The 134,712-nt window shown below is 45.1% G+C and overlaps 1 long non-coding RNA gene across 4 annotated transcripts; it reads left to right on the plus strand.

Annotated features, from left to right (window-relative positions):
- Positions 1-26,607: 26,607 nt before the first annotated feature.
- LOC109576789 (uncharacterized) lies at positions 26,608-67,121 on the plus strand. Of its 4 annotated transcripts, none has more exons than XR_002183433.2 (5): positions 26,608-29,998; positions 30,838-31,043; positions 31,683-31,747; positions 32,478-32,587; positions 33,479-67,121. It is a non-coding gene; the product is annotated as an uncharacterized lncRNA (long non-coding RNA). The 4 variants fall into 4 exon arrangements; XR_011563484.1 differs by having other exon boundaries at positions 30,841-31,043; XR_011563483.1 differs by having other exon boundaries at positions 26,608-31,043; positions 32,478-32,595.
- The last annotated feature ends 67,591 nt before the right edge of the window (positions 67,122-134,712 follow it).

Raw genomic sequence — 134,712 nt, forward strand, 5'->3', positions numbered from 1 at the left:
GCTCCCGTCTAGAACATCTTCAGGCCATTGCATTGACACCTGCCCTCTACTGGACTCAGCTCTGAGAGCTCAGAGTGTCTGCTATTATTCCCAGGTGTACCCCTTGGACCTAGCTCAGTGCCCGGCACATAGTAGGAGCTCAATATGTTTTTTCAAATGAAAAACAAAACAAAACAGTAATTCACACAGAGTTAGGAAAGTGGTTGAAAATTCAGGGTGACCACGTACTAGGATTCAGTGGGTTTCTTCCTCAGACCTCTGGAGGAGTTGGCAAACCTTTTCTATAAGGCTGTGTGGCTTCTGACAAAGCTACTCAGCTTTGCTGTCGTATAGAAGTAGCCCTGGAGGTCCAGTGGCTAAGAATATGCTCCCAACGCAGGGGTTGATCTCAGCTTGTGGAACGAGATCTTACATGCTGCAACTAAGACCTGGCATAGCCAAATAGATAACTTATTTTTTTAAAAAACAGCCATAGTTAATAAGGAAGCAAAAGAGCATGACTGTGTTTCAGTAAAACTTTACCTATGGACTTTGAATTTCATAGAATGTTAATTTTCATATGACATGCAATGTGATTCATGTGTTACATTTGTCTTATGATTTTGGGCAACCATTAAAAATAGGAGAACCATTCTTAGCTCGGGCTGTACAGAAGCAGGCAGGGGCGGGAACTGCCCTGTAGGCCATGGTTGGCTGACCCCCCTTTAGAGTATTTCTGTCCCCTTGCCTGTCCAGTGACATTGAATCAAGGTTAGCCAGTTGATCACTCTTTGTAAATAGGCAGCCACTGGCAGTGGAGAGTGAGAAAAGGCCCAGAGTTAGTGCCTTAGTTACATAATTAAATGATATCTTATTTACTTTTAAACTTTTCATGAAAAGTTGCCAAATTGCTCTCCTAGCCCTCAGCCCTTCCATTGACACCTTCCTCCTTTGATACTGAAATTTAAATTCAGGGACTTAAAAGTAGATCTTGTGACAGGTTAGGTTGCCATCCTAAAACAGCTGTGTCATCACCCCAAAATGCATAATAAAGAAACTACACGCCCTCTCACCTGGCTGTGCTCTCCAGGCTGATCCTTTGGCCTGAGTGAGGCACTGATTGCTGACATTTGCTGACACTGTTACAATGATCCGTCCAAGTCATCATCTGGTCTCTGCACAGAGGCTGATGGTCCTTGGGTTCTGGGTGGACTTGTCCTCACTGAACAGAGGTTCTCCAGATGGTCAGGAGTCCATGCGCTGCTGCCATTCCCTCAGAAGCCACGCCTGGCTAAATGCTGGGATCAGGACCCCTCTCTCAAGCCCGCATCATCTCTGGCCTGGATTTCTGTGCTAACCAGTGTCCCTGCTTCTCCTCCTGTTCCACATAAATCCATGTATAAACTCAAGTGATCTTTTGAAAGCAGAAATCAGATCACATCACTCACTTGCTTAAAAATCCTCCAAGGGGTTACATTTAGAATAAAATCCAAATTCACTACCCTGTGTTGTGGGTTGAACCGTGTCCTTCCCCAAAGGTGCCCCAGCCAGGCTGAAGTACCATGGTTCATCTGCCTTTGTATGGATGCAGGGGTGGGTTCACCAATATTACTGTGAAACTATGAAAACAAAGCAAAGCGGAACAAAGGTTTCTGCCTTGCAGCATTTGTTAACATACAGCCATGTTGACACACTTTTTAATCTGTCAGCAGACAAACCTTGGAAGGTAGCCCACACTGTCCGTGAGTTAACTTGCTTTTGTTCACTGAAGTGGAACTATTAATTCATTGGAAGGGATGTGTATCAGCACAGCTTTGAAAAGACAGTGGCGGTGTGCGGCCTTGGCAAGTACCATCGTGGACCTGGGAGTGGAGTGGGGGGACGAGGAGACGGGGTGCCATTGCTTGCTCATGGCCTGATTGCTGAAGGTGGCAGATGTAGGTCCTTGGCTTGTAGAAGTTGCTAGTACTGTGTACAGTTGGAAGAATGCTCAAATTACCTTTAAATTTTGCCCTTTGCCCTCAGAAACCTGTCCAAGTCATTTTCTTGTCTCTACATGGGGGTTGATGGTCTTCAGACTCCAGTTGACCTCTTGGGGTGGACTGTTCCCAGAGAGCTTTCCCTCAGCAAGCAGAGGTTCTCCAGATAGAAGTGTCTATTGCCTGGTCAATTCATTGAGAGGCCACGCCTGGCTAAACACTGTAGAGGCCTGACCACCTGTAGGAATCGAGACACCTCTTCCGAGGTGTCCAGCATCAGCTCTGGCCAGGATTTCTGTGCTAACTTGTATCCCTCTTGCCCCGCTGCTGTCCAGGATAAGCCTCTTTCTGCTTATAAACCTATGTGATCTTTTGAAAGCAGAGCTCAGATCTCATCATTCACATGTTTAAAACCCTCCAAGGGGTTGCATTTAGAATAAAATCCAGAGTCTTCACCGTGTGTTATGTGTCAAACTATGCCCTCCGCAGAAGACACTGAAGTCCTGAGTTTTTGTGAATGTGAATTTATTGAAAATAGTCTTTGCAGATGATCAAGTTAAAATGGGATAACTAAAAGAGTCCTGATCCAATAAGACTGGTGTCCTTATAAAAGGGGTAATTCAGATACAGAAACGGACATACGTAGAGGGACGGTTGCATGAAGATGTAAGGCAAAACCAGCAGCAAGCTCAGGAATGCCTGCGGCCACAGAAGCAGGAGAGAGGCCTGGAAGAGATTCCCCGTCATGGTCTCAGGAGGAACCAACGATGAGCCCCTTGAGCTTGGATTTCCAGCCTCCAGAGCTGTGAGCCAGCGTGTGTCTCTTCTCTAAGCCACCTGGTTTGCAGCGTGTTACAGCAGTCTCCAGAAATGAACACGCCTGCTTACAAAGCCTGTGTGGTCTGCACTCCCCTTCCTGTAGGGCCCCCCTTTGAATTATGCTCATTGCTAAGTCACTGGACTTCTTGACTGGACAACATTGCAGCTGCCCAAATGGCAACGGGAAAAGTGGGTGGAGTGGTGGTGGTTAGAGTCAGGGGCTTTATTGACATTTAATGGGAGGGGAGGCCAGGGATATTAGAAATTTCCAAGTGCATGGAAAAGCCCCCCACAATATAGCCACTGATGGCCACATCACCGGAATTCCTGCACCACGCTGGCCTTGAGTCCATTCTGTGAAACTGCCCCCATTCCCCCTAGCTCGCCTGGGGCCTCTGCCTAGAATGTTCCCCACTGCTCTTTATGTGGGTTAAATCAGAACTCAAATGTGATCTTCTCAGAGAGGCGTTCTAGTAAAGAATCCACTTGTTCACTCACTGTCACATAAGTCTTTAAAAAATACCCCTGCACAAATAGCATTACTTCTATTTGATTTTTAAAAACCTGTTAGTTTATCTGTTTGTCTCTTCCCATTAGAACATGAGTTTGATGGGAGGAGGACTGTGTGGTAAGCCCGGGATCTACAGCAGAGCCTGTATCAGGGCTTCCCTGATAGCTCAGTTGGTAAAGAATCCACCTGCAATGCAGGAGACCCCAGTTTGATTCCTGGGTCGGGAAGATCCACTGAAGAAGGGATAGGCTACCCACTCCAGTATGGCTTCCCTGGTGGTTCAGCCGGTAAAGAATCCTCTGCAAGGAGGGAGACCTGGGTTCGATCCCTGGGTTAGGAAAATCCTCTGGAGAAGGGAAAGGCTACCCACTCCAGTATTCTGGCCTGGAGAATTCCACAGACTATATAGTCCATGGAGTTGCAAAGAGTCGGACGTGACTGAGCAACTTTCACTTTCACAGCAGAGCCTGGCACAGAATAGGTTGGGTAAATGAATCCTAACCCCAGAACTGAAAACCGTGAAATGCCTGGGGTCAGGGAGAGAAGAAAAGCAGGGAGACAGGGCAGGGAGAAGGCAGAGCCTATGATATGTGGTGGGAGAGGTGACAAGGCGCTTGTAGGGCCGTGACTTTTAACAGCGGCTGGACTTTCCTGACCGTTCTCAGCCCACAAAACAGGAGAGGACAGGATTCCTGAAGTGCTTTTGGGGGAGCCGCCTTTCTTCATAGGGGTAGGGTGTGGAATTCATTAAACCCATATCAGTAGAGACTCGAGAAGAGAACTAGCTTTCCCATGGTTTAAGGGGAGCTTGTGCTTGATGGATGACAGGTTGACTTATACTGAATTATTGGATAATGGGGAGCTGAGAAGGGAAAACGTAGCTGTAAAGTTGATATTAAGAAGGACAAGCCCATCTTCCACAAAATGCCCTTTGTGTCCCCATGAAAACCAGCCATTGGGCTGCATGGGACGTGGACTTGCCCTTTCCTTGCTTTTTAGGGGACTATCTTTTCCTTAAAAAGATACAGAACAAACATTATGCAAGCTTCTACGTGGACCCTGAAACGGAGTCATTTCAGAGGACACACAAGTACTAAAAACAGAATTTGTTGTTGTTCGGTCGCTCAGTCATGTCTGATTCTTTGCAACCCCATGGACTGCAGCCTGCCAGGCTTCCCTGTCCTTCACCATCTCCCAGAGCTTGCTCAAACTCATGTCTATTGAGTCGGTGATGCCATCCAACCATCCCGTCTTCTGTTGTCCCCTTCTTCTCCTGCCTTCAGTCTTTCCCAGCATCAGAGTCTTTTCTAATGAGTCAGCTCTTCGCACCAAAGAAGTGACCAAAGTATTGGAGCTTCAGCTTCAGTATCAATCCTTCCAATGAATATTCAAAAAAGCAGAGTTAGGTTTTTCAAAACAATTGCAGCCTTTATTTTCCCCTTAGACGCCCTCTGTTTTACTTAGCTTGCTTTATATGAAGTTTCATCTCCCATCTTGGTGCAAACTTGGAACTTTGGAGGCAAGAGGCACTGTTCTCCACCGGCTGAGAGAAGGCCTTCATTGTGATTCTACCTCCGCTGCTAATTTGCTGGATGACCTTTAATGTTTTACTTAACCTCGTAAGGGCTTCAATTATTCTACAGAAAATTCAACGGAATACATTACACCACAGGGGACTGACCGTAGTGAAAGAATGAAACAACATGTGGGAAAGCACATCGAGGAACTTTCTGTCTGCCTTTCTGTACCTTCCTTTCGTTATTTCAGCTCTTTGCCCGAGGCCCCTCCCTCCAGGCAGGCCCGCACCTTTCTTGTCATTTTCCCTCCTACAGGTTTCCCAAACTTTAGTCATTCACGTACCAAACTCGCAATTTGTATTGTATTTGAATACCAATCGCACTATTATTTGGTTAATATTTTCTTGATTGACTCACTTTTTAAATTTAAATTGGTTTACTTGAAAAAAATGTGCATTGCTATATATGACAATGAGGTCATAAGTCAGTCAAGCATATTTTCTCCAATATACATTTTATTACTACACGATCATTAAAATTAAAAAAATAAAAACATGGCGTCTGGACTTAAGCGCCATTCCTCCATGACACAGTCGCTAGCGCCCCAGACTAAGTCTGTCCCCCTGCCGAATTGCCTGGCTTCCTCTTTCGTAACACTCTCAATAATCATACCCCATTTGTCATTATCCCCTCATATCTACCTCTTCCACAAGATTAGAATCTCTATAAGGCCAGGAGCAGTGCTTATATATTCAGGGGATAGCTTTGTACTTAGAACATAAAAGGTATTCAAAAAATTTTTGTGGGATTAGATAAAAAATTCATCTGTGTACTGACCTCAGACTATCTCGAGACCACCAGTGGAAAATTTCAGTGTATGACACCCTCTCTTTCTTTTCCTTCCATCCCAGGGCTTTCCATTGTGGGGACATTTGGAGTCCTGTGAGCAGTCAGGTCACAATTGACTCGTAGGAAGCTGTGGGTTACATAGATAGGAGTCTAGGCACTTCGTTGTCTATTGATCCAAATTTTAAGAATTGATATGTACAGGGAGTAAAGAGCTGACAGCTATGGAGTTTTCAAAGCTGTGAATTCTTGGGATGTATAATTAATGGCAACTCATTCTTCTATCCCAGCAGACTTCTTCGCACATAAGATATATTGATTTATTCCCCCCGGGAGTGTTGTGTTGTTGAGGATGCCTGGGCAATACTTAAACCTCCGTGGAGTCCCCAGAGGAGGCCCTGAACCTTATCTGTACCTGTGTTTGTTTGACCTCTTACCTCTGCTTCTAAGTTTCCACAAGTTTCTGAGCATCTGAGAAAGCGACCGTGCAGACACGGTAGATGTCTTGGCAGGTGTCTGGTCCTGCCTGGGTGCTGAGTCCTTGACAGTGGTTTTCTAGAAAAATGATGTGCTCCTTATCTATTTGCTAATTCCTTCCACATATCACAAGACTTTTCTGTAAATTCCCATCAGTCTTGACAAAGTTATCTTGTAGACTTATGTAGTGATTTTGATGGCTGCACAGAGCTGTTTGTCTTGTTCAGAACTAAATTAATAACACCGTGATGGCACCTACTTTAGCACCAAACTTCTTAAACTATCCTAATATACTAATCAGCATGTCAGTGAATTTTTTTTTTTCTGGATAAAGACAAGCCTGGTGAAATGGATTAGACATTCACATGGCATTGCATAATTCAGCATGCCAGTACGGTGCATATGATTTGCATTAATCGCCTGCACTGGAAGCTGCTGCTCATAGGTTTCTCTCATTAGGTCAAATATGGAAGATTCCAGACTGTCAATCAATTACAGTTATTTCCTTTTCCATATTTATTCCATCACCATCATTGACAGCTACCATTAAGTGACATTAATACAATACAATATCATCTCGCATTTCTACTGAGCATCTCAGGGTGCCTAACACTTCCTCTCCAGCCAAGAAATCACATTACCAAAGAAAAAGTGTCCTCATCCTCTAGGTAGAAAATAGGCTGCCCACTCTCTGGGATGCTGTGGGAGTTGCCCAGAATCTCTGGAGATGCTCTTGACTTCTGGTCACAGGTGTTCACTTTTCTGTTGTCTAAAAATACCTGAGACTGTGACTCTAGGGAGTGGGGTGTGTTAGTGGATGGTGATGACTTTCCAGGGAGCCCGCTGGACCACACCGGTCACCTTGACTCCACATTGATTTAGGACATGTTTGCAAGGCAGAGACAGCAGGAAATCTTATGGAAGAAATCACTTACTTTGTGACCGTAGTGGTTCTACAGAACTGCCCTACTGTAGAAGGGCAGTGGCTGCTGAATGTCACTTTTCCACAGTCATCTTTGCCTCCACGCCTCCCTGCCCAACCCATCTTGCACCATCACGTAAAATACCATTGGTCACCTCAATTCACTAGAGCGAGACAAAGCGCCCCTTTCCAGACAGATTATTCCTATATGCCAAGTTACCAGACAACTCCGGTATATCCTCTCTTCTCCTGGAGTCAGGCATTACGAGTCTTGCTACACAAGTCATCCTGTTGTCCAGCTGTCACCGACTGTGTACAGACTGCTCCCTTGCTCAGTTTTGGGTGACACACCAGTAGGGTTTCTAGACCAAATATAGGATGCCCAGTTCAGTTTGAATTTCAGATGCACAGTGAACTGTTTGGTATAAATATGCTCCAAATATTGCATGGAACATATAAATATGTCTATTGTGTATCTGAAATCCAAATCAAGCTGGGCATTCTGTATTTTTATTTGCCAAGTCTGGCACCTGTACCCATCAAGTGAGTCAAAAGCCTAAGAACCAAGCCAGTCAAGTTGAGATCCTAGGAGAAATCAAATCAAGACATTGTGCCTACAAGTATTTGCAAGGCAACATGCTCACAGCTGTGGGGATGCAAAACAACATCAGGCCTGGTGAAAAAGTCAGGACAGGAAGGGAATGGCCACAAGCCAGTAAGAGACTCTGATGCTAGAGCGAAAAGCTTGGCTCCAGAACTGCAGAAAAGCAGAAGAGTATTAGAAAACTGCTTCTTGCGGTTTTCTTTATCGATAGCCTTTTATGATGGCTTCTTGCAGTCAGGACTCCTCCTGCACACTGGGAAGGAGTCTGGAGAGACGGGAAAAGGGAGCTTTCTGACAGGCATGGAGGCTTGTGGGCATAGCACTTGCCTTGATCTTTTATTGTTGGGGTAAAGCCAGAATCATCTTGACTGATGGTTGGGGGAGAGCCTGGGAGAATCAATAGGTATTTGTGGGGTTGGATGACTGACAAATTTTTGAGCAGAGACTGCGTGATGAAAGATACTTTACGAAGAGGATATTGGAGGTGTTGTGTGGGAGAACAAGGAGCATAAGCCACCTTCAATACCTGGGACATAACCAATTCTGTGCTCTGATGGGGTCGCCGCTGCCTCAGTATTCACACCGAGTAACTCCCGACCCTGCCATCCCTCCCACTTAGCAGCCAAGCATCCCCCAACTCAGGGCATCTCCAGCACTGGTGAGTGTATTAATATCAAGTGGTTGTAGCTCTGTTTCTTCTGAGAACGGGAAGAATAATTATATCCTGGAGGAGGGAAATACAGAGAAATCAAGATGCAGAATTGTGGCAGAGAGAAGACAACATTAAAAAAAAGAGTGACATAGAGAAATCATAGACGAGCTGGGAGAGCAGAGTGTCATAGACTGCTTTTCTTGTCAATTAATGTTTGTGTGGTTGCTGATAAGAGACTTCGTGCATTGCATTTCTGTTTCGGATTGTAATCAGATGATAACCCATAGGCAGAAGAAGCAACAGAACAACAGAAGTATGTGTAATCTCTTTAAAGACACCTAGATTTGTTTCTGAGGAGGCTGACAAGGCTTTTGAGATGCTGGTAAGGGGAAAGGATAATAGAGCCGACAAGGATCTTTGTCATACCTGAAGCCGCTTAAGGGTTTGGAGAGAATGAATGAGAACCTTGGGCGATCACACCTTTCCCATAGAGCCTGATTGGAAACCGAGTGTCTCAAGAATTAAAAAGTTGAGGAAAAGAAGAAAGTACTCAACAACAATCCCTTCTTTTCTTTCCCCCCGCTTTGTTTCCTCTGGCCCTTCATATCTTAAATAACGTGTGTGCTTAGTCACTCGGTCATGTCCGACTCTTTGCGACCCCATGTCCTGTAGCCCGCCAGGCTCCTCTGTCCATGGGGCTTCTCCAGGCAAGAATGCTGGAGTGGGTTGCCATTTCCTTCTCCAGGGAATCTTCCCAACCCAGGGATCGAACCCAGGTCTCCCTCATTGCAGGCAGATTCTTTACCATCTGAGCCACCAGGGAACCCCCATCTTAAATAATAGTTAATAAATAAGTAACGGCTACAGGCTATGTTTTTGCCCTTGTGCCAACCTTGAAGCAGACTTCTATTCTTCACATTCCCCTCAATGAAAATCTACTCCTCAAGGCTGAGAATATAGATTTTACTAAAGATTTTATAAGGAAGATGATGAGGGGGCTTTTCATCTCACAGTGCTCAGACTTCATGCCCCAAACTGCCGTTAGGTATCTCCCCCCAAGTCTATTCTCCGCTGTTGACCTTTGCATCTTTTAAACCTCCTACCAAACAGCTTCTCAAATTCACCAGTTGAGAGAATTCTTCCCCTCCATTCACCCTTGACTCTGCAGAAACATTTAGCCATTCCTCACTTCTCTGAGTCCTTGGCACCAGCCACCCACAGGCCCTGGGCACCTAGCCTTAGATCAGGTTTATCAAAGCATTCCTCCTAAAAATGCATGTCTCTGCTTCTTGCAAGGAATTGATATAAAACTGCCAAGAAGAATGGGATTTTCTTTGTATTGCCGCAGGAACATAATTTATTGGGGAATAATATCTGGCAACATTTACCATGTGCTTTAGGTTCTTAATTTTTATATTATTTGCTGACCTCTTATCTGGGGCCAGAGGTTGGGCTCGGAGGCAGTGGAGAGATATGGATTCCTGTCCAACCGCATTTTCAGGATGACATCAATTCTTTGCCCACTGTTGAGTGAGTGAGTCCAAAGAATTCTGAGTTGACATTTACCCAGAAGCTGGGAGAGAAACCAGTATTTTGCTTTTTAGCTTCTCCACCTATGGAGAGTGGCCAGCCATCTTTCTTCCTTTTCTCTCCTTAGGGGCTGGCCTCCTTGGAATTTCCCACCGTCTTTTGCAGCAGTGAGAAACTTCACTTTTCCCCATGTGCTACAAACTCCTTTATGACCATGGTAAATCTCAAAGATCTAAGAATTACTATATCAATTTCTTGATTTTAATGGTGTCTTGCTTATGCTCTTGAGGACACTGAAGTTTAGTAATGCTCATCCATAGCCCCGGGAGATTCCAAGATGTTTGCCCAAGAGATGGCTTGTAAACTCTTTCCTCCGGTACAGAATCCACCCTCCTGCAGTTTTGTGTTACTTTTACATGAACTGTACTCATTAAGGTCATGTTTTCTGAAATGAAAATCAGGCTTGATGTATACTTGATATGAACTAGGCTGCCTAAGAAAGAGATTTGTTAAGTAAATCTGGAAAAATCAAGGTGTGTTGTTGTTGGCTTTGAAACCCATGTAGGAAACACCTTTGTGGAGGTCATTGTATTTTGTTGTTCATCACTTGTCTTCCTGTTTTCTGTTATTTTCCCAGGACTGGGTGTGTGCTTTTCTCCTTCTGTTTCACCTACATGTTACCTCTTCATTATTTGATCAGTAATTCTGCTCGAGGCTCTTCTTTCTCAATTTACTGACTTCCATGGCACATTTTCCTTCCCAGTATTTCTTTCTAGATCAGACATCGTCCTCAGTCATCCTTTTTTCTCTCATTTGAGATATGTCATATTCTAAGGAATATCAGCCGCTACATCCCCACCCGCAACCCCCTCCTCCTTGCTCCCCACTGGACCCCCCTGTAGCTCCTGCTGCCACAGTTACCCCATGTCTTCCTGCTCACTGTGCTTCGTTTCTATCCTTGTCATTCAAGGGTAACAGTTCAACGATCTTTCCTTTCTCTGCCCACTGAGTTCATTTACAGTGTATGACCCTAACAGTTTCTGGTTGTCAGCTTGCCTGCCTGTAACTTCTAACGTTTACTCTTACTGTCTTCTCCTTCAAGTCTTCCCTGTCACCTTTCGTCTCTGAAGTTGGCAGTATTCACCCCAGTTGTTTCTTTTCCTTTTTCTCTCCTACTTCTTTCCTTGTTCCTTTTGACGCTCTCTTTACTTTTTTTATGCTGAATAATTATAGATTTGTAAAAAGCTGTGATGATAGCAAAGAAAGTACAGAGTGTTCCCGTATCCGTTTTACCCAGTGTCGCCTAAGGTGGCCTCTTAGGTAATTATATCAACACTGGGAAACTGACGTTGGGGCAGTGTGTGCAGAGTTCTGAGCCTTTCTGTCACTCCCGTGTAGATTCCTGTAATCATCAAGAAACAGAATGATTTCATCACCATGGAGCTCTCCCTCACACTACCTGTTATAACCATACTCACCATCTTTAATCTATGATAACCACTAAGATTTTTCCAATTCTGTAATTTTGAAAGTACTATACAAAGGGCATAATACAGTATGCAACCTATTGAGACTGGCTTTTTTTTTTTATTCACTCAGTATAATGCCCTTGAAGTCCATCCAAGTTGTGTGTATCGATAGTCAATTTCTATTTATTGCCAAGGCAATGGCACCCCACTCCAGTACTCTTGCCTGGAAAATCCCAGGGATGGGGGAGCCTGGTGGGCTGCCGTCTATGGGGTTGCGAAGAGTCGGACACGACTGAGCAACTTCCCTTTCACTTTTCACTTTCATGCATTGGAGAAGGAAATGGCAACCCACTCCAGTGTTCTTGCCTGGAGAATCCCAGGGATGGGGGACCCTGGTGGGCTGCCGTCTATGGGGTCGCACAGAGTCGGACACGACTGAAGTGACTTAGCAGCAGCAGTATTCCGAACATTTACGTATTGAAGGACATTTTGGTTGCTTACAGGTTTTTGGCATGCAAAGAATCTTCGCTCTCTTTTCCTTTTTTTACTTGACACTGCTACTTTCTAGCACATGTTTCCAGGTAAAGAAAATGTTTTGGAGAGGAATCGTGCATTGGTTCTTTTACCTAACCAAGGCTTAGGTTCATCCCAGAGGGACTGACAAGGTAGATAAGACTCTCTTTTCAGAAACAGTCTTGTTTTTTTTGGCATCTGAATTTAAACCTCTTCTTCCAATTCTTGTTTGTCAGTAAACGCCTGCCTGGGGTGAACGCACTAGATTTCACCTCCATGGAGATGTTCCAATATAAATTTTGGTCACACACAAAAATCAGGTTTAGTTATTTTAAGTGAAGCTGTTAATTTAAAATGACTACATCATTACAAGAGCTTTAGTGCCTGTTCAGAAGTGCCTTCAAGTTATTTCTGGCAAAATGAATTGAAACTAGTGGCCTTTACAACTCAGTACTCAAGGGAAACAAGACAAGCTGAGTTTCAGCTGTTTGACTTGAAGGCGGGGTCAGCCGGTGGCATTTGCTAAAGAAAAAAATTCACAAGCTCATTTTCCAAATGAGTTTAAGGTTCAGTATTTTGTTAGCAGTGCACGTGTTTGAGAGGGAACTCCTGAGTGCGGGTGGGCTAGTTTTGTCTTGGTTTAGTAAATTAGTGTGTTTGCCTAACATTTTTGGCATGTGGTAATGAAAGCTGACACAGGGTTTCCCTTCAGTGAGTAACCTGGCTTCTCTTTGTGTTTAAAACTTCACATATTTGCATTGAGTCCAAGTTGATATGATTATATGGCAAAGAAATAAACATGTAAATATTAAAATATTGCTGGATACTTGAGCCTTTCAGGAAGAAAGGAATTGAACATATATGACAGAGACATTTGGACTAGCTCATAAGATTTCTTAAAGTTTTCAGGAAATTTAGAAATTTGATACTTAAAGCAGTTATCAGAATCTTCTCCATTTTAGAAGTTTCTGGGTCTTGGCTTTGTCTGGGCCTTTGGCTTAGTTAGCACTTTTGTGAAAGAAAGATCCTACCTGCTATCCTCCCAACCCTCCTTCCTTAACACCTGGGAGATGACAAGGCCTTACGTTTACTTAACTTGGATCTGGAAAACTGAAAGCACTTTATATATGTGATCCAACGAATCCCTACTCTCCCTGCAGGGAGGCAGAAGAAGATGAGGTACAGTGGGTCTTGGTGTGACAAACACTGAGTCACCAGAGTGTCATTGGCAAGATGGGGAAGCACTTTCCACCCAGGCTGGTGTCCCCAGACCAGCGTTTTCAGCACTTGTTTCCACAGTACCCCAAGGACTCTTCAAGTGTTGTAAGAGAGTACTGTAAGGTTCCCATGTCAAATTCAAGTGAATTTTAACCAAAAAACCAAAAGGACAAAAACCTTCCCATTTTGTGAAGGTTTCTTAGGATGCATTACCATAGTATGGGCTATTCTCGAGCAGTGTAGCTCAGGGAAGTTTGAAACGTCCTTCTAAATGAGGATTTATTCAACTTCTGATGGGCCAAAATCCCAGAACTAAGACATTCAGGGTGATGGGAGGGGAAATTCAGAGGACTCTTTTTCAAAAGAGATTACTGGCTAGAGTCTCAACCTTCTCCTTTAGTGATACTGTGAACATTACAGTCATCAGAATTCTTTATTAATCAGTCTTTCTGCACATCTGCAATGCGAGGACTGATACTGGCAATGATGACTCAGGTGTGAACATCTTGAACTAGCTGTGAACGATCAGAAACCAAGTTTTCTGAGCTTCTAATGGTGGTGTTCATGCTACCCCACTGTATCTGAGTGCCTTAAAGAGCAAGAATCTCTGTGACTAGCTGTGCTGGCAGTTGAATAAGGAAGGTGGCTTGTTCGCTGCTGTTTCTGGGTCACAGAGTTCCATCCATGGTCACGGAGTTCCATCAAGGTGGTGAGGCTTGAGCACTCAACTATCAGGAGGCCTGCTGGGACCCGGCTCCTGGCACACAAAGCATATCAGAAATAGTGGTGGGGATCTGGGTGGGAGAGTGCTCAAGGCTGAGCAGAAGCCAACAGGACAGGAGCGGACACTTGCCCAGAGCCCCACGTGTGCTAAGTTCCGTGCTAGGGGCTTTAAGCCATGTTGTCTTGTTGTCACCGAGAAATGACAACTCCTGGGAGCCTCACCAGAAGGGTCTAGGTAGTCTGGATGGGTTAGGGTGCTTGCATTGGCGGTTAATAGAAAAAGTGAAAGTGGCTGAAGTGGTTAAGACATCTAGAAACTCCAGAAAGGCTGAGCCAGTGGTTCAGTGCTACGCGTAAGAACTCATGCTATGTCCATCTCTGTGTGTGCAGTGTTGACTTGATCCTCAGGTTGGCTCTCCTTACGTGCACAGAAGGATTGCCAATAGCAATAGTGGTAGTGCTCCCTTATGGTGACCAGAGAGTGTGAGTCAGAGGGGGCTAGTTGCTAGTACTTCCTGCAGAAAAGCAACGAACCTCCTTTCCCAGGAAGCTTTTAGCTCGCCCATCTTGTTAGCCAGAATTGAGTCACATGGCCAGTCTTCAGCTCTAACAAGAGGGATGGAAATATGCTTAGAGGTTTAGACTAACGAGGATGGGGACAAGTTGGATTCAAATGGAAAACTTGCTTTCAGTAAGAAGAAGCAAGTCTTGAGCTATATAGAAGGGAAGCTAGATTCTGTGTTTGATATATAAATAAATGGCATTTAGAGATAGGTACATGTGCATTCATAGTTGCTCAGTCTGACTTTTGCGACCCCCTGGACTGTTGTCTGCCAGGCTCCTCTGTCCATGTGATTCTCCAGGCAAGAATACTGGAGTGGATTGCCATTCCCTTCTCCAGGGGATCTTTCTAACCCAGGGTTCGAACCCTCATCTCCTAAGTCTCCTGCATTGCCAGGTGGATTCTTCACCATTGAGCCACTTTAGAAAGAGATACATCCAAAAAAAAAAAAAGACATTTTTTACCTTTATAGGGGAAAACAGTTATCTGAAATGTTCTCTTAAACTTCACTCTTAAGCTCAGACATATATGATAGCTTACATTGTTGTATTGTTGTGTTGATTTCTGCTTTATGATAAAGTGAATCAGCTCTACATATGTTTCCTTCTTGAACCTCCCTCCAACCCCTGCCCGCTTCCCTGGAGATCTCCAAACACTGGCTGCATCCCTCGACTGATACCCACAACTCCTATCAGATGGCCTTCTCCACATGATTCTCTCCTCCAAGTTTGTGTTTTTACCCTCACCCTTTAGGCCTAAGGATGGCAACAGGGCCCCACGTGGTTTCCCTACACCCCACCCACACCTTTGAACGTAATCCCTTTGTAAATAATTCTTAAATTACTGAATTCAGTGTGCCAGATGTTTCTTGCCTGGACCGTGACTAATATAACCATGCTCATCACTGGCTCTGTCCTGCCCAGAAAACAAGTCTTCAGCCTTGGCATTTCCCAACACACTCTCGCACTCTTACCCTGGCCGTGTTGCGTCCTTTTGCTTCTTGGGGGATTTGTGAGTAATGCTTCCTTTTCTGACTTATCTGCCTGGACCTTGTCTTTTACATCTTTCAAGACTTTGTTCAAACACCACCAGTTGACCTTTGCTGACTTTCCCCTGGCAGGTTCCTTGCCCGCTCCTCTGCACCCCCACATCCTGCTACACACAGAAAGTGCTTCTCATGGCCAGAGGTGCTGTTTTCCAACTCCTCTCTGAACCCCTTGACTGCCTGAACTGTATTCTGCTTTTCTTGGTTTGCCAAGTGTCTGCTCTTATCCCTGGTGGGCTTAATAAATTTTTTGAATGAATACATTTTCTTTATGGACTGTATTATTTCTTGCACTGTTCATATAAATGAGATTATTGCAATAAAATATAGTCAGCCCTCTGTATTTGCAAATGTGGAACCGTGGTTATGGAGAGCTGACTGGACACCCCATTTCATATAATGGACTTGAACATCCTCAGAGTTTGGTATCCTCAGGGAGTCCAGGAACCGACTGTACCAACTTCATCAAGGCAAGTGTGTGCATTGTTTTCTATTCTGATGAGTAGTATTTGGTTTTACACCTCATGACAATTCTGAGAGACGGGTGGATGGGAGGCAGATTCCTCAGTCACTTGGGTTGTCAGTGGCAGAACTTGGCCAAGACTCTAGACCTCTTGAGACAAGTTTGGTGCTTTTTCAGTTAGAGCAGTCTGCCTCCTGAGATGCCAGATTAAAAAACCACAAAGCCAGGGGCAGACTGGATGAGTGCGCGCTACCCTAAGGGCCACTTCAGATGGAAGGCAACTCAAGTGCCATAGAGATAACTCCAAGTGATTATAAACACATGTTAGAAAGGCTCTTTAGAGACAGCTTGTTGTCAGAAGGGTTCTAACGAACAGAACTGGTCACATTACCGGAACCCAGCCTCTGTTGCCCAAGAATTACGTCTGATGTAAGCTCCAGGGACCATCAGCAAAACATCACAGTGGGATTGCAGTTAGGATATGAACATCGCAAAGACATATTCTGTAGCCCTGGGGAAGGGGTGGATTGTTTCTGTAATTCAAACCATACCCCATAAGAAAGTAATTTATAGGCAGCAGCACACAAATAAAGACAAATTTGAGAGCATTTGAGAAATTTCTGTTATGTCAATAGAAGGCTTAAATGTTCTTCCTTCTGTCTGCCTTTGGAGAAGGAGCATCATGTTAAAAGCACTGCTAATAATGTAGCTCACTTGTAAGGAACATTCACAGAGATGCAGAGAATTTCAACAGGAAAAGGAACCTTAAAGGTCATCCAGTGGGGGGCTTTGGACCTTGAGATTTTTTTCCAACAGGAAGGAAAACATGAACTCTGAGTACTCCAATTGGTTGAGGGTCAGGACAGATTAAATTTTAGATCCCATGGGATCTCTGCAACCTCAAGAGTGTCAGAGCATGAATGTGATCCCTGTGGGTTCCTGTCATAACCTCATAATCATGATGAACCTTCCATTAACTGAAACACCCATAAGTGGCTTAGATCTTTCTCCTTATCTTTCACTGAAGACAAACAAGTGAGTTAACAGAACATAAAGGAAATAAACAATATAAATTTCTATGCGTCCATCTTTATCTTTTAAACCTGCTATATTGGTGCTCTTAATCTTAAAATGTTCATATCTTTTAACCCAATGATTTCCTTTTTGGGCAAAATTTATCTTAGGGATATAATAAGAGTTATAGATAAAGATCTGGAAAGAAACCAAACTAACGATAAGGAAAACATTAGTTAAATCCAATTAATAGAATTCTGTGTCATTATTTAGATCACACGTTTGGAAAAAACTTTAATGATGTGAAGGTGTTTATGGTATAAATCACAAGAGCAACATATAGAACTGTAGCTATGGTATAATTTGTCTGATGTTTTGAAAACCTTTTTCTCTTTGCCTAGATACATATAGCTATAAATAGTAAAAAAATACCAGAAGGAAAACCATCAAAATATTAATTATGGTTATTTCTGGGTGGTGGGATTGTGGGTGTATTTTATTTTATCCTTTGTAGTTAGCTCTTTTTCCAAACTTTGTGAGTATAAATCTGAAAACAACTTTGTAAGCCGTATTGAAAACCCTTTGCTGGCTTCTCCCTATTTTCAAGGCAAAATCCAGACTCTTCAGCATGGCCAGTGGGGCTCCTTATGACCTGGCTACCCACCCTCCTGGCTCACGTCTCCCCACTCCTCTCTGTGTCTGTGTCTTGGACAGCCTTGAGAAGGAGCCCTCCGGTGGTCCCTTCCCTTGCTCCGAAAGTTCAGGCCTCTCCTCTGGTCCCTGCTGCCTCTTGTTTGTGTCTCTCTGCACGCATCCCATCGCACTGTAACAGAACACGGCTCTCGTCCTCTCTACCTGACCTGAATCCCCCTGCAGGTAGCAGGGAGAGTCCTCTTCCTCTGCGTGCACAGCACCTGTCACAGCATCTGGTGCCTAGTTGTGCTGAATGAAAGCACATGAAAGGGAAACGGAGGGCAGAGAGAACAGGTGGAGAAACTGAACGAGTCCCTTATTGACAGAAGGAAACAGCACGGTCCTTCTATACCCTTCCAGCTGAAGCTGCATTTCCCGCTGAGCCTTCCTGTGCATCTACCAGTGAACGAAGTTCTGACTTCGAGGTCCCTGTAGCTCCTTCCAGGGGAACCTTGGCAAATGCCAGTTCTGCCCCCCTTTTTTTTCTTCCTGTCTTATATTTGCAAGACTAACCCTTTTTTCTTCCCTCCTTCCTCAGCCCTACTTCCTTCTTCATTTTTCCATTCATTTCTCTCCAGGCTATTCCACATTTATCCCATATTTCAGGAAAAAAAAATGACTATTTTCTCTTATTATGGGCCTATCTCGGTGCCTCTGGGAATTAAAACTGAGTTATGTGGGGACTCTCTCTCATTTTATCTCCCATCTTTCACAGGTAGCAAGGCAAGTGCCATGAGTCCCAGTGCATAATTAGGGACAGAGCCATTAATGCCAGGACTAGACGCCTGACTTCAGGGTCTGCACTTAACACCGGTCCATGCTGAGGGCATCCCTTACTTGGGAGATTTTCTCTATTAATACATTTGTTCCTCTTAGAGTTAAAAAAGTTAAAAAAGTAAAAAATATGACCACAGCATTGGTAGCCACGTGTGCACATGTGTGTGTGCATAGAAGTGCATGTGTGTATGTGTGAGAGAGAAAGACTTCAAACCTGCAGAGACCTAGTGCTGCTTGTTGTAGGTGTGACATAGGAATGTTTATTCTGCACTCCTCTTGTTTCCAGGGGAATGTGCTTCCAGTGAGTAAACCCTCGGGCCTCTCTCCATCCTCTCCTTCACCTCCTTGGAGGGAGAGGAAAATGATTAGTCTGGGAGAATCAATTGAAGATGTGTGTCTCACTGTCTCCTCCCTCTGTCTGGGAATTGACTGGAGAAAGTGAACATTTTCTGTTCCTTTAAGTCTCAAGTTTTAAGGGGCAGCTCCCCATGTGGCCAAGTTTCCTGTCTTCCAGCATTGCCTGATTCTGGCTAGGGGATTTCATTTCAGTGGTACAGTATTAACAAGTCCACAGACCTAAAGTCATGGTCTCTAATCAAGACTTTCTCAATTTGAAAAAAGAAAAAAAGATGCCATTTTTACCTCTGTCTTATACTTATGCCTCTTAACTGATCCACAACTTGGTCAGGAAAGAAGGGTCCTGTTTATACAATTCCCTAAAACCTCAGCATCAGAGAGAACTCCTCTGCTTGGCTTTCAACAACTTCTTGGTGGGGATATAGGTCTTCTCTTAATGGGCAGCCAGGAATTTGCGGCAGAGATTTGGAACAGAAACACAGAGGCCAGCTGGCTGAGTTCATCCCATCTGCAGTCTGAGTGACTCAGGGAAGGTCTAACTCATTTGGAGCTTATGAAGAGGAAGGAGGGGGCTTCCCAATAAGTCACCCTCCTCTAAGTGACAAAGTAGTCATAGAACAAACAGGTTTCCTGCTAGGGCTCCTTCCTGTTTCCCCAGACTTCCAAGATTAAGTAATTATGTGATCAAAGGGACTCACTTATTGTAATAATTCCTTTCTGAATACTGAGGTCCCGTTCATATCTGATCACCCCAGTCAAAAGTAATCTCTCTCCTCCAGACTTCTACACTCATTGCCTAGAACTTACACTCAGGGGACTCATTATTCCTGACTGTTTTTATTACTTGCTTAGTAATAAAGTAATCACTTGCTTGTCTGTTGTGGTAGATGTTCTCGTTCTCTGTGCATTTTATCTCAAATCCCAAGGTTTTAAAAGTTTGTTAAGTATAAAGACCACGTCTTATACCTCCTTGTATTTTTCCCTACCTGCCAAGAGTCTCCTTAGGATTTATTTGTATTTGTTAGTGTGGAAATAAATGAAGACCACCCAAATAAGAACGAGCAAAGGTGTTTATTTAGAACTTGATCTAGCAAGGGGATTAGCCACCATCACTTATGTTTTGGCAGAGACTCAAAGGCAAGTGAAAGAATGGGAAAGATTTATAGTGGAAAAAAGAAAAGGCTTCATGCGCGTCTTAATTGTAGACTGTTGGCTCAGGGAACCTGGAGGCAGGTACCTAGAAGCAAGGCGTCCTGTGAAATCAGTTAGGGGTATGTATTTGATTTTCTTAGGTCCTACGTTGGAAGGGTGTGGACAAAAATAAGAAAAGCTGCCAGTTATTAAGCTCTAGTCATTTTGGATTGTTACTGCTGATAGGAGTCTGACCTTCTATAAGCCTAACACAGGAGGCTGACTTCCTGGACTGGTTACTGTAGAAAATGGGTTGTTTCCTGGGCTGGTTACTGCAGCGTGTAGGTCAGAACTCTACTTTTTATGCATGATGTGGCCATTGTTCATCTGTATGTTCTGTCTCTCATTAGGCATCAATACATGTGGTTGATTAACTGATAGCTCTATGGTTTGAAACATCTCCTTTGATTTGATATCCTTTCTCTTTTCTCTTGCAGCTTGCTAAACAGTCTATTCAAGAAATATTTTTCATTTAATTTTTGTAACAAAACCTTAAAAATATCACAGGAGAGAAGGAAACATCACATTTTTGCTCCCTTTCTCATTTATCTTCTGGGAGTCTAAAACACTGAGGAAGAAAAATGGGGGTTATGGTCTTCAGTGGTTCAGACTAGAAATTCCTATAGTTCAAAGTCCTTCGTTTTCTAATGAAGAGATGAAGGCCTACAGACTTGCCCAAGGTCTTTACGATAAGTTAAGATTACAGAAGAAGTCACCACTGAAAACAAGGTAGACAGTCTATCTCCAGCTGTGATCTACTGAGGGTGCAACATGTTGGCATTAGAGGGTGGAAAAACAGTAAAGGTTTTTAAAAATTGGAAAAGAGCCAAGTTCCTGAAAGTGGAGGCCTTTGGAAGGATATTGTTTAGAAGCCATGGAGCAGAAGAACATGGGGAGTAAGTCTTATGGGTTTCACCACAGTGTGCAGTGTGCTGTTCTAGTTTTCTATGACTGCCATGAAAATTAGGAAGTCAAGAGATACCTGGAATAACAGGAAAGGTTGGCCTTGGAGTACAAAATGAAGCAGGGCAAAGGCTAACAGAGTTTTGCCAAGAGAATTCACTGGTCATAGCAAACACCCTCTTCCAACGCCACAAGAGACGACTCTACACATGGATATCACCAGATGTTCAACACCAAAATCATATTGTTGTATTCTTTGCAGATGGAGAAGCTCTATACAGTCAGTGAAAAGAAGACCAGCAGCTGACTGTGGATCAGATCATGAACAACTTATTGCAAATTCAGACTTAAATTGAAGAGAGTATGGAAAACCACTTGACCATTCAGGTATAACCTAAATCAAATCCCTTGTAATTATACAATGGAAGTGACAAATAGATTCAAGGGATTAGATCTGATAGAGTGCCTGCAGAACTATGGATGGAGGTTCATAACATTATACAGGAGGAGGTAATCAAAACTATCCCCAAAAAGAAGAAATGAAAAAAGGCAAATGGTTGTCTGAGGAGGCCTTACAAATAGCTGAGAAAAGAAGTGAAGTGAAAGGCAAAGGAGAAAAGGAAAGATAAATCCATCTGAATGCAGAGTTCCAAAGAATAGCAAGGCGAGATAAGAAAGCCTTCCTCAGTGATCAGTGCAAAGAAATAGAGGAAAGCAATAGAATGGGAAAGACTAGAGATCTCTTCAAGAAAATTAGAGATACCAAGGGAACATTTTATTCAAAGATGGGCACAATCAAGTACAGAAATGGTATGGACCTAACAGAAGCAGAAGATATTAAGAAGAGGTGACAAGAATACACAGAACTATACGAAAAAGATCTTAATGACCCAGATAACCACAATGGTGTGATCACTCACCTAGACCCAGACATCCTGGAGCGTGATGTCAAGTGGATTTTAGGAAGCATCACTATGAGCAAAGCTAGTGGAGGTGATGGAATTCCAGTTGAGCTATTTAAAATCCTAAAAAATGATGCTGTGAAAGTGCTGCACTCAGTATGCCAGCAGATTTGGAAAACTCAGAAGTGGCCACAGAACTGGAAAAGGTCAGTTTTCATTCCAATCCCATTGCCTTCCTTTGGAAGTCAATGCCAAAGAATGTTCAAACTACAGGACAATTGCACTCATCTCACACACTAGCAAAGTAATGCTCAAAATTCTCCAAGGTAGGCTTCAACAGTATGTGAACTGAGAACTTTCAGATGTTCAAGCTGAATTTAGAAAAGGCAGAGGAACCGGAGATCAAATTGCCAATATCTACTGGATCATAGAAAAATCAAGAGAATTCCAGAAAAACATCTACTTCTGCTTTATTGACTATGCTAAAGCCTTTGACTGTGTGGATCACAACAAACTGTGGGAAATTCTTAAAGAGATTGGAATACCAGACCACCTGACCGGCCTCCTGAGAAATCTGTACGCAGGTCACGAAGCAACAGTTAGAACTGGATGTGGGAAAATAGACTGGTTCCAAATTGGGAAAGGAGTACATCAAGGCTGTATATTGCTTGTTTAACTTATATGCAGAGTACATCATGAGAAATGCTGGGCTGGATGAAGCACAAGCTGGAATCAAGATTGCTGCGAGAAATATCAATAACCTTAGATAGGCAGATGAGACCACCCTTATGGCAGAAAGCAAAGAGGAACTAACGAGCCTCTTGATGAAAGTGAAAGAGGAGAGTGAAAAAACTGGCTTCAACATTCAGAAAACTCAACATTCAGAAAAAACTCAACATTCAGAAAACTAAGATCATGGCATCCGGTCCCATCACTTCATGGCAAATAGATGGGGAAACAATGAAAACAGTGACAGACATTATTTTCATCGGCTCCAAAATCACTGTAGATGGTGACTGCAGTCATGAAATTAAAAGATGCTTGTTCCTTGAAAGAAAAGCTATGATCAACCTAGACAGCACGTTAAAAGGTAGAGACGTTACTTTACCGACAAAGGTCTGTATAGTCAAAGCTAATGCCATGTTTTTTCTAGTGGTCATGTATGGATGTGAGAGTTGGACTGTAAAGAAAGCTGAGGGCCGAAGAATTGATGCTTTTGAACTGTGGTGTTGGAGAAGACTCTTGAGAGTCCCTTGGACTGCAAGGAGATCTAACCAGTCCATCCTAAAGGAAATCAGTCCTGAATATTCATTGGAAGGACTGATGTTGAAGCTGAAGCTCTAATACTTTGGTCACTTGAGGCAAAAAGCCCACTCGTTGGAAAAGACCCTGATGCTGGGAAATATTGAAGGCAAGAGGAGAAGGGGACAACAGAGGATGAGACGGTTGAATGGCATCACCGACTCGATGGATACAAGTTTGAGCTCCTGGAGTTGGTGATGGACAGGGAGGCCTGGCATGCTGCAGCCCATGGGGTCCCAAAGAGTTGGACATGACTGAACGACTGAACTGAACTCATTGCTGCCATGTAACAGAGCACAACCAAACATATGCCTTAAATAACTGAAAGTGATTTCCTCACAGTTCTGGGGGGTGGAGGTCTGAAATCAAGGTGTTGGCAGACACCTGAGCCCAGTAGGAGAGAATCCTTCCTTGCCTCCCCTAGCTTTTGGTATCTGCTGGCAATTCTTGGAATTCCTTGGCTCTGCTTCTATCATCTCATGACATTCTCCATGTATATCTCTACTTCTGTGGTCAGATTTATCCTTTTAAGGACCCCAGCCATATTGGATTAAGGACCCACCCTACTGAAATGTGACCTCATGTTAACTAATTAAATCTGCAATGATCTTTTTGCCAAATAAGGTCCCATTCAGAGATATTGAGGGCTAGGACTTCAACACTTCTTTTTGGGAGACACAAATCAACTCACAACTCACGCCATCACAAGAGCTACATCTTTCCTGTGGAACTCCATAGTCATGAGCTGGTGGTCTTCTCTTCTCTTCCGGGCCACTGCCAGCACATGGCTCATGACTAAACGGTGCTGCTCCAGGAGCCTCGGTGACTAGCAGTGCTGCAGGAGGCAGTGGTGAATAAGAAGGTGTCATTTAAGTAAAGCCACCCAATTTCTTTGTAAATACGTGTCACAGGGTATTTAGAACCATCATACCCAACCCACGGCTGCACGTTGGTGGATCTATTAAGTAAGTCACACACACATCTTTTTTTGGGAACCTCTTATTCATAGTTCCTCCCCCCGTCCAAGCCTTGTTTCCCCGAGGGAGTGTGCTTACCCCGCTGCGTTTCATCATCTAGCCTTGCCTGTTTCTAAAGTTCAAGCTGTCCTAAAGTTCTTTGCCTCGACGCTGTCACTGCTGTGAGTCATCTCCTGCCACTTTTCTCTTTTTTCACTCTTTCAGGAAGTAATGTTTTCACTCAGGTAACAGAGTCATAGGAAGAGTGTTCTGCCTGTTTGATGATTCATTCCTCTGCTCTTTGCTGTTTCTAAATGTAATGGGGGAAAAACCCTTTTGTTCTGGGCTTTGGTGAATGGGCATGGTCAATGAGGGTGAGAAAATGCAGTCATAAAACACTTTCACCTTAGAGCGGAAGTAATCTCACTTATTTGTCTTCCTGACTCTTTTGAGAGGTGGTATTGTGATTCTCACGGCCCCTGGAATCCACAAGATGGACTCTCCTGCCTTCAAACAACATGCCCATCTGTTTTACTTCCTTCATGTTTTGTTGTGAGTAAATCATGGCAAGAGTGATGCCATATGCCTACTCAACTCACTTTATTTGTGGATCCAGACCACAGGCTCAGAGTCTGAGTTGAGATAGAGCTGAACTTACTCAGTTGAGTGCCTCAAAGGGTTATAGGGGTTAAATCACATCCCCCTACAAGTTCTAACCTCCAGTACCCAAGAGTGTATTTGGAGATTGAGTCTTTAAAGAAATAATGGGGTTAAAATTAAGTCATTAAGACGGACCCTAATCCAATATGACTGGTGTCCTTATAAGAAGATGAGCTTAGGGCCAGAAACATAAAGAGAGAAAACCATGTAAAGATACAGAAGATGGCTGATTACAAGCCAAGGAGAGAGGCCTCAGGAGAAGTCAGCCCTACTAACACCTTGATCTTGGACTTCTAGTCTCCAGAGCTATGAGGCAATACATTTCCGTTGTTTAAGTTGCTCAGTTTGTAGTACTTTGTTACAGCAGCCCCAGCAAACTGATACAAAGGGGGACAGGTTACAGACATGTAAAGTGAGCCTTGATAGGTACTGTGTGCCCCCGTACCCCCACCCCCAGCCCAGGCTCCGCGGATCCTAACTGCTGGTCCAGCCCTCAGCACACTTCATGATGAGATGTTGTGTTTGTTATGAAAAATATCACAGTAGGTTACTTCTTTTATGAATTCGGTTCAGCTGGCATCTCAGCGGTGGTGTCAATTCTTTTGCCATCTTCTGCAGTACTGAGGGAAATTTTCTCTAAGCTAATTTTTTTTAGCTGCAAAGATGACAAATGCTATCAACGATATCCAACCAAAGTATATTTTCATCCCTTTTCTTCCCGTCAAGATAAGCCAAAAGTATTTGTTGCCAGAAATGGAAAACAGCTTGCTCATCAGCCAGATGATCGCAGTGTTCAGAAGTTCCTCTCATTTGCCGTGTGTGTGAAAAGTTAAGAATTGAAAACAGACAGGCTTACTCTGCTTAAACTGTGGGCTCTGTGAAGCAAGAAAAAGAGATTGGAGATTGGAAGAAGAGTTGTAGAGACGGTTTGGAAGGCAAAGTGAGTAAGGGCTTTGCAGATGGCTCTGAGGTGAGACACCCTCAATTGGTTTATTAATAACAGTGGATATACCTCTTCATCAGTGAGATGAAAGGTGAGCCTCCAGTCACCAAGCCCTGTAGGCTACCTTTGTGTTCTAGAACAAATCCCAATGTCCTACAAAACAGGGCTTTTAGGAACTTCTACTGTGTTACATATAACAAAAATTTCTAGGCAATTCAGTTAGCCCTTTCCCTGATTACCTTGATGGAAATATCTCCCTGATTTCTTAGGAGAAGTCAGAGGCACATGGTGGGCTTGAGGCTTCATGAGAAACACTGAGCCTTCAGGTGATAGGCTTGAATTATTTCACCATGTTTCCACTCATGAGGAAATCGGGGATGCTTGTTGAATTTCTGTGAGATTGAGTTAAATTACCCAGTTACCGTCCCATCATTATGTTATAAGGCTGGATGTTCACTGAGTGATTTCTGGTTATTTTTATTAGTCTCTCTTTGCAAATACTTAAGGGACTTTCTGACAATGGAGAGAACCTTTGAAGGTCTAGAAATGCAAGCTTACAGGAGTCAAATGATTAACCCAAGCTTGACCAAAAAAAAAAAAATTCTGAGGAACACTCAGGGTTCACACTCAAGGCTGTAATTACCATTGCAAAGGTTTCTGGAAGCTCTTATAATCACATTACACTTTATGTCATTAGAAATAAAGTTGCCTTTCAACACTTAGATTTCCTCCTGTACGTGATTCTCAAGGTCTTAAAAGTTAACTGGAACTCAAGGATTTGGCTACCTGAGAGAGGGGGACAAATAAAAACCCCAGACACCTGCCCTGGTTCTTCTGTTTTAAGGTCAGCTCACAGAAGGGCAAAATAAGTAAGTTCTAATGGAAAGACAGTGCTGCATTGAGTGCTGCTTCCTATGGGTCCATTCCTGACAGCCAGCTTGTTTTAAGGGTGGGTGTTCTTAGCAACAGGGAATTCTGGCTGCTGGAGGCAAGAGAATAAAACGGAGAGGTGTGGGGAGGGTGGGGGGGCGTGGGATGGGGTAGAGGGGAGTAGGGGGACCCACTTTCAGATGCACAGAACGTGCGGCTTTCAGTCAGTCCACTTTCTCCCTCCTGTTTGAGTCAGCCCGGTCCCACCCCGACCCACCGCTGGCCTTTCCCTGGGTTCTGGGTCCCCAGCTGACCGAGGCCCCTACGCTTGCTCAGATGAAAGGACAAATCAGAAGGCACCTATCACAAGTCTGTGAGCAGAGAAACAAAGGCCCCCGCTGCCGCGGACACCCTCCCACTAACTTGGGTCTTAATGGTAGGTTTAATTTCCTCACGCTGGCTGAAAGGAGGGGAAAAAACTCAGCGGAAAGAGCCAGGGTGTGGGCAGTGGCGGCGGTGGGGAAGCGACAGCTGTCGTATTCATGGTTAATCAGGTGTGTCTGTCTTTGTGTCGCATCTGTCTGCTACTGTTGCCGGGCCACATGTGAAAGGGAGCCGAGGGGAAGGGGCCATTCATGTTCAAAGGCGGCAGCACTGACCTCTGCTTCGTTCTCCTCGGGGTAGGAGAGCTTGTCTATTTAACTTTCCCCATTATAGGAAGCTGTAATTCTGCTCTATTAGCCCACCCTCACCATTTTGGCCTGACAGACGCAAGCTGCATCCAGAATGCCATAAATCTGCGGGGAGAAGGAGCCTCTTCTCCCCTCCCATGCTTGTCCTTCGGGATTCGGTTTGATTTGTCAAACAAGACAAAACCAGAAAGAGAGAAACAGGGGAGCCGAGGGCGTCTCGGGTCCCCTTCCGCTTCAGACTGACCCAGATGCTAAATGTGTCTTTCCCCTGATGAGCTTTGGGGGGCTTCCCTGCCCCACAACAAGAACACCCGTCTGTCTCACGAGTCCCACAGACGCATGGTGTTCTTGTCAGACTTCAGTCATCCCCCTGGCACCAAACCCTCCCCTGCTTTCCTCCACCCCCTTCCTTCCTCTCTGCCCAGGCACAGAGGGGCAAGGGCAGAGCCTGGGGGCGTCTCCCAGCTTCTCCTGGAGTCAGGTCTGCTTGTTAGATGACAGTCCGGCCCTGCCGGACAGGACTCTGCTCTCCAGCACCTGGAGAAACAGTGGAAAGAGAAACAACCCCGCCACTTCCCAGTGCACGAGAATGTACTAAGACTTAGCAGCTTAGAGTCTGGAAGACTCCAACTGGAGACTCAAACTGACCCCTTCTTACCAGTGGCTCTGGGGGCTCCGTCTTACCCTTTCAGGGTCCTTTGCATCCAGCCTGTCTTCTTCTTTGGGGCCAGCCCTTGTGTTTCTTGGAGTAAATGGTAGTCATCAGCATTTTCAAAATCAAGGAACTCTCACTCAAGCTGACTTTCCTTGAGAATCAGCCATCATGGACTTACCATATTGTTCAGGAGAGCCTGACACTTGCAGATCTATTTTGGTTTAAGCCACTTCTCAATATAGGTACTACCAGTTAAAAACAGCAAAATGTTAATTTTTCTTGTGGGAAGGCTGGAGTCAGACTCTACTGTTACTGCACTTTGTGTGTGTGTGTGTGTGTGTGTGTGTGTATATATACATGTGTGTATGTATGTAACTTTTTCTTCATCAGAATTGTTACCTTCCCAAGGTGTGGATTGTCATCAGCACAGCCAACTTCCCTCTATGAGCCTGTTTGGATTGCTGTGGCTGTTCTATTAATCTGCAACTTTGGGATCAGGAAGGTTTTGTTTCCCTAATGCTGAAAGAGTTTGGAAAACCATTCTACTGCCTCAGGCCCTGCCTCTTCCCTCTGATACACCTGGGATCTCCAGATTTCAGTGAAATCGGTAGGCAAATATGTAGCTCTTAATAGAAGCCTAGTGCTCTGCTAGGCTCTTGTGTGGCCTTCAAGGACATTTCATCTTGCCAGAGACCAAGGATCATGTGAATAAAACAAGCAGTAACAAAGTAGGGCTGAAATTTTGTTAAAAACTTTAAAGAAACAAAGAAAATACTTACACAAAGAAGAATGCACAGTCCTAAGGATATAGCTTGATAAGGTATTGCAGATGGAACACACTCGTGTGTTCCCAGATCAAGAAACAGTATATCATTGCAGTTTCTTAAAGTCCTACCCATGTGGGGACCTCGTTACATCTGAAAATATTCTTCTACAACACAGTTTGGGACTGAGATTGCGTTCATTACCTGGTTATACAAGTTCAATGATGGAAAGGTTCCCATCAGCTGGAAGGGATTTGGGTCATGGCAGGATCTGAGTGTGAGCTGGGTTGGCCTTCTGAGGTTGGGCTTTACAGAGCTGGACTTATGGAAATCATGGCTCCAGGGGAGGATATAGAAGATTCTGGCCTCTTTTTTTTTTTTTTTAAACAAAACAAAACACTATGGCAAAATATACATATTATAATATTTACCATCTTAACCACTTATCAAAATTAAAATTTTTATTATTTATTTATTATTTTTGGCTGCCCTGGGTCTTCATCACTGTGCAGGGGCTCTCTCTAGGCGTGGCAAGTGGGGCTACCCTCTGTTGCAGCGCATGCGCTTCTCATTGTGGTGGCTTCTCTCGTTGCGGAGCTCAGGCTCTAGGCTCATGGGCTTCAGTAGTAGTGGCACACAGGCTAGCTGCTCTGTGGCTGTGCAGTCTTCCCAGACCAGGGATTGAACTGGTGTACCCTGCATCGCAAGGTGGATTTTTAACCACTGGACCATCAGGGAAGTCCCATCTTAGTCATTTTTAAGTGTAACACTACGGCTCAGTAGTGTTAAATACATTCAGATAGTTTTGTAACGTCTCCAGAACTCTTTTCATCTTGCAAACTGAAGCTCTATATCCATTAAACAATAACCCTACTCCGCAACCACCATTCTGTTTTCTGTCCCTATGAGCTGACTGCTCTAGGTACCTCATACAAGTAGTCATACAGTATTCGTCATCTTGTGACTGGTTTATTTCCACTCGGCATTGTGTCCTTACGGTTCAGCCATGCAGCAGGTGTCAGAGTGTCCTACCTTTTTCAGGCTGAATAATATCCATTGTATGTATAAACCACGTTGTGATTATCCAAACATCTGTCAATGGACACTTGAGTTCTACCTTTTGTCTATAGTAAGAATGCTGCTATGAGCGTGGGTATACAAATATCATTTCAAGATCTGTTTTCAGTCATTTGGGGTATATACTCAAAAATAGAATTGTTACATCAACTGGTAGTATTGTTTTTATTTTCTGAGGAACCGCCGTTCAGTTTTTGATAGCAGTATCTCCATTCTGACATCAATTTAACCTGAACTGTTTCCTCCTCAGCAGCGTCCTGGGTGACCCCCGGGGAAGAGGAGATGGATCGAGGTGGTGGCTGTTGTTAGGATGGTGCTCTGGATTCTCTAGGTGCCTGTCCTCGGGGCTTTAGAGCCGATAAGGCAGCAGAAGCTGGAGCCGTGGTTGTTTACAGTGGACACTGGAGACTGTGGTAAAGACAGCGGGAGTAGCTTATTTTGCACAAAGATGAATGAGTTTGCATTATTTGTAGGAGAATGGAGGGCAAAGGGGTCCTTGATTACTAGGTATTATTCAGAGGTGTAACACCTGTTCAGCGTATCATGGGGCTTTAGTTAAAAGTGTTGGGGGTATTTGTAGAACAGACAGTGAAGAAGACAGAGGGAAGGAGAAGCCACTGACACAGTTGTGGAGGCCACACACTGCTTTCCAGTAGCATCTGCGCAGAAAGAGGTGCTGCCTGCCTAGAAAGGTGGTCCTCAGAAACATGGGCGCTGCTGGCCCCAACTGCCAGAAAACCCTCATGTTGAATATTCAGGGGCTTCTTCAAGTGATTTTAAGTGCTTCTGTTTCCTAACTCCGGTTGCTCTCTTGCAGGGGCCAGCCTACCATTAACGTGCATTTGAAGTGGGCATTGTGTGGGTCATGTGGGTGGGGACCTTCAGGACTGTAGATATGGGGACTCATTATTATCCCTGAAAGAACAGAAATAAGGGATTTGCTATTTCTAAATCCCTTTGCTTTGGCCCTCTCCCATTTTATCATGGAAAAAACCCTCAGTCATGGTAGTAATAAATGCTGTTTCCTTTTCTCCCAGGACATTCTGTATACTTGAAGCACACACTTATCTGCCTAGACACACATATAAACACTTGAGGTGGCACAATTTAGTTTCTGCTACTTAGAGCCCAAACATTACCATCTAATACAGACATACAGATAATATATTATGCAACTCTTTACCATTATAAATTGCTTCAACATGCTATTGAATCTCATCAAAATTATTAAGTTGGTATTATTTTCATTTAGCAGAAAAGAGGCTGAAGAGATCGACACTTGTTCAAATTTACACTATGTGTTGGAAGTGGAATTAGGACAAGAATCCGGGTCACTGAAGTAAACTCTAGGTCCACCAGTCTTTCTCCTCCACCATAGGATCTGTAGTGATCATTTGCAGTCAGAGATCACCTTGCAGAAAGATTCAAAGAAGCTACCGATTCACCAGTGACTCAAAGGTAAAGAATCCACTTGCAATGTAGGAGATGTGGGTTCCATCGCTGGGAAGGGAAGAGCCCCTGGAGCAGGGCATGGCAGCCCATTCCAGCATTCTTGCCTGGAGAATCCCATGGACAGAGGAACCTGGTGGGCTACAGTCCATGGAGTTGCAAAGAGTTGGACATGACTTAAGCGACTGAGCATACACCAATTCACTATCTTCATAAAACTTAACTAATGTTGATCTTTCCATGGTGTCAATTTAGAAATGTCTTTATCTTATAATTGGCCATGCACTGAACTCCTTTAAATATAGATAAAATAAAATAAGAATTGAGGTTATTGCAATAGGCATAACTCCAATTGAATCTTAGGGAAGATAGCTGGTAGTGTGGAAAATATTTTTAGTATTCATGATATGTGTACAGCAGCTTATTTCTAACGTTGTTTTGATAATGTACATGTCTTAAATTTCTACTATAGGGATTTATAGGAAATAAAATGAAATAATCTTGCTCAAATGGGTTTTAGGTCAGATTGCAAAGATGTCTTGATCTACCTGTTTGATATAGAATAATAACTATTTTTTCCTGATGAGTTTATAGTATGTTAGTTAATTAAGAACCATTTACCTAGAGATATGTTCTCTTCCTTATCAGGTACATACTGCAAACATGACCATAGATATTATGTAGCAATGGGAAATGCTTCTGCGGTTTTGGAGGTGATTCTTTTAATTTTATCTCACAGCAGTTGTACAGGGAATTGTTGATGCTCATGTTTTATTTCCTTTTGTTATAAAATCTTCACAGTTTGCAAAAATAAAAGTTACGAGCTGTGTGTCCTTTACTTCCTACTCCCTGTGAGAAAGGTTAAGATAGAGAAAGAACATTCAGTGATGGCCATTGTTGGTGGAGAAAATGATACTGGAAACTGGTAGATAAGAATGGGGAGGAAAAAAAATATTTGTCCTGATTCAGCTTAATGAGAAACAGGAATATAATAGTAGCATAGAAAAGATAAAATTTATTACTGTCTTGTTGAAAAGATGTTCAGAGTTGGCAGTCCATAGCTGGTACAGTTCTTCTATGAGAATTTCAAATATTCAGTTTTCTTCTAGTTTATTAGCCTGCCATTTTCAGAATGTAGCTTTTGTCTTTATGGTTCAAGATGGCTGCTAGGACTCCAGCCATCATATCTGTCTTCCTTTTAAAGAAGAGGAACTTTCCAGAAATTCCACACAATTCTTCTGCTCATATCTTATGGTCTACAACTTAATTGTGTGGCCAACTTAGCTACAGGATAGGCTGGGGAATATAGTATTTTTTTGTGGATGGCAATTAGCTAGAGTGAAAATTGAGAGTCTAGTATTTAAAAGGGAAGAAATGGATATTAGAAGAAAACTGCATTCTTTGACATAGGTTATTCATTTTGTTTCCCAAATACCCATGCAGACCTGTCTTCCACCTTCTTGCTACCTGGATTGCAGGTGTAGCAGTGGAACTTCAGAGCCATCTTGGACCCAGATGTAAACTTGGGAACGAAAGCCACACACCGCTGAACAGTAAGTAGGTGAGACTCAAGGCACATGAGTCCCTGGCAAGGTGGAGCTGTAGCTAGACCAGCCCTAGACTTCTGTGTAAGAGAGAAATACACATTTGTTTTGATTAAGCCATTTTTGTTAGGATTTTGATAGTTGCATCTGAGCTTACTCTTAACTGATGTAAGTATAATATAAACTTGTACAATAGCTTTTGTTTTAAGATTGTATCTTATTTTCCCTGTCAGTGCAGGTGGACTGACCATCTATCCATGATCCTGGCCCATTCTGTGCCGAATACCAGATATATAAAGGTCACTAAGATGTAGGTCTTACCTGTAGGAGCTCGCATGGCAGTGAGGGGCAAACAAACCAATGTGGTGAAAGCGCTTCAGTTGCTTCAGTGGAAAGAAATTTGTGTTCAGTAGAGTGGAGCCCAGGGATATTTGTAATATTCTCTGCTGCCATCTTTAGACTGAACAAAACCCCAAGCTCCTTATAAGTAAATTTGGGGTGTTGACTATACCATATTTTTCTTTATCATTAACATTATCATCATGTTAATCACCTATAATTATTTCTTGAACATAGAAAATTTGTTTGTTTTTTGTTTGTTTGTTTTGCTTATATTGGGAGGATGATGTTATCAGATTAAACAGTGATTTTCCCTTGAGAAGTTTTCAGGATAATTGGAGCAGACTATTTTTACTTAAAACCAAAGATAGATTGGCTACATATAACCTGCTCAAGTAGTGAGCATTTTAGGTGAGAAGAAATGTACTTTTCCTTTTAGGTTTGAGAGTAAAGCTGAATCCCTATTTTCTTGCTATTATTGGCGTTACAATGAATCACCACAGTACTTATGTGTTCCAAAGAGTTCTTAGTTGATTTCTCACTGCAACTTCTATTTTACAGATGAGAAAACTGAAGTTCATTAGCATCTAGGCAAGTCCTGACGAAGGTCGTGCCACTGGTAAACAGTGGAATCAGGATTTGAATTCAGGTCTGGACTCTTTGTATTCTGTCTGTGTGTCGGTTACAACCTTACTGTGGAGACTCAGCCGTGAAAGCAGAAGGAGGTGGAAGGTTAGCGGAAGCTGGAGAGGAAAAAAGGTGAAGATCTTTTGAAGTTTTCCTGCTCAGCCAGGAAAACATGGCTGCAGTTATCAGGTAATTGAAGTGTCAGCGTGATGCTGTCAGGAGGGCTGGATGAATTTGTTCCCATTGGCCTGTACGTGGTGGCTAAGTGAGCGGCACAATCGCAGTTTTCAGGTGAAGAAACTCTCCGGCTATCAAGGGAGTTCCTCTTTAGAAGCAACTCTATGAATATGCAAAATCAATGTCATTGAAGTCTTGCTTATGGTACTGCCTCCAATATCGTTTGATACTCACATAAAAGAGGTATTTGCCATTTGACAGGACTAAGACTGTGAGATTGTGGAGATTCTCTCCAACTCTGTTTCACAAATATCTGTAAACTCGGTTCCCCCGGTGTGTTTTCTTTTATTACAAAGTCTTTGTCACCCTGGGGCCTCCTCTGTCCTTTGACTTTTGTGAGTGACCATTCCTGCTCTTGATGAATTTGAAGTGCAGACCTAGATCATCTTCCCAATGTTGGTAACAAGGAATGCTGTTCTTGTCTTCATTTTTATCTCTAGCCTCCTTTTTTCTTTCTCTTGATTCTTATTCTTCTTCCTGTAGTGACCACGTGCCTCCAGGTAACTGCACCCCCATTTCCTGCTGCCCTCCTCCCTCTACCTAGCTACCACCCAACCTCAAAGCTCACATCCTCTAGCACAAGAAATGGTGAGCTCTATGGAAAAAGCATTCAGTGGCCCTTAGGATTGTTGGCATCTTAATCACCTGATTGCCTGCTCAGACAGTGGGGAGGAAATAACCTGAGCCCTTGTTTTCTCAGTGACCAGACAGATTTTGGTGTTGGTTAGCGGCATATGTACCTTTGATTAGCTTTCATTGCCAATACTGGGACATGCTTTTTCTAGAAGCTTGGGCCTTTCACTCGTAGGAGCTCAGCCGTAGGTGACGTACACATGTATTGAAATAGGGGGTCCTCCAGGTCATGCCTCACGTTGTAGACACTTAGAAGGAGGTGTCTTTTGTTTTTTGAGAGCTGGGAGTGTTGTTATAATATCCGTCATACTGGGAGGCAGTCAAGAAATCTTTTTGTAAAAAGTGACTGATCTTTTGCCCCCTCCTTTGGAGATATTTTTAAATGGCCCCTCTTCTTCTTGCCCTGTAGAATCTCCTTGAATCACATGAGCTTCCATTCCTACTGCTGAAAATATTTGTGTTTTTTATGTAACATGTTAAGCAATATTCCATTAAAAAGGTAATGGATGTTTATTTTAAGGAGATTAGGAAGTTTTTGTTGTTCTTGTTGTTTAGTTGCTAGGTCAAGTCTGACTCTTTGCAACCCCATGGACTATAGCCTGCCAGGCTCCTCTGTCCATGGGATTCTTCAGGCAAGAATACTGGAGTGGGTTGCCATTTCCTTCTCCAGGGTATTTTCCCAACCCAGGGATCGAACCCATGTCTCCTGCATTGCAGGTGAATTCTTTACCTCTGAGCCACCAGGGAAGCCCAGGAAGTATACAAGACCGGATAAAATAAACATTGTCCTTAATGATGATAAGACTGCCATGCTTTATCTTATTTCCTTTGTTTCAAGGGTGATAGATACTTTTTTTGGGAAATCCTACATTTGCTATCATCATTGGAGAGTACATCGTTTTTGTGAACATGTTCTGAGAAAGGGACAGGTGTCTTGATTCCCTCTAAAGTGCTGGGATCTCCCATGAGTCAGTTAATAGTAGCATTTATTCTCTTTGCTCTGTTGTCAGATGCCAGCAATTCTAGCAGTAGGCAGCTTTGGAGTCTGAGAAGTCAGTGTCCCCAGCCCAGTGTCCACACAGGATGTGGGAGGGAATATGCTAACTGATAATTGTTGAAATAGCAAAGTTTTGAATAACTTACTCTCTTGATAAATTGCAATGCATTTTAGACTGAGTCCCCTTAAAAATACTGCTCTTTAGATTCAGAAAGGGGTGGTGTCCATCTGGCCTGCAGGCATGCCTGTGAGGCCCTATTGGTGTGAACAATATCATCTTATTGTTATTATAACATACCCCTTATCATCTGGGTTGTGAGCTCGGTCAGAAGAAAGGCAGAGTTCTGCTGTGAGAGACTGCGTCTGCACAACTCACCTTGGGAGGATGGGGTTGGTGTCCTTTGGAGAGCGGCCACTGGACCTCTCTAGCTAATGGGGAGGAAGGAAGGAGGTTGATGGTGGAGAACGGGTCTACATACTTCAATCCCACCATAATCTGAATTTCTGAAGCTGAGACTCAATTGAGATTATGTATATAAATGCCATGTGGCATGAACCTATACACTATAAACTATATACACACATTGGCTATCGAGTCATAAATTTTCAAGAAAACAGAGAAGAAAGGTCTCCTTCAGAAAAAAAACAGCCGAAGTCTGTTCCTTTGATACATTTCTGACTGAAGGCAAAAGGCTGGCCCTGATTCTTTGGCATCAGCCCATTCCATAGTAAGGGTCACCCTTGTAGGCGTAGGGTTTCTTGATCTTCCTGTATAGCTTTCGTTGACCCATTTTCTCCCTTTCTGAGTTTTGCAGAATCAGCTCCTCCATAGATTTTGTGTGTGTGTGTGGAGAATGGCCTTGGTAAAAGTAGAAAACTCCTGGGGCTTTCCTGGTGGCTCAATGGTAAAAAATCTGCCTGCAATACAGGAGACCCAGGTTCGAGCCCTGGGTTGGGAAGATCCCCTGGAGGAGGGCATGGCCTGGAGAATTCCATGAACTGAGGAGCCTGGCAGGCTACAGTCCATGGGGTTGCAGAGTCAGACATGACTGAGTGACTAACACACACACACAGAGAATTCCTAGTTTCTGTACTTGAGGTAAGGACAGCTTGCTCATCCTAGAGTTCATCCTCACCCCGGAGACCCCAGTTGTCCCCCACGTCACCAGTTTGCTGCTGCAGTGATGGGATGGCTCCCCAAGTGTGAGGGTGAAGGAATCGCAGCTTGCATTCCTACAGCTTTCCTTCCATGGGCACCGGTTGATATTCTAGTTTAACTGCCCCTTGCAGTTTGCTTGTCAACCTGGAGGAGGAAGGTTGAAGGTCTTATTTTGGGGCATGTATTTTTTTTACAGTGTTTATTTTCACCTCATGGCATATGAGGAATCGTAGGAAATTAGGGTCGCACCCCCAGGCGTAGTGTAGAAGGCTGGATGGAAGAAAACTGAACTCTGAGAAGCAGCTCTGTGCTGGAGGCCGTGAATTCAGCTTGTGTGTCTGACCTGGAAGCAGAGCCTGCCTCCAGGGCGGGGCGGGGGTGGGCAGATGGGGAGCATCTGCTCATTTTGTGCGGAGCAGGGGCCCCGGACCCCCGGGTTTAGGTTGTGGGGGCGGAGACATCCTTGGGGTGCCGAGGAGATGAGGATTTATTGCCTGCTCACCCGGGGAAGGAAGCAAGCCCAGGACATGGAGTCAGCAGCAGGGAAAGGGGTGCCTCTTTCATTCCACAGTGCCTGGCCTGGTCTTGTGAGGCCGGCTCTTTCTGTTCCTGCTTTGGCCTCCGCTCCCGACTGCAGACCCTCCTGTGTCTCCTTCCACTCCTCACGGATTTTCTTCCTCGGGCCTTGAGGCTTCCTTGGCGTCTGCTTGCCACATCTCCCGGGCATGCCTCCAGGCTGGCTTGCTGCTCCCTGAACCCCTTCAGTGGCGGCCCGTCTCGACTGTGACTGAGCCCACTACCCAGCTTCCTGGGAGACCCGATGTGACCAGAGGGGTCACCGCCTGGCGCTGGTTCCCTCTGGGCAGAGCTTCTGTTTGACCCTGGGGCGCTCTTCACGGGGGAGGATGGTGGAGACAGGATCCTGGGCGGTGGAGGCGGCCTTTGGGTAAGGAACTGTCTGAGGCAGGGCTCCTTCATCACAGACAGGCCTCGGGCTGTTGTACGAGGGAGACCTTTGTGTTGGGCTTTGTGTACAGGCTTTTCCTCAGCTCCTCTCCAGAGTGGAGGGTGAAGATTCAAGTTTCTGGGGGAAATCCTAGAGAGAGCTGGATGCTGGGCCAGAGGAGGGCAGAGAAAGAGGAACCCCCCCCCACCCCCAACCCCGCCATATCTTTCTGTCTTTTCATGCTGTTCATGGGGTTCTGAAGCCCCAGGTCAAACAGTCCCTTGGACAGCAAAGAGATCAAACCAGTCAGTCCTAAAGGAAATCAGTCCTGAACGTTCATTGGAAGGACTGATGCTGAAGCTGAAACTCCAATACTTTGGCCACCTGATGTGAAGAGCCAACTCCTTTGAAAAGATCCTGATGCTGGGAAAGATTGAAGGCGGGAGGAGAAGGGGACAACAAAGGATGAAATGGTTGGATGGTATCGCTGACTCAATGGACATGAGTTTGACCAAGCTCTGGGAGTTGGTGATGGACAGGGCAGCCTGGTGTGCTGCAGTCCATGGGGTCACAAAGAGTCAGACATGACTGAGCGACTGAACAACAACCAACCCTGACATCTGCACCCAGATTGTGGAGTCGCCAAGAGGGATTTGAGAACACATCATGGATTCTTCATTTGTGCCTGATAATAGACTTTCCCTCTGCTCCCCTGTCTTGGGTACTTATCGTTTTGTAGGAGTGGGATTGAATAGAGGGCTCAATAGGATGCAGCCCAGAAGCAGTACGTGTAAGTGTGGGGATCACAAGCAGTGAGGCTGCCCGCCTGAACTGCCTGAACTTGCAGGGAAGGTTTTGGACATTCAGTGGCCTAAAATGGGGTGGCCGCAAGGTTATAGGAAGGTTTCCTCAACCTCTGGATGTCATGTGAAAGGCGGGGTCTGGGCGTGAGATGAGGTCAGACACCAAGGTCCAAATGGCTGGATGGGAGGAAATTCCCAGCCTTGCTAAGGCCATGAGAATGAAGGAATGAACATAAGGAAGTAAGCTGCTGGGAGATTTTGGAGACAGCGTCAGTGTTGGTCACCTGCCTCCTTTTGACTGCGATAAAAATCATGAGGCTTAAAAACCCTGACTGCTGATTTGAAAATTTACCCCATGCAGTGATTAATAATAGAAGCTTTCAGGAATGAGTAAAAAAAAAAGAGGGGGAGGGGATGACACAGACGTGCTAGGGAAACACATGAGGATAAGGTTCCCTTGTTGAAAAGGACGAGGGTTAAAACTCCTGGCAGTCTGCCTTCCCGCCAGTGGTGCTCTGAGGTCCAGATCCCTGGGTCTGTGTTACAGGCAGGCACACAGAGGCACAGGGCAGGCGAGGAGGTTTTCACGCTCCCCAGTCCCTCTTGGTATGGTTATTTACAGAAGTGTGGTGACCAGGGGCAGAAAAATGAGGCCTGGCCAATCACACAGGTCTGTCTCCAGCTCTGTGTCTGCCTGCACTCGTGGTGATCATTTGACCATTCCTCGGACAACGTCACTGTTGACAAAAAAGAAAAAAGACGTTCTGTTCAGCAGCGGCATTCCCCAAAGAGAGATGGTACTGCCTCATCTTTCCCTGTTTGCCTTTGAAGCAGCCTTTGCTCTCATTTGGAGTCTCTGGCCAGGTTAGAGCCACTTTCTAGGTCCTTGGCTTTATTAGAAATAAAGGAGCTGCCTGGGCTTCCCTGGTGGCTCAGATGGTAGAGAATCTGCCTGCAACAAGGGAGACCTGGGTTCGATCCCTGGGTCAGGAAGATCCCCTAGAGAAGGAAATGGCTACCCACTCCAGTATTCCTGCTTGGAGAACTCCATGGACAGAGCTCCATGGTCACAGAGTTGGACACAACTGGGCAACTGACACTTTAGGAGCCACCCAGCAGTTCCAATTTTAACAGAAGGATTTTAGGTGGCCCTTTGTTTATGCTGAGCATGAGGCTGAGGTGAAGGCTGTGATCTGTCCTGTTCATTGTCGTCAAGGAAGGACTGATGGGAGGGAAGGAGGGAAGGAAACTATACCAAGCATCATGCATGATACAGTGTTAGTGAAACGATCTTAAGGGTCATTGGTTTTAGCAGAGGGGATTTATAATCCAAAACAGCAAATTCTAAAATACAGCTGCACAGTCAAAACACGTGAAGAACTTGAAATACTGATGTTTGGGCCCCCGTCCCAGAGATGCTGACTTGACTGGTGTGTTAGTTTCCTGGGGCTGTCATAGCAAAGCTCCACAGACTGGATGCCTTAAACAACAGGGATTTATCGACTCACAGTTCTGCAGGCTAGAAGTCCGAGATCAAAATGCTGGCCGCCTGGGTTTCTCCTGAGGCCTCTCTCCTGGACTCCAAGATGGCCGTCTTCTCCCTGTGTCTCCATGTGGTCATCCCTGTCTGTCCATGTCTTTGCCCTGATCTCCTCTTCTTGTAATGACACCAGTTGTACTGGATGAGGGCCCATCCTAGTGACCTCATTTTACCTTGGTCATGTTTTCAAGTCCCCATATCACACCAGTTGCACTCTGAGGGACTGGGATTTAGGATTTCAGCATGTGAACCTGTGGGGCAGGCATCCCATAACAATCGGCCTGGGTGGAGCCGAGGCATCAGCACTTCAAAGTCTCCCCTAGAGACTCCACTTGCAGCCGAGGTCGAGAATCCCGGTTCCAGATGGGTCTGCCCTAGCATCCAGGAGCAGCTGTTTGGAATATCATCCCTAGACGGTTGAGTTTTTCTACATTGTGAAAGTGTTGGAAACTTGTGTGGGAAAAGGCTGTCATAAGCAGAACCGTGTAAAGAGCGTTGATATCAGACAAGGTGACCGTGGAGAGACTTTGTTAAAAGGTCTGTCACACCTTGGCAGGGGGGTGGGGTAGTGGACAGGGTAGGGGGACCTATGATTTCACAGCAAGCGTCCAACAAGCAGTGTGCTCACTGTGCTTGAGGAAAGCAGCCCCTGAGGACAGACAGCCTCTTTCACTCCACCACTGCTGCGTTTTCTGAGCTTTGTCATCTGCTGTTCGGTTTCCTGAACTGACCTAGCCCCTAGAAGGGGAGTGCCCTGTGTAAGCAGCTGGTCGTGGTTCTTGGGCCAGGAATTCAGTAGAGGCTTACATAACCCTGCAGTTGAGCTCTTGGAAAGAAATGCCTGTCTCATGCGAGCATGCTTAATGAGAGGTGAGCAATTAGCGAGAGGTCGGGGCTCCGTGCCCAGGCAGTTCTGGAGCGTGCAGTGCGTGGTGTGTGGGGGCCGAGAGTCGTGATGCGAAGCTCAGCCTGACTCAACTGCAGCTCACCCGGCTGACGACAGGCACACGCTGACGTCTCAATAGTTCATCCTGCAGCAAGAATTCTGTTTCTCTGTTGCTCTCGGCCTGCAAACTCAGTTTTGGCATTTTACAGTCTTGCTTTTTTTTTTTTTGAAGAGCATCCTTCTGTGACACTGTCTTCCCTTCCTGTTCATATCCGATGGTCATCCCGGCCAGTCGTTCACAAGTATGAGGAGCTGTTTCTCCACCTTCGTGCCCATGCACATCAGGAGGTACTCAAGTCCCCCTCTGCCCTCCTTAGTTTTCTCACTGAGGGGGACAAAGTCGACTGCTGCCTCCTCTTCCAGCTTGGGATTCATGTCAGGCACCGGTAAGTGTTTCCCTCACTTTACCGCGTTGGATCCTCACAGAGGACTGATGCGCTCTCATCTCATGTTACAGATGAGGGAATCTAGGCTTCGATAGAGAGCTGCCCAGGAATATGAGCGGTGATGGAGTTGGGTTCAAGTCTACATTATCCTGACTCCAAATCTTATATCTAGCCTTCGTGTGCATCCTGAGCCATGCTAACACATCTCTGGTGATCTCATCTAGCTACACGATGTGTGCATACTAAGTCGCTTCAGTCATGTCTGACTCTTTGTGACCCTATGGACTGTAACCCACCAGGCTCCTCTCTCCAAGGGATTCTCCAGACAAGAATACTGGAGTGGGTTGCCATGCCCTCCTCCAGGGGATCTTTCCGATCCAGGGATTGAACCTGCGTCTTTTATGTCTCCTGCTTTGACAGGCAGGTTCTTTACCACGAGCGCCACCTGGGAAGCACCTCGTCTAGCCACATGGCTCTGAAATCCATCCATACAGTGAGTGACTCTCACTCCTACACCTCTAACCTAGACCCTCCCCTGAGTTCCAGGCTCAGGTATCTGATGGCCTCTCCACATCATCTCTGGATTTCTAGCACGCACCTCAAAGCTAGCCTGCCCCAAGCAGAGCCCCATATCGCCCTCCCTTTTCCAAAGCGTGCTTCTGCTCGGTCTCCTCTCTCTACATAGATGTGTCTCCTTTCAGTGACTCAGGCCAAAACGCGGGAGTCACCCTGACGCCTCTGCTTCTCTCCCAGCCCACATGCACGTCATCGGCAAATCCATGGGGACTAACAATATCCCGAATCCAGCTGCCTCTGCCCCCCTGCACTGTCACCGCCCTCCCACTGTCTGTCCTTATCGCCCACCTCAGAGTGACTCAGCCTCTGTCACCCTTTGCTCAAATCCCGTGGTGCCTTCCTGTCCCATTCAGGTTGTCAGTTATTAAGTTGAAAGTAAAAGTGAAAAAGTAAGTAAAAAAAGTTTCTCAGTCGTGTCTGACTCTGTGCAACGCTATGGACTGTAGCCCACCAGGCTCCTCTGTCCATGGAATTCTCCAAGCAAGAATACTGGAGTGGGTAGCCATTCCCTTCCCTGGTGGCTCAGACGGTAAAGAATCTGCCTGCAATGCAGAAGACCAGGGTTTGATCTCTGGGTTGGGAAGATCCCTTGGCGAAGGGAATTGCTACCCACTCCAGTATTCGTGCCTGGAGAATCCCCATGGACAGAGGAATTTGTCGGTTAACAAAGAGTCGGAGACAAATAAGCAACTAGCAGTAACAGGTACTAAGTTACTGCCCCTCAGCCCTGAACCCGTCCTTCTGCACTGCTGGTCAGCTGGCTCCCTGTCGGGCTCGGTCAGCAGGAGGTGCTTGAGGGAGATGGCACCCAGGAGAAGGGCGAAGGGACTTGCTCCCTCCTGTTCAGCTGTCTGTAGGTTTCCGGTCAGCTTGCATCTCCTGTGAGCAGTACCCCAGTCCTATTGCCTCAACCCGGCAGAGGCAGTTCCTTCCTGTAGCAGCAGCTAAGTCCACTTTGCCACTCATCTCGCCCTCAGGAACCCATCTGGCTGTGCTTCCTCAGGGCCATCAGAGCCAGTGGCCACGCCCCCTCTGCAGGGGCCTGGAGCCTCCGGGTTTTGATAGCTCACCTTCACTTGCCCAGCCCTCGGGGTGGAGACATCTCCCTGGACTTGCTGTCCTTTCCTCTTTCAGTTACCTGGTAAATGACAAGTTTTCCAGAATTCTAAATTTCTCCAAATTTTATCATGGGCTATATACACACTGTCCGTTATTTCCCTTGAAGTAACAGGCCCACTTCATTCATTTTGGGGGAAATATCTGCCTAATAACCAAGTCTAAGTAATCACAGTTTGTCTGATCAGTTGTTCTTTCAAATGAAAATCATGTCCCATGCAAAAATGGGGCTCAGTTCAGTTCAGTTCAGTCGCTCAGTCGTGTCCGACTCTTTGCGACCCTATGAACTGCAGCACACCAGGCCTCCCTGTCCATCACCAACTCCCAGAGTTCACCCAAACTCATGTCCATCGAGTCGGTGATGCCATCCAGCCATCTCATCCTCTGTTGTCCCCTTTTCCTCCTGCCCCCAATCCCTCCTAGCATCAGAGTCTTTTCCAATGAGTCAGCTCTTCTCATGAGGTGGCCAAAGTATTGGAGTTTCAGCTTTAGCATCATTCCCTCCAAAGAACACCCAGGACTGATCTCCTTTAGAATGGACTGATTGGATCTCCTTGCAGTCCAAGGGACTCTCAAGAGTCTTCTCCAATACCACAGTTCAAAAGCATCAATCCTTTACTGCCTGCATATCCCAGACTTCAGAGCACAGGACTTACACAGAGTAAATGCTTGATAAATGTTGGTCCAGTGGATGAGTGATTGGAGTTCTAGAATCTCAGGACTTAGACAGAGGTGCCCCAGGCACAGGTGACTCCGTCCTTGTGCCTCGGGGAGGATCATAAAGAGGATGCTGACATCATAGGAAAATGAATAAGTGCTTTCTCCATGTGGGAGGGGGAGGGGGCGGAACTAGCAGTGTCTGTAGCCCCACTGTGCATGGGCTTGTGTGTATGTACTTGTGAAGAGTAAGTTATATTTCTTCTCTCTTTTCTACCAATTGCTATTGCTTGACCTGGGGAAAACAAAGCGAGAAACAACTAACAAAATTTGAGTTATGGTATCTCATTACCAAAGAAAGTACCTGCGGTCTGCTGAGTCTATTATCTCCTCTTTACCTTCCCTCTCCACTCTGGCTTTTGAACTAATAGATGTCGAGGGGCTGCCTTTCTAAAATACTATCCTGATAATTTTATGGAACATTCTAAGTGGTTTCCAGCTCCCGTGGACTTTAATTCATATCAGAAGAACCTGAGATTGTTGGTTGTTGGCTTGTTATCATCTGTGTATAGAATTATCTCCTCAAGTCTGGGTCTGCTGAGGGGCTTGCTACACTTCGCCCCAAAGGTGAGGCCTAGTTCTTAATGGGGAGCTTGGTGGGCTACAGTCTGTGGGGTCACAGAGTTGGACACAACTGAGTGATTAACACTTTGGCTTTCACTTAGCTTCTTAATTCAAGAGGGCTAACAACATTTTCAGGCCAGGAAGAGGCAAGAGAATTTCTTCACATTTAGCAGTTAGTGGAGACCCACCTTCCCAGGGTGCGAGGCTGAATCAACCCGAAATCTAGCACATTACAGGGTACACCCTGCCTTGCCGGATCGTGGGGAAGCTCCCTGGGTCACAGTGGCACTTTACAGTTCTCACTGCCGCAGTTCATCTGTTCAGCCTTGTTTGCCTTGGATTTCAGCCACCTGGGCTTCGGAAGGTGCTGAGCTGGCCACTGATCCTGGCCCCAGCACACAGGTGTGGTTCGTGCCATGTTGAACACCAGTGGCAATTATGGTTGCTGATTGAAAAGGAAGCTGAATACACTGGCTTTCATCAGGTCAGCTTTGCTTGGCTGCATGCAGCTTTGCACTCGAGCAAATGAGGGCTGAATTCTTGGTTCAGACAGATTCTTTCAAGGTGTTGTATTTTGGGACTTAAATAACTAAGCAAGACAACCCTGTGAAGCTGGGTGCTGTCTATAGTGTCACCAAGCTTGGTGTCCTGTGAAAGGAGAGCATTAAGCACGTAAAACTTCTAATTACAAGGGCTAAGATTTTGCTCAGTTTTGGCTCCAGATATTACTTAGTTTAGAGCTGCTGTTGTTCAGTTGCTAAGTCATGTCCAACTCTTTGTGACCACATGGACTGCAGCACACCAGGCTTCCCTTTCCTCCACTATCTCCCGGAGTTTGCTCAAACTCATGTCCATTGAGTCAATAATGCCATCCCACCATCTCGTCCTCTGTCACCCTCTTCTCTTCCTACCCTCAGTGTTTCCCAGCGTTAAGGTCTTTTCCAGTGAAAAGTAGTTTAGGGCTACTGCAGCCTTAGTTTACTGTGCCATATTTGAAACAAGAAATCTGAGCTACATTTTAATTTTTGAAATATAGGATGTGTGTGGGTAGGAGGATATTGATAAGTACTCTCAGAGTACATAGCACTGTCACGGATATTCATGGGGAATCTGAAACCAAAGACTTGGTTACTGTCCTCAGAAAGCTCACAACCTATTTAGGGAAATAGAAGCTACGCTTGCATCGACATGGGCTTCCCTTGTGGTTTAGCTGGTGAAGAATCCACCTGCAATGTGGGAGACCCCGGTTTGATTCCTGGGTCAGGAAGACCCACTGGAGAAGGTATAGGCTACCCACTCCAGTATTCTTGGGCTTCCCTTGTGGCTCACCTGGTAAAGAATCCACCTGCAATGTGGGAGACCTGGGTTTGATCCCTGGATTGGGAAGATTCCCTGGACAAGGGAAAGGCTATCCACTCCAGTATTCTGGCCTGGAGATTAATGGACTGTATAATCCATGGGATGGCAAAGAGTCAGACACGACTGAGCAACTTTCACTTTCATTTTTCATAGACACAGTAAAGCAAGACTATTCATAAGCATCACAATGTGTATAGTCAGGAGTGCCGTAGGAATTCGGAGAATAAGTAGATAACCATGGATCTGTGTTTGCTGAAAAAAGCTTCAGTGGAATTTGAAGTGGCCTGAGAAAAGAGTGTGGGTTTAGATTGATAAGAAAAGGAGAGGCCCCTCAGGCCAGGGTTGAGCAGGGGCTTGGTGGCATGAACATGTGCAGCACACACGGCGTCTGTGCAACACACACAGTGTTTCACAAGTGGATGAGCTCTCTCCGGGGGAGTCATTAGAGAGGGAGGTGAGCAGATGGGAAAGGACGGAGCGTTGGAGGACACCCAATCCAGTGGGGCAGACAGGATATGTGCACACAGAAAGATAAGTCAGACTGTTGTTTGTGCAATTAAAAATATTAAAAGATGATTCAAAGGCAGAAAGATAAGAAGTACTTGGCAACTGTACCTCGCCAGTCAGATAAGAGGTACAACCAAGACGTGCCTCAGGACTTCAGGGGAGGGTAGATGGAGGAGTGCTGAAGGGCCGTGGCCTTAGGAGAGGGAAGAGGAGGGGAGGCAGGCAGAAGAAAGGGATTATGGCAGGTGAAGCGGAGCTCAAGGGCAAGGCTGACTCTCGGAGATGTCCGACTCTTGGTGAAGAAGGAGATGGGCACTCTTGGTGAAGGACATGGGCATTTGGCCGGGATGTGGGTCTTAAGGCGAAAAGGTCTATAGCAGTTATATTGGGAAAAGGAGCCATGTGTGGATGAGGGGCAAATAGCAGGATTGCTAAGCATGTGCCAGGGTCAAACTGTGTGGAGCCCATTTTTAGCCTGGAGTGGGCCGAGCCAGGGTGCTGAGGAAGGTGGCATTTTTACGGCTAAGCACAGGGCTCCCTGGGCTCAGGTGGGTGGATTCTGAGGAATGGAGGAGGGCCTGCCGGGTTAGGAGAGCAGGGGGCAGAGGCAATCTTGCACTGATGCGGCCCTGGGGAGACCTTGTTGGCCCACAAGCAGTGGGCTGAGAGGAAGAAGTGTAAGGGAAGCTGGAAGCAAGCTATTTAAGCAGAAAGCAGCACACCCAGCATTTGATATTCCTCGGTATGAAGGAAGTTAGGTTGAATTAGGTTGTCGGCAGTAGCATGAATAACATCATGATGATGAGACAACTGACTTAGAATATCTTGGATCACACCATTCTCTAAATTTCTTTACATTTTTTTTCCATCCAAACTTATTTAACACTCGTAGCTTAATATTTCTGTTAGATTTTAGAGATTAGAAGAGCAGAGAGTGAATTTAGTTTGAAAACTCAGCTCCATCATTTTCTAACTGTGAGATTTGGGGCAACTTAACCTAATTTTCTGCTCTTGATTTTCTCATCTCTAAAATGGGAATGACAGTATGTTTCCTTGGGGCTGTTATGAGCATAAACATTAGGTTTCAGCAAGTGGGGACGCTTGTTATTTTAAAACCAGAATTTCAGAGCGTTTGTGTGTTTCAGTGCAAGTTACTCTTCAGGCCTGGCAACGCCCGCCTGCCTCTGTCCTTCCGCACGCCTTGCTCTCTTGTAAACACGTCTACTTAGATTTGTGATTTGGAATGTGGAGTGCTGAGCCCAGGTAACTATAAGTCAGCCAGTGTGGGGTTTTTTTGACACATTACAAATTATGCCATGTTTAAGCACAATAAGGGAGGATGAGGGAATTAACCTGTTAGAGGAGCTGTTTGGCAAGTCCCAGCAGCCCGCACAGGCCTTTTGGGATCTTTCTCTCACACAGACGTGGATGACGCTCTCCTCCCACAGTGACTGAGTCAGGGGTCACTGTTGGCTGAGTCACGTGTCTCTTTGCCAGGAGGGAGGTGGGCAGTGCTGACAGTGAATGACGTCAGTGCCGTGGGAATCCGAGGTGCTCACGAGCCCAGCACGTGGGTCGGAACCACGCAGTCCTGCGCTGTGTTTCCAAGTATAACTCACATCTGTGGAATAGATCAGGGGAGATTAAGTGAGTCCAAGCAGGAAACAAAGTTCAAATATATTTAGAAGATATTAAGGGAAGAGAAGAACTTCTCCAAGGGGTCTGATCTCCCCTTTCACTTTTCTAGAAACCATTTTGGTTCTCTGGTTACGTCTTTTTTTTGAGGGATGTTAGCAATACTGTGTTCATTCGACCCCCGTGAGCCCTCCCTTCCAGTACTTCATGTTCTTGATGAGTTCTACTTCCTTGGCATAGACAGTCTGTAACAGTCATAGGTTTGGCCAGGGTTTTGTTCTCTCTAATTTAATTTGTCTAAAGCACAAGTGGAGACTTCATGAGCTGAGGTCAAGAAATCATACTTCATCTTTGCCTGACACATTTGCCTGTGGACCTCAGATCATTGACAAAGCAGTTGAGAGAACACAGATTAAACCATAACTGTTCTCAGGTATTTCCACTGTGTGGATCTGACAGAGAAACCTACATCTCTTGCGATGTCCCCCATTTCTTTGTTTCTATGACTCACCTCAGAAACTCCCTTACCTTAAGAAGCAACCAAAATGTGTAAATTTTTGTTACAAGTACTGTGGGCTAAAACTTTTCAGAGACAGACATTGCAAAATTGCCCCTCGGGGTAGACTTTTGGTGCTTATGTGCAGAGAGGGGTAGGAAAGGGTTGTTTATTCAAAGGTCAATATAGATGTCTGTTGCTACTTGACCTCTGGTCATCCAAATTTTCCCTCTCAGAACTTTGGAAGGAAGTTGATTCAGATAAATCCATCACTTGCTGAAATCTCAAGTCTTGTTTTCTGAAATTCAGAACCAAATAGATTGCCCTCTCTCCAAACTCATTATCCAGAGACACACTGGGCATCAGATAAATTTAGATAATGAAGGGTCTTCTCCCCGCTTCTCACTTATTAGAAGCTACTCATTTGTGTTAGAAAATTAGGGAAGCACAGGAAAGACTAGAGATAACAAAAATAACCCGCTGTCAGAGGTGTAATCGTTCTCACTAATTTCCTGATACTGGTTTATATCAAGGAGTGAGGAATACCCTTCTTTTGTCTCTTACATCTTCTCCTCATCCACCCAAGCTCAGAAACATTCAGAATCCATGAAAATCAAAACCAACCAACCAAACAAAAATCCCACAGTTTGTTGGTGGATCTGTATGTTGGCTTGGATGGCAGTATCTGACCAGCGTGTAGTATATGTGAGATCTTCCTTGTTGCTACCCTTCTGCACTTGAATCTAGGTTAGGCCCCTGGGCCTTCTGTTGGTGACCAGCTGCTTGCTGCTCTCGGCACCGAAGCTCTTGCCCGGGCACTGGAGGATAGCCTAGTAGCCTTGCTTCTCAGGGTCACATTTGTTGCCACTGTATCCTTGGAAGTCTGTGATCTAGGCTTGTCTATTTCCCTACTAATAGACAAAGATGAAAATGCCTCATTGAAATACAGTTTGAAATCTAAGCATAAAGAGAGTCAGGAATGAGAATGACGCAGAACTGATGATACACGTTGACTTACAAAAACACATTTTCCCCTAAGTGCTCAAAAAATAATCACCGCTCTGCTGCTTAGTATCCAACTGAGTGTGTGGCGGAGCGAAGCCAGACGCAGCCGGTTGACCTCCAGGCTTTCCGATGCCCCGTCGCCATAGCCCGCTTTCCTACTGCACCTACTTTCTCTCCCTGAGCTTCCCTAGCTTCATCTGCTTTGCTTTTTGGAGCAGCAGCTGTGGGCGAAGGAGCAGGATGTGGAGAACTTGGCTGGGTGGTGGGGCCATGGTGCCAAGATGGCTCTCAATCCAAGGTCTCTGCTTGTTTCCAGCCTTCTGACCACAAACGTTCATTGCGAACGTGACTCCCACCAGAGCAGCTTTGTTTGTAAATGACTCCTTCTTCTGCTTTCTGAAAAATGACATTAACTCTGACTGCTGCCCCATCCCCAGTTAAGGCTTGGGCCACTATCTGTTAGGTATCTTTAAACCTTCATCCCTTTGCTCAGTCATGTCTGACTCTTTGCGACCCCATAGACTGCAGCCCACCAGACTCCTCTGTCCATGGAATTCTCCAGGCAAGAATACTCGAGTGGGTTGCCATTTCCTACTCGAGGAGAATCTTCCTGATCCAGGGATTGAACCCAGATCTCCGGCATTGCAGGTGGACTTTTTACCATCTGAGTCACCAGGAAAGCCTGGCTATCTTTAAGGGAATTTTGAAACATCAACTCTTTGTCTGGGTCTGGAGACACAAAGCACCATATATGTGAAGGTTAAGACCCTTTCCTCTAGTTGGATGAAGCCCTGCTCCAGGTGGAAAGAGGCTTGGCTTTAGCTCCTCCTGTGCCCTTTTGCATTTCAGACTACACAGTCATCTGTGGCAGCCCAGTTAGGGCGACAGAGCGTGTAGCTGAATTTCTGACGGTGCGTAGACACCTTTCTGGAGTGGAGCTCTGAGTGCCCTGCCCACCTTCTCACCTTACCGATAGTCACTGTGCCCTCAGAGCAGAATGTTGGCTTCGTAGCCAGTCAAACAGAAGCCCAGTGAGAGAAATCAGCTACCTAGGGGACAGTACAAGCTAGCGGTCCTGCCAAGACCAGAACCCCAGTCTTTTAAACTGGTTCCGTAAGTCCCCCAGTGGGACTTGACTTAGATTTAATTTAGTTTTTAAGTCTTGGCAGACTGGATGCTATGTGTTTGTGTGGACTTGCACCATTTAAAAGGTTCTTGGAGTTGAGATCTTGCATGTAATTTGCTACATTAGCTTTGGGCAAAAATATTTGCTTTTTGATCCTTTGTGGTTAGAGTTCCTTCTCAGCATTAACCTGGCGTGTTAGCGAGCACTGGACTGTGGAGCGCAGCAAGGGGCCCAGAGTTCGGGGCAGGGGGAGTGAGGAGGGCTTATTACTCATGGCAGCTTTTCAGACTGCAGGCGCTCATGTAAGATTTTCCCAGATTGTTTGGTTGGTTGTTTATGTATTTTGGATATCACTCAGTTGAGATTAGGAAGCTGAAGCAATTCAGATGAAGCCTTTTGGATTTGGGTTTAACACTGGGAAAAACCTTCTCCTGATGCACTGAATTAAGTAAGAGCGTCACTGTGATGTTTGTCACGCAAAGGGACACTCACTCTATCATAATTGTCTCTACGCCTCAACGTTCAGCCCTCTTTGGGGGATGAAACAGGATGGGTTTTTCTAGTGAAAATTTGACTGTCTTCTTAGATTCTCCAGTGTGCTGAATACTTGAGCATCAGTGAACAGATGACCTAGTAATTAGATCTAATCACCAACCACTGTATTCTTTTGTGACAATAAACAAGGAGTAGATATTCTGCCCTGTTTCTTAGGAGGAGTAGCTGAGGCAGAGAGAAGGAAGCAACTGATTTAGTCATATGAGGAAACTCAAAACAGGAACAGGACATCCCGGGGACACCCTCTGAGGATAAACCCTGAAGCTGTACTCATTTCCAGCAGTGCTTTCTACCACCACCCTCCACCCTGCCGCTTCTCTTTCTGAAGCTAAGGCTAGCCATACTCTTGCTTTCCAGATGGTAAACTCCTTTTCCCCACTGTTACAGCACTGGGCTTACCAGGCGGTACAGTGGTAAAGAATCTGCCTGCCAGTGCAGGAGACACAGGAGACACGGGTTCGATCCCTGGGTCAGAAAGATCCCCTGGAGAAGGAAATGGCAACCTACTCCAGTATTCTTGCCTGGAAAATTCCACGGACAGAGGAGCCTGGCGGGTGTCTATAAGCCATGGGGTCGCAAAAAGTCAGACATGACTGAGCACACACACACACCATTGCTAACGTAACTGAATTTTCAATCCCAGTATACATTCACTGGGATCACACCATACGGGAGGACTAGGTTCTAAAGTCGGCATAGAAGGTGAGAAGCTATTATATTTTTAAAAATTCAGTTATAATTTGCCCATTTTCATGCAGTATACATAGTTTATAGCATTGGTATGTTTAGTGTATACGAAAACATGTATACAGTTAAAGACTATGTACGAAATATTTAATTTTTCAGCGCCAGATCCTTAAACATCAGCATTTCAGCAAGAGGCTCCGAGAGATAAGCAGGAGCAAAGATTGATTTAGGGCAGAGTAGATTCACATCTCTGCTTTCCTGTGCTCTCCAGGGCATTCACACACTGAGAGAAAGGGTGGGTAGAATCACTCGTTATTGGAAAATTTTCCCCTCGCCTGCTCTCTCTCCTTCCTGTTGCCCTGTGCGTGCCCCTCTCCTCTTTCTCACACTGCTTTTTCCCCTTGAATGGATATAGTGAATATGTACAAGTTAAACGTGCGTGTGATGTCACTTTACTGTAGGTTTCACAAATGCCAGCTATAAGTCAGTGAGTGTCACTGTGAAATATAAAAAAAAGAAAAGAAGAAAAGCTTGCGTCTTCCTAATTTTCATTAACAGAAAATCACGCTGATGGATTTTATGATTTTTGTTGGAAGGATAAGCTTATCATTGGAATATGGGTTTACTGTTAATGTTAGATCAGTAGTTTGCATGAGGATGTTATATTGTGTACGCCAATGAGATCCATGTCCTTTTGGGAAAACACAACTTGTGTTCTCTACCTGTGTGCACTGTACTGGAAAAGCAACATGATTTCTATTTGCTAGCAACTCAAAAACATTTTTGCTTCACGATAGAGAGGCTTTTAAATATCATTAAGCTTAATCAAGTTTTATAAATCCTGGTTGGGTTTCACATAACTTTAAGCCTAATTAAAACTGTAGACATTTGCTTTCTAGTTCTGCGTGTTTTTCTTTTAATGTCTTGCTAATCACCAAGATTCCATACCATCACTGGCTAGTATCTCAAGTCATAATGCAAGGTTCAGTGTTAATGATTGTGGGTGTTGGTGCCCATTGTAAACAAGTTTTAAAAAATAACCTTGAGATCTTTTCTTGGTTGACCTTTTGGAAATGAAGGCTTCACTGTTGCTCACTTGTGATGTGACTGTTGTAGAGCTTGTCAAAGCGTGAGAGCTGCGAGCTTTGCCGTTTTCTCATGGTTTGCTTGGGCTGATGTTATTGGCAGTACTTTCAACCTGTGGCTTTTTTCTGTGAATCTTTTATAATTTTTTCAATGATTTGAAGGTTAAGTTAGTTAAAGTTACATATTGTGGTGCATACAGCTGCTTAACCAGGCACAGGGAAATAGCAAAATATTCTAAAATGCTGAATGCGAACCAAAGGCTGAGGGGTAGATACCTCTCTCAATCTTTCAGGAAGCCTCACTCAATCTTGAATATTACACACTGGGTGAAAGCTCTAGGTTAATCTGGATAATACATGTTTGCTAAGCTTAATTAATTTATTCTTACATAAAGATATGTAATGATAGCCTGATGGTCTAAATTCCTGCAGGGTTCCATTACTGTTAAATCATCAAAACTGTGTACCTTCTCCATTTCTTCATGATTTAGGCTTCTGGAGAAAAATATGAAAGGAGGAGGGACAAAAGTGTTCAGATAGCATCATTTCTTCTAGAAAAATCTGAGGTGTGATTTATAATCCTTGAAAAATTCTCCTGGAGTTCTTCTGGGCAGAAGCGACTAAGTGCTGCTCTCACTAAGAGGCAAGTATGTTTTATGTGCACAAATATTCATTATTTCTATATATTAGGGTTGAAGAACTCAAACATTTACAGGAAATTAAATCCTATTTTCATTAAAACTCCCCTGTTTGGAATCTTGAAAGTGGATAGCCCTTACATTTAAATCAGAACCCACTCTCTTCTTTATTCTGTTGACCAAAGTAGTACTAGGAAAATGTGGGAATTATCTGTTTACCAAAGTGATACCATCCTTCTCCAAGCATGCTAAACCAAATTCCAGAGCCTAGTGGATGAAATATCTGCCGTCTGTGTTAAGGCCACCAGGTTCAATTCCTGCTGGGATGGTAGTTTTTTCAATTAAATTTCCATTAACTTTTCGCCTCTGTGTCATTAGACACTAATTCTTAGGTGTGGCAAAGATGAAAGCGTAAAAGGAAATATCTGATTCACGCATCATGTTGCTGACAAGTGAAATGTGACGATGACAACTTTTTAATGTGGAAGATAGGGAAGCTGACGAGAGGACAGGTCTCTTAAACTCGACACTGACCAGGACAGAGGAGTGGTGGCAGCTGCGGCTCAGGGAGGCAATTTGAAAGATAGTGATCTCGCAGTGGGAGCATTCAGGATGATAAACGCTGGGATGTGGGGAAGAAGCCGGGTGGAGGAAACAGCCTGCAGAAAGCCTGACCCAGGGAGGAGGAAGCACCCAGAGGCACTTTGTTCAGGAGAGGAGACGGAGAATAAATATTAAGAAGAGCATGATGCTAAGAGGCACAAAGGTCATGTATTTAAACTTAAAGATGGAAAGGGATTCCAGGGCACAGATGAAGACAGTGAGAAACAGATAGACGTTAACAGCAGTTTTGCAAGAAGGGGAAAGATAAAAAGACAAAATCCAATCAAACACAACCCCAAACATGTTTGCTAATGGGCGATAGTGACAGCTGATGCTCAAAAGGGCTAGCCCAAGAAGACGTTTCAAGAAGTACCCATACTTCTTCAGGTTTTTCATGGAAATAAGAATAAATGGCTTTTAGAGTTCCATTACACAAATTTTAACCAAATGAACTTAGACACAGAATTAAAAAAAAAAAAAAAAGCAAAAGAGATTAAGGGAAATTTGTTCATTATAGCTTAGTCTAGATTTACATTGGGGTGAGGGAGGTTGGATAATCTGATTTTTATGTTAATCCATGCTTTAGATGAGAATACAGAGTAAAACAAAAATGATTGTACATACACATGCCTACTTACACATGTGCACATACATATATGCATAGTCTGTGTATTTGTATATAAGAAATAGAATCAACTTTGGAATACTCATAATAATGCCTAATATTACTGAGTGCTTATTATTCCATATGCTTTTCAAACATGGTACATCTCAGTAATTTATCACAATTACTCATTAAAGAGGAACTCTATTTCTCTCTTTTTTACAGATGAGAAAACTAAGGCACGAAAGTTCAAATTCCAGTTCACAGAGTCCATCCATGATAGAACTAGGGTTGGGAACTGGGCATTCCAATTCTAGAACCCATGTTTATTACCATGATTTAGTGGAATGGCAGTTAATAATAAAAAGAATTACATCTGGAACAGGTTTAACATTTATGTTTGAATATAGCTTTGCCTGTTGTTCTGAGAATATTTACTTCAAAATAGAATAGTGGAGTCCAAATTGAAGTTAAAAGGCTAAACTGATTTGAGAGGAATTATTCTTTTCTTTTTTTAATGGCTGGAAAGAAACCACATTACTTTTTAGAAGGATGCAAAACACAATTTAAAGTAAAAGGCTTACTTCAGCAGGACTCTATTGAATTCTTGACTAAGAATTAGCTAGTGCTCAGCCCCTTGCACTGTGTGTGTGTCTGTGTCTGTGGAGTTCTGAACTCTACTTTGGAGTCAACCTTATTACTTCCATCTGTGCACTGACAGTTTGAAGGCATCTCATAACTGGTTTTGATTCCTTGGTCAGGAAGATCCTCTGGAGAAGGAAATGGCAACCCAGTCTAGTGTTCTTGCCTGGAGAATCCCATGGACAGAGGAGCCTGGCGGGCTGCAGTCCATGGGGTCACAAGAGTAGGACATGACTTAGTGACTAAACCACCACATAACTGATTTGTACACAGTTTTGCTTTTGCTTTGCCTGTATGGGCACTGACATGTTGTAGGAGCCTAGGCCCCCAAACCCTTGCATTGAGTAGGCATGCACTTGGCCCCCAGTAACAGGACATCCAGCTCACAGTAGCTTAAACAAATACGGGTTTATTTTTCTCATAGAGTAAGAGGTCTGGAGCGAAGCAGCTGCTTGTATTGGTTTCGTTGCTCAGCGTTATTAGAGTTGGCATCTCTGCATTGCTCCTAGCCTTTCCTTTGTTTTTGTGAGATGCAGTTGCAACTCTAAAACATACAAGGCAGGTAATGTGGGGAGCAGGCAGCTGCTCCATTTGCTTCAGGAAAGCAAGTCTTCCTAGAAGACCTGTGCTCTTCCCTTCCACCTCTACCCCCAAGGGACTTGGTTAGGACAGGCTCATCGCTGGCTGCAAAGCAGGCTGGGAATGTATCTGGCTGCAAGGGAGAAGGTGGGTGTTGAGTATCTAATCAATGAAGTTTGCCCTCGCATCTCAATAGACCTTATAATTTAAGGAATAACCTGAATTACAGAGTTGTGTAATAGATAATCAAAAAACTTTTAAGCTCAGGCATTGTCAAATTAGACTAAACCATATATTTTTCTTTTATAACCATTTTATAACATGCAGCTTGATCTCTTAAATATTTGGCCCTAAAATCATATTTGAAAATATTCATTTTCATTGTCATGAAGAAATGACTTCTTAAGCAAGAATAAACCTCAATTCAGATCTTTTACGAGTGATCTCAAATTCCAAATTGTTGGATTCCAAACTAGTGAGATTTTACTACACTTCACTTATTTGAATAATGTTTATTTCTGCATCTATGCTCACTTGGATGAAATTTACAGAGCAGAACTCAAATAAAATTACCTTTTTCATGGAACTTTTACAAAGTCAGCATTAACTAGTATCATGTTTCAGTTTTGCTCAGTAGCATGCTTTCTTGGAAATACAAAGTGCATTTAAAACAAAATTATGCAGTCTTACTTCAAATAGGAAAATCAACACATATGGGAGTTATGTTTCTACAAAACGTCAATCTGTAGAATAAGAGAAAAAGTTAAAATAAACTGTGGAAAACAAGCAAATAATGCTTTTTAAGAGTACCTAATATGAAGACGGGCAGAGAGATGAAGAACATGGCACACAAATGCTGGTGGTGGTTCTTTTCGGGAGGTAGGATATGGGTTGAAGGGACACGTATCATCCATACTGAGACAGCTTGAACGTGAAAGGGACACCGTTCATAATTACTCCAGGTTGAGAGATGTAAACTGACACAGCTTCAGGTAAGGCAGAATGGATAGTTACCCTCGTTGGACCTGGCTGGGTGTGACTGCAAGCTCAAAAATTATGGATTCATTATGAGAAACTCTCATTATTTGTATTGTGTTTTTCTGAAATGTTTTATTTTGTCCAGTTTTGTATTACATGTGTAATTTGTGAAGAAGTCAACCAAGATTTTAAAAATATGGACAATCCTAGGCTTGTACTTTAAAAATATTCAGAAACTCAGTTTTTTTAATCATTGCTACCACTTCATGTATCTACTTTTGTAGCTTATATTTAATCATTCATTTAGTTTGAGTAATACTTATTAAACTATATTATATAACAGATATTATACTACTATGTCCCTTAATCCTTATGATGACCCCATGAAGTAAGTATTCTTAGTCTAGTTAAAAAAAAACAAAACTGCTAAGGTAAATACCTTGCCCCCAAATCACGTGGCTGCTAAGTGTTGGGGCTTAGAGTCAAACCCAAATCCAGTGCTTTTTCCCCTGTTGTATGGCTATTTTGAATATTGCTTAACACAGTTATCTTTATTTTTTAAAACATGTACTTAAAATATGTGTTGCGTTCTTAAATGTGCTTTTGATTACATTTCAGGGCCAAATTATTTTCTTAGAAATGTTCCTCTAATTTTATAATGGTATCAGTGGAAAAATAAAAGAGGCTGTATAGAATTTTGCTTTACTGCCAACTTCATGGGAGAGATTTAAGAATTATAAGCCTAGGACTTGAAGACAGAAAAAAGTTAGCAATTCCAAAGCACTGTTGCTATCAATAAAAGATATTTGAAAGTAGGAAAGCAGCTTTATTTTTAACAAGAGTTCTAAGAACCCCAACCTTTCCCACAGTACAGTACGTTGTAAAATAGATGTGATTAAAACAAGACACTCTGTACCTTGCAGAGGAGTTAGTTCATTACTCAAGTCACAGAAATATTGTTACAAGTGACCTAACTTAGAAAGCAAGCACAATGGGAAATATGATAATGATCTCGTCTTTTTCACACTTTAGATAGAAAGTAATTTTTAACAAATTCCAGGTCAGTTCATCCAGTACTAAAATAAAGATGCCAGAAACAAGTAGCAGCTGTTTAACCATGTACAACGATCTTGCGCAACTGCTCAGGACAGGAGGCACAGATCAGCTATGCTGATAGGTTGTGAAGTGGCAACATTATTTGTGCTTTTTTTTTTTTTTTTTTTTTTTGCCATCAGTCTTGAGTTCTCTGTTACCCACCTCTTTTAAATGAGCCTACTGAAAATGCAAAATAGCTCAGTTCATTCATTTTCCTTAAATTCCCTTAAAACACAAGAACTGTAATTTGCTAATCATATTTCATCATTCATGACAATCGCACACAGAGATATGGTTGGTGAAATGACTGTCTGCGTGGCTGTTATTGTATGAAGAAGATCCGTTTTGGCAATGGAAAAATGTGTTGATCAAGAGCAATTCAGTGCATCTCAGATTCCATATAGGAATGTAGGTCTTGGGAGAGATTTATTTTTATCCTAGAGCAGCTCTCAATTTTCTGTGACAACAATGAAGGCTATTGACCTAGATGTTCAAAATAGTGGATTAATCCATCCAGTTGGGTGAAGGCCATGGGAGTTGGATAAAAAGGAAACTCTTCACTGTGAGGCTTCAGTTCCGGTGGAAAAGGCCTCTGTTGGTGACTTGGTAGTAGTCCAACTGACTGGCATGCATGTTGAACAGTTAGGACTCTGTGATTCCTGACACATGACTAACCCATAATGCTAATGATGTGCTTGAATAGCACTGAGAGTCTATTCCCTTATTCAGAAGAGTAAGTAGTATTTGTGAGCCATGCCAGTTTGCTAAATGCTTCAGAAATATATATTTCATTTGATCTCCCAACAAATTTAGGAGGTAGACATTGTTATTTCAGTATTATAAGGGAAGAAGCTAAAGTTCATAGAGGTGAAAGACTCTTGCTAAAGTCATACAACTAATGAAAAGTGAAAATGTTAGTCGCTCATCTGTGTCTGACTCTTTGCAACCCCATGGACTGTAGCCCGCCAGGTTCCTCTGTTCATGGGATTCTCCAGGCAAGAATACTGGAGAGGGTAGCCATTCCCTTCTTCAGGAGATCTTCCTGACTCAGGGATCAAACCCAAGTCTCCTGCATTGCAGGTGGATTCTTGACTGTCTGAGCCACTAGGGAAGCCCAACAACGGATGAACAGCTCGACCAAGTTTGATCTCAGGTCACTGGCTTCCAAGTTCATTGTTATCTCCTTTAGATTACACTGCTTCTAAATAGCTGCGTACATACCAGAAAATCTTATGGATGAATGATAGGTTCGAAGGCAGCCAGCAAATGGAAGCCTAAATTAAATTAGCGGGCATGAGGGAGTAGAGGGTCCATAGTCTTTGGATCAACAAGCAATCTGTATAAATAGTCTGAGCTCTTGGTGGTAGTTTGTCCAAACCTTCTCTCTCTAGGGCTTCATATTGGGCTTTCCCCAACTTCTACCAGCTCACTGATGCACCGAACCCCTTTGCTGCCTCTTTGTTATGGGAGACTCCCTTGTCAATTATGGAGCATGCGTTTCAGATCCTGACTTTACTGTGTAGACAGTCATATGGTTGGCTGGCTCAAAGTCTCCATTTTAGATATTTCGTTTCTGCCTTCTTCCTCCTATGACTTTTTTTTTTTTTTTTTTGTAGTAACAGAAACTGTGAACATAATGAATGAAAACATGAGCCTCTACTGACAGAGAAGTCCATTCTGCAACATCTCTGGTGTGACATCCAGTTCTGTCCCATAGCACCTGAGTCTGTGTCTCATCTCTGTCCCTGGTTATCCGAGGAGCCTTAGCCCACTTCATCTCTCTAAGCCCTTGCTGAAAAATAGCCAGCCTTGTAGGTGTCACATGAGAGCAATTTTGAATGGTGTAGACGACAGCAGTCTGGAAACTATAAAATGCTCTAAAGATTTAAGATACCAGCTACCCTACAGATACTCATTCTCTACCGAATTGCCCAAAATATATAAAGTAACAGAAGAATCTGAAACTATTTGAGGAGCTCTAATCCCAGTGGTAGTGAAAATTCTTTCCCTGGCAGGGTAGGGACTGTCTTCTCTGCTCCCACAGTATCTTGGGAGATACCCACTGAACTGTGTCTCTTTGCATGTCTGCTTTCCCTACTCTAGAACAAGGATCAACCGTGGTCATCTTTTTAGCCACAGTGCTTAACATTCAACTTGGCACACAACAAGCACTCAATAAATGTTTAAGAGTGTGGGTAATGTTTCCTGAGGATGTATTCTAGGTCACTGTTTGAGCACCTTACATACAGAAGTATGCAGGAAATATTGCGAGTTCAGTTCCAGACGACTGCAATAAGGCCAAGCACACAAATTCTTTCTGGTTTCCCATGCATATAAAATTTATGTTCACACTGTTCTGTAGTCTCTTAAGTGTGTAATTGCATTATGTCTGAAAAAATAATGTACACACACACCTTAATTAAAAAAATACTCTGCTAAAAAATGCTAACCATCACCTGAGCCTTCAGCGAGTTGTTATCTTTTTGTAATAGCTGCATCACAGATCACTGATCACAGATCACCATCACAAATATAATAATAATGAAAAAGTTTGAAATATTGCAAGAATTACCAAAATGTGACCCAGAGACATGAAGTGAGAGAATGCTGTTGGAAAAGTGGTACCAGTCAACTTCTCGACACAGAGTTGACAAATTTTCAATTTGCAAAAAAAAAAAAAAAATGATGTCTATGAAGTACAGTAAAGCAAAGTGTAGTGTAATAAAATGAAGTATGTCTGTATATTAATTCATTTAATCCTTCCAATAATAAAATTCTCATTTTGTCGTTGAGGGAACTCAAGTCCAGGGAATTAAATAACCTGCTTAAAGTCATGTGGTCATTAGTCATCACTTGAGACTGCTCCTAACTGCTGCTATGCTTTCCTGCCTTGAAGACATTAATACTCATTGCTGAAATCTAGACAGTAAAGGCAAAGATGGCTATAAGAAAAATATTATTTCCTTTATGATTTTCTGTATAATCATAATTCTGCCATCTAAACTAGAGGTAACTACACCTCACATGTCTCCGCATTCTGTGGGTGATATTTCATATTATAGTTGAGTTTATCCTATAAATAATTGTGTAGCTATTTGTAACTTTTATATGTCATAATCCCTTTTAATGACAAAAACATCGTTGCATAAATGGGTGGATCATTGTTTAGCCACACTGTCTCCTGTAACTGGGCACTGTATTTTCCCCCCTGTTTTAAATGATTCTGTAACAATTTTTTTTGTGTGCATACATTTTTTGTGTGGACTATATTTTTATGTGATTCTTAGGAAAGGATATTCTTGAGATTTTTGATACACATGACCAAATGCCTTGCTACAAAGGTGGTATTAATTTATACCACTACCAGTAGGATCTGAGTGGGCCTTAGACATTAGAGAGGTTTTTGAAAGAGAAAAGTGCAGAAACTTGAAGATTCTGAGTAAAGGAGACAGCCCAGGAAACAGGGAGTTGCATACTTCAAAGTGTTAAGCATGGCTGACCTTTAACCCTCCTGCTCTTCACCCACTTAGAAGAAATGGAATTAAACAAAAGCTGCCCAAAGAGGAAGTGGAATTCTATTGTCTTAGGCTGCACCTCCATTGTCTAAGGACTGAATGGCTTGTTCTTGCTAAGTGTGGCAGGTCATTAGGCCTCAGTTTGTCAGCAGGATGATGACATGGCTTAAATTTCACTGAAGAATAATGAAACACATTTCACAGGCAAAGCCAGCCATCCAGAAAGTATCCTTAGAATTGTCTCTTGTCTTGTGTGTGCATGAACACGTGCGTGCTTGTACATGTGTGTATGTGGGATGGTGGTGGAGTGGTGGAGAGGAGGGGCGGTCAGCTTAAGAAGAGTTGCCAGTAAGAGAAACAACTGATCAAAGGATTCGACTTTGCCATTTTTGCGGGTTTTTCCGAGCTTATTTTGTTAGATTTGGCACACTGTGGCGAATTTAGAGCACCATGCTGAGGCCTTTTCATTAATACCTGGGAGGCTGTCTCTAGCCCATGGCGCTTCAGTAGAGGAATTAGAGATAGATAATTTACCCAGTGTCTAACTTCGTATCTTGTAAGATCCCGGTTTTAATTATCTGAGAAAAGCATTTACTTTTCTCTGCCTTTATCTTGTGCTCTGAGTGGGTCTCTTTCCCACCTTCTCCCTCCCTCCTCTTTCTCTTCTCTTTAACTCTCTAGCAATTACGTCTTGACTGCAGGGCAATCATCTTTCCATTCAGGGACTCCATTTTTATTGTTTGTCTTTGCAATAACTGTATTCTCCTGTTTATATCTGTTGGCTTTTTTTGAAATCCCAAAGACTAAGTGTGCTTTGCTTACCTTGGGTAGCAAGAAGAAAATGATCTCTCTCAGTTTCAGAAAAAGAGACCTACCCCCAGTAGGAATGCCAGCCCTGGAAGCTACACATTATTTATACCCTTTGACACAAAGAATACGAGTCACCTGGAGAGAACTGGTGGCATTGTCCTTGGGCATGTGAGAACTTTAAATTTGGCAAGGAGCTTTATAATTAACCCTATGGGTTTCAAAATCAGATAAACCTAAATCAGAGGACTGGCTCCACTTAATAGCTTGTGAATTTGGCAATGATTTCTGAGTCTCAGTTGCTTCATCTGTGAAAGAGGTATAAAGACGTTTACCCACCATAGGGTGGCTGGAAAGATTAAGTGAAACAAATCGAGTGGACCACTCTGCACAAGGCCTGGCCTGCGTGCTCCATAAATGGTGACTGCAATTATTTTGATAGCTATACCATCACTATTTGTTTGACTCATAAAATTTTTCACTTGCTCTGTCCTGTAGTAAGGACTCTTCTTTTCTTCCTAAATGTAGCCTCGATTTTTCTGATAACCTCAACAGATGAAAGGGAGGGGATAGCCTTTCCCAGCAACCAGTTAGTACTGTGATAAGAATGGTACTTTTGATTTGTTTTTCCTCCTTTTGCAATTGTTTGAGAAACAGTGGTCTTGTTTCCATAGCTCATCCAATGGGGTTTGATTTGGGGGTTAACTGATCCCTGAAAGGATAGGGAAGACCATGGAAACCCCAGAGGAAATATTTACGAAGAAGAAAGCATCTAAGCTATAAATATGTATCTAGCTTGTAATAGAATCGCTCAAATCAGGGCTTTGCTGGCCAGATGCATGGCTGATAACATTTTTACTCTTACATACTCAGTCCTAGGGTGCATAGTATAAAAACAATACAGTATACATGTTACAACAAGTTGTAGGGCATTAACAGCAATTCTGTGAAATGTGATTTGAGGCATCTGTTATCAAAGGTGCTTGCCCCAAATCTATGGCATACTTGATTCAAATCGGCTGCTGTGGTCTTGCGTGTCTCCTTGAATTTTTTCTTTCATTGTTCGGTTCGCTTGCACAGTTTTTTTCTTTTCCTTTTCTCCGTGATCAATTTCCTACTCGTACAAAGCATCAAATCTTTTGAAGCCTGGTTTCTCAGTACTTAGCAAAGCTTTCTCTTTCTATTCTGTAATTCTACAGGGTAGGGTGGAAAAGCAAGAATGCTTTAATGTCAGCAAGTAATTTTCTTTCTTTTTTATTTAATTTTTTTTTTTGGTGGGGGGGCACATTGTGTGGCTTATGGGATCTTATTTCCCTGACCAGGAATTGAACCTGGGCCCTTGGCAAGGAAGCGTGGATTCCTAATAACTGGACCGCCAGGGAATTCCCCAGGAAGTAATTTTTTGTTGGTCTCTTTATCCTTTATCAAGACCTTAGTTATTAGTTCTGGGTGTTCCACTATTTTACTACATTGACCACCCACCCACTAGGTGGAATGAACTGATTACAGGACAGTCACTCACTTGATTATAGAACCCAGAGCCCTGGGTTAAGTGTCTGATTTTTGTGTGGGTAACCCACCTTCCTGGCTCCTGCCATCACAGTCTACAGAAATGCTAGTTGGGGCAGGTGGAGAGTGCCTTGGGTCTCCTAAAGTCACGCCTCCCCACGTGCCACCCACGCCCCCAAGAGGCAGGACTCAAAATGCTTAACCTTATGTAGTAGAGAAATGAGTCCTTTTTTACATGCAGCCTCTTAGTGGGGTGGAAATAATTGCCATTTTTATAAATTTCTCTGCTGCTGTGCTTTGAATACTTGGTGGTTGGGGTGGTGGGTGGATGGGAGGTACCCTTCCTCTTGTGGGTGAGAAATAACTCTGCAGAAAATGAGTTGAGGGTCAGGCTGTGTGTAAAGAGAAGGCATTTCAGACTCAGGACTCAACTCAGCTTGTTCTGGAAGGAGACAGCACAAATGCTCTGCATAAAGAGAAAACAGGGTTGGGGGGATTAACTACTGCTCATTATTTGATGGTTGGAGGTGGGAAGTCTGGAGAGAGACTGTCGAAAATAGTAATATTATCTAACCTTTCCTGAGCAACTACTGTGTCTCAGGGCCTGTTCTAAATGCTTCCTGCATGTTGACTCATTGAATGTTCACAACCTTTATAGGTGTTATTATACTTGTATGTATATCTGTGTGTTGAGGTCAAATTCACAGAACACAAAGCATTTGAAAGTGAACAGTACAGTGACATTCACCACGTTATGCAGCCACCCCCTCTATCTAGTTCTAGAACACTTTCACCACCTGGAAAGGAGACCCTGTACCCACTGTGTTCGCTTCTGAGGCCTGCGGTGCAAAGTAGCACAAACCGGGATGGCTTAAAACAACAGTTTGGGGCTCCTAAATCAATGTGTCTTCGCGACTGGGCTCCCTCTAAGACTTTGTTTGTTTGTTTTTGATTAGAAGATAATTACTTTTCAGTACTCTGATGGTTTTTGCCATATAGCAGTAGGAACCGGCTACAGGCATAGGCGTGTCCCCTCCCTCCTGAACGCCCCCTCCCCCCCGCCCCGTCCCACCCTTCCAGGTTGTCCCAGAGCCCTGGCTATGGGTGCCCTGCCCCACACGTCAGCCTCCCCCTGGCTGTCTCACATATGGTGAGGATGAATGCTATTCGCTCAAATCATCCCACTCTCTCTGAGACTGAACGGAGCCCTCCTTGCCTCTCTCAGCGGCTGGTGCAGCCAGAAGCCCGTGGTGGCCCTTGGTTTCCGCTGCATCAGTCCAGTCTCTGCCTCCCTCTGCTCACGGTGTTCTTCCTGTGTATCTTCACGTTGTCTTTCCTCTATGTGTCTGTCTCTATGTCCAAATTTCCCCTTTCTATAAGGACACCAGTCGTATGCTGGGTCAGGGCCACCCGAGTGAATTTGTTTGAACTTGATTTCCTCTGTAAAAACTCTCTTTCCAAATCAGGTCATCTTCTGAGGTACTGCGGGTTAAGACTTCGATACATCTTTTCGAGGGCACACAATTCAACCTATAATACCTCGTAAGCAGTTACTCCTCATTCCCCTGTCCTCCAGCCCCGGGCAACCCCCAGTCTGCATCCTGTTTCTATGGATTTACCTACTCTGGGCATTCTTATGAAGGAAATCAGACGATATGTGACCTTCTGTGTCTGGCTTCTCTCACACAGCATAATGCTTTGGAAGTCCATCCACGTGTCACCTGTATCAATACTTATTTCCCCTTGTGGGTAAGTAATATACTTGTTTCTCAAATGAAAAAACTGAGGCACATAAAGGCTATTTAACGCATCCAGGATGGCACAGGAAGGAGACAGCAGAGGCGGGATCTGGACCCAGAAGACCACCTGAGAAGCCCGTGTCCTTGAGAAGCATTGCCTCTAAGGAGTGCACGGGAAACGAGCACAGGGAGGGAGCAGACCGGGAGTCAGGAGCAGCAGATGCCAAGGGCCTCTTAAGCGGCGCCTGGTGTTCAGTTTTAGGTTGTTTCCTAGTCCACGCTATGCACCCAGCTTCTCCATTCTTCCCAAACCTGCAGTAAACTCTTCCTCCCTGTCCTCCTTGGTATTAGTCTGCCTTGAGGAAGTAATGAAGGGTGGCGTCCAGAGCGGAGACAGGAATTTGGACTAAAGCTACATGGGAAAAGAATTAGAAAAAGAATAGATACATGTATATGTACAACTGAATCACTTCGCTGTGCACCTGAAACGAACTCAGCAGTCTTAATCAACTGTGCTACAACATAAAATAAAAATATTTTTACATGTCCTGGAAAATGTAAGCTCTGGACGCTTTAAAAATTCATGGATGTCTGACTAAGCTGATTTATTGAAGTATTCCGGGAGAGTAAGACCTCGGGGGTGAGGGGGAGCTGCAGGGTTTAAGGGCAGGCCTACATAGGTTGGATGGCATCATTGACTCAACGGACATGAGTTTGAGCAAGCTCCGGGAGATGGTGATGGACAGGGAAGCCTGGCATGCTGCAGTCCATGGGGTCGCAAAGAGTCGGACACAACTGAGCGACTGAACAACAGCAACCATATAGTTTTGTGTAATTATCTTGATGTCCCCCAGAATATTTGACGTAGCAAAACTAATCCTGTTACCCTCACTACCTAGACCTACCACATCCCCTTCACCTCTCCTTGGGTGAGTGGACCCTAAAGTGGGATGTGCCGCGAGAGAAGATATACAAATTGTTTCTGTGCCAAGTCAGTTCCAGAACAGTCCAAAATCTTTAAAAATTGTGAGGGCCCATTTGCCAAGCAGAGAGCTTGCAAGCCAAGACCAGATCTGAGTCCTTTCAGGGATGAAGGCAGCGTCCTGGTTTCCTGGGACTGCAGCAGAAGTTCATTCTGTCACCGTTCTGGGGGCCAAGCAGGGAGTCAGCAAGAGCGATTCCTTCTAGAGGGACTCGAAGGAGAGCCTGTTCCCCTCAGGCCTGAGTGGGCAGGGACTAGTGATTCCTCTGAGTATTCAGTGACGGGAGGATCACAGTCATCCCTCGGTGTCCACCGGGGGTTGGTTCCAGGACCCCAAGGACACCCAATCCACAGATGCTCCAATCCCTTACGTAAAATGGGACTCAGTTAGGTTAAGTCACTCAGTTGTGTCCGACTCTGCGACCCCATGGACGGCAGCACGCCAGGCTTCCCTGTCCATCATCAACTCCCGGAGCTTACTCAAACTCATGTCCATTGCGTCAGTGATGCCATCCAACCATCACATCCTCTGTCGTCCCCTTCTTCTCCTGCCTTCAGTCTTTCCCAGCATTAGAGTCTTCAGTTCAGTTCAGTTCAGTTCAGTCGCTCAGTCGTGTCCGACTCTTAGTGTGGGTATATAACCTATGCACGTCCTCCCGCACACTTTAAATCATCTCTAGATTTCTTATAATACCTAATCCAATGTAAATGCTATGTGAATAATTGTAAACACAATGCAACTGCTATGTAAATATTTATCAGAGTGTGATAAATTCAAGTTCTGCTTTTTGGAACTTTTTGGATTTTTTTTTTTAAAACAATTTTGATCCACGGATAGTGGATACATTGGTCTGACCACATTTGACTGGTGCTGCCCCTGCTGACAACTTGGGCTATGAGCTTCAGCTCTGGGGAGTCCCTGGGGCCACCAGGACATAGAGTCATTGCAGTCAGAAGGACCCATGAGGTATAGGGGGTTGGGTGGATGTGAAACACCTGCTGGAAACAGAGTTTAGCGGTCGGTGCCACTGTGGAGTGTAGACAGAATGGTCTGAATGTTCTCGTGGTTGCTACGTCAGTGGCTTGTCATCTATTACATTGTGTAAATCTATGTGCTTTTATCTTGTGATAACACTGGGGAGTTTTTTGCAAAACAAAAAAGAAAAGAAAACCCCCAACCCAAACTCTTCCTGCAGCCTTGGGCTTTAGAAAAAAGTGCATGTTGAATGAAAAATTCAGTACTGCGTATGCTTTGTTCAAGAATATTGATGGATGTGAAACTTGTTAACATTTGTCAGATGCTCTTGGAGCTGTAATAATAGCACTGACCACAGGTAAACGCAGAAGACAAAATCTCATGAAAAAGCATCACCATCTATTTTAAAAAATTAGTAACTTTTAAAGACAGTTATGCCTGATGAAAACGATTTCACATGTGTGGCAGTGTTTTTATATCACTCTGAGAAGTTTGACTTTTCAGTTAGGTAAAATGATTATTCTTCCAAATTAGTTTTGCTTAATTTTGACATCATCTTTTCTGGTGCCCATAGGAAAAGTAAAGGGAAATTTGTGAAATGGGCCCACTAGCTAAAAAATGTCACAAACATTTAAATGATGTAGTTTTATATCAGTTTCCTCCAGAAAAAGTCAGTTAATTTAAATAATGGCTTTATTATTATTTTTTTTAATGCAGTTCATGGACTCAAAGCTTCTGAAAGATCATTCTGTCAAAGATTAAAGCGTCTGATATTATCATAGTTTATCACTTCACTTAAAAATAATTCAACAGTGAAGATGGTGTTGGTACTAAAAATACCAACTTCAGTGGAGCCCAGCATAATGGGAAAAAATAGTGTTATTACTAAATTAAGAAATCTGTGAAGCAGAAATGTATTTGGAATTAGCTGTAGTGCATTCAGAGATCAAAACTTCATCCAAACAAGCTGTGAGAGTCTACCAACAAAGTAGAAGCTACGGTTGACAGACGTTGTAAATATTTTTATTTATACACAGAGAAACCGAACTACAAAATATTGGTGATAGAGCTGATGTAGAATTAAAAAGTGCCTCAGCCTGGCAGTATGTGCTTTTTTTTTTTTTCTTTTCTGCATGTTCTTAGATTTTAGATCTGTTGGACCTTTGAAGTGCTGTTTTATACATCAACTCAAGAATAATACAATACAGAATGACTTTCTACTTCATTTTTTTTTAAACAAATGAGTCCTCAAAATGTTGTTTGCCTCTTACTTAAAATAAGTTGGTAATCTTTTATCAAGTATTCAAGGAATGGTGAGCCAAAAGACCAGCTCTGGAAACTTTTAGCAAACTGATTACTGAAAACAAGATTTGTACCTACAAAAACAAAGAAGGAATTGAAGCAATCAAATAATTTAAAATTTGAGAGTAAATACTTGTGCTTTGAGATATCTTCTTTATGGGAAGAATATTTGGCTGGAGCTCTTATATTTAACGGGGCTTCTCTGATAGCTCAGTTGGTAAAGAATCTGCCTACAATGCAGGAGACCCCAGTTCGATTCCTGGGTCAGGAAGATTCCCTGGAGAAGGGATAGGCTACCCACTCCAGTATTCTTGGGCTTCCCCTGTGGCTCAGCTGGTAAAGAATCCACCTGCAATGCAGGAGACCTGGGTTTGATCCTTGGGTTGGGAAGGTCCCCTGGAGAAGGGAAAGGCTACCCACTCCAGTATTCTGGCCTTGGGGTTGAAAAGAGTTGGACATGACTGAGCGACTTTCACTTTCACTTCACTTATACTTAACTGGATGAGTTTATATTCTGTACTGGAATGGAATGAAATTGTGAAAGTCTGTGACTTTGTAGCATCTAAATTTGGCAAAACATTTTAAAAAATCATAAATAGAGATAAGTTACTTGATGAGTTTCATCCCATAAAATATTTGTCACCGTTTCCATGAATGACAAAAAGATGACACCTGTGAAAAGTTTGGCACTGAAATAGTAACACATTTCAATTTAAAAAATTAGAATTGGGACTATTTTCCATTTATCAGAATTACTTCTTCACTTACCAGATACCTCAGCACCTGTAGAAAGAATATTTTTCTTAATTGGAAACAGCATGGTCAACTGAGAAGAGTTATTTTGTTACTAACCAGAGTTCTTAGCCTCCACAATCAATTGAAATTGATAAGAGGCAGGACAGGAAATTCAGACAAGACTTTACTGGGGCCCTTGCTGCAGCCAACAGATGGAGAACAGGAACAAATTCCCTCGTTTGCTTGCTCACTTGCTCACTGAACAGGGGTGACGTGGTTCCTTATATGGCGTGAAGGTAGGGGTGTGTCCAAGGCTCCAGCGCCAAGGGATGGCTTAGGTGGTTTGCCTGCCCCTTTGGTGGTGGTGAGTGCAGGGTGCAGGCCCAGAACCCTGCTTTTGCTTCCGGTTCTTCAGAAGCGGCAGTTGGTCTTTTGGTCTTTTTGTCCATAAGTTGCCCTAACTGCCCATGCCGGCGGCTATTTTTAGTCCCATGTTATTTCTTTGTATTTTATTGTTCAAGGAGAGGTTTTTCCAGGTGCAAGCGCTACAGCAAAGGGACCCAGGTCCCAGGTCCCAGGTCCCAAACCCATCTCGAATCTATGGTCAGTAAGTTTTTTGAGGAAAAGGTTGCTGCGTGGCACGTGGGATCTTAGTTCCCTGACCAGGGATGGAATTCACACCCTTTGCAGTGGAAGCACGGAATCTTAACTGTTGGACTGCCAGGGAAATTGCAACAATTTTAAATATCTCAATATGAAATGCAACTTTGAAAAGATTGCAGGCAATTTTATGAAAAAATAGAAATATAAATGTTAAAAATCCATTGTTTAGAAAAATACCTGTTCCATAGTATTATATATAGATTTGACTCTAGAATTTATTACAAAAAATGTTTATGAATAAGATTATTCTGCTTATGTTATTTTTAACTCTTTAGGTCTAAAAAATTTTAAGTATTTTGCATGAATAGATGCTGGTTTTTTTTTTTAATTTTTAGAAATGATTTTATTTTTGAAAATAATTTTTGGCTGAAATTATTTTATGGGCCTACCGTTACGATAAAACCAACTTGGCAATTTATGAATGCATATTTAAACATATATTTTTTAAATACTTAAACCATATTTTTCTCTCATTCACTTTCAAAATTGTCCCCAGTGTGGATTATAAATTACATAGTTACATAGTAGTTAAAAACAGATGCCTATTTTTAGTGTGTGTTTTTTTTTTTAATCCTGCTGTCTCATTTATAACTTGCGGCAATGTTCCACGGTCATCTATCCATTTCCGGATTCCTGAACACCAGGAAGAGAAGACTGATTACGACTTCCGTAATTAGGAAGTAGTTTGTGCTTTGGGTATTGGATGGTCTCACCAGGTCCTTCCCCAGTTCACTTTGACTTTTCTCTCCCCAAAGCCATGCCATTCAGTGACTTCTACCTCTCACTCAGCCAGCTCTGGGTTGAGTCAGTAAGCATTTAAAAAGCTGTTTATTTTGTTTTGGTAATTATATTTGCATTCATTGTGTATCTTTAACAAATCATTTTTTTGTTTATTTATGTTACAGTACATAGTTCCTTTCTGCGTAGAAGGAAAATGTAATTCTTTCAGTATTGTAGCATTCTGCACACAAGCATATTCACTAATGAGTTCATTAAGAGTCAAATAATTAGGTAATTGGTGTATTAAATGCCCTATATCATGCAGAAATCCACAGTGAGTTGTTTCATAGGTGATTAGAAATATAGGTAATACAGGGAACACATTGTTACTCTCCCCTTTAATGTAAGAGAATATGGGCTTCTGTTGCCCACAAATTCCCTACCCAGTGGAATTTCAGGTACGGATTAGACTCAGATAACAGGGGCCACCTGTATCTATTGAATGGTTTATTTTTTCCCCAGCTGTACTGAAGCATAATTGACATATTACACTGGGTCAGCTTAAGGTGTCCAGTGTGTTGATTTGATGCCCTTATACACTGCGAATGATCACCACCATAGGTCACACTGAAGGACTGTTTAAGATGCCAGGCACTCTTTCAGCCCTGGGGGCTCAACAGTGAACACACAGTCTTTGTCCTTGTAGAGCTTTGGTAGCGGCGAGAAGGACACAAAAATAAACAAATAATATAAACTCTGGCAGGTGGAGATGCGTGTTAAAGAGAAAAATGAACCAAGCAAGGGGGACAAGACAGATGAGGGAGGTGCTGTTTTATTTAGGCCGAGAAACGGATCAGTGGAGAGACAGAGTGAGGTGGTGAAGCAAGCCATTGGAATATCTAGGGGAAGGGTGGCCGGGCCAGGAGGATGCCTGGGGGCTGGAGGAAGAGGGTCGGGGAGGAGAGGACAGAGGGTGGGTGGAGGAGATCTTGGAGGACCCTAGAGGCCAGAGTAAGGACTTTGGATTTCACCCTGAGTGAGATGGGCAATCACTGAGAGATTTGAGCAGAGGAATGATATAGCTTGGGCTTCCCAGGTGGCGCCAGTGGTAAAGAACCTGCCTGCCAATGCGGGAGATACAAGAGCCGCAGGTTTGATCCTGGGTCCGGAAGATCCCTGGAGGAGGGCACGGCAACCCACTTCACTACTCTTGCCTGGAGAATTCCATGGAGAGAGGAGCCTGGCGGGCTACAGTCCATGGGGTCGCAAAGAGTCGGACACGACTAAATCGACTTAGCATGAAGCACATACGTGATACAGCTTACGTTTGCAAAGGATCATGCTGGCTGTGGTATAGCCAAAAAAAAAAAAAAAAGCCCTCATAGTATGTACATGTGTGCACATCTGCTTGTGTGTGTGCATGTATGTGTGTGCACACGATGGGGAACAGAAGGCTAAGAATGGGCAACCAGTGAGAAGACTCTTGCCAAGGTCCAGACAACACATGATGAAGGCTTAGGCTAGTTGCACAGGGAGTGGTAAGAAACAGCAGATATATTTTGAGAGCAAAGCTGAAATGATTTGTGATGAAGTGGAGGCAGGAGAAACTTGAAGCCTTTTGGCCTGTGTATAAGAAAGGAAGGAGTTGCCATCTTGCTGAGCAGGGGGAGGTGGAGAGAGAAGTACGTTTAGCTGGGCTGGGGTCGGGGAGGCCAGAGTTCGGTTTCCAAAGTACTAAACTGGAGTAGCCTCTAAGACATCCCAGTGGAAATGGAGTGGTTGATTACTTATCTCCCTAAGCCTGGTTACTTCATCCGAAGACTGGACCTGTTAATAATACCCATCTACTCCACCAGAGGATTACTGGGAGGGTGAAGAATTATGAGGTTTAAAGTACTTTGCCAGAGCTCATAGTAACCACTCAAATGTTACTGTCACGAATATCCTTGATTAATTCACATTTTCTGAGAAAATGAATACAGAAAGGAAATACCACATACTTGAGTGTAACAGAGTCCATCCCTAGAGTCATAGAATGGGAGCCAGAAGTGATCTTTAGTCTCCAATAATTCCAACCCTCCTTTTATGGATGGGAAGACTGACGGATGGCCAGGGACCAGGGAGGCTCGTGGTGAATCTAGAATCTGGGTCCGGAATCCAAGGCCACTGCCCCTGAGGTCTGCAGTCCTCCCATGACAGAGTACTTCCCACGGAACATTTTTCCCCCTAGAGTCTCAATTTTAAACATGTTTGCTAAAAACCCAAGATGGTTAATGCTTAGCCAGGATCCTCAGAGGTTTACTCTTCACAGAGCAGGGAGCAGTCTGGGCCTGGGGGGATGGCACTGTGGGTGAGGTTCACACCACCCCTTCTTCAGAAGTGTGAGATGCGGGAGGAGTGATCAAACCCATCATAAGCTCCAGGGGACCAGGCCTCAGCATCCACCCGTGCATGCGAGGCTCTTTTCTTGGGTGAAAATATCCCAGGGTGGGGTGGGAGATGGCAGGAGGGTTCAGGAGGGAGGGGAATATGTATATCTGTGGCTGATTCGTGTTGATGTATGGCAGAGGCCAACACAGTATTATAAAGCGATTATCCTCCAATATAAAAAAAAAATAGAGGAAAAAAGATATCTCAGGATCCAGCTTTGTAAGTCACCTGGGCCTGTCCAGCCAGAGCGACCTGGAGGATCAGAGAGATGTATCTAGAAAAGTCAGTGCTCCCGAGAGGTTTCTTTGCTTCTCATCTCACCATATTTCCTCTTGCCCTCCACCAACTTCCGGGTTAATGCTGCTCAGAAATTACACGTGTCTGATCATTTCCATTCATCTTCAGATGGTGATTAATGCATAATTTATTCTTGAGCCCTTTTGAGAGGCTGAAGTTTCTGCAGAAGGTCTTTGTGGCAGGCCTGGAAATGAGAGCATCAGATCCTTTTCCATTAGAGCCTGCTGCAGCTGTGAGTGCTGGAACATGGCGTGTGGGGGTGGGTGAATACTCAGGGCTTTCTAACTCTTCCCAAAGTGGGGACTTTTCACCGCTGAACCAGAGGAACCGACCAACCCCTTGTCCATGGGAAAGCGCTCAGCTGATCATGCTGACGATCTACTCTCCTCCCTCCAGAAACTCTAAGCCCCGCCTTGTAGTTTAGCCCAGCGCATCCTGGGGAACTGGAAGGTGGCAGGCAGCAGGCCCTAGCCAGTGCAGATGGAGTGTGAGAGGCCGGAGGGGCTGGACTCTGCTCAGAGCCCGAAACGCGGCTTCCCTGTCCAGCATCCATTCTCCCCTCTCCCTTGGTGACAAGCACTAATTTTGTTTGTTGCAGGAATGTTGCAAATTCCTAATGAGTCTATGAGATGTAAGATTAAGCCTACTGAATGAAGCTTTGGGAGAACTCTAGCATTTTTGATTAAAAAAAAAAAGCACAGGGTCTGGAGTAGGAATTTTGATCATGAAAATGAGAGTCCCAGATCAAGGATGGCAAAGCAGAGGGACACAGGAGCGTGGGACTTGGCCATCACTGAGGGTGATGTCCCAGGTCCCCACTCAGGTGTCTTGTTGGGTGAGAAGACATCACCCTCTTGTACCTTCTTTGCCGCGTGCTGGATGTTATGCCTGATCATTCAGAGATGTTCTGCCCTCTTCCTCCTCCTGAGTCCTTTCACTGGGCAAACAGCTCTTGAAATTTCACATTGTTTCTGACCCAAACCCTCCACTGGGCAATACCCAAATGGCTATTTCTTTTCTTGTCTTTCCTCCCCCTCCCCCGCCAATGACCTAATCAGTGATTATCATTGTGGATATCTGAGGATGGATACAAATGAAGGAGAGAGGAGTAGAGGGCTACAGGAGTGGGAGAAAAAGGCCCCAGAGAACGGAAATCATCAAAAACAAAGCCTGGAGATACAGCTTAAAGAGCTTCATCATTATTAATTTAGGAAGCTTAAAGAGGGTTGGCGACAAGAAAAGGGCAGTTAAAAAAAAAAAATCCCAGTGATGAGCCTGCCAGGCAGGAGAAGATGGTCCAGTCCTCTGAGAGCCAGGCGGATCCCAGGCCTCTCATTTCCTGTGTTCCTCCACTGGGTCGGGGCGTGGGGGGAGTGCATGGTGCTGGCCGCAGGCCCCAGGGGGCAGACGGCGCAGAGCAGCCCTACAGAGGCTGCCCCACCCCCTGTGGGCTGTCGGCTGGGCTTGAGCAGGCTCAGCCGTTCTGGGTAGTCTCGTGGAGCATGTCTGATGGAATACGAAAACTATTTAATCATGGGTCTGGCCTGGACATTGACCAGTCAGAATGGAAATCGCCTACCATGCTAAATCCGGGTACAGGCAGGCGCCCTCTGCATTAAACCTGGCCCGTTTCATGAAGATGCTGGGTTGTTGGAGGTAGACCACAGGTTTTAGGAGAGGAGTGGGCACAGCTTGAGGCAGTGGCTGGGAGATGGCTTGGGGAGGGATTTTCTTGGTCAACCAATATGCAGCATCTCAACACCTTAGCAGCGAGTCCAGTTGCCCTGGTGTGTGCTGGCTGAATTCCCGCCTTGGAGCATCATCCCTGTAATCTGTGCTTCTGTGAGGACTGAACCACATTTGAGCCACGACATAGCACAGGATCTCTTTGGTGGAATCCCTCACTGGCTCTGCTGGAGGAAGTTAATTAGGCAGCGTAGGTGATGATTTCCAAGAGCCCGAGGGTCAAGCAATACCAAGGCTAGTTACCCTTGACCTTTCTGACTTTTCCAAATGTGTTTTTCCCTATGGGGTGGGCGGTGGGGCGCTCTGCCTTCCCTCCAATACAGCCTCCTTTGGTCTCCTTCCCTCTTGGAGCTCTTATTCCCGGCCGGGGAACTTTAATCAAAAGCAAGGAGAAGGCAGCTCATGGGTCGTCATTAGGATGATCGGATGTGAAATGACCACTGGATTGTTTTCATTTCTCCCAGACAGCAGCCTGGTGTTCCGCGCTGTCAGCTCATTAGAGGATGTCACTGAGAAATGCAAAATAGCCCCGTTCCAGCACCATCGGCCCCTTTCTAATTCCCTCAGCACAGCACAAGAGAGCTGGAGCACGCTGAGCTGAGCTCATCACCTGGGCAGTGGAGTTGTTACTGGGCTCACTCAGAGGTGGCTGCAGGGCTTTCAGGCACTTTTTTTTTTTTTTTTTTTTGGTACACAGCAGGTATATTTCCACAATATAAATGTCTGTGACATATCTCTCTACCTCTCCTTCTACATCATTTGCCTACCTTGTTCCCGAAAGGATTTATGGCCAGTTTTAACCTGACAGATTGTTGTTTAGTCACCAAGTCACGTCCCATGTCTCTTTTGTGACCCATGGACTGTAGCCCACCAGGCTCCTCTGTCCATGGGGTTTCCCAGGCAAGAGTACAGGAGTGGGTTGCCATTCCCTCCTCCAGGGGATCTTCCTGACCCAGGGATTGAACCTGTGTCTCCTGCATTGGCAGGCAGATTCTTTATCACTGTGCCACCTGGGAAGCCCTTCAACCTGACATTCTTCAGCTTAAACCTGAGCTAGGCAGCTCTTTAAGAAAAGAGAAAATAGGAGATAACAATTCTCTTGGTAAAACAATTCTTGACTTTAAACAAATGATATACTTTCTGACTTTTCAATATAATTTAACCTACCTAAATTTATGATAAAATAAGAAGCCCTTTATTACAGCAGAGCGCATTCTGTGCGGCCTCACAGTGCTTCTCATTCTTTCTCCTAAAACACCTTGATGCCCAAGGACCCCAGGGTCTAAAGGTAGTTCAGCAGGATTTACAGTGAGTAGAAGTTTCTTCAAGGTCACACAGTCTAAGTGTGAGTGATACTCTAGCATCCTGTTCCATAGCCTGTCTGTTTAATAGGAAGTTTGTACCTGGCTTGTGATATTGCAGAGGTTCCGCTCATCCGCCCAGACTTCTGGCAGGGCTGACACTCCTCCCCAAGATCTGCCAGGCTTGCCTGGCACGTCTGCCTGTGAGGCTTGTTTTTCCATCTGCAGCACAGGAGAAGGGGAGTGGGAAAGTCTTAGCCTCGGAGAGACCAGTGGCCTGGAGTTCAGACCAACTCTGGCATTTCTAGGCCTTCTTGGCTGCCAGAATCCAGACTCTTTTATCCTCAATATTGGATTCTCAGGACAGTCTGTTCCACTTCTGGGCCTGATGACTGAAAGAGAGGATCTGGAAGTGCACGTGGCTGTTGCCAGCTTTCAAAAGTTTCTAATGGCTTTAGGTTTGAGTTGGGGTGAAACCTCTTTCTCGTGTACAGTTGACTCTTGGACAAGGTGAGTTTGAACTATGTGGGTCACTGGTCCATGAATTTCTGTCACTAAATACCCATTTCAGTACTGCATGATCTGGGGGGAGGTTGAATCTGTGCATGTGGAACCACGCATACTGAAGGCTGATTGAAGAGTTAGACTTGGATTTCCAGCTGTGCAGAGGATTGGTGTTCAAGGGTCAACTGTAGAAATGTTTCTATGTGTAAAACAGGTCGGAGAGAAATAAAATATTACAAGGGCTCTTTATGTCTTAACACGCATAATTAGATAGTGATTGCTAAATACCATTGTAAGGAAGCGGGGCTCCTAGAAGTAGCTGATTTCAGTCCAGGGGAGTAAATATACAAGATGACCCTAGAGGATCTTGTCATCCTGAAATGTAAGCAAACTTTTCAAGACTACAGAGGTGTGTCAAAAAGACTCAGAAGCCCACCTGAATAAGCTCCACATATCCAAAGATGGGACAATGTAGGCATCAGAAAAGATAATCACTCAAGTAGTTGGAACCCACTCAGTTCCTTTATACTTCAAGTTATACACGATTCTTATAAGGAAAAAATCTTACTGGTCAGCTTTGGACGAGTCTAGGAAATGACCTTAATTTTGAAAACTGGTAAATGAAAGAAATAAACATTAGCTTACATTTACTCTATAAATCCTATCTCAGGGAAACCAAATAGTTGATTAGGAAGTTTTTCTTTATCCCAGTATTAGTGCTAATAAATAAAAAATGAACGATGAAATTAAAAATGTAACATTTTGCAGCCCCCCATGAATAAATGGATCCAGGCCAGGGTGTCTCAACTTTGGACTATTGACATTTGGGGCCAGAAGATTCTATGTGGTGGGGGACTGTGCGTTGTCAATCCCTGACACGCACCCACTAGATTCCAGGGGCATCTCTTCCCCCACCTGGGATGGCCAAAGACGTCACAGAACATCGTCAGGTGTTCCCAGGGAGGACAAAATGCCCCTCGGCTGAGAAACAGCGCTGTAGGCAGGAACAACCCGTGGCTGTGATGACATCGCAAAAAGAGTGATAACCAGACTTCATGCGTCTCCTGGTGGAAGCACACGCCACCACCTTGGAAATTCTTACCAAAGCAGAACAAAAACAAACTGGTCTGAACTCAGTCTCTATTCTATTGGGTTGACCAAGAAATTCATTCTGGTTTTTTCTAGAAGATGTTATGGAAACCCAATAATTTCCATAGACATCTCTCTCTCTCTCTCTCACACACACACACACACACACACACTAACCAGCATTACACGAATGCGATCAGCAAAATCTGGACTGTGTCAAACGCTAAAGGCACATGACATACTTTATTCAGCAAAAAATTGTAAGGAACAAGCAGTGACACATGAGGAACCTAGAGATCGAGAGTGTTACAATAAGAGGCATTTCAACCAATTACCTTGTCGAGCTCACATTTATATCCCATTTTAAACAAACTTAAAAGCTATAAGATTCTTGAGAAAATTTAATGACATTGAGGAATTATCGTTCATATTATTTTTTAAAGTCCCTCTCTTTTAGTGATATGTACTGAATAATTATGGATGAAATAATAGGAAGCCTGGGATTTGCTTTACAATAATCCAAACAAGATGCATACATGAAATAAAATTTAGCATATATTGATAACTGTTTTTTTTTTTTTGATAACTGTTGATGATAGTTAATGTTCATCGTGCTTTTCATATGTTTGACTATCTTCATAATAAAGGTTTTAAAAATTTTTTTTTAATGCACGAGCCCTCAGAGGAAGTTCCAACGTGAAGAGAAGGTGACATTCAGTCCATCCCATCTCCGGGTGCCTCCCAGGATCTGATGCTAATACACAGTGGTCAGGCAGTCAGAGCTCCATTTCCTGCCCTGGAGCCCGTGTCTGCATGGTGCTCAGGAGTGAATGGAGATGAATAGAAGGGTCAGGCCCATCCTCATGTTAATTAGCCAGTAATTGCTCTAAGTAGTAGATTAACTGATTCACAATTTTCCTAAATGTATTGGCCCTCCAGTTAATGAAGAGCCTAATGCAGCGCTTTTGGGCATATATCATTCCTTTGCAGGACTGGCATGTCCTTATCTCCAAACTACTGAGCTTGGCTTGAGAGGGCATGACAGCTGCTCCAATTTTGGGCTTGAAGAAACTGGCATGGCAGAGAGTAGAGAGACCTGGGGATACCGGCTAAAAAGGATAAGAATGTCCAGGTGAATTAATAATGGATATGCACTTCCTGTAAGCCTGCAGGCGCAGGGAGACTTGTTGGGTCTCTGCTAAGATGATGGTTTTGGAAAGTTAACTCTGTTACATCCCCTGTCTCCCCTGGCCCATCCTCCTTCTTCCTTTGCCAGCCCCGGCCCACCCCCACCGCCCCCAGCCCCTCTGCCCCTACTCAAAAGCGGCCAGGCCATCTGATGCTCCCGGCCCTGGGGGAAGGATGTGGGAGAGTGGAGAGCAAATGGCCTGCTTGCTTTTTGCTGTCTCACACCAGTTCAAAGGACTACACCCTTAGGGAGAAATGTCAGGAGAGGAGGCAGGCTCCCTGAGCCCATCATTACCCCCAAATCTAGCCAGGGTTTTCCCTGAGGGTAAGACAGAAGTAAAGACAGTGGGTAAGTGATGATCAGATGGAGAGGCACTCAGCCTCCTACCTCCAGGGCTGGCCGCAGAGTGAGGCCAGGCCGGTGGCCTCAGCAGAGTCCAGAGACTTCCACAGCCCTGAGTGGCACAGGCTGGACCAGGCTGACCTCTCTGCCCTTCCCTTGTCTGTGCAGAAAAGACTGGGAGGCACCTGATGGACAGTGGTGAAGACTCTTGGTGGACCTGTGGCAAATGGCTGTCTCCCGCACCTACATCCAGACCTGTGCCAGCCTCTCTGACTAGATCTTGTGTTGTGCTGTACTGAGTTGCTTCCAACTCTTTGCGACCCCAAGGACTGTAGCCCGCTAGGCTCTTCTGTCCATGAATTCTCCAGGCAAAAATACTGGAGTGGGGTGCCGTTTCCTTCTCCAGTGCCTCTTCCTGACCCTGGGTCTCCTGCGTGGCAGGCAGATTCTTTACCACTAAGCCACCTGGACTCCATGTAAAATGCTCTGCCCTCATGAATGAGACTAGTGCCTTTAGAAAAGGGACCCCAGAGAGCTCCCTCCCCTCTTCTGCCGTGTGAGGTTATAGTGAGAAGATGGACATCTGTGAACCAGGAAGGAGCTTTTCACCAGGCACCTAATCTGCTGGCATCTTGACCTTGGACTTCTTGGCTTCCACAACTATGAGAAATGAATTTCTGTTGGTTTTAAGTCACCTGTATGGTATTTCATTATAGCTGCCCGAATGAACTCAGACGGAAACTCTAGGGTCTGTTCTCTCTTTTCCAGCTGATAGCCTATTGGTCGTCAACTTTTCCAGATACTATTGCAGAAGTGTCACGGGCCTTGCTCCTTGTCTCTACTATCGTTGTCAAAGCCTCGGCTCAGATTGTCCTCAAATCCTAGTAGGGCTGCTTCAGAGTCTGTTAGCTGGTTTGCTCGACACTCATCTCTCTCGACTTCAGTCTACCGCTGACACACTGCTCCTGAGAGCAGGGCTGGTCACCTCGCTGTGTTGCTTGATGGTCGCTCATGCCCCCATCATGTCTGTGGCTCCCCTTTCTTTGGCGTTCACAGCCCTTCCTGTTGTCCTTCCTTCAGGCTGTTTCTCGCTCTCCTCAGTGACCCTGGGCACGAGGGCTTTCTCTCAGGGTCTGTTCACTGCTCCTCAACCTTCCTTTGGTTTGGTTCCCTGGAATGCACACGTATACCCGTCTAACTGGGCAGCTCCTACTGATTTGTGTGGGTTGAGCCTCCTTGCTGCCTCCTGCCTGAGAACTCCCTCCTTGTTATTCCCTACGCCCAGGCGCAAGGCTGGTGCCTCCACTTCACGCTTGTGAGAATTTGTCCACACTTGGCTTCCCAGTTGGCGCAGTGGTAAAGAATCTGCCTGCCAGTGCAAGAGACACAGTCCCCGGGATGGGAAGATCCCCTGGAGAAGGGATGGCTACCCACTCCAGTATTCTTGCCTGGGAAATCCCATGGGCAGAAGAGCCTGGCGGGCTACAGTCCATGGGCTCTCAAAGAGTCGGACACGCCTGACCTACTGAGTACGAGCATTCTTATGTCACTTACCACACTTTCTCTTTTCTCTTCGATTGTAAACTCAAGGGCACACCCACGATCCATTTTAGAAAATCTCCAGTAGCTAACCCACAGAAGTTGCTACGTGAATGACGTCTTATCCACACGGAACACATCGTTCTGTGCTCACCTTGAGCGAGCTTCTTCACCGTATCATGGTGTGTAGACTAAAGGAGCCTTTGATTCCTGCTTCAAAGGACCAGAGGTGGAAGAGTTGCACTCTCAATTCAGGTATCCAGCCCAGCAGCGAGGCTACCTGAGTGAGACAGTGGAAGAAATTTTTATTGGTATGAAAAGACTCAGTGGAGTCAAATCTGCTGCGCACCTGATACTCAGTTGCAAACAAGCCTGCTCTGTGTGAAAACAGAGATCGACAAAGCAGATGTATTAGTATATAGTTAGTCGCTTTGAGATTAATCACTTTCCCATCTGTTCCTCTTCTGTCTCCAGGGCCACAGCCTGGAAGACACAGAGGCAGCAGTCCCACCAACCTGGGAGATCTTTCTCCTAACATCTCACTGATCTGACTACTTTTCTCCACCTCCCCTGCGGACACACCGCTCAGGCCACTTTCGTCTTGGTTGCACATTGTTGCAATCTCTCCGGCTAACTTCAGGCCTCCCAGTAGACAGCACTTCCTTTCAACAGTTCTCTCCTCTCCAAGACTGGGTTAAGTGACTCACTTGTATGTTCTTCTACATTATACTGCAGCTATCTTAACTCTTGTTTCCCGCATCAAACTTTTCTGTTTGCACATTATTCTCATTGTCCACATATAAGACGTAGGTGGTTACATTGTTATTGCACAGAGGAACTACAAAGGTAGGGGTCAAAATATTTTTAAAATGTATGTTTTTAAGTCGTGTTTACTCATTTTTACATTTTGGTATGAGAACACCAGCTTATTTAGTGAACTGAACTTAATTGGCTTAGGAAATAGATCTTTTCTTTCTATCTTTACCTTTGACTTTTCAGCACAGATTAAGATTTGCCTAACCTAACGTGTAGGCTTCCCTGGTGGCTCAGTGGCAAAGAATTTGCCTGCCAATGCAGGAAACGAGGGTTCAGTCCCTGGGTCAGGAAGATCCCCTGGAGAAAGAAGTGGTAATGCACTCCAGCATTCTTGCCTGGAGAATCCCTTGAATAGAGGAGCCTGGTGGGCTACAGTTCATGGGGTCACAGAGTTGGATATGACTTAGCAACTGAACAACAGCTTAACATATATTGAGAGTCATGTCTCGGGCATGGGGATAGGGGTGTGTGTGTGTGTCTGTACTTTTTCTGTCTTTCTCACAGGTTTTCATCAGTTAGGTGGGGATAATAATTGGGTCTGTTAGCAAATAGAGCTGTAAAGAGTGGATTTCCAGTTTGAAAGAGTCTGCTTCCCTTAGCACCTGGTTTTTCACTAGAAAGGTATCCATTCCCTGGAAAGACTAAGTCAGGTATTGCCAATGGTTTTGAAGTCTCCTAATCAATACAGTTATCCATCCATCCACTCATCCATCCACTCATCCATCAAAATGCTCAGAAGAAAACTTCGAGTTTTACATTGTTAAAGAAATAAGGTCAAATGTTATATTTTTAAACACTTTACAAGTCACTCTCAGCAGCAAACCTCTTCCTTTCTATCCCTGTGATGATTTCCAGCAACTTGTTTCTGCTTTCAAATTGAATGGGAGGAATTTTTATGAGATGAAGTAGCTTCCTGAAATTAAAAGTCAATTTGAAAGAAAAGACTTCATGAGAAATGGCACTGGAGACAAAACAGGGTTTCTGAAAAAGTGGTCTTTTAGCATATGAAAGTAAAAATCAAGCTTTAACTCTCTCCTCTCATTAACCATGGCTAACATTTCCTGGATGTTTGGAGTTATTGGTCTAAGATCTGTGCAATCAAGCTTTCCAATCTCTGCTTGCCTGGAAGCAGCTTCAAAGACAGGATATCTGGAAGAGGACTCCATGGCTCCAGGAAACTGAATCGTGGAACTGGGTATCGGTGACAGCTCTTGTGAGCTACTGAGGCTTTGCAGAGGGAAGGAGAAAATGTCTTTCCTTCTTCCTTCATCAAACCACGTGAAACAAACTGGAACAAGATGTTGTCTGTTCTGATGATGTGGGTGAGAAGAACTTGTCACAGAAGATGTGAATTGAGTAAAATCTGAGAAGACTGCTCAGGGGCAGAGAAAGAGGAGAAAGGAGCTGGAGGAGCATCAGCAAGGGAGGGAAGAGCCTGCGTGGAGGGTTGAGGCAGGGCGGTAAGACCAGCAGGTGTGTGGACGGAGATGCGGAAGACCAAGCCAGGAGTCAGACAGGCGCCCTGATTCCTTTGACCTCAGGAGAGCCTGACACACAGAACAGCGTTCCCTATGGTGATTAGATGCTAGAAGACCACAAAGAAATTGGAGCTGGAGCCATGTCGAGTTCATTCCCTTCTTTTCAGCAGGCTTACTTGGTTGGGGTCAGAGCATACAGAGTGTGGACCTGAGAGATGCTGGGAGGTGCTGACCCCATGGTGCACTGAGGAGAAGCAAAGACATCTTTGTAGGAGTCAGTGTTGAGCTGGGTACCCCTACATTTCATATATTGAAGGCCTAACCCCTAGGATTTCAGCATGTGACCTTATTTGGAGGTATGTCTTTACAGAGGTAATCAAGTTAGAGTAAAAGCATGAGGGTGGGTCCAGATCCAGAAGGACTGGTGTCTATGTGAGAAGGGGGCATTTGGATATGGGGACACGCACCCAGGGAGAATGCAGTGTGAACACAAAGATGGCCGTGTGCAAACCAAAGATGGAAGCATGAAACTCGTGCAGGTCTGCCAGCACCTGGACACAGGACTTTCAGACCCCAGAGCTGTTTCTGTCGTTCAGGCCTCCCCATTGGTAGCACTTTGTTGCAGCAGCCACAGCAAACCAATGGACTAGCCAGCGCTAGTAGCCTCTTCTTTCCTTCAGGGGAGCGTAGAGAAAAGAAGGATTCTTGAGACTCTGCGAAGCAATGTGGTTTTCTTCTATTTAAGACCTGGAAACCCCAATGGCATTTACATCAATGAAACAACTGGCCCCTATATCAGCTGATTCAGTGATTTCTGCCATTTTAACAGTGTTTGTTGGCCCATAATAATTAAGCATTTGATGCAAGATCTGTTATAAACTGACTAAATAATCCAGCAGACACGTGTCTGTTCTGTGCCTGTTTGCAGGAAAATCACCAGTGAGCTAGGCTGAGAGACTCTGAGTGAGAGCTGTTGAGTCTTCCCTGAGGCTCCTGTCCATTCTATGGCTGGTCTCCCTGTGTCTCTAGCCATCATCACTGCTGATTATGAGGTTGGAGAAGGATATGAAGTGTGGCGCCAAAAAGGTTGCCCGAGGTGATCTCTCTCTCTATGGGGCTGAACGACACCTCTTCGTTGGATTCCCTTCCATCTGAAGAGAACAAACTACTAGGGTGAGAACAAGCATTCCTGTTTCCTTCATTGTTACTGTGATTCCTTAAAAGTGTTGCTTTTCTTTCTTTCCTTATCCTGTCCTCCTAAAAAACATGTAGAAAGCATGAATGCAGATTAGGATACAATTATCCTAATAGTGAATCGGTTCACTGGATGTGCCAAAATGACACTCACCCTAGGAATGACCTGGCAACAGCATAATAAACTATTTGTAGGAGAAATGTTAGAGATGGGAGGAGAGTGAGCCAGCACACGGGTTAGAGAAGACCCACAAACGTGGCCGGTGCACACTGAATTTGGATGAGCCCCATACCCTCTTCGGCTGACACATTCATCAAAGCCCTCACCCCTTTTTGTGGCTGCTTCTCTAAGGATGTATCTTACACTCAACATTTTCTCTAGGTCTCAGGTGCAATGCTGCGTTTCCTATCTCTGCAACTCAATCAGGTCCTGCAGTGTTTAAAATTCCGATAGGACTATTGAAACAGTCAATCAAAGTAATAAAAAAGGGAGAAAGTGTTAGATGGGAGCCAAAGGTAGAGAGACATGCCTACAGGAATGAGCTCCGGAGAAGTAGGTGGTTTTGCATCCTGTCGTGTCCCTCAGATATTCACTTTCAATGGTCTTCCCAAATTGTTTACACAAAAGACCTTCCCACCCTTCAGAGAGAGGTCCCTGAACCCAGATCCTTGATTTTCTAGCTTCGTGACTTAGGCAAGTTATTTTCAACCTCTTTTTTTCCTTTTGAACTTTTTATCTTGTATTGGGGTTTCGCTGATTAACAATGTTGTGAGGGTTTCAGGTGAACAGTGAAGAGACTCAGCCATACATATACATGTATCCATTCTCCCCCAACTCCCCTCCCATCCAGGCTGCCACATAACATTGGGCAGAGTTCCATGTGCTATACAGGAGGTCCTTGTTGGTTATCCATTTTAAATATAGCAGTGACCTCCTGAGTCTCAGTGTTCTTAGTCTTCAATCTTAACCTTCAACTTTAACCTCAACCTTGAAGCAGACAAAACCCATCCACCGCAAAGTGAAAAAATAAACTGTGGCAGATTCACTTAAGGGGGTATTCTGAAGCTATGGAAAATCTGAGCAAACTCCGAGATATAGTGAAGGACAGAGGAGCCTGGCATGCTGCAGTCCATGTGCTGGTCAAGAGTCAGACACGACTTTGCAACTTAACAACAATGGACATGAGAAATCTACAACCACACACAATGCACAATACAGCTACACGAAACAATAAGGATGAATCTCACAAACAGAATGTTGAAGGTAAGAAGTCAGAAAGAAAAGGCTATGACACCACTTAGATAAAGTTCAAAGCTTGATGAAACTCATTTATGCTATTCAGGGTTGGGCTGGTGGTTACACTCGAGGGGGTGTGACCGGACAGGAGCAGGACAGGGCTGGACATGTCTTGTCTCTTGTTCTGGGTGCTGATTACTTGGGTGTGTTCATTTTGTGAAATGTACTGAGTTCTATGCTTTAAAATGCATGTAATTTTCTATATATATTATACTTTAATAAAAAGTTAACTTAAAAGGACAGATTATAATAGTACCTAGCTCATAGAGAGAAGAAGGTTAAATGAAGTAACAAATGAAAAATACCAAGCCATAGTAAGGGCTTAATGTGCATGCGTGCTAAGTTGCTTCAGTTGTGTCCAGCTCTTTGTGACCTCATGGACTGCAGCCTGCCAGTCTCCTCGGTCCCTGGGATTCACCAGACAAGAATACTGGAGTGGGTTGCCATTTCCCATTCCAGGGGATCTTCCTGATCTAGGAATCAGACCCACATCTCTTATGTTTCCTGCATTGGCAGGTGGGTTCTTTACCACTAGCGCCACCTGGGAATGTTAGTAGTTGGTTATTGTTATTATTCTTGTTTTCCTGATGAAGGGGTTGGTGACAAAGTTAGTTCCTTTGTCATATCTGGGTATGCAGTGACACTCGAGGGTTTTTAAATAGGAAGGCATATAAAGTGCTCAGTTCTTCATCAGAGGCAAGCCCTTTTACATCATGTCTCATCCAGAATTGCACATCCCAGTGGATGAAAAGATAAAAGAGAAAAGTCAGCCCAAGTACTCTGACTCGGGATATGATTCGCCAACTATTTTTTTTAACGTTGATTAAAAACACAATACAAAACAAAAACCTACCCTGTGTCCTCCTGAGTGTGCAAAATAACTTGGCAGAAAGAAGAGGCGGGTTTCTGCTGTTCTTAAACTGGTTACTTCCTCTCATTTCCTCCTGGGATAAAAATAGCAGTTTAATCTATTGACACATAAAAGCCTTTCAAAGTACCAACCCCATTTGGAGCTGTTACCCTTCATTGTTGATTTTCTGTAATACAGATGTTTTTGGCATAATGTATGTTCCACAATGTCCTCTGTCAGCTCAGTAAAGAAGACAAACTGCGGCCTGATCTTGAAAACAGGGCCTCTCCAGAAGCCAGCTGACATAAGCTCAATTGGGCTTCACCCCACATAAAGATTTTAATAAACAAACCTCGCTGGTCAGCATCTTACTTCGGCATATTGAAACATATCACATGCTTTCTGCTCCTCTTCATAGTATGCAGCTTTTGCACAAAACTGGTCCTGAGTTAACAGAAGGCAATGAGTCTGAACAGGGGTGGGGAGGGGAGGAAAATGCCTCTTCTCTACAGGCCATGAGAGAGCCACGGTATGAGAGCATTAGATGATGGGCCTGCAGTGTGACCCCAAGTTCAAGTCTGATGGCGAAGAACTGCAACTTCTGCAGCCAAGTCAGCACCGAGAACCGTGTGGGCATGCATGGATCTCTTCCTGCCCTGCAAGGTCTCCCCATGTGCGTCTCTCCCTGGACCCCCCTCTCCTCATTCCTATCCACGCTGCCTGGAAGACTCTTCTGCCTTTTTGGCTTTTCCTGGATCCACCAAGCCAGTTCCTCTGGCTGGTGAGTCAGGCTCCTTGTATTCCAGTCCTGGCTCAGCACTTCAGACCTCTGTGACTTCAAACATCTCGCTTAACCTTTCTCAGCCTCGGATGTCTCATCTGTAAAATGAGGATCATAGTGGACCTAACTCATAGGGCTTTTATGAGGGTTGAATGTGATTGTGGATGCAAAGCTCTTAGAACAGAGCGTGGCCAGCACATGGCATGTGCTCAGTAAGCGATGGGTGTTATTCAGTTCCGTTCCAACCCCGTCTCCACCCACATTTACACAGTCTCTTCTCACACACAAATTAGAGAGGAAAGCCCATCATCCAGAGAGGCTGCAGGCATAACCTCATTTTTTTTCATGCTGCTTTATTATGCTTCATAGGTATTTCGGTTTTTACATATTGAAGATTTGTGGCAACTCTGCATTGTCAGATGATGGTTAATATTTTTTAGCAATAAATTATTTTAAAGTTAAGGTAGGTACACTGGGTTTGTGTTTTTTTTAAGATGTAAGGCGATTGTACACTTCGACTCCAGTATAGTGTAAACATAACTTTTATATGTATCAGGAAACCAAAAAGTTTGTGTTTGCTTTACTGTGGTAGTCTGGAACCAAAGCCACAATATCTCCTAAGATGTGCCTGTAGTTAATTGGATTCAGGGAGTTTTAAAACAGGAACATTAATTCTTAAATCAAAAGCAGAGTTGAGGAGCTAGTGATTTTCTCAACTTTGGCCGCACTATTTGAAACTTTGGGCCAAACGATCACTGTGGTGGGGACCTGTCCTGTGCAGCACGCTGAGCGGCTTCCTGAGCTCCGCCCGCTACCTACCAGTAGAGCTACATCCCCACCCTCCCCCAAGACAGTCAAAAATATCTCCAGGCTCTGTCAAGTGTCTCTTTGGGGGCAAGAGTCTCTTTCCTGGTCGAGAATCACTGGCTAGATCAAGATTCCAGTTGTGAGCTATAGCAGCAAGGCATAATGAAGGAACTGGGCAAAGAAGACGAAGAATTGAATTAGCCTAAAACAAATGCCTTCCTTCTATTTCCCGTAGAGCTTCTTAGAATTTCCACCAAGAGGAGTGGAAGTCAGATTCAAGGCTCTCGCTACTGACCTATGGAGAAGGCAATGGCACCCCACTCCAGCACTCTTGCCTGGAAAATCCCATGGATGGAGGAGCCTGGTAGGCTGCAGTCCATGGGGTCGCTAAGAGTCAGACACGACTGAGTGACTTCACTTTCACTTTTCACGTTCATGCATTGGAGGAGGAAATGGCAACCCACTCCAGTGTTCTTGCCTGGAGAATCCCAGGGACGGAGGAGCCTGGTGGGCTGTTGTCTATGGGGTCGCACAGAGTCAGACATGACTAAAGCAACTTAACAGCTTCTGACCTATGTTGGCCCCCAGGCATTTTTTCCTATCTTTATCAGCAATGCCTTCCTGAAAACTTCCGTCCTACAGGGATGTGTGAAAGTCGAACAAAAGAAGAGGAAGGGATTCCATTCCCAAGAGGCTGTGAAAAGGATCAAGCCTCTAGTCATCCCTCTGCTTCAGATCCACTCTTTGAAGACATGTTTACAGCATTTCATAAAAGCTCCTTCATTTTGTTATTTTTCTTCCCCAGTTTAAATCTAGCGAGTGTTTAGTCACATTGGACTGCCCCATTTCCAGCTTCTTCTTGATCGTGTTAAATTTACGAGAATGACGCTTAAGTGCTTTCATTTTTCCATTTCCCCACTTATTTTTATAAAACCATAGGGGCAAAATGCAATAAAAATTTCAAATAATTGCAGAAACATTGCTGTGCAGATAAAAATGGCAACACTTGCCAAAACTCAACTTTTGGCTGACAGCACTGCCGTGCAGTAAGCTCTAAATGTTCATTTTTCCGCTGATTTATAAAGATCTGAATTTGGCATGCAAAAACTGGTGGAGAGGTGTCAGTGTAAAATATGTGAATGGATGGGGTAGAGCATTTCGGTTTATAAAAGTTGAAAACTACTAGTAATAACGACAAGGTGAAATATGGGCACTACGTCACAGTGTATATTTTATATTCTTAATTAGATCATAAGTGCTTCAAGGGGGAGAAAGGACTTTCAGAAAAACTCTGCAGAACCCTCTTTCGTATGCATTCAAAAACCACTTATTAAATTCTAATTTAATGAGTAATGGGAGGAATAGAATTAATAGTTTCTTTAAGATAAGGATGCAATGCTTAAGGACTTCTTAAATTTTTAGATCCAAAAGTACTTTGTGCCTGGTTAGGGGATGTTGTATGTGTTGTATATAGATAAAAGTATATGACTTCCCTGGTGGCTCAGACAGTAAAGAATCTGCCTGCAGTGCCGGAGACCAGGGTTCTATCCCTGGGTCGGGAAGATACCCTGGAGAAGAGAATGTCAACCCACTCCAGTATTCTTGCCTGGAGAATTCCATGGACAGAGGAGCCTGGTGGGCTACCGTCCACGGACTCTCAAAGAGTTGGATGTGACTGAGAGACTTTCACTTTCACTTTTTCTCACGTATAGATATCTATAAATAGATCAATCAATCGATCTATCTCTACATGGATCCATTGTGAAATGTAAATTTTTATTCACTAATTTTATTTGTTGGTGCTCATTTCCATGTTAATCAAGTTTCTCCTGGAAATTAATATCAGAAATCAGCTTGAACTGGTTTAAGCCAAAAAGAAATTATAGGGAGGAGGTTGAACATTGCACAGAATCCAGGGGCTGAGAGGTTCCTTGAGAGAATATCATGAGGTCTCGGGGAGCCAGGAGAAACCCAGAGAGGCCCCTCTTTGTATCTCTTATCTTTGTTCTCGGGCATCTGTCTCATTTACCCCTCTTCAGACTGACTTTCTCCATTTGTAAAAATGCAGGAAGATGATTTTCTTGTAGCTGTTGAATTTATTACTCCTCTAGCACCCAGTCAGCCTAGTTAGCCTGGCCACCTTCATCTCAGTTTCAAATTGCCAGGAAAGATAGTGTGATTGGTCACGGCTGGAGTCAAGGTCCATCCCTGGACCAGTGACTTATAACTAGTCTACAGGTGGGTGGAAAGGAGTCATGTGATTCAGACATGTCTTGGAGCTCAAGTCTCTGGTGGTGGGCTGTGATTTTCAGAGAAAGAAGGTGAAATTCCGGAGGACAGACAGACTCAAAGATGATCACATGTATGTATATAAAGTATTGTAGTGAAAATCTTAGGCACATGTCTAACAATGTTTTCTGGTTCACTTGTCTTTTTCTTGCTACAACACATTAGTAAATTTGAAGTGTATTTGTTGACTAATTGATCAGTCTGAGAGCTATGATCAACTGTAAAGTGAAAGAAATTTGTGAAATTTCAAATTTGTGAGTTTGGTAATCGTATGACTTTGCCTTCTGGATCATAAGCATGTCATTTGTCCATGAAAATGAAGTACGGTGTGTGAGTTTCCTTGGGGTGCTATAACAAATCACCACAGTCTTGGGTGGCCTTCAACAACAGAAATGTGTCCTCTCACAGCTCTGGGCAGGGACTAGAGCTCCCTCCAAAGGCCCTAAGGGAGAATCCTTCCTCCTCTCTTCCAGCTTCTGGTGGCCTCAGGCATTCTTTGGCTGTAGCGACATCATTCGTCTCTACCTCATCTTCCCATGGCCTTCTGTTCCTCTCCACGCGTCTCTCCTCCTTGTGTCTCTTAGGACACTCATCCTTGGATTTAGTATCTACTTGGACAATCTAGGATGATCTCATGTCCAGATTCCTAACTTAATCACATCTCCAAAAGCCCCTTCTTCAAATAAAGCCCCACTCACAGGGCTCATGAGTTTGAACTACCTCTGGGAGACAGAGGAGGACAGGGGAGCCTGGCGTGCTTCCGTCTATGGGATTGTAGAGCATCGGACATGACTGAGCGACTGAACAACACAGGGCTCAGGGCACGGACCTACCGTTATGAAGACCTCCATTTAACCTGCTGCATAAAGTGAGAACAGACCAACCGATAGATCCTCTTGCACTTGGCCTTATTTTGCTCACATCTTGCTTAGGGCCCTGCTGTCCAAGAGGTGGCAGTCGCACTGGTGAGTCTTGAGATTCAGAACCCTAGTCCTTGGGCAGGGTTGAGAGGTGGAAGGACACAGTGGACACAGTCTGGGGCAGAAGGAGCCCTTGCAGTGGTCACCCTAGGCTGATGAACAGGAGGTCAAGCTGACATTTTCCTCAATGGGATCTGTAGACATCATTCACCCCTGCTTTTCTCTTGGTTCTTTGAAGGATGAAATCTCTTGCATTTTCTGGTAGGCTGAATTAGGAAGGAGAAATGGATTCGGACCAATATTTGTGGCAAACTCACTTGCATAATGGAAACCAGTATCTGGCTGAGGTCACCCTGATCTGTAAGAGCTGGATAAGGTCAGCATTAATCAATCACCTTCTTTTAGCTGAAGTATAAGCTGGGGAAACTAGGAGTCAGCCAGGTCAACCCCCTTCATAATATTTCTCAGCTGTATGAGCAGGTGTGTGGAAGTATTCTCCTTTGTAGTATCGAGGATATTATAACAGCTATTTTTATTTGTCAAAATATTATACTCAGGACTTAACATGAGTTGTGTTTTAGAGCAAAGATTGGGATCTGTAATAGAGTGTTTTCTAACTGCCACTTATCTCGGGCAGAAAAAGTTCTTTACTGGGAAGAGTCACCAAAGCATAACTTTCTAGAAAATTTTGCTATTATGCTTTCAACTTTCTCTGGACAGCTGGTGGATCACTGCCAATTTTCTTAGAAACCCTCTTCCAGGACATAATTCTTTTTTTCAAAGATAATAGCAGAGAACCATAGATAAGGGCTGATTTAGGATGATGATCTATCTTTTATTCATTGAATCTCAACTTTAAAAAAAAATCAGAAGAAAAATCATTTTACTATAAGATACTACACATTTTTTTTTAAGAAATATAGAGCAAAGGAGTCATTCTAACAAACAAAATTGAGTTTTATTTCTAAATTCCAGTATTCCAGTTAATTTGCACATGGCCTACTTGTCTGTCTCCTTTGTATCTGTATGTTTCAGTTTTCAAGGATAAATACTATCCACCATTAGCGTCCTAAATTGTGGAAGGTTTTGCTACTGAAGAAAATCTCTGCTGTGAAGTAGGAATCTTCTAGAATCACTTAACAAGGGGTGTGTTTGATTTATCTCCACTTGGCCTCCTTATTATCCCAGATCATATTCCACCTGCCTCCTCCCCCGCCCCCCTCTGCCACCCCTCAGGAAATTTAGGAGCAGGCTTTAGGATTCTCTGTTCACAAGTGGAGGGAAGTGCTTGCTTTGCTTCCCCGTCTCCTATGTAGAGTGCTAAATGTGGGGGGCTTCGCATGGGAGCTCAGATATGGCCCCGCATAACTGAAATATTAAAATGCTTAAACAACTCAACAGTGAAAGAGTGAGCTTGCTTCTTGGCATCCATCCAGGTTGTCGATTTGTGCACAAATATGTAGAAGCCTTTTCAGGGAGCCATCACTTCTGTCCACGGGTGAGCCATTTCCGACTCTGAGATGCTCTCTGCTCAGACTTCAGAAACGTTACGCCCCCCAGTGCACTGTTTTACCAGATGTCTGCCCTTATTTTTAATATTCAGACAGACATATTTGTGGCTGAGAGAAATTTCTCCAGGGAAGACATCTCCCTTGTTCCCCTTGACACTCCCCTTCTTCCATCAGTTTTCATTTTTCTGGTTAAGTAGATTCAGTGGCAGATGAGCACAAAGGGAGAGACACTGCTTGGAATATGGGAATTATCAGGCAAACGTGCCAGGGAATTCTGGAGCGATGGGACTTTTCCGATTTTTTTCATGCTGTGTCAGAATGACCTGTTTGCTTTTCTATCTGATTTATAAGATTAAGAACATCTAGGGGGCAGGAGATATTCATCTTGTATCTATATTGGCAAACTGGGATCCAGCATCCAGTGCCTGAGCAACACTCAGGACTTCCTGGATGAATCATTCAATAACCCCGAAGTCGTAGCCGTTGTTGTCTTTCGGTAGCTCAGTCGTGTCTGACTCTTTGCGACCCCGTGGACTGTGGCCCGCCAGGCTCCTCTGTCCTCCACTGTCTTCAGGAGTTTGCTCAGACTGATGTCCACTGAGTTGGTGATGTTATCCAACCATCTCATTCTCTGGTACTCCTCCTTCTGCCTTTAATCTTCTCCAGCATCAGGGTCTTTTCCAGTGAATCAGCTCTTGGCATCTGGTGGCCAAAGAATTGGAGCTTCAGCCTCAGCAACTCCGAAGCACAGTGTTTCAAGTTTGATTTTGGGTGAACCACATCACTAGAAAAGGGTGTAGTGGGTTGAACGATGGCCTCCAGAAAAATACATCCATATAGTAAACCTAAGAACCTGGGAATGTGGCCTGACTTGGGAAAAGGATCTTTGCAGAGGTAATTATGTCAAAGGTCTCAGGATGAGATCGCCCTGGATCATCCAGGTGACAAGTGTCCAAAGATGAAGAAGAGGAGAAGACACAGAGAGAAGAGGAGGTGGCCATGAGAGGCAGGAGGCAAAAATTGGAATCATTCAGCCACGGCCATGGAGCGCTTGGGACCACCTGGAGTTGGAAGAGGTGCGGAAGGATCCTATCCTGGAGCCTTTGGCGGGGAGCGTGGGTGACATCTTGGTTCTGGATTTCCGGTTTCCTGAACTGTGAGTGAGGACATTTCTGTTGTTTTTAAGCGTCCGGTTTGCAGTCATTTTTTGTGAAGGAAGTTCTAGGAAACTAACCCAGAGAGTAACCTGCCTTCAAGAAAAGCCATTAAAACCAGCACATGATGCTGGGCTTATATTGGAAAGAAGAGGCAGAGGGGAGGACGGCTGGACTCCTGGTGGCAAAGCCGTGGCAAAGGGACGGGATTGTCAAGAGAGGCTGGGAGGGAGGATCTTAATTTCTAGAGGCCTTGAGGAACTAAAAAAAATTTCAGCCTTGGCTAAAGAGTTGGAATAGCAGGAGCTTATCACCTATGTGTGATTTTGTCATTAAGACCCAGAGCGCGCACTGTAATGCAAACTTAAATAGACCAGAAAAATGCTTCTAGACTTTGCCCGTAAGGAGGGAGTAGTCTCAGTGAGAAGCAGAGTGTGGGTCTGGGAAGGGCTGCTGTTTCTCTAAGCCAGGCTTTTGAGAAACCATCTTTCGCTACTGCCAGGGGTTGAAAGAAAAGGACGCAGGCAAAGAGGGTTTAGTCATCCCAAGGAAGCGAGGGTAACTGTGTGGCTTGGTCCATCTGTTCCCAGGAGTGTCCTGCGCTGCCCAGCCTGGGTCGCTCTGCACACAGGTGGGGGGCCCTTCATGGCACTTGGAAGAGCCAGCATCCTTCTTCAGAGACCAGAGTGGCACATGGCCGGGAAACGTCAAAATGTGCTGGGACCAGGGCCAGATCAGAGAGAGCAGCCTGTGTCCCCTGTTACTGAAGACAAATGCGAGGCACTTGAATTTTATGAAGTTGGGGAGTGGGCGAGGGGGGAAGTGTGCAGGACTGACTCTCAGCAGACCTGGGCTGTTGCTCCAGTCCACCTCCCAGTGGCAGCAGGTACTCTGCAGAAGGAGCTCAACTTCCTGGAGGCTGGCTCGATCCCCTCCAGCATCGATAACCCTAAGAGTCTGTGATTGCTGCCTGGATGTTGAATGAACCACCTTCATCCGTGGAAAGGTTTTTCTTACTGAGATATTCAAACCAATATGAAATGTTTTCTGATATAACCCCCTTCCTACCCAAAATGTAATGTAATAGAATAGAATAGAATGAAAATGGAACATCTGTTCCTAAGAAAAGGGCTACATGGTCATAGTTGCTATTCAGTCGCAAAGTCATGTTTGACTTTGCGGCCCCATGGACACTGCAGCACGCCAGGCTCCCCTGTCCTTCACTATCTCCCGGAGTTTACTCACACTCACATCCACTGAGTCGGTGATGCCATCCAACCGTCTCATCCTCTGTCACCGTCTCCTCTTCCTGCCTTCAAAATTTCCCAGCATCAGGGTCTTTTCCAAAGAGTCAGCACTTCACATCAGGTGGTCAAAGTCTTGGAGCTTCAGCTTCAGCATCAATCCCTCCAATGAATATTCAGGGTTGATTTCCTTTAGGATTGACTGGTTTGACCTCTTCATCAATGAATGGATGTCGAAGAAATGAATGAGTGAGGGCTGTAAAATATTTTTACTAATACCCCAAATGTCATTTTCATCATTTATCTGTACAATAACAAAATTTTATTTTATTTATCTGTCCTCTTTAAGTCAGGAGTTCCTTGTAGATGAGGCTCATGTAACTTTTTTTTTTGTCCCCCAAATCTGCTAAGGCAGTCCATTGCCCAAGGAGATGGTCAGTTAGCGTTGATGACTCACTCACCTGGTATCGATTTCTATCATCTGTGTTCCGTACTCTCCAGAAAACCAAAGGGAAAGAGCTGCTAGAACCTACTTAGGGGGTCACTGTGTTCCGCCCTTCAGTGTTTTTCACTTTCTTCCTTTCGATTCAGGTACCACCTGGCCTAACTATTCACGTCTTGTTTCTTTATTTCATGGAAAGAGATGAGAGTGACAAATTGTTTCCAAACTGTCCTTATTTCTGGTGTAAAAGATCTTTATTTCACTTGCAGGAACAGGCAAAAATTATGACCCTGTGTATATTCTGGAGGGAGGTTGCTAGTCTTTTCTTGAAAAGAAACAGATTACAAGAGAGAGAGAGAAAGCTCAAAATGACAGCAGAAAGCCAGGCCAGGTAGCAGCAAAACCCTCCATCCACCTGGCCTGAAGTGGTGCCAGTACCTAGTAGAAACTGACTTGAAGCCAGGCCTGCCTTGCTTTGATTGTAGCCAGTGTCATTTCTGTGTAAAATTCTCAACAATCACATTAACAAGCCATTTAACAGACGCTATAACCACCCTGACATGTGAGCGTTCGTCAGATTCCTCCTTCTGTGACAGGCCCTGAATGAGCATTAAGATTTAATGTGATTGGTTTTGGCAGGCGGCGTCTCCCCATCTTCCTGGCACACCCCTCCATGCCCTCCATCACCACTGAGACCTACGGGAGGGACACCTGTTATCGAGGATGCCACCAGATTATGTGCAGGACCGACACACACCCACGCTCACCCTTGCTCACACATGCTGCAGTTGTATGCCTGGAAAAAGACAAAGAAGGCAAAACGGTGCTGCTGGCTAAGATGAGGCTTTCACTTCCTCAGATTCTGCAGGTTTGTGTAATGAACTGGAAATCAACACACTCCAAATATCAAGGAACCATTAGAACCTTGTTTAAACTGGGGGACACTCATTTGTGTCAAGGAAATCCAGAGGACAGGAGAGCCTGGCAACGAATTCATTCATCCATCCATTGACCCATTCATTCATCCATCCTTTGACCCATTCATTCATTCATCCATTTACCCATCATGCATTCATTCAACTGACAAGTCCCAGATAGTGTGGTGTTTGGAGATGGTAAAAGACATTTTCTGCCTCCATCCTCCACCCTCCGCCTTTCACATGCAATCCAAGGAATGAAGTAGATATACCTAGAAATAATTTTAACCATATGAGAAATTCTAGTGTCAAGAGACAATCCAAATAATAATATCTGTGCCTGATAACAGGCACAGAAGAAGAAGCACATCGCTGCCTGTAGACCACCAGGAAGCCTTTTGAAGAGGGTGGTATCTGATTTGAGTCTTAAGGAGGAAAGAGGCGTTTGTCAATTTGGGTCTAAATTAACTTGACTGTCTTTTGTCCCTTTTTCTCTGATTGGCACACCAGTTGTCAAGAGCAAGAGCTGTGTGTCCAGTTTCTTTATATACCAAGCGTCTGGCTCAGTGCCTGGTTCACAGTAACCACCTGCCATATTTTAGTTGAATAAAGGAACAAATCTATAAACGACTAGTACTGGGATCCTTTATGTGGCATACATTGGTGAGTCAGGGTCAAGATTTTACTTTGTTTTAGGTGACGGCAGGCAGGCCAGTGTGGCATATGGATGAGTACACAGTGACTGGGGGCCCAAGATGCTGTCTGCATGGAACCAGATGGAAGGTGACCCCAGATCCAACCATGAGTAGACAGTCGACTATTGATTACCCTCTGTGATAATAGAAGACCACCACCAAGTCACCCCCTCTGGCTTGGGAGGTGGACTGCCACAGGGAAAGTCTGCCTTGAGGGTGTTCCCTACGGAAGTTCCTTGGTGACCCTGCCTCTCTCTCTCTGGGTCCTGAACAGTGTGTGGAGGACCAGGGGTCAGAATGATGGAAAAGGCAACAATGACAAATGATTATTTCTTTCTAAGTTTCCCTTCCTTCTGTATCACCCATTGATCTGCAGAGCACGATCTGATCTGTAGAGAAGGCTCAGGAAGGTCAGAAATATGATGTTTGCTCATTCAGCCTCATTTCTTAGCCTGCTTGCCAAGAATTCCCTCAAAGGGAAGGAGAGAACACTAGGAGGGTCGTCCCCTCAGCATGAAGTAGTCAGGTTTGTCTGGGATTTTAATTAAGTGGGTTGAAAGATGATGTGTTGAAACAAGAAGAGCAGAGGCTAGGACTCAGAAAGCTTTTCTTGTTCAAGCCCAGCCTTGACCAGTGAATGACCTTGAACGAGTTATTTAACTTTGGGGGATACAGTTTCCTCACCTGTTTCCAAAATTTAGCATGCAAAACATTACTCATTTTCCTTGACCAGACACTCAATATGCGTGCTTGACATATAAGTTTGGCAAATATAATTTTCTAAGTAAGAATAAAGAATATATTTTTTCAAAAGCCTGGAGCCTGTGGCTGTTTTCTAGACTGCACATTATTTCAACCATTCCCACATTTATCAGTATCCCTGGAGTGTGTGCTATTTTGAAAAGGATAGAGATATTAAATGGTGATACTCTATAGCCAAAGTGGAAGCATTAATTGCAGTCAGCTCTCTGATTGTTCCCAGCACCTGCCTTTCCCACAGAGGATCCAGGAGCCTATATGTCTGATTTCAGAGATGCAGGGAGGTGCTGAGCTCTCTCATGTATTAGTTGATACCTTTCATGATACAACTGAATTTAGAATTAAAATGCAAATATGCCCTTATAAAATTGGAACGAAATCAATGATGATTATTTTTAATTCATTTATTGTTGTGTCTGACTGTTTTGTAACCCCATGGACTGTAGTCCACCAGGTTCCTCTGTCCATGGGGTTCTCCTGGCAAGAATACTGGAATAGGTTGCCATTTTCTTTGACCCAGGGATTGAACCCGTGTCTCCTGCATTTGCAGGCGATTCTTTACCACTGCACCACCAGGGAAGCCCATTTTAATTCATCACCGACTCAATGGACACGAGTTTGAGCAAACTCCGGGAAATAGTGAAGGGCAGGGAAGCCTGCCATGCTGCAGTCCATGGGGTCGCAGAGTTGGACACAACTGAGCGACTGAACAACAGCAAATATATAAATGACTGACACTAGACCCTATCCTCCTCAGAGTGTGTTTAAGGTAATAGTAAGGAAAAGTCCAAAGGAAAAGAGGGAAAGTGATGGGAATTGCAAGGGTGGCAAAGGCAATGGGAAGAGGGATAAGACCATGGAAAAGGGAGAATGAAGTTTCCAAAGATAAATTCTCCATTACTTCTTTCTCACTAAGGTTGGACAGAAACCAGTGGTGTAGGATCCACTTTCAGAGAATGTCATACTCTCCGTGCTTTATGACCCAGGCTAGTTTTTAAGACCTGAACTCTACTTCCACAAAAATCGGATAAAGCTGCCAAAGAAAACCTAAAGATCTTGAGAGATTTTACGAACCTAAAATAATTATTTTATATCATGCATTTTATTTTCTCGGATGTAAAGCATATACCCTCACCACTGATCATTTTAGATATCACAACAAAGCATAAAGGAGAAAAAAACTTTCTTGATTATGTTAGCGTCAAGGCACTTTTTTAATTTTAAAGGACGTTTTCAGGATAGCATCCACGGCAATTTAGACTGAGGAGACTACAAAGCCACCATGGCAAAGGCAGACGTGGGGCCTGCACGTGCTCCGTCAGCAGAACTGGGGATTTTTCTGGGAGGAGAATATAAACCGTCCACCCCATGTGTATTCAGTGAGGTGTGTGTGTTTCAGGCAGAGAGCCTGTTATGTTCACTCACCACTTCCTTTTTCCCTCCTGTATTCCTAAGCAGTGGGTTAACGTGAAGAGTCCAATTGCTTCATTCAAACTGCAGCTGATTTTTAAGTTAGGTGAAGACTAGAGTAACGCACGTCAGAGGTACTCTGGGGGTGTGTATGTTTCCAGCTCAAGCGTGTGCCTAAGTTTTTGTACTTCCACAGACCTCAAGTAACCAAATTAGAGATACAGTGGGTTGAGGAAAGCTTTTTAATCAACTTACACGTCCGTTCCCATCCTTACGACTTGCAAATGAAGCCTTTCTTCAAAAACTAAGTCAGGTCTTATGTGAAGAATCCAGAAGACTGGGAGGGAGTTTTTCCAACACCGTGTGCTCAGCCCCCGAGAAGTGGGAAGATGCTTGGCTATGCCCACCTTGCTCCCGGTGAGGCTTCCTTCTCCTGGTGGTTTCAGAAAGCGGCTGACGGCAATAATAAATATCATTTGCTGACATAGAGGCCTGGGGCTGTGTTGACCACAGGAGTCGCGGTCCCCGGGACGCCAGGACCCCTCACAAAGCGGGCATTTATGAAGTGGTTGGCTCTGCATTAATTAATTCCCCAGCCATTCAGCAACAGTAACAATCCCTTCAATTAGAGTCCAGGCCCGGGAAAGCCCTGGTGTTTATTGGAAGTGACATCTGCATAGCAAAGTGTGACTGTGTTAATACGGGCTGCACAAAGGGACCGAAAGCCCTGGTCCTGCCTGGCGCCTTCCTTCTTGTGTCGCTTTTGAGGAAGAAAGAAGACTCTTGTAGGAATGTTCAGTTTGTGCTTTTCCTCTTTGGTGCTTAGCTTGTCAGCTGATAATTTTCTTGTCTGCTTCTCCTCCGGGGATGGGTTAGTCCTGATGCAATGAGTTCTCTCGCGTGTCCATGGAGTATTATAGGACCTCAAATGACCCAGGGCCCTGGCTGGCTTCGAGGGGCCCATAGGCCAGGGCTGACACGCACAGGGATGTGGAACCCACAGGGAGGCCCGGCAAAGCTTGGCAGGTTTTCTCCTCGTAAAGACAAGAATTTGGGGGCGAACCAGAGAATTGGGGTTCCATAGGTCTTAGTATTATAAAAGCTTAAGAGGTGGGGGAAAATGTAAAAAGTCGAGCTGATTGTTAATTCCAGACATCTAGTCTTTCAGAAAATGGGGAAAACATCTAGTCTTTCTTTAATCCTGTTTTATTGAAGTATTCATGCCTAGAGAATCCCATAGACAGAGGAGCCTGGTGGGCTATGGTCCATAGCGTTGCAAAGAGTCAGACACAACAGAAATGACGTAGCACGCATACATCAAAGTATAATTGACGTACGAACTGTTAAGTTTAAGGTGCACAGCATAATGATTCGACTCAGATACAGCAGGAAATTTGTATCTTTTGACCACCTTCATCCAGTACCCCCTCTGGTGACTACAGATAGGATTTCCTTTTCTATGCGTCTGTTTATTTGAAAACATCTATCCTTTAAGGGTAATTCTCTGTTACGTACACCACAGGCAGGCAGTTTCTAAGTAAATGTTTGAGGGCAGCTGACTGATGGGTTGATGAGACACTTATCTGCTTTCTCCCCGAGCTTGTTTAACTGCTGAGTTGCCCAGTTAGTTGGGTTTTTTCAGCTGCAGTTCTCTTGGTACCTTGCCTCGTTATTTGCCTCTGCCAGTAGCACCGAGGATGCGCTGGTTCACAGGTGACCATCCCTCGTGGAGCTTCCTTGGCTCATTGTAAGGTTTTGCTTGCTTACATATCTCAGCAAATACTCACTAGTTGATATGTTCTTTATCACTTTCAAAGTCTTTTTTGCTTCTGCTTCCACTTTTAGAAAGAATTTTTTTAAGTTTTACCCCTTCCTAATTATACACCAGGCTAGATGCCAAAATGATGAAGGAGTTCCCCTCACCACGAGGAGAGAGGATTGAACATAAACACGTGCTCAGTAACTAGAAGGCAGGATTAAAGACAGGCTGCTGCTGAAAGAGACACACAAGTAAGGGTGATGGGGCTCCCAGGGAAAGGGTGGTCACAGCTGCCTGATCCATCAGCACAGCCTCCCTTAGTCTTGAAAGGTCAAGGGTTGAGATGTAGAGGAAGGGGCCTCCTTGTCAAAGGCAATGGGGAATTATCTCAGGGGGTGTGTTCTAGGGGAGCAAGGCGTTCACTTTGGGCTAACACAGAGAACTGGACTGGAGAAGAAGGTGGGACCTGAAACGGAGGACGCGGTCAGCCAGCGTGAGAAAAGAAGTCTGTAGGTATTTAGGCAGACACGGAACCAACTGGAACCAGAACCAGTGGCTGGGTTTCTGTTCTGGAGGAGGAGAAAACAAGGCTGAGGCTGGGGTAAGGTTAGAGGTTTAAGGAGCTGCTCTCACAGATGCAGACCGAGTGCTTGGGACCGGAGGAGAAGGGCACCTCCCGGCTATATTTCCAGCCTGGCCGGGAGATGGGGGAACGGACTAGGGCTGTATATTTAATAGATTGCTCTGAAAACCATATTTAGGACAGACTGGCAAAAGTAGGGATGAGGAGTGAGCTTGTGTATGTTATAAGTAAGAGTTAAATCAGACAGGAAGATGTGGAACACGAAAGGTGAGGAGCAGTGTAAGAGTTCTTTTTAAAAAGTTAATGCATAGAGACCGACAGTCAGAACTGGCTGGCTGATGCTCACTGCTCCCATAATTGCTAGCACTCAGGAAGTGCTCACCAAGGGCCAGGAATGGTTCCAACACTTTACATGTATTAATTAATTTAATGATGATGGGAGAAGCCCCCAGCCTGGAGGCCACAGAGCTGAGTTCTAGTCTAGTTCTGCACTAACTAGCTGTGGGAGTTTCTTTGGCTCAACTCAATAACTTGTAAAATGACTTGAGTTCCACTAGACAATCTCAAAGTTCCCCCAGAACTCCAAAATCCCCTGTGACTCCTGATACACATCACTGTCTGTTCCCCTAGAGAGAGCACCCAAGCCTTGGGGACTCCAGTCTAGGGCTAACGAAGTCCCTCAGGTCAGGGGTCTTAAGAGGTCAATCCCTCCATCCAGACTTGTTTTCTATTGATAAACTTCTGGCATTTGTAAGTTTTCAGGTCTCCCTTGCAGATGGATTCCAACAACCCCACATTCAGATCAACCTTTCCGTTCCAACCCCTTCCCTACCTTTATCCCATGCTGGGCCTGGCCCACATTCCTCTCCCCCTCTCTGTCACTGCTGTGTTATTAACAAAACTCCCCAGACCCTTGCAAAGCCCCTCCAGCAGAACCATCCTGGGAGAGAAGCCGTGGGTTTAATAAGCTTCCCCTTAAATGGCCCCAAATCCCTTCCAGTGATTAAGGGAGGAAAACGGCTACCACGTAAGACAGAGTCTCCCCAGTGCGGGAGGTGAGGGAGGGAAAGAATAAAGGAAGTTCCTGAACCTGGCCCTTAGGGGCCAAATTAAAAAAAACAGCACGCTTATTCAAAATCAGATGAATGTCAGTGGGATGTTTGTCAAACAAACTTGTCAGTATTTGTCACAGTTTGAGGAAGTATCGACCAGGGGCCACACTTGAGCCTGGAACGGAGTTATGTATAGCTGCCCAGTTATGATTTTAACTAATGCAGGGCCAGGGGTCTGAGGGTATAAACAGCTTTATTTATAATGATTGTGTGGCTATAAATAGTTTGGTTCCACAGGTGGGGCAAGGCAGCTTCCTGCAGTACAGCCAGAGCCCTGTGCCTGGAGGAATGTAACAGCAGGGGGTAAATCCTGTTTTTTTTTCCCCCTCTTCCTGCAGGACCCGGTGTGTGAGTTCTTGGTCAGAACATTTCAGCTTCATCCTCAGTGTCCCTCATGGAATGAGGTGTTGTGATCAACCCTGTTCCCAGGAGATGGGGGAAGTTAATTAATTAACATCTGCCCCAAGATCTCTCTGGAAAGGTTGAAAGGGAGCATGTCTTCGGCCCCGCCCCCTTTGTGAGGATTCCGGACAATGAGCTAATTACAGTCTGTTTCTCAGGGCTGGAGGGTGGAGGGTGATATCCTGTTATTCTCCAGATCAGGCAAAGCTATAAAGGTTTGTTTATAGCTTCAGATTTAATTTGACCGACAGCAGTAGTCTTTTCTAAAAATAAGCAGTTGTCAGAAATTTAGAAATTCGCTAGTTTCTTGTGTCAGCAGAACCCTATCTTGGGAGTGGGGAGGTGGGTTGGGGGGAGAAGAAGAGAGGAAGGGGAATATGTATACATAAATTTTACATGTAAAATACATAGGTGCATCAACTCAAAAACTGATCATTATGCCGTTTGGCACATGGTCCAGACAGCCTCCACTCAGACCCCCCCAAATGCCAATCTGTTTGTCATATTGAAATGTCTGGTTCTATACGCATTCTTACCCCTCCCCAACCCCAATACAGTCAGTTTTCATACTGTTAGGCTCAATCTTGTTTTGCTAATTTTTTTGTTGTAAAGAAAAGGTGTGGCTGTGAAAAAAATTTATTGGATCTTAATTTGCAAAATTAGTTCTGGCTCATTTTATTGCTGTAATTTAATACTCATAATGATTTTCTGACACGTATGTTTCAGCAGCAAGATCTCCTTCCTGTTCATTTTTCATGCCGATACAGCTGAAGTACATTAGTCAGGATGTACAGGTCAGAGAGCAGTGCCCCGCGAGAAACTGACATCACATGGGCGTTTTGACCTCCTCTCAGACTCCCCTAGCAGTGAGCAAGTCGGCACACCCAGGGATTTGGGGCAGAAGGGGGTAGGTAAGCAGTCCTTCTCCTCTTCTAGAAAAAGGGATTGCATTTTTTTTATGTCATCAACATCTTCGTTATCGCCATCATCCTTATTGCAATTCTTTGTCCAAAGATGTGGTGAGATGTGCCCTCTTTAAAACTTTCCCACTGGATCTGCAGCAAGGAGAGCTTGCCTTGCCTTCCAGGGCATGCAGGTCATGGACATGAGGGACCCACTGACCCGGGACCCCGAGGAAGTGCTTCTGCTCTGTCTTGACACGGGCGCTGTTGAAGGGCCCTGGAGTGGGTGGTCCCCGGGTTGACTCGGGCAAGGTGGTTCCTTAAGGCAGCAACCATGTCTTTTCTGTCTCTGTACAGACACCTCCTGACATAGTAGGCACATGGTAAATATTTGTAGAGAGAACAAACGGTTTACTCTCTTTTGGAATTTGACTGCCCCTGTGGGAACACTTTATGTTGTGCGTTGGTGATACATAAATAAACACACGAATGAATTAAAGACGGCAGAAAATGAAAAAGAGAAGAGAGATTTCTGGAGTGAGTGCACCAGAGGGGATGTGGTGGATTTCTGAAGGATACTACCGGCATTCCTAATCAAAATGATAAACTCCTTATTGAGTTAGGGCAAAGGGCAAAGTTCCAGGTGTAGGGAGTAAAATGGAATAATGCATGTGTTGAGGTATATTGGTCTCAGTGGCCTGACAGGCATCCCCAACATTTCCTCCCTTGTGATATCGGGAAGTCTTAGCCTTTACCCAGTCACGAGGGCTAAGACTTCATCTGCCCTGGGTTCCAATTCTGTGCTGCAGGAGGTGGCAGTACACCAAAGGAACGGGGTAAGTACAGGAGACAACGTCACAGCAAGTATTTCTTCTCCAAGACTCTTTTGGTTATACTTACCTCCATGATTGTTTTCTCCATTTTAAAAAGAGAGAGTCTCAATGTTTATTTTGAAATAAAAAAGACAAATGTTTTTCCATACTGCTTACTGGGTGAAGGGAGGATCTTCATATTGACATTATCAAGCTTGTAATTTCAGAGAAGGTTCTTGGAACTGAGAATGTGTTTGGCCAGTCAGTCTGATCTCAGCAATATTATGAGTGTGTATCCTAGACCTCGATGTTCCCATTCAAAGGAAAAATAGAGCACAGTAAATTTTGCAACATAATTTGTAAATCTAATAGATGGCTAATACTTAATGTTTTTGTTTATTTCTGTTTCTAAGAATTTTCCCTAATGCTGAGTACCAGTTGAGGACAGCATGGTATAAATGTATTAGTTTAGGCTCTCTGGCCATTAATTCTTAGAATCGTAAATGTTTAGAGCTTCAAGAGACCATTTGCTCCGGCTGTTCCATTTCTCCCCATTTATTGATGAGGAAACAACCCGAAGGACCGAGTGGCTTGTTCAGGTCATTTGACGTCTACGAGACAGACCTGGGGTTGAGCTGATGTCTCTTGCCTCCCCAAAAGTTACTAATGTCTGTTGGAGGTAGATAGACAGACACAACCATTATGAAGGTGCTGTATAGTGTTAAAGATGAGGGTTCTGGAGCCAGACAAGCCTAGGATCTGACCCTATTTGTGAGGCAGAGGTATGTTAATTCTCTCCTTTGAGCCTCAGCTTTCTCATCTGTAAAATGGGAACAATAATGGCACAACAGAGGTGTCGGGAGGATTCTATGAGAAAGTGCAGACCAAGAATTTTGCCGTGGAATGTCTCTGAACACATAAGGAAGCCAAAAAGGGAACAAAACAAAAGCAAGCACAGCAGAACGTCTACCCCTGACCTGCACCCTCCCCCCGCCACCCGCCTCAGATGAGGCTCCTCATTCTTTTTGGCATGGCTGGATCTGTCCCAGAGATGTCACTGGCAAAGTTCCCTCTACCTATGGCTCCTTCTGTATGTGCGTGTCTCCCCTGAGAGAGGAACGCACAAGTTCTATTCACTGTTAGGCTCCGAGCTTGCAGAGACTGACAGGGTAGACTGGTGGGTAGGGATGGGGACCAGGAGGGAAGGTGAGCGGTGCCCACGAGCAAGAGGAGTCTGTCTGCACAGCAGGCCCAGGAGGAAGGTGAGCGAGAAGCTGGGACCCTTGACCCCACTTTGGAACTCAGCCTGGACCTGTGGTCGGTGCAGCTGTGCTCCGAATTGCAGCTGCTTAGGTCAGAGCTAGTAACTCAAGGGGGGGTGACCTCCACTGGTGGGGACCCTGCCCTGAGATGGACGCAGGGCAGGACCCTCGAGGAACTGAAACACTTGAGGGAGAGGTAATTAAAGGAGACTTATCTCCCATAAGTCAGCAAGGGCGGGCTTAGAACACTTGAGTCTGGAGCCACTGGAGCCACTGTTTAATCATACAATCTATGTGCTTTCACTCATATGGTAGAAATATTGTTTATTATCCCATTTAATCCCTCAGTAACCTTGAGAAGTTTTCATGGCACGTTGCAGATCAGGAAAATGGATGCCTTGAGAGATTTCCATCCCACGCTCAAAGTCGCAGACATCAAAATCCTTGAGAAGTTTTCATGGCAATTTGCAGATCAGGAAAATGGATGCCTTGAGAGATTTCCATCCCACGCTCAAAGTCACAGACATCAAAATGAAGCCTAGATTGAAGACAAATCTCACTGATTTCAAAATCTGTCCTGGCCATGTCCACTGACCCAGCTACATTCTACTTGAATGCATTTACCACTACATTTCCGTCCCCACATTAGTTTGCTGACGGAGATGTGGCTGTCACTTCCTGTCGCTGAGAGAAGCAGCAGTCTGGGGGCAAGCGAACAGATTCTGGAGCCAAGCCGGACGCATTCCTGTCCTGGCTGCTCCATGGACTGGCCGTGAGACCTTGGCCAAGGGGACTAACTTCCATGTCTGAGTTTCCACATCTGTAAAGCGGAGTGTGTTAGTCAGTGTTCACCAGTAAAACAGAACCAATAGGATGTGTGTATGTATATGTGTGTATGAGAGAGGGAGGGAGGGAGGAATTAATTAAGGAATTGGCTCAAAGTGTTTGTGGAGGCTGACACGTCTGAAATCTGCAGAGCAGCCTAGCAGTCTGGAGACCCAGGGAAGACCTGATATTACAGTTTGAGTCCTAAGGCCGTCTGGAGGCAGAATTCTCTCTTTCTGGGGGCACCTCAAGGCTTTTTCCTCTTAAGACCTTCAACTGATTGAATGAGGCCCACCCACATGATGGAGAGTAATCTGCTTTACTTAAAGTTTTACTGACTTCAATGTTAACCTTATCTAAAAAGTACCTTCCCAGCAATATCTAGTCTGGCATCTGACCAGATACCTGGCAACCCTGCTCTAACTGAGTTAACTCCTGGAATTAACCATCATGTGAGGCTAGCAAGATCTGACTTATAAAGTGGATTCTGAGGAGTGGATGAGCTGATGCAAATACAGAGCTTAGAACTTGCTCGACACAGATATGCTCTGGCAAAGTGTTACCTGGCCCTCCTCCCCAGAAGTGGACATGCGTCCTCTCATTTCGGCTGGGACATGTCATTTCTGTTGCTGGGCCAAGGCTCCTGGGGCCGCAATAAAGTCGTGGGCCTTCTCTGTGGCTGCGGAGTCTGAGAGGAAGTTGATCCTTCCTGGCCCCCAGGATCAAGGAGGATACGAGGTGTAGATACCCTCGGCAGAGGCCCAAGAGGAGAAACAGCCGTGGGAGGGGGCGGCTGAGGACAGCTCACTGAAATTGCAAGGCACAAATTCCCCGAGAGATCTTTGTTGCTGTTTATCCTCGTGGCAAGAAGCAAACACACTGCTCTTTAATTTTCCTTGGCAGGGTCCGCGGTGCCGGGTGGCTGCCAGCCCGTCTGCTGGGCCCGAGCTGTGCCCCCACCTCCGCCAGCCTCAGGTGGGCACCCCCCACCATTCCACACACACACACACTCACAAGCCCATGCCTTTCCTGGAAAAAGGAAACAGCCGCAGCCCCCACCACCCGGCTCAGATCACCTCAAACCCCTGCTCTATCTCAGCTGCCCAGCCGCACCTTCCGTGGCCCTGCCCCACCTGAGAAAAGGAGATACCTTTTATAGTGCAGCAGCACACGCTCCCATTTGGAAGCAGAATTCTTCCTTTCACTTTGGCTTCTGCAGGGAGGTGGGATTAAAACTGCAATCAATGCAGAAGATCCTGGAGGACAGTGCGCACTCCAGGAGGAAGAAGTGGAGAGAGAGGGGGGATGTGGTGGGAGAGGGGAGGGGGCCCCCAGGACCAGGGAAGGAATAAACTCAGCTTTCATCTTGGAGTCTGATCTGTTTCTGAACCCTGATGGGAAAGGTCATGAATTTTAAAACATGTCTCTCCAGCCGACAGCTCCAGTCATAAAACCAACACCCTGGAAGCTCTCCATAGCTGCAGGGGAGCCCAGGCCGGGGGAGCAGCCAGGGGCTGGGGGAGGCGGTGCTGTCAGGAAGCGGCAATCAGGAGGGGTCTGAACGGGCTGCCCGGGGCCCTGCCCCTTCCCTGCCAGCTCCGGGAGGTCCACAGGAGGCCGGGCATCAGTGAGTCACTTTCTGCACCGGCCCCTGGGCCCTGCTGGCTGCTCCCTTTACAGGGCACCTGCTGGGATCCTCGGGGAGATCCGTGCCTTTCTCCCCAGAACTTTCAGAGCGGTACCAGAGCAGAGGCCCAGTAGCTCTAAATGTTTCTGAGAAAAGTTAGAGCATGCAGGGTGCAAGTTGGGTTCTAGCTGGGGTCACCATCTGGCAGTGGGAGGGATGTGGAGGTGTGTGTGTGTGTGTGTGTGTGTGTGTGTGTCTAATTACTCAGTCATGTCTCACACTCTGCAGCCCCATGGACTGTAGCCCACCAGGCTGCTCTGTCCATGGGATTCTCCAGGCAAGAATCCTGGAGTGAGTTGCCATTTCCTTCTCCAGGGGATCTTCCCAACCCAGGGATTGAACCCGCATCTCCTGCATGGGCAGGCAGATTCTTTACCGCTGAGCCACCGGGGAAGCCCCGTGCGGAGGTGGCTGCCGCCTTTTCGGGGCTGGGAGTAGTGACAGTGACCGTCATCCTGGAGCTCTGGGAGAGTGGTCGGTGTGTCTTACTTTATGAGAAGCACGTGATCTTGAGAATGGCGTCTGGGTGTTCTAAAGAATTTATTGTTGCAGCTTAAATAGAAGATAGGCTCATTTTCAGGGAAAGAACCCTGAAGAATTGCAATCAGGGTTTATCTGTTTGTAAATTGAGAGTTGGGAATATTGAGTTTTCTGAGAGCAGAGATAGTGGTAATGGAAACAAGACGGCAGAGATTTCTGGAGCTGTAAAGTCGCCAAGAGCAGGTCCCTGACAATCTCCAAGAACACAGCTCCTTAGCCAGACACTTGAACCAGGGAGCCAGGGGCTCGTGGCCCAGAAAGAGGGGAGTCATGAACAGTCAGCCGTGCAGAGATGCTGGATAGCCCCTCCCAGGGTTTGGAGGCGATGGAGGGGCATCACCCGTGTTGCAGCACTGGGACCCCCAGGCCTCTCAGCTATGGGGGGGACTCCTTTAGAGGGTGTGCTGGACTAAACAGCCTCCTCCTCGTTTAAGAAAACAAATGTTGTATCATGATAAAATAGATGTCACACAGTTTCCCATTTTCACCCTTGGAAATGTACAGTTCAGGGGCATTAAGTCCACGCACAGCACTGTGCAGCTGTCAGCACCGTTTGTCTCCAACCTCATCTTCCCCACCTGAAGCTCCATCCCCTGAGCGATAGCTCCCCACCTCCCGCTCTGCCCAGCCCCCGGCAACCACTGTTCCAGCTTCTGCCTTTATGAACTGTGACCCTCTGGGTGCTTCCCGTAAATGCAGTATTTGTTCTCTTGTGTCTGCTTATTTCACTTCACATATCTACAAGGTTCATCCATGTTAACCATGTATTAGAATCTTCTTTCCTTCTTATTGTGGTGAAACATACATAATATTGATCATTTTAACTATTTGCAAGTGTACAATTCCGTGATATTGAATACATCCCAGTATTGTGTAACCATGACTATTACCTGTACTCCAAACCTGTCATCAGCCTCAACCTAAACTCTGTGCCCATTAAACACTAAGTCCCCCCACCCCCGCTGACCACTACTCCATTTTCTGTCTATGAATTTGCCCATTATGGTACCTCATAGGAGTGGAATCATGCACTGTCTCTCCTGTTCTTGGCACAGATTACTTTAGAACATAGATTTGCAAAGTCTCCTTAAAGAGATAGAAGACTATCAAAAGATTAAGCCTGCACATGGCTATGTTGGCAGTCAGCCCCTCAGAAAGTGAAAGTGAAAGTTGCTCAATTGTGTTTCATGTCTCTCTGACCCCATGGACTATACAGTCCATGGAATTCTCCAGGCCAGAATACTGGGTAGTATTACTGGGTACAATAGTGGGTAGACTTTCCCTTCTCCAGGGGATCTTTGCAACCACGGATTGAACCCAGGTCTCCCGCATTGCAGGCGGATTCTTTACCAGCTGAGCCACAAGGGAAGCCCAAGAATACTGGAGTGGTAGCCCATCCCTTCTCCATTGGATCTTCCCGACCAAGGAATCGAACCAGGGTCTCCTGCATTGCAGGCGGATGCAGTCCCTCAGAAGCAGGTGGCAACTTTCAGTGGCAAAACAGAAAAGGGACAGGCTCTCCTGAGCCCAAGAGGGTGGTGCTCTGTTGGGGATGGTTTTTCAGGCACCCCCATGTGGAAAGGGCTGCAAAAATGGAGGAAGGCTTACAATTGTCAAATCACAGTGCTTCCCCTGTTTGAATTTCATTGACAGTGAGCAGCCTTCTGAAAATCTGACTCTTCACTGAACCTGCAGGTGGGAAGACATGGAACACAGTGGCCAGCCTACTTCTTGGGATCGGCACTTACACCTATCTTGGCCATAGGGAGGAGTGGCCAAAACTTGAATACAGGAGTGATTCTTGAGTTTGAAGCCCAATTCTTCCATTTACAGTAGGTGAGGCCTGGAGCAGCTTCATGTATTCTGGGGAGTTCAGTATCCACTTGGGAAAGATGGAGATGAGAAGAGTCCCATGTCACAGGGTGAGCATGAGGAGTAAGGAGAATGATATGCAATACAGAGGAGTGCTCTGCCTCCCCCAGAGCACTCCAGAAGATGCTCCCCCACAGTCAGTGTCCCATAAAACAGTGATGGCAATAATTCACATCGAAGCTACATTTCAGTATCTTGTAGGTTTTGTTAGTATGACTCACTTTCCTTCAGTCCAGAAAACTTTAAGACACTTGACCTTGAGTTTGGGAGCATGCCTGCCCAAGGGCTGGACATTCCTGTGAAACTACTGGGATGAATAATAACCGCGTGAATCTTGAGAAATCAGCAGTTTCTCTTTCTTGTCAATATTTCAGTCTCAACATTCACCATCCTTTCTAAACATTGGTAAAAATACAGAATTTGAAAGTGTGAGCTCACATGTGGTAAACAGCTATCTTAGGCTGATACCTTATTGTATCACAGGGACTGCACAGTGGTAGATGGGAGACCTGATAAAAAGGTGAAGACAGAGCAATCTAGAATGACCCCCAGATACGCAGATTCCCCTGTGGCAGGCTCCACAGTAGAGGGATGGAGTGGGTCTGGTGGCCCCTGCAGTTCAAGCACAGAGCTTCCCAGGTAGCGCTCGTGGTAAAGAACTTGCCTGCCAATGCAGGAGACACAGAGACACAGGCTCAATCCCGGGGTCAGGAAAATCCTCTGGAGGAGGGCATGGCAACCCACTCCAATATTCTTGCCTGGAGAACCCCATGGACAGAAGAGCCTGGTGGGCTACAGTCCACGGGGTCCCAAAGAGTCAGACATGACTGAAGCGACTGAGCACACACGTGTCTGTCTGGAGCATCTTCCCTGGGCATCTCCCACAGTTCTGCTCAAGGTGGTGCCGGCTGCTGTTAAGGCTGCTGATGGGACCCATCAGCGGTCCTCATGGTTTCAGGAGTCTGCTTCCTCAGGGAGATGCCCGGCAAGAACTCAAATGCACTCTCGTGAGGGTAGCCTCTGCAGACTCAAGGCGATTACCCACTGGACTTTTGGAGCCTTTGGAGTGGAAGCCCACCCACTGGTTCTATTTCCCCCAGCCTTAGGGTGAATTCTCTCTCAAAAGCTTCCTGGGGCCTGTGTTGCCTCATTCGGGTTATCCAGAGATTGTTATTAACAGCAAATCTGGAGCTGAAGCGCTGCGGTCTTGGTCTCCCGTGGCAGGTGCGCTGCCGGCTCCTGTGTGCGTTTGCTCAGCCCTCAGGCTGCGTTTAGCAGTGGGTGTGTCGGGGCGATTGGGGAGCAGTCCATCTGCCTGGAGATCTCGGTTGCGTGGATTAATGAATGATTATAGAGTACTTTGAAGGTCGGAGGGCTAATTATTTAGCCAGTTCCCTCCCTTCCCCCAGGTCCCCTTGATGGCCTTTTGTCTCTCTGCCTCCTGGGGCATTCTTGAATAGGAGAGGATGAATCAGGGGTCAGTAAATAGAACCGGCCATTCCAGATGGCCAGACCAGAGAGCCCCGTCTGGACGCTGCTCCACGGCAGGAGCCGAGATTCCCTGCGAGATCTGAGCACCAGGTAGGGTAGCTTTCTATCAGGGCTGGCCCAGCTTCCAGAAAGACTGTGGGTTCCTGGACTCTCAAAGTGAAAGTCGCTCAGTTGTGTCCGACTCTTTGTGACTCCATGGACTATACAGTCCATGGAATTCTCCAGGCCAGAACACAGGAGTGGGTAGCCTTTCCCTTCTCCAGGGGATCTTCCCAACCAAGGGATCACATCCAGGTCTCCTGCATTGCAGGCGGATTCTTTACCAAATGAGCTATCAGGACTCTCAACGGGGATGAATCTGCTAACCTGATGCCCTGGTGTGTCCAGGTTCACTCCCAGTTTTGACATGAAATCCTTTATCTATGAGTCCATTCCTTTTTCTCCCTCCTGTTGCTTTTTCCCAGAGCAAGACCCCACAAGAAGAATGGACATGGGGCATTCCGTTCCTGGGTTAGGACTGGGGGCAGACAAGCGGTTCTGCGCTGTGCTGTGGGGGAGGGTGCCTGCACTCCCTTGTAGAGTAAGGACCTCCTTGTTTCTCTGCCCGCCCTCTCTCCCAATGACCCAGATTTTTAAATAAAATATTTTTTTATTTTTAAAAAATCTTGAATTGTGCACACTTTTAAGGTTGAGGAAACCCAAGGAAAAAATAAATATTATCGGTAGTAGGATTACACTTGTATATCCCCTACTTGAGTCCAGGAATGGGTCTGTGGTACATGTCTGTGCATACTAAAGGGAGAGAAGTCTGGGGCAGACAAATCCTGAGTTACCTTCACTCCTCTATATTCCACCCTGTTTGCTGACAGCTACTCTGGTTGCAGAGAAATTAGAGAGACAGAGAAAAGACGACACCCAGTTCTGAAAGTGTCCAGTCTAGTAGGGAGAAAAGTATGAAAACATATAAAGGTGGCAAAAGAGACTCTGAGTGATTGTTTTGTATTTTGCTCTATTTTGACATTCCCTAAGATCAACAGGTAGATGGGCCCTTTGCCTGTCCTTGCCTCGAGATATTTTGAGGGCAGAAAACAGAAGGTGCTTGAAGTCAAAGGCTTTTGTAAAACTCCCAGGCTCTTTGAAGAAGGGATGCGAGGGATCCCAAGGGGAGAGGGGAGAGAGAGGAGGCCTTTGAGGGCATCAGGAGAAAAGAGAAATGACTCTGCGGGCAAGAGGCTGGCTCTGAGGGTGTTGAAGGAGAGGGTGGAAGGAAGAGAGGTGGGGAAATGGGGAAAGATCACACAAGCGCTGGTGTAGCAGACCTAGAGGGTGGGCGAGGCACAGGCATCCCAGGCTCACCCCAGACTCCCCAGATGAGACCCTGAGGCAGGGGAAACTCTGGCCCTGGATGCTCACGTGGGCTGGGGCAATGGGGACCAGGAAGGACTGAGCAGTGACGGGAGGGGACTCCCCAGTGCTTTGGTGATGGACCTCAGTGTCCATCAACAGATTTAATGGATAAAGAAGATGTGATACATATATATTATGTGTATATCACACATCTACATGAAATTCAGCCTTAAAAGGGGGGATCTTGACATTTGCAACATGAATGAACCTGGAGGATGTTGTGATAAGTGAAATAAACCAGACACAGGGAAAAAACTGCACGATCTTGTATATGAAAGCTAAGAAAGTTAAATTCATAGAGGTAGAAAGTAGAATGATGGTTACCAGGAGCGAGGAGGTGAGGGAAATCAGGGAGATGGCGGTCAAAGGGTACAAAGCGGGAGTTCTTGTAGGATGAACTAGCAAACTTGTCAGCATGGTGTTTGAGGTCCGTTCTACTTTCTAAGCACACACACACAGTATTTTAGCCGCATACTATGCTATCAGACTATTTGTAATTCAGCAAATAAAAATGACTAAATTACTTGTCACAGGAAGAAATTATTTGATATTTGTAATTATTCCTCCCGATCTGCCAAGAGCCTAATAATACCTAGATCTCCTTTCTGTGGAGTGTCTGTCCCGCAGAATACAGTTGAGGCGAGGCAGTGAGAAGATGCAGAAAAGCCACACAGTGGGTATCTCTGGTTGTGAAAGGGAGTATGTGACAGGCCTGGGGAAATTTGCAAGGCAGGGGACTTGAGCCTTGGAGGCTGTATGATCTGGGGAAAGAACAACCTGGGTTGGTTTCCGAGGGGAGATTTTGGGAGAGAAATGCTGCATGATATGAATCGTCCCTGCCCTCTCTCCCTATGAAATCCTCCCTAAAGCCACTGCCCCCTCCAAGCCTGTGACATTCAATTCCTACCGGCTCCCTTCTCCTCGCCACTCCTCCCCCATCTCCCCTCCTCTTCATTCAGTGGGCGACAGTGGAGGACCAGCCTACAGATGGTCCAAGGTGAGATCAGAGGCTGCGCAATCCAAGGTCACGCTTACATTCCACTGTTCACTGTTCCCAACGCCTGCGATGCCCTTTGCCTCTTTTTTCTGCCAGGCAAGCATCAACCCACTCATCTTTCAAATGTCCTCACTTCTGCGAAGATCTCTGTGACCCCTCCTCTCTTCCTTGGCAGGATCACCATTAATCACCACCTGTGAATTCCCACAGCTCTTCTCAAGGCCTCATGTTGCCCTGCTTATCTCATCTTCCTTGACGCGGCAGCCTGGGTTCTAATTTTATCTTTGTTACTTACTCCCCACCACCCCCTGCCCCCTACTCCATCACAGAACCTAGCCTGTAGCCGGCACTCAAGGACCAGCATGGAATAGGCGAAGGATAAGCCTTGGCTGAGGGGTGAGAGAATTAGACAGGGAGGGGGCAAGAGGCACCAAGAAGATGAGATTAAAGACGGGGCGGGGGCGGGGGGGAATAAGGAGCAGAGAGAGAGGAGTTAAATGTTAGCTTTCCTTGAAGCACCCCTCAGAGAAGACTAATTTTCGTAATTAAAATCCAGATAACTAGGAGAAAGGATGGTGAGCCAAGTGGTACATAGAACTGTAGCGACTGAAGGAAGCACAGAGCTTAAGAATGGAGATGAGAGAGCCCCTTTTGTGCTGGAATCATAAAAAAAGATGACGTTGGAGCGGGGGTGGGACGCCGCGGGACCAGGACAGAATGAAAGCGGGCTGGGGGAGAGAGAGGTGAGAACTGAGTTAACGAGAGGCTCTGGGAGTGGGAGTCTTGGGCCTGGAGAGAAACAAATACAATCCAAGGCCCCAGCTCCCACACAGACAAGCAGAGCGGTGCTTTGTAGCGAAGCAAGCCAGAGGGGTGGGCAGGCCAGCCGGCACTCAGAGGCGCATCGCTGCAGAGCATCGTTGCTGAGAGTGGAAGACGGAAGTAGGAAACTGGGGGTTGGCCCAGAAAAGACAAGAAGAAACGCAGCGCACAAGCTTACCGGCTTCGGCGGGGAGGGAGGAAACGGCAGATAATAATACACTCTAGAGATAAATTAATAACACTAAGCTACCTCGCCAGGGTGTTACGAGTGTTAATTAATTAATTATTGTTTGCCAAGCACTTTGAAGGTGGAAAGGCTCTGTAATTATTATGAATAAAATGTCAGGGATAATAATCGGGCAGAAGGCAGTGACCTCCCCGGCACCTCATTTGCATGGCACGAAGGATTCAGAGATGCTCTGCCAAGGCGAGACCTGCCGAGACGACAGATGCCCGTCCCGTCGCCCAGCCTCCTCCTCCCGCGTCTTTCTGGCGCCCCCCGGGGTCCGCGGCCTCTGTTCCCCTGGCAGCGGATGCCCGAGAAGCCGGGTGAGGTGAGGTGTTTACGAGATGGCAAGCGGGAGCACGCTGATGGCTGGGGGTGCGGCCTGAGGGACGCCCCTCCCACCCAAAAGCTTTCCACTGAGCCGGCTGTTTTGTTTCCGAGGAGATCACTATTAATAATACGGTGTAGGTTTGGGTCTGTCTCTTCCAGAGTGGGATGGGAGGGGCCTGTTTGAAGCGGGGGGCGAATGTGTGGGAGAACAAGTCCTCCTGGGAAGATGGGGTGCCAACTTAGGTTTGGGGGAAACGGCCACCAACAGGCCAGGTCACTGGCTCATGGAGACTGCAATAAACCACAACCTGCCCCCCATTTATATGTGGAAAGGGTCCCGTGGCTCTAAAGGCAAAGAGGAAAATTATAATCCAGCTGGGCAGAGAGTAGCATCACCAACTCAATGGACATGCTGCTGCTGCTAGAGTTTGAGCCAACTCTGGGAGGTGAAGGACAGGGAAGCCTGGTGTCCTGTAGTGCGTGGGTTCCCAAAGAGTCACTACTTAGGGACGAAACAGCAACCACACCAGGCAGAGAGTGAGAGCGTCCAGCAGAGACCCGTGCTGAGCTAGGCTGCATGACATGACGGGTGTCAGCTCTTCGAGGTTTTGGTCCTGGAGGAAAGATGTCTGAGGACTGTTGTCTTCAGCAGATGCTCCCGCCTCCCTCCCGCCTCCTTGGTTGACGAGGCAAAAGAACTGCAGAATATTTACCAGCCCTGGCCCATGTGTTCGGGAAACAGTCCTGCCAACGAATGCCTCTTCCTACCGACCAGCGGAGAAGAGAGAGGAACACCTCCCTAAGGCTCGGCGAGTTTGGCGAGTTTGGGGCGGGGGAGGGACACCAACGTGGCTACTGGGTCTGGACAGAATTTTGCACATTTTGTACCAGAAAAATAAAAGAATAAACAACGAAAACCTCCTCTATCTCCTAGAGACAAGAGGACTCCCCTTGTTTGTCTCCTGTGTTCCTGGTGGGAGACCCTGACTAAGCGTCCACAGTGCAGGGATCTTAGGAGCCACGACCTCGCTTATAAAGTCAGAAGAGCAGACATTTTTATTAGGTCTAGGGCTTCCCAGGTGGCGCTAGTGGTAAAGAACTCGCCTGCGATTGCAGGAGATGCAGGAGACACAGGTTTGATCCCCGGGTCTAGAAGATCCCCTGGAGGAGGAAATGGTCACCACTCCAGTATTCTTGCCTGGAAAATCCCATGGACAGAGGAGGCTGGTAGGTCCATGGGGTCCACGGGGTCACAAAAGAGTCGGACACCACTGAGTGACTGAGCACGCACACCAGGGCTGGGAGGTGCATTCGTTCCTAGGGCGTCGCAAGGCACCACCATCTGAGTGGCTTAAACAGCTCTTCCGTTCTCCCCGTCTGTCTGGAGGCTGGAAGTCCAAAATCACAGGGTCAGCAGGGTTGGTTCCTTCTGTGGCTGTGGGGAGCAGTCTGTCCAGCCCTTTCTCCCAGTTTCTGGAGGCTGCAGGCGTCTGTAGGTGGCTTTCTCCCTGTGTCTTCACTTCATCTTCCCTCTCTGCCTGTCTGCCTCTGTGTCCCAGTTTCCCTTGTACAAAGAACAGCGGCCCCATTGGATTAGAGCCCACTCTACTGACCTCAACTTGATCATCGGCACAGACCTGACTTCCAAATTAAGCCACGTCCATAAGTCCTGGGGGTTCAACCGCTTGGCGGGGAGTGGGGGGTGGGAAACCCTTCAACTGACAACGGGAGGTTTTCCTTTTTCCAGGAAGGGTTTTGGCCTGTGCCCTTAGTGGCCTGATTCCCACCTGGGTGTTGGGAAATTGAGGCAGGGACCCTCTCTCGGTGTCCTTAGGGCCAGCGTAGAGGTCCTGTGTTGCTTAAACAGAGAGGTTGCTGGGAGGCACAACCTGCCCTGTAACCTTTTCTTTCCATCCTGACCTTCTCCTGGTGCTGCTAATACAACACAACTGGCCATCAGGGTCCGTGTGGCACCGTAGCCCACGTGTAGGGATGAAAGGCCGGGCTTTCATGGACTGGAGGACGGGCCTGGTGTGGAGTCAGCCTGTGAGCTGGGGCCTCGGCTCTCATTTCCTCACCTCTCAGGTGGGAGGTGGCAGTGTCTACCTCCCAGGGCTGAATGAGATCACCGGCAGAACACGCCTGGTGTCTGGGGGTGGGTGTTATCAATCATTAGGAGCCCAACGGGAAGTCTAACCAAAAACTTGTCCCGGAGCACCGAGTGCCGATTTGTGCTGAAAAGTTTGCTAAGTTCCTCTGACTCCTGTTTTCCCGGCCACCCCCACGGGGGCCAGGAACCCCGCAAGTCAATGGCTTTGAGGCTTTGAACTGGGACTTCAAAGAGAAGCCAGCTCTGTTCTTCAAACAGGTTTATAAAGAGATTTTGATACAAGACAACAATACTTGTCAGCAGTGTCCAGTTACCGTCCTTCCCTTTGTAGTTTTATTAGGAAATAATTTCCCAGCCGGCGAGGCTCCTGCTGGCATGCCTTGTTTCTCTGTTTGCGATCGGATCTGCCCACCAGAGGGGCTGCCCCTCGAGCTGCAGCGGTCTTGCCAGCTGGACGCCCAGAGAAAGACATCACCGAAGGGTCTCCGGAGCCGATTTACCATCTGCCCCTCTCCTCCCCTCCCCTTCTCTGTAGCAAAAATGCAATTTGTTTGACCTCTGGGGAGGTTTAAAACCTCAGCTCCTTAATTGCCCCCCTCCCCCCATTATTATTATTTTTTTTAAGAGGGGAGGAAAGAGGGGGAAACGGCCAGAAAAGAAAAGAACCATTTAAGCCATCCTTGCTAGCCTGCCCTGCATTCTCGGCTGGCAGTAAGAATTCCCAATAGATGAAAACTAAGGAGCTCAGCTCACTGCGGGTCCCTAGTTTTCATCTGTTGGGACTAAGTGGGTCCTTTTCGCAGGGGCCAGCTTTCCCAAGCAGAAGAGAGGCGTGGTTTTCCAGAAGTGACTATTGATTTTTCCTTCCGTGGTACAGTTATTTCCCTATAACTTGAAACATGTGATGGGGAGTCTACCCTATGCCAAGCACTGGGCTGGTTCTGAGATCCAGAAATGGGGAACACAGGGTTCCTCCCCAGACATGTTTCTCAGCAGGGCGGGGGTGAGCCAGTTGAGAAGCAGACTCTTCAGGGCCCTTCCTTAAAGGGCTCTGTGTGCTCCCGCTCCAGGAGGCCCCGCCAGAGCTGATGGTGGGGGCTTCAAAATGGGGCCACTGGGATGCATTTCCTCAAGGAAAGGGGACAGATGGAGAGAGGGAGAATGGAGATGCCCTGGGAGGAATATGATCCTGAGATGGGTGGGACAGAGGGAAGTGGGCCTAAGGGGCTCTTATCCCCAGAGAAAAAGACACCTTCCTTCCTTTTTATGAAATTGGGGAGGAAACTTGAGGATGTCAGTCATTTAGAGGGTGGGAGAGAAGAGGGTGTGGGCAGGTTCAGCTTTCTTGACCTTTTATTTTGTTGGGAAGTAGGAATTTTTTAGGAAGCAGGAATTAATGGCATTTACTGGGGAGAGGGGAAGCAGTTGGCTTAATGGGACTTAGAAAGTTAAAAGCAGATGTTTCTTAGAGACCATTAAGTTCCAGGTCCTCATTTTATCCAGTGTAAAGCCAATGCAGGGGACTCAAGAGATGCGGGTTTAATTCCTGGGTTGGGAAGATCCCCTGGAGGAGGAAATGGCACCCCACTCCAATATTGTTACCTGGAAAATCCCATGGACAGAGGAGCCTGGTGGACTACAAAATACTCTTTGCTATGGGGTTGCAGAAAGTCAGATACAACCAAGCACACAAACACGTGCGCGTGCGCACACACACACGGAAGGATTGAGGAATTTCCTAAGGTAGTATATTGATGAGGGGTGGAGCTGAGACTCGGATACAGGTCTGCTGGCTCTTAGGTCAGGGACCACTGCTCTGCAGGATGCTCCCTGCATCCCTGAGGGTGCATCACTGTTCTGCATCCACCTAGGAGGATGGAGTTGCGGTGGCAGACTTGGGTAAGACCTCCTGGGATTCTTGACCAACTGGATGATGAGGTTGGTTCCAGGGTCTTTGGTCCATTAAGAGGTGCAGAGTCAGTGCAGAGGGAAACCTCGAGTGGTTAAAGGTCATCCAGGGTCACCCCAGGTCACTGCACCATGATCAAAGCTCTCCTGCAATGGGAGGCACAGAGCAATGCCGTCCCACAGGCTCTAAAGTATTTTGCTGACCCAGGATTATTCACCTTCCCATCAACAAGTTCCTACTCTTGCCAAAGGAAATAGTAAATGCTTCCACTGAAAAGCCACAGAGTAGGAACTGACCTAAAAACTTGTAGTTTCTGAGCAGAAATGTGCCAGACCACAGGAACACAAATAACCTGTTGGTTACTGCCCAGAATCTGTGCCAATGTTATTACACTCATTGTACAGATGGGGAAACCTAAGTGGAAAGATGGATGATTTCCAAAGATTCATCCAAAGGCAATAATAAAACTCACAGTTTAATGTTTGTTACGCTTATTCCTAAATCTTCCTCTCACTGATTACCTCATATTTCCATGGAATGTGCAAGAAGCATTGACTAGGACGTTAAGAATAGACCATAGAGTTTTTCCATGAGGTCTGGCTGGAGTCTGGTGAACCTCAACTCCAGCCACTTATATAATTTTTTGAGGCATCTAGTGAAAAAAAAAAAAAACGAGGTTTAATAAAATGGTTGTAATATATTTTATATGTTTGAATTTAGGGGATGGCAAACTATGGCTTGCAGACCAGATCTGGCCTGCAGCCTGTTTTTGAACAGCCCATGAGCTAAGAATGGATTTTACATTTTAAAAGGGTCATTAAAAACAACAACAAAAAAAATTAAAAACAAAGAATGTACTACAGAAACTGTACGTGCCTAGAAAGCCTGACATGTTTACTAACTGGTCCTACAGAAAAGGTTGGTTGCTCCCGATAACAAATGAACATTCTGTCATTAGCCCCCAAAGCCAATGATATGTGCTTGCATTATAACAAGATAACTAGATTTATTGCAACTATTCATTTACTGTATACTAGAAGTAGTGTGGCCTTGTAAGGAGAGCTCAGTTCCAAGTTGTCGGACCACTGCTGCCCACTCCAGTCACCTGGCTAATCTCATTGTGTCCGTTTGGACAAACGCCAAAGGTGAGCCTGGGTACCTTTGTGACCCCAAGGCTTGACCCCACAGTCCTCATGACCCCTGATCCAGGGTAACATGTTCTGGGTTTCCTTTGAGCCGGAGAGGAGAAGCAATCAGTTCTCCTCTTAGCAAGGATTTGGCATCTTAGTTTGCCTGCCTTGCTTTAGGAAGCTCATCCATCCGTGGGGCAAGAGTCCTTCGTTTGTCCTGGGGCAGCTGAGCCCTGGATGGCAGGACGCGTGCCACCAACGGACACTGGCTCCCTAACCAGCGTGTGCACCCACAGCTTCATGATACCCGTTGTAAATTAACCGGAGGGCTGTCCCTGCAGACAGGGAGGGCTGACAGAGAACTGCCAACTCCGCTGGGCAGACACTGCTTCTGTGCACTGGAACCTCCCTGTGGAGACTGGCAAGTGATCTAACACCTCAGGACATCCAGCAGCTGGCCGGGAGAAGCCAGGCCACCAGGAGAATTCACACTTTACTTTCCTGCTCTGGGAGCCAGAAAGGCAGAGCACTGGAGGCGAGAGAATGTAGGTGGTGAGGTCTCACTGAACAGGGTTCAAATCCTGCCTCTGCCGTGAACTCATCACACAACCTTAGACAGATGACTTCATGTCTCGCACCTTCAGTTTCCTCATTTGTAAAATGAAGTAATAGCAGTCCTACCTCATGGGTTATTGGGAGGCTGAAAAGAGGTATCAGATGCAAAAAAATCAGTGAGAAGGCAAAAAAGAGTACCTTAGCTATTGGGGGCTTTATTCTAGTCCATTCTATGAGCATTGAGCTTATTTCTGCATCAGTGTTTTGCCTCAAAGGTCAGAGGGTAGTCTCCAGTACGGAAGAGCAGAGAGGTGGTGGAGCTGGGGAGAGGTTGTGCTTTGCAATATAGAATGGCACAGAAGAGACATTTTGGAGGGAGAAATTGTTAAATTAGAAGAATCAGAAACGTCCTGAGAGGTACTTCAGTGATCCCGCAGTCCAGCCGTCCTTAGACATTTTCCAGGGAAGGTTGCTCAGGGGTTGTGTCTCCTGAGGCAGAAAGCCCTGGGTGAGCCCTAATTCTGTTATTCACTGTTAAATAACCCAAATTCTGTCATTTACTGACAGTGTGAGTGGGCAAGAGATTGGATTCCCCGAGCCTCAACTTCCTTGTTGATCTTTTTTTCCATTTTTGTTTTTGCTTCTCTCTTTTTTTTTCCAGCTTCCTTGTTTATAATTGTCATTGTTCAGTCCCTCAGTCATGTCACTTTTTGTGACCCGTGGACTACAGCACGCTGGGCCTCCCTGTCCTTCACCATCTCCTGGAGTTTGCTCAAACTCACGTCCATTGAGTCGGTGATGCCATCCAACCTTCTCATCCTCTGTTGTCACCTTCTCTTTCTACCTTCAATCTTTCCCAGCATCAGGGTCTTTTCTAATGAGTCAGTTCTTTGCATCAGGTGGCCAAAGTATGTCCTTCCAATGTATATTTAGGGTTGATTTCCTTTAGGATTGACCAATTTGATCTCCTCGCAGTCCAAGGGACTCTCAAGAGTCTTCTCCAACACCACAGTTTGAAAGCATCATTTCTTTGGCACTTAACCTTCTTTATGGTCCAATTCTCACATCCATACATGACTACTGGAAAAACCATATAATTAAGAATAATTATAATAGCAATTATGTATTACTATTCACAACCCATGAGGTTGTTGTGAACCTTCATTGTTGGTTCAAGGCCACCTCTGTGTCTCCATATGACCATTCCACAAGAGATCAGGTATGACTATGAAAGGGGGACCAGGTGATGGATCTCCACTGATGTTCCTCATAATCTGGGTCCCCACCTACTGGTGTCATAGAGAGTCTGAGCAACGTCTCTCTTTGTGCACAGCCAACAGACCTGCAGAGATGGAGTTCCGCTAAATGGTGTGTACACCAGCTTAGAGCCTTTGAGCCTACGTCACTAAAGTCAAATCCATGCAGTCAATTTCCTGTCTCTCTCATGGGGTTAATTTCCCTTGCCTTTGGTTGGGCAAAAGTTGGTTTTGAAAACACCCCTTATAATAGGTGTTTCAAAACACTTGAGTGTCGGTATGAGCCTATTAAATTCTAACAGCTCTGCTGGCAGGTAAAGCACATTTATAGACTTAAAAAAAAATAACCATGTTGTTTGCCTTTCAGACTGCTGGGGCCATTCTGGAGTGGTTTTGTGCTTAAGGTCAAGGAATTTTGAGCAATGGATTTTTGTTTCTCAATTCGCTCTCCTCTCATTGTCCTTCTATGAAGTAGTATAAACTGCAGGATTGTTTATCAGCCTCTAGCTGAAACTGATCTTGCCAGAAATCCATTGCTTCTATTCAACCAAATAAATCTACGTTTTAGCTGTCAGTGCCTCAAAGGGATTTTGCTACCTCTGGGCTTTTCCTGTTCTAACTTTCTCCAAATGTTTGAATGTCCAAAGGTGGCTGTTAAAAAAAAAAAATCAACTCTGCAATTCTACAGGGTGGAATTCTGGCACATGTAAAGCTACTTGATTGAGTAAATAAATATCCTGGGCCTTGAAGTTTTTGCTGAGGGAGAAAGATCTAGAATAGAAGAGAGGTTGAAGCAAGGTCTAGCTTTCTGAGGGACAGAGAAGAAGGAGAGAATATATTGAGACTTAAAAAGGGCCTGCAGGGGAGTCTAGGTTTGACAGAGAAAGGAAGAAAGGGGTGACATTGGCTGTCCGTGCTCGGCTGCAATATTTAGCAGGAAGATGCAGTCCTCTGGGGTGAAGTATTTGGGATGCATTTCAGAGCCAGAGGGAGTGGCAGCAATGGAGAGAAATGGGAAAGGTTGGGACTTAGGGAACTTCATCCTCCAAGACTTAGACAATTTCAACTGGCACATTGACCTGTGGTTTTGAGACCACGAGGCAGTGAGAAATGGACCGCCCTGAACACCAGCTGACGTGTTCAGCATGGTACAGAGTCATAAAATGATGTCAGGACATCAGAAAATGTGTTTAGACTAGGTTCTGTTTTACTTTGTGGGAATTCAGTTCAAAGAATCAGTCATTTTTTCATATGGCTAATGTTACTGATTTACAAAGAAGTCCTCTCATAGGCAAACATAAAAAGACCTAAAACCCCATAATTAAGTGCCTGCTCCAGTCACAAAGTCAGACTGTCTTAAACCATCCCTTTCAAACATAGAATACACATCTCTCAGCATCCATTAAAAACTTGTAAAGTAGATTTTTTCCCTCCCTTTATCCCTTCTTGGAACTCCTGTCAAACCAGCTCCGTATAAGAAGACAATCAGCAATGGAAGGAATTTCGAGTCAATTCTTGTTGCTTTGCTAGTGTTTTCTACTGATTTGTAAAGTAGGCTTGTAACCCTTCTTTCATTCTTGTCCAGTGTGTCCAAAAAAACTAAAAGTGTAACATGGCCAATATGAGTGAGTGATGACGTGGAGGTGCGGAACTCCTTCCCAACTCCACTTCTTGGAGTCAAGCTCAACCACTATCACCTTCGTGTATGCAACTCTAAGGGTTATAAATGTTCCAGCTCTGTGAGATGAGATGGAGCCAGTGTAGCTGCTCGAATGTGCTCTTCTAGGTAATAGAGGAACAAGATCTTCGATTTCTGGCTGCTTCTCAGCAAGTGATGACACTGTATTTCCCCCAGCCCCAACAAGCCCACTCTTCAGTTATCAAATCTGGTTATGGTAGACTGAATAATGGTCCCTAAAGATATCTACATTCTAACCCTGAGAACCTGTGAATGTTATCTTACATGGAAAAATAAATTTTGAAGCTGTAATTACATTCAAGACCTCAAGATAGGAAGATTATTCTGGATTGTCTGAATCAGCTCTGAAATTAAAACTGTCTTTTGGTATCCATGGGATATTGGTTCTAGGACTGGCCTTCAATATCAGAATCCTCAGCTGCTCAAGTGCCATAGTTGACCTACTGTCGTTCCACATTGTGGATTCAACCAACCTCATATAGTGTAATATTGTAATACTTCAGATCAGATCAGATCAGCTGCTCAGTCGTGTCCGACTCTTTGCGACCCCATGAATCGCAGCACGCCAGGCCTCCCTGTCCATCACCAACTCCCGGAGTTCGCTGAGACTCGCATCCATCGAGTCAGTGATGCCATCCAGCCATCTCATCCTCTGTCGTCCCCTTCTCCTCCTGCCCCCAATCCCTCCCAGCATCAGAGTCTTTTCCAATGAGTCAACTCTTCGCATGAGGTGGCCAAAGTAATACTTATGGGAGAAAAAACTCTGTGTATAAGTGGACCCACACAGTTCAAATTTGTGTTGTTCGAGGGTCAGCTGAAATCATACGTGTCATTGTAAGAGGGAGGCAGAGAGACATTTGACTACAGGGGAGAAGAAGTTAGTGTGAAGATGGTGTCAGATTGGAAAGATGTGGCCACAAGCAAAGGGATGCTGGCCGCCAGTGGAAGCTGGAAGGGACAAGCGATAGATTCTCCCCCTGGAGTCTCCAGAAGGATCTAGCCCTCACCATCCCTTGATTTTAGCCCACCAGATTCCTTGCAGGCTTTGGCGCCCAGAACTCTAAGAGAATGAATTCTGTTGTTTCAAGTCATTGCATGTGTGTGTGTGCTCAGTCACGTCTTTGTGACTCCAGCAGGGGTCCTTTAGTTCACCAGTCTCCTCTGTCCGTGGGATTTTCCAGGCAAGAATACTGGCGTGGGTTGCCATTTCCTTCTCCATTTAAGTCATTAAGTTTATGGTAATTTGTTACAGCAGTAATAGGACACCAATACACTGTTCACGTCTGATTTGCTGAAGAATGAGGGAAAACGGCTCGCTGGTTCTCATTTGACTGCTCCTGGCACACGGAAGAGCTGCCATGCGGAACACTGGCAGCATGATCTCAGGGAGGTAAGTGCCCATATTCCCAGTGTGTACACTCGGGCCAACTCTCAGAGCAGAGCTATTTGAAAGGAAGAGCATTCGCAGATGATGGCTCTTCCCGTAGAATAAATGAGTGAGTGTTTGTGCTCTGATCTGCGCCTCCTGGCCCAGGTAAAGAGGTTAGTTGTTTAAGCATCTTAGAAAAAGTTCTAATTTTAAAGCTAATATTATCTGGAAATTCTTCCAAAGTACAAGATAAAATGCCCCCAAATGTCTGTCCATGGGTTTTAGAGTCACTTGCATTTGAAGATGCTTCAGAAATGCTCCTAACTTGTGCAGGGAGGTACTTGATTTTTCTGGGGATGTCTGAGCTCTGGTGAGGTAAGAAGTTGCCATGGGAGTTGCATGGAGCCTCTCTTTGTTTCAGTCCCTTTTTGCTTCTTCTCCAGTTCCACGCTCATACCTCGATATCCCCTAACACTGCCTGGTTCTGTGTTTCATTCACTGTAAGGCTGCATGATTAGCTGACTGAATCAGCTAATCTGTGTACTTGATTCAAGACTACTTTTCCCTCTTCCCTCCCTGCAAGCGTCTTTCTCATTGGGTTAACTGTGCACTTTTAACACCAGCCTCTCGGAGACGGGGTTATCCTCTGTCTTGACAGGGTCATTGAATTTCAGAGTCAGAATGGAGCTTTATTAAGCACATCAATTCCAATTCCAGTGAAATAATTAACTCGGGGCTCGGATGGTCTGGAGGAGGAACCGTGAGGCCCAGGGGGCCCGAGCTGTAGCACACACCCCAGGAGATGTTGGGACACGTGGCACATGGGCTCCTCCATGAGAAGCGTTGGCAGGACTGGGAAGCCGATGGAGTGGGTAGAGGCAAGCAGTTGAGACCTTCATTTTTCGGGGACAAATTTTCTGTGACAAACACTCTAGAGTCCCTTTTTCTTTGTTCCTGCAGAGGTAGTACTTGGCCTGCTGTGCCTCCTCTGGCTTGTGCCAGGCATCTCTGTGGTTGGGTTTTGCTAAACCTGGGACCCGTGGATAACCTGGATGTCCAAAGTACTTGGGCAAAGGCACCTACATTGCAACAATACTTCACTGAGGTGCTGGGCTATCTGGGAAAAGAGCAGGCAGTCAGGTGAACCAGAAAGATCCATTTAACCAACTTAGAAGATGGGCGGTTTTGATGAGAGCATTAACCTTCTCCAGGCTGGCTGTCATTTCCAAATGACAGCTGCGTGCCTGGCATTTCCAAGGAGTCTTTCATCTCTAAGAGGAGAAGGGGAAGCAGGGGTCGCATCTAATATATTAAAAGCAGAAAGGAAACGTTGAAGCCTGTGGTACCCTTTGGCCTGTGGGTCTTCTCTCCCCACTGAGGTCGTATGTATTTTAAAGGCCTAACCTAGGAGCTGTTTTGAAAGACCAGGTTAAAGAACAATTAAACTTAGACTTGCCTTTAAAATGTCAGAAACTGTCTACCCTGGTGGATGGGCAGAGAATACATTCTTCTGGGAGTTGGGCCCTGAATCATTTAGGATTCTTTTAGTTGCAAGTGACAGAAAGCCAAGTTTGAATTTATTTTATTACAAAAAACAATGTGTGTCTTGGGTATCTTAACTGTCTTGTTAAAGACATGGCCTTTGGCACAGGGGAAGACAGGCTCCATCATGTCATCGAGGTTGGTCACTCTCTCTTCCTTTGGGTGGGCTTGATTTTCATGCGTTCTCTCCCTCACTGCTTGTAAGAGCGCTGCCAGCCACTGGAAAATACACACATCTAGGTTCAAATCCAGTCATTGTGAGAAGCGACTTGCCTACTAATAACACGAAGGTTTGGAAATTGGAGCCCCTTGGTCATAATTGGCTGAATGGGTCAGCCCCGAGACAATTACTGTGAAAGAGGCATTGACTGTGGCCTCTCAAACTTCAATGTGCACACGAATCATCTGGGAATTTTGTTAAAAGGCAGATGCTGACTCAGAAGGTCTCAGTGAGAACCCAAGATTCTGCATTTCTAATAAACTCCCAGGTGATGCTGAGGCTGCTGATCTAAGGACTGTACCTGAGACTAGGCTTGTTGGCTTCACTTAGATGGCAATTTCCATCCATACAGCCTGAGGGTAGACTTGGGTTCAACTGAGGACAAGAGCTGAGTCTAGTGAGGAATAGGGAAGAGGGGCCCTCAGAACAAGTTGTAACATTGTTGCCACATTAAGGACAGATCAGATCTGTTGGCCAAAGAACGCATTTCCCCTATGGGCTCTCGGGATTTTTTGTTAACTGCGACATAAAATGCAGTCAGTGATGTTTGGGGATGTCTGAGTTGTGCCTAGCCTCAGTAATACCCCTTGAAGAGAGGAAAGAAGTGATCCTTAGATGCAAGACAGAGGATAAACCAATCTCAAAAACTGCACTGAATATCATCATTGCTATTAATTATTAACTGAAGAAGGACTAGCATGTGCCTGGTGTGGGTAGAGATTTTGTTTAAGCACCAGCCCAGAGAGACCTGGAAAGGAAACCAAAGAAGAGGCATGAATTATAAATACGGATCCTGCCATAGGAAGCTGCTGGAAGCTCAGGCGCCTGCCATGGAGAAGGGGGTCTCGAGGCTGAAGCTCCGGAACCGCAAAGTGGGGTTAATGCGCCACACAGGAACCTGCACTCTGCAGCGTGGGACTGCTCGTTAGGGGACCAGTGTCCACACTGCTGGTGACAGAGGATGGATGCAAAGGCAGGAACCACAGCTCGGAGAATCTTTGAAGGAACTTACATTTCTGTTACATGGGAAGACATACTGCCTAAAGTTTTTTTTTTTTTTTTTAATGTAATTGCTTTGAATATTATATTGTGATAAAGAGGTAGGTGGACCTGGCGTAATTAGTTGATAAACTATGATAACGAGAGATGGTATTCTGGAAAGCATTTGTTTAGAATGTGGCATTTAAGGGGGATTAGTTGCATAATTTAGGTATTTGAATATCACCATGTAATAAATAATAATAATAACCACAATAATCCCAGCTTGATGGGGGCCCTGCTGGTTAGAGAATGTTCTAGCTAGGTTACCAGATGGAGAACTGTAATTAGGCTCATTCCCTGGTAATTTAAGAAATGAAGGCAGCATCACTTTTTGCCTCTCATCACCTTTCCCTTCCCTTTATTTCTCAGCATCCTGATGTCTTCTGGCTGTGGCAAGCAATCTCTCTCTCCCAGCTCCCTCCCTTCCCTCTCCCTCCTTCCTCCCCCACCCCCATTTTTATCTCTCCTGGAGCCTAAGCTGTTAGTGTTTTGCTGCTGGGAATCCTGGTGTTGTGCAAGGTCTTTACACGCATCTTATCAAGTGAGCCCTGTGCTGTCTCTTAAATCCCCGTGGTAGGAAGATGTCAAGACATTGGCTACAGCCAATGAGGTGTCAGAGGGCTTCTAATGCCGTATAGACACGTGTTGGATTGATCCCCTTCTCTCCCCAAACATATCCTGGTTTCCTTAGCAGAAAAGTTAAGTCAGAACATTTTTCTTATTTGAATTTAGTCAGGCAGGTGGTTCCAGAACCTTCCTTCTCCAGGTCCTGAGCACCTACACACCCGAGCTTTGGGAGGCCACCATCGCCACCATCCACAGGCTGCAACAAAGATGCTTCCTGCTTCTGTTTGCATCTCAGCAATGTCCCCGTCTTTTCTGCTGAAAATTCTCTTTCTTTATGGATGTTCCTTCCCACTTTCTCCTTCCTCCCCTCATAAGGTACTTTAAAGGGTCTAATTCTTGCACAGAATTAAAGCTAACGGAAGATACCCAATCAGGCCGATTCTCCATGCTTAATTCAAGGTGACAGGTTAACAACAGGAAACAGAGAACAATCATGAGTCATCACCCTCTGGGTGCTGGTGTAAGAACAACTGGCCTCAAAAGTAGGGGAGAGAAATGTGGTCCTAGAGACCTGAGTAGAGGCATCCACCCTGCTGTGTGACCCGCTAGCGCCTGACTTTCAATCACCTCGGCATTTAACACGCTGTCTGACAACTGATTTTAACTGCAGATTTTCCCCATTAACACAGTAACCCACCCTCCTGCCCACCACCACGCCAGGATTGAGTCCGCCCCATTCACCTGTGCATTTCCAGAGTCAAGCTCAGTGCCTGGCTCAGGTAGGTGTTCAAAACACATGCATTGAATTTGTTAATTAACTCATCTCTTCAGGGCAGGTGTACCAGGAGGAGGAGAGGAAGCACTTCTGCTTATAGAGTAGTGGTGGTGATGTAGAGTAGCCATCCCTTAAAATAGACCTTATTGAAACATAGTGAACAAATTTTAAACTGGCCCAGGATCTAGGAGAAAAAAACCAGAAATATGTGTGGGGGTGGGGAGGTGGGTGGGAAAGTACACAGAAGGATTGGGATAGTAAAGGATCCTAAAATTCTACATACATGAAAATTACATTTCTTAGTTTTCTTTTTCTCAAGTAAATTTCTTATTGAAATACAATAAATTGAGTACACAAATCACAAAGCTGTCGGGAGCATATACATCTTGATGTATGTTCACAAAGGGAACAGACTTGGGTGGCAGACCTCAGATGAAGAAACCATCCGGCTGGTATACCAGAAACCACCCCAGACCCTTCCCTACAAAATGACTCTTATCCTGATGTCCATTCCTGCAGTTTTGCCTGGTTTTGAGCATTATGTAAATGGAATCATACAACATGTTCTCTTTTATGCTTAGCTTCTTTCCTGCACTGCTATTTTAATCTGACAGTAATTCACCCTTTTCATGGATGTGTAGTTTTCCACTTTATGGGTCTGCCACTATATTTAACTGTCTGCCTTACTGTTGACAGCAACTGTTTCTTTCCTATTTTTTTTTTTAAGGTAAAAAATAGTTTTTTTTCTATTAATAGTTTTTGCCTATTAACAGTGGTGCTACGATGTATGCTCTTGAATGTCTTCTCATGCCCACAAATTGGGTATAAGCATGTACGAAGACCAATGCAGGATTGCCAGGCATGTGCCTTCTCAGCTTCGGTAGATACTGCTGTTTTCTGACTTGTTGTTGTTCAGTGGCTAAGTCATGTCCAACTCTTTGCCATCCCATGGACTGCAGCATGCCAGGCTTCCCTGTTCTTCACTATCTCCTGAAGTTTGCTCACAGTGATGCCATCCAGCCATCTCGCCCCCTTTCCTCCTGCCTTCAGTCTTTCCCAGAATCTGGGTATTAGCACACCCACCAGCATTCAGTTGAAGCTCCCATCTTCCTATTTTCTTGCCAACAGTTTAGTATTGCTGTCTTATCAACAGTAATCAGGCCGGTGGGTGTGCAATGGCGTTGTTTTTGTGGTTTTGATTCACATTCTCCTGATGACTGATGGAGTTGAATAGTTTTTATATGCCTGTTGGTTATTTGAGCGTCCTCTTTATGACATGCCTGTTCATGTCTCTGTATGTTATTTTGCGGATATTTTTGGCATGTAGTGTTTGTTCATTTTAAAGGGACTTTAGACATTATGACCTTGGCTTTCTTACTTAAAAATGTGTCTATCTATTATAGTACCAGAGCCCTTTCTTGAGATGAAATCTTAGGGAGAAGACCAAGATGCAAACTAGGTCAAAGCAGAGATGTTCTCAGAGGAGGGCAGAGACGCTCAGCGCGCTTCCCATCCACCACCCCTATTATATTCCAGTGAACCTGAAAACACTGCCTTATAGCAAAGACGGTTTTTAAGAGCCAAGATAACAAGTGAGCCAATAAAAATCCTCATAAATACTTTATGAAATATTTGCTAACAATAAAGATAACAGGAGACATAAGACCCTGAAAGGCATTTTCACAACTTGAATGGGTTATAATGGACATTATACTATTAATTGCCATTTATGCTCTCTTGCTCAATGGCGACTTTGCGTGGTCTCTCTCATCTTGTGAGCGAGTTATAAGATGCTTTCAATATTATTTTGATTCACTACCAAACACATGCACACGAAGAGATGATGTGTGTGTGTGTTTGTGCGTGTACACACATGGCAACCTACCCTCTTCTTTCTTCCAAATGCTCAATGCTCTTCTGATTTTATAACTTAGATTTGGTTATTTCCATGTCCTAAATCCAGCCTTGGTCTCATAGACACAAAAGTACTTGGATTTTTCAAATGGAAAAAATTGGGGGCAAGCTTTATTTAACACATCTGGGGAGGCGTTTTTGGTTTCCAGCGCCAGGGCCCAGCGCTGATCACAAGGGAAACTCTGTAGCAGTCCCTTTCCATTTACCTCCTCTCCCCGCCTCACCAGACCCAAGAGGGCAGCGCGGGGGCTCCTTCCTGCGGCTCCGCCTCCTCCCCGATTCTCTCTCCCAGAGCTTCAGGCTCAAACTTCTATTTCTTCACTGCCATCTGTTTTACCTCCCTTTTCTTTTTCCCAATCCCCAGCTTCCTTTTCTTAAATTATCCCCAACCGGAGGGACTTGCAATCTGTAGATGTAAAAATCTAAGAGAAATATGGAAGTAAATTTGCATACAATGGAATTTGGCAAAGTGAAGGAGCTCAAAGACACAAAGAGATTATTGCCATTTTTTCAAACATGAGCTATCACTGCTGGTACCTGGAATGACCTTAAGTAATACACTGGATTAAAGTTTCCTCAAAAATTGGATTTTTTATGTATTATGGTTATTAATATAGTTCTTAGATTTGTGGCAAGATAGTATACTTGTTTTCAGCTGGATAAAAGCTCCTTTTAAATATTAAGTTTTTAAAAAATGATTTTTCTGGCAAAACTTGTGAATTCGTGACATTTGGGAGACAATGGATGAGTCATGCTCAGTAAATCAAAAGAGTAATTTTATTATAGGGCTCCTTCTCCCATCAGATCTAGTTAAGCAGAAGTGAGCACACGGTATATCGAATCCTGCTCCTTCAGTGTAATGAGTGTTAGGATCAAAAAAACAATATAAAACAGTCTATTACAATAGTTTTCAGTATAGTCTACACATCCCTGGGGGTTCCCATGACACTCTGAATGTGTCCATGATGTCAAAAACTATTTTCATAATAATACTGAGATGTTATTTGCTCTTTTCAACATATTGGCATCTGCACTGTTCGTGCAAAAGCAATGGCAAGTAAAATGCTGGCATCTTTGGGTGATTCCAGGCAGCAGCAGCAGCCTGCACTGCTGGTGGATGTACGCTTTCCCACACTGGCTGGAGAAAGAAAAGTCCATGTCGCTCAACAGTGACCTTGATAAAGCAGTAAGACAGGTCAGATCTCAACACAGTGCATCTTTGTCCTGTTCTGTGTGACGAAATGGCACGAATGAATCAAGCATTCTGCTGTGTGCTATGTGTGACGGTTGTCTCAAGGAAGGCACTTTGGCGTTCAACTAGCCCCATTTTCTCCAAGCCAGGCTTCAGCAATACGTGAACCGTGAATTTCCTGATGTTCAAGCTGGTTTTAGAAAAGGCAGAGGAACCAGAGATCAAATTGCCAACATCTGCTGGATCATCGAAAAAGCAAGAGAGCTTCAGAAAAACATCTATTTCTGCTTTATTGACTATGCCAAAGCCTTTGACTTTGTGGATCACAATACACTGTGGGAAATTCTGAAAGAGATGAGAATACCAGACCACCTGACCTGCCTCTTGAGAAACCTATATGCAGGTCAGGAAGCAGCAGTTAGAACTGGACATGGAACAACAGACTGGTTCCAAATAGGAAAAGGAGTACATCAAGGCTGTATATTGTCACCCTGCTTATTTAACTTCTATGCAGAGTACATCATGAGAAACGCTGGGCTGGAAGAAGCACAAGCTGGAATCAAGATTGCCGGGAGGAATATCAATAACCTCAGATATGCAGATGACACCACCCTTATGGCAGAAAGTGAAGAGGAACTAAAAAGCCTCATGATGAAAGTGAAAGAGGAGAGTGAAAAAGTTGGCGTAAAGCTCAACA

This window comes from Bos indicus, chromosome 23 (assembly GCF_029378745.1).
Source record: "Bos indicus isolate NIAB-ARS_2022 breed Sahiwal x Tharparkar chromosome 23, NIAB-ARS_B.indTharparkar_mat_pri_1.0, whole genome shotgun sequence".
NCBI lineage: Eukaryota > Metazoa > Chordata > Mammalia > Artiodactyla > Bovidae > Bos > Bos indicus.